This window comes from Protopterus annectens, chromosome 4.part0 (genome assembly GCF_019279795.1).
Source record: "Protopterus annectens isolate FY-2018-M chromosome 4.part0, PAN1.0, whole genome shotgun sequence".
Taxonomy (NCBI): Eukaryota; Metazoa; Chordata; order Ceratodontiformes; family Protopteridae; genus Protopterus; species Protopterus annectens.
The window spans coordinates 1,228,987,550-1,229,131,728 of record NC_056733.1 but is presented as its reverse complement, the minus strand read 5'-3'; positions in this window follow the sequence as shown (position 1 = coordinate 1,229,131,728).

Below are 144,179 nucleotides of genomic sequence, written 5' to 3'. Positions count from 1 at the left end.
TTTCCCTCTCCACCCCCCTCACTGTTGCATCGTGCTTTTTAAGTTTAAAAACTTTTAGAAAGTAATTCCTCCCTCTCCTCCTGTTTGTGTGTGTGGCCTAGTAGGTAGTCTTAGGTTATTGTTATTTGATAATGGCTGATCAGCCGAAACAAGTGTTTAGAAAATGCACAGAGTGTGGCCACAAGTTGTTGCCTGCTGACGGCCACACTCTGTGCATTGTCTGCTTGGGTGTGTCTCACCTATCTTCAGAGTGTAGTATTTGCACGGGCTTTAACCCATGTGCCTTGAGGGACCACAGGGCAAAGATTATTATAAAGGGCCTTCTCCCTGCTTCTGAGGCGGCCACTTCTACTTCGGCAGTCACAGTTGTGACTGCTCCTTCGGTCTCTGTCACTCCTCCTCTCTGTCTCTCCCTCCCAGATCCGGACTCAACCTCCCTCTTCTAGGCCTGGGAAAGGGGATTCTTTTCACCTGAAGAAACCTGAGAGAGAACGCAAAGCTGAAAGGCACAGGAAGAGGTCCCTGGATCGTTCCACCCCAGCGGGGCCTCCTCCTATGGTTCACATTGTTACTAAACCCATCTCCTCTCGGGTCTGATCACCACATTTTCTCTGGAGCTGGAGGAGCCTAGGTCTTACTCCAGGGCGTCGATACACCGGCCAGCTAGGTCAGAGTCCATAGCCTCGTTGCGATCCACTCGCAGCCTCTTGGAATCAGACATGGATAAAATGATGAGGAGGATAAAAATCCAGATGGGAGTCCTGCCAGCTCCCTCTCCCTCTGGAGGGGGAGGGGGTAGCTCGCTTCCCTTTTCACCAATTTCTCTTTCTCTGATCCGACCCTCTGCTTTGGAGTATATGGATCCGAGGATGTGTGGAGTCAGAGTGTTGGTACCGATGGTACTTGCTTCCTCGAAGCCAGCGGTTGCCTTGAGTTTGTCGGATCTGACTAGTTAGGATCCGAGCACCTCTTGGAGCCATAGCCTGGCTGTCAGATCCGAGGGGGTGGAGGTTTTTCTGTCTGCCCTGAGCCATCCCCTCAGTGCTCTGTCTCCTTCAGGATAGGCTCCGATCTGCTTGTCAGACCCGGGGAGAGCAGCCACCATGCTGGAGTCCTAGGTGGCTCACTTTCCTTCGGCGTTCAATGTAGTGGAAAGGGTCCTCTCTGTTGGATTGAGACCCCTGACCATTTCTTTGGATTCCTCCCTGACTCCCTCTGGTTCTGGTACAACTACTGTCATTTTACCACAGGGACAGCCTGTGTCCAAAGTGCCCCAGATGGTTTCCCTTGGGGAACATCAGGCGGCTTGCAAGCCTTCTCCGTAGAGCCCCACCAGAGAGGTCTCTCACAAGCATACATGCAAGAGGAGGCACTTGGACTTCTCCCCGGAGTCCCTAACTGAGGACACTGACTTGCAGGAAGGGGAAGGTTCCCCCAGATCCCCTCCCGAGGATGTCTCCTTTGGAGACATCATGAACTTTTACACCAGCGGGGAGGCTGGTCCACCCAAAAACTTCCTCAGATGAGTCAGTGTTCCTGGAGGACTTCAGCATGGGCCCGTCTACTTCCTGGGTGTCCCCTCCCATGGACCCTCTGGTGGATTTAATCACTTCATTTGTTTGGAAGGAACTGGACACCATGGAGCCTATTTCGAAGCACCCTGATAAAATTCTAAGCCTCCCTTCTGACAGACCTGCATGGAACAAAGGGTCCTCTGTAGACACTATGGTGGTAGCAGCGGCCACCAAGAAGGAACTGGCTGAAGAAAGTTCCTCGGTCCATCCACCCGACTGAGAGTCCAGGTTGATGGACTGCCTAGGGAAGCTTACATATGCATCAGCAACCTTTTCTATAAGGGCATTGAACTACTTGGCCCACGTTGTTTGATTGCAGTGCGACCTTGTTAAGGAACCCACTGAATCACCCCCTAGGTCCACATCGCAGGTAGATATGAACACTTTTTCCGTGAGGGTGGCCATCCTCAAAGCGTTATCAAATACATCCATGCTCCTTCTCTCACACACCACCGAGGGAGCGGCTAGGGTGGCTGGGTCCGGCGTTGCCATGAGGCGTCACACCTGGCTTAGATTGTGTCAGTTCTCAGAGCCCTTCAAGGCATCATTTGCGAATGCCCCTTAAGATGGCTCTTCATTTTTTGGTAAGATGGTCCATGACACTTTGATCCAGAGAGAGAAGGATGGGAAGACACTGTCTGTCATTGGGATCTGCTTCTCAAACCCTGAAAGATCCTTTTCTCTGAGTCAACGAGGGCAAAAGAAGATGTGGTTCCGGAAGTCTCAGTATTCCTTGGGACATTCAGGACTCATCTTCCCCTAGAGGCAGAGGGGGTCAGGACTGATGCTGCCCCAGCGGCAGAGGGGGGTCCAAGGAATTTTGGGTCTCGTGAACCTTTCTTGGACAGGCCTGCACAGCAACCCTGAAGGGTGGGTTGCCTGACTGCTCTGCTCTGGAGGCAGTTGGGGGTCGCCTGTTGTTGCACCTGATGGCATGGGAGTACATGTCATCAGGCCATTGGGTGCTATGAATCATATCCAGAGGTTATACAATCCCTTTTGTGGCTCCCTCCATACCACCCATACACCTCCCGGATGTACCACCCGAGCAAAGGGAGGCGATGGCACTAAAGGTAATCGAGCTGTTAAAGAAACGATCCATCGAACCTGTCCCTCGAGATCAGTCTGGATTGGACATCTATTCCAGGTTCTTTATGGTGCCAAAAAAGACAGGGGACCTCAGGCCCATCCTGGACTTGTCAACCCTGAACCTGTCCATTGCCAAAGAAAAGTTCCGGATGGTTACTTTACAGTCCATGCTGCCTTACTTGCAAAAGATGGCCTGGATGTGCTTGTTAGACCTCCAGGATGCTTACTACCACATAAAGATACACAGAAGCTTCAGGAGGTTCATTCACTTCTGGATAGGGGCCAATCATTATCAGTTTCGAGCTCTACCCTTTGGTCTCACCACAGCCACCAGGGTGTTCACCAAGGTTATGGCAGTAGTAGCGGCTCACCTGAGGCTCTAGGGGATTCAGGTCTTCCCATACCTGGATGATTGCCTCCTTGCTGCGTCCACCAAGTGTCGACTTTATCAGGCCAGGGACTGTTTCCTACACCTAGCGGATCATGTAGGTATTACAGTCAACATTGCCAAATTTTGTCTACACCCTGTCCAGGTTATAGAGTTTATTGGAGTAGACACCTTGCAGAGAAAAGTCTTCCTAACCCCAGAGAGAATTCGAAATCTGCGAGTGCTTGTCACTGCTATTGCTCACTCATATCGACCGCCAGCAGAGGCAGTGTTGCGAGCCCTCTGCTCTGTGGCAGCCATGATTACACTTCCTTTGTGTGCTCGTTTGCATATGCGAGTTGTGCAGTGGACTCTTGCTGTACAGTGGTCGTTGCTGGATCTTCCACTGTCATCCGATTCATATAAGCAAAGCCTGCAGGGTGTCCCTTCTGTGGTGGATGCATTCTGTGGACATTCTTGAAGGATGCTTATTTGTCGCAGCTCCAACCCAAGCCACAGTGACCACAGACGCCTCCCAGCTGGGGGGAGGGCATTGCTCGGGAAGGACAGTCCAAGGTATGTGGTTCCTGACTGAGACCAGTTTGCATATCAGTGTTCTAGAGATGAGAGCGGTCCTTTTAGAGTTGCAGGTCCTTCATGCCTCTCTTCCTCTGGGAACAATTGCAATTCAGTCAGACAACATGTCTGTGGTCTGGTATATCAACAAACAGGGAAGGACCAGATCCTACCCCTTTTGTCGCAAAGCCATGAGAGTTTGGGAATAAGCGATTTCCACCAGTCGCTTTCTGGTAGCAACACACTTTCCGGGATGGTTCAACATTCTGGCAGACAAGCTCAGCCGTTCTATCCTGATGCCTTACAAGTGGTCTCTGACTCCTTCAGTAGCAGAACAGATCTTTCTAAAGTGGGGTCAGACTTGCTGCGATCTCTTCGCATCTCCTTCCAACGCGAAGTGCAGCAAGTTCTTCGCTCTGAACCCCACCACCGGGAGAATCCTTCAGAGACACTGTAGTCCATGCTTGGCCTCCCGGTCTTCTCTGTGCTTATCCTCCATTACCTCTTATTCCAAAGTTTTTACAGAAAGCTCGTCGACTGGGAGCAAAGTCAGCCAGGTTTGGTTCCCCTTCATCTGGTCTCATCTTCTAGTTCCTCCTTGGATCTTGGATCCCCACCTGGATCTCATATGTCACCCATCAGGGGTCCCTCATATGAATCTGGACAGTCTGAAACTTGCAGCTTGGCTGCTTTAGTTCCCCTAATTGCCAGAACTCCCGGTTTGTCTTCTTCTGTTAAGTCTATCCTGGTGGCAGCTCTTAAATCCTCCACCAGAAAAATCTACCATAGCAAATAGAAACGTTTTTCCATCTGGGCTTCTCAGAGAAATTTGGATCCTTTCTCAGCTCCAATTCCGGCTATTCTTGAATTTCTGGCAAACATTTTTCAACAGGGGGCCAGCTCATCTACAGTAAAGGTACAACTTGTGGCCATTTCCAATTTTCACGTTGGTGAAAATGTGACTTCTTTGGGTTCTTCCTGATTGTGCAAAGCCTTTATCAAAGGTACCTTTCTCTTGCGTCCTCCAGTCAAGGATGCCACTCCTCCATGAGACTTTACCGTGATGCTACAAGCTTTAGTTGCTCCTCCTTTCAAACCAACTGCAACAGTAGATCTCAAATTCCTGTCCTGGAAGATAGCCTTCTTAGTGACTATCACCTTGGCTAGGAGGGTCTGAGAAATCCAGGCATTGCCTATCAAGGTTCCATACATGGTTTTCCAAAAGGACAGGGTCTCTCTTCGTACCAACCCCTCTTTTCTTCCCAAAGTGGCCAGCTCAGCTCCTACCACTGCCTTTGTTCTTCCCCTTCAGTCTAAACAATAATATTTAAACAATTATTATGCTACTGTTGTGTATCCTAAATATCTTTAAGTAGCACTGCTAGCCCTGCTGATATGTCTGTTCAATTTATCACAATGTAACTCATATTTTATAAATGCTTCTGGCATTTCTGGTAGGAATCTCTTACCTTTATTTAAATTCTTTTGATAATTTTTATTTATCTGTACTTTTCCACTATTTTATTCTCTCACTATGCAAGATGTCGTCCAGTATTCTGAGCATATCTAAACAATCCTGTCTTGGTTTGTGATTTGTTGTGGAGTTGACTGGTAAGAGCAGTTTTATTTGAATTTATATTGCATTTGTTATCACTATTTTAAACTGTTTGTAGGTAGGAAGATACTGCTTATTAACAAGCTTTACTTTGATTCATATTTTGTTGTTTTACCTTTAGTTTCACTGCTGGTTGTGAGAAATGGATAGGTTTTAGAGAAGTTTTATTTATGTAGGTGATATGTTATATAGGTAAGAGAAGTTTTATTTATTTCTACTGTTAAAAGGAAGTGCGACTGCGAGCTATAGTGATGTAAAGAAATTACAACTTCTGTCTGGCTGGTAGAAATTTGTATGGTCAGAACAACTTTATTGTATTTTATTATTTAGTTGGATATCGCTGGTATAATTTTTGCCATAGAAGTTGATTTAAGTTCCTTTGAATTCTTTGCTACTTACTTGTGTAATTCTTTTCCTTTGCAATATTTTATTCATTTAAAGCTGAATATGGATTCCTTAAATGAGTATGTAATTAACAATTTGCTAATGTACGAGTATCTTGTACAATGTAATAAATGCTATGCATATTTAAAGGTAACAGCTGATAACACTGGTGATCTTTGTTCCTCATGTCAAAAGTTGAATGATTTGCTTACCATTATTAGAAGCAAATCTCGACTTAATGATGATAACTGCACATGTGCAGTTGGCATGGCTTGGAGAACTGTTGTATCATATATTAATGACTGGACTGATGAACTAAATAATGTTAGGCATAGAACAAATAGAACAGATTTAGTAAATGATGCATCTCTTTCCTGCAAAGAACATTCAACTCCTATGAAACATGATGATGTCCCTGAGAACTATGGAATTGTGGATGCAAGTACTCAGCAATCTGAGGATCCAGTTTGTTTAGAAGGAAACAAAAAAGAAAGAAAGGAAGAAGTTCTCAATAAATAACAAAGAAGAAAAAGAAACTGACTAATGACTGTAAAGGAAAGAGAATTTGTAGTAAAAAGGATTCTGCTTTGTTATGTAACACACCGGTGACAGGGAATGAAGATATCTGTCTATCAGAAAACCCTCAGTCTACAGAAAAAGGCATCACCTTTCCAATGGAAAAGGTAGAAAAAAGAGGCAAGGGGCAGGTGAAAAGGAAGAAATCAAAACTGAACGTGGAAGGATTGAAGAACATTACTGTAAGAAAAAAGAAGAGAAAGACAGATGTTGACCACATGGCTCAAGCTGTGGATTTGCAATGCCAGCTGGATGAGAATTTAATACGCAATGAAAACAGTAGAATTAATAAGATTAATAGTGATGAAGATCTATCCTTCATAACAACTGATAGAGAGAAATGACTGTATTAGAAGATGAAGATTCTTCAGAGATGGTCACCAAAGACATTCTTGTAATTGGAGATTCAGTTATTAGAGGAACTGATACTTATATCTACAGAGATGATAATGAACATTGAGTAGTGTTATGCTTGCCAGGAGCAAAAATTGAAGATGTGAAACAAGCTTTGGAATGCCTTAATGTAAGGAAGTATGGATCTGTTTTTATTCATGTTGGTACAAATGATGTCACCAACAAAGATTCTCTGACTGTTAGCCGGGAACTAACAGCCCTCCTAGATAGTATAGCTTGTACTGTTGTTAGGACATATTTTTTACAATTCACCTATAGAAAGGATAGTCAAGTCACTGTGAATGAAAAGACGTTTTTGGATAAACACCTACATGGAAAAAATGTCCTGTTTTAAAAAATGGAAATGTGTAGAGCATCCAAGCCTTTTGGGCACACATGAGTTCAGACAGGATGGTGTGCATTTGTCTAGATCAGGGAAGATAATTTTTGCAGCAGATATTTTGCAATATTTGACAAACACTAGTGAGGATTTTTGCCAGGTCAAAAATGTAACAGTTCACAGAAAGCAACATTTGCTGCATCACTGATAGTTGTTAATGCTAGGAGCATTGATAATAAAGTTTTTTTATTAGAAAATTTGCTATGTTCCTACAAGATTGATGTTGTTACTATTTATGAAACATTGTTAAAGAACAATGACTGGAAACCAATTCTGACAGGGTATAACACATTAACATAATTTCCACGCCCTGTTATATGTCACCTCAATACCATCAATGCACGCACATAAAGCATAACAACCTGATAACAAAGAAATGGAAACTCCTAATTAACTATTCACACAACCCCATATCTAAACCACTAAGCCCTATCTTAAGGGATGGTGACATACACCCTAATCCAGGTCCTACCATAGCATCTACAATAAATATCCACTGCACATCTTACCTAAACCTGCCTACCTTAAGCAAACTCTCCAACTCTCTACTTATAGCACATCTCAATACCCGCAGTATCAATAACAAAATTGCCCACATTCATGCTCTCCTTGATACTCACTCCTGTGACATTTTCTGCCTTACAGAAACATGGTTAAAACCAGGAACTAAGGATAATGAAATTATCCCTCCTGGCTATAACATATTGAGACAAGACCGCTTAAAACGTAAGGGCGGGGGAGTCACACTCCTCTACAAAAATGGACTATAGATCTCCTCTATAACTGAAAACCCACCCTTGCACAATAAGGCTGAAGTCCTAATCTCCAAACTGCAAATCAACCCAAACAAATCCCTCTATGTGATCTGTATCTACCTACCCCCTGGTAATAACAACACTATAATAGAAGATGTTCTTAGCTGGGTGTCCTCAACTTACCCTCAAGAAACAATAGTACTAGGTGACTTTAACACTGACTGGAAAACCATTAATACCACTAACCCTTCCACACATATTTATCTCCATGGTTTTATTCAAACTATCAACTTAATGACCAGAATCAACAAACCAACCAAAAAAGAGAGCACCTTAGACTGGATACTTATAAATAAAGACCCGCATTCTTATAATGTAGGTACCTTACCAGATGATCTAAGTGATCATATGCTAACTTATATAATAAGACAAAAGAATGATATCTCTATCACTCCAGCCTATAGGATAACACAAACAAAGAAACACTTTAACCCTGTACTCTTCCAAAATGAACTCAAAGCTTGTGACTGGAAACCTGTAAAAATACTCCCACTAGATGAAGCTGTCAAATATTTTAACTCTAAATTTCTTGCAATCCTTGATGAGCATGCACCCAAACAATCTATTAGAATAAAATCCAAACCAGCCCCCTGGCTAACAAAAGAGACTAGACAAAAAATACTACTTAGAAATAAAGCTTGGGACAATTGGAGAACTAACAGAACCTCCCCTGAAAGGCAAACCTTTAGACAGCTGAGAAACATAACTAAAAGGCTATATGCTCTGACAAAAAGAACTACTATAGTAAGCTACAACAAACACACCACAAGAAGCCTCAGAAATTTTGGACTAACATCAATAGACTCCTCAAACCTGGTCAGTCTAGCACACCATCCCCTCATGATGCTGATCATAACACTCCACTTCAAATAGCCAACAACTTCAACACCTATTTCACAGAGACCATACAGTCCCTAGCTAGTCAGCTTTCCACTGATAACATGAGGCTCCCTTCTTCTACAGCTGGATCTCTACCAACTTTTAGATTTCATCCTATTTCAACAACTTTCATCTACAAAATCCTACTAAAGCTTAAGCCTTGTACTCCTTCAGTTGACCAGTTACCTTCTGAGTATTTGCAAATAGCAGTGAAAGTTATTGCCTTTCCCATATCCATCCTACTCAATAGAACCATTAATGAAGACATCATTCCAGACATCTGGAAAATCTCCCACATCATCCCCCTACATAAAGGTGGTAAATCCAACGACTACTCTCATTACAGACCAATAGCTCTCCTATCACCCTTAGCTAAAGTCATGGAAAAATGCATTCACCATCAGTTACTCAACCACCTAACTAAACACAATATTCTGGCTACATGCCAGCATGGCTTTAGGCCATTTCATAGCACTACCACTGCTCTACTACCTTTCACTGACACCATTAATAAGAACCGTAATAACAACATCCTCTCTTCTGCTCTCTTCATCAACCTTTCAAAGGCTTTTGATATGGTTAATCATCCCCTACTTATAAATACTCTTGAACTTCTTGCTCTAGACCTCCCAGTTATACAATGGTTCAAGTCTTACCTTAACAATAGGCAACAGGCAGTTCTCTGGGAAAATAAACTATCATCCCTCCTACCAGTCACCCTTGGAGTCCCCCAGGGCTCCATTTTAGGACCTCTTCTCTTTTCTTTATTCATCAACAACCTTCACATAGCAGTCCCTGAAGCTACCTGCATTCAGTATGCCGATGATTCCACACTTATATGTTCTGCTAACTCCACATCTGAAGTACTCTATATAACTCAAAAAGTATTTAACTTAGTAGAAGACTGGTTCCTAAAACGTTGCCTTCTTTTGAACGCCAAAAAACCAAGCTTCTACTCTTTGCACCCACCAGTAGGTCCTCTCCTATTGATTTCTCTATTATATCTAACAACGGTAGCCTTATCTCTCCCGAACACACTACCAGATTATTAGGAGTCACAATTGATAACAACCTTAACTTTGATATGCATATAAATAACACCATTCAAGCAGTGAATAGAAAAATTGGCTCCTTATACAGAATCAAACCCTTCCTAACTCCTCTAGCTAGAACCACCATTGCCCACTCTCACTTAATCTCAACTCTTCTCTATGCTTTTCCTATTTATACTAATCTAAAAAAAATAATCTTCTCAAACTATCAAACTCCTATAACAATATTGCCAGGTTTGCCACTGGCAATGTATTTCAAACACACCACTGTCTGAATCTTAAGCAGCTTGACTGGCTTGAACTCCCTAACATGCTAACTTTTTCCCAACTCACCATTGCTCACAAAATCTTTTACCAACCTAATAATACTCCAATTCTCGCTAACCTCATTACCCCTTATAACAATCTGATTTCTCTACGCTCTTCAGGTAAATTACTTGCTAGTATAAGTAATTCCAATAACTTGTCAGGCGACAGCATTTTCTCCAATACTGTTGGGAAACACTGGAACCTTCTACCTACTAATCTAACTCTACTTCCATCACTGTCACTCTTTAAGCAAAAACTCAAAATTCACCTAAAATCACACTGGTTATGTCCCTGCACTAACCCTGATTAATTAATTAATTAACCACCTTTCCTTTTTTTCTTTTTACTGCCTATGGTTCTACATCTTACTCTATATACCCCTCTGTATGCTGATATCTGGTCTCCGAAAATTTATAACCAGAAGTGTTTATGTTAACCAACAATGAACTATAGTGTATCTCGCTTATCAAACAATCTCACAACTGTTATATTATTGACCTACTTGTATTTTTACTTTGAGTATGCCTTCTTTTGATTGTATATACCTCTTATTTTTTTTTGTACTTGTTTTTGTTATACAATTGCATAATACTGTTTGTACTATGTTGGAGCTTTTCTCCCTGGCCCTCTACTGAAAATGGAAATATATCCAGTTAGACTCGCCCGGTCAACAAATGTAAAATAAAATAAAAAAATGTAAAATAAAAATAAATAAACAAAGTATAAATGTTTTACTGTAACAGACATTCTAACAAAAAATCAGGTGGAGGTGTTATGATAGGGATTAAAGATAGCTATGAGACCTGTGATTATTACATGTTCAATAATAACACCAATACTATAGACTGTGTAATTGTGACAATAAAGACAACCCTGGAACATATAACAATTGTTAGAGTGTATAGACCAACAAAGTCAAGTGCAAATGACCTAGAGGAATTTATACATTTCTAACATGAAACACAGGTAGGAAGAATGATATTAGCTGGAGACTTAAATTTACCAGAAACAGACTGGAATAATATTGATTCAACAACGTCAGTAAAGAAATTATTCACAGAGTATATTCAGGAACAACAAATGCTTCAAATTGTAAAAATACCTGCCAGGGGATGGAATATACTACATATTGTTTGTGTTCTCAAAGAAATTACTATAACTTCAAGTCAAGTTTTACCACCATTGATGCACAGTGATCATGGGGTTATTAAGGGTAATTTGTTGCTAGATAATTCTGCCAAACTGAAATTTAAGCCAATGCACAGAAGGTTAATTACAGATTATAGGGAAGCAAAACAGTTACTATATAAAACTAAATGGAGTGAGGTGTTCAGTGGAAAAACTGCAGATGGAATGTGGAAAGTTTTGAAAGAGAAATAGAGTACAAAAAGTCAAAAAATGTTTAACATCAGGATCTAGGCAAGCAACATCATGGGGGTATATTTCCATAAGAACAAGATACCTGATTAAGGTGAGAGACAAAAAATATAAGAAGTGGAAGAGAAGTCAAACTACAACTTTGAAAACTGAAATAAACAAGCTCGACAAACAGATTAAGCATAGTGTTAGACAAGATCAAGAAAAATTTGAAGAAAATTTATATAAAGATATTGAGCATAATAGGAAACCTTTTTATAGATACATAAGATGTGGAAGGAGTAAAGATACACAAATTGATAAACTGTGTGCAGATTCTAAAATGTATTCTCAGACACACCAGATTATAAATATATTTACAAAATCCTGTGCAAAACAATTTGGCTCCACAAAAGGGGTGGTAAGTTGTCCTAGTGACATCCAGGTAACCCCAGATACTGGAATAAAATTAGATTATATTGAAAAAGAACTGTGCAAACTGGATCCAAACAAAGCACAGGGAGGAGACGGAATAAGTAACAATGACCTGAGAGCACTTCAGCAAGAACTTACACTACCATTATATCTATTATTCACTAGGTCATATAAATATGGGGAGATTCCTCAAGATTGGAGTCATGCACTTATTAAACCTGTCTTTAAGGGAAAGGGGAGTAAGACAAACCCAGAATCATATAGACCCTTAAGTCTACTTTCATGTTGTGGAAAAATAATGGCGAAGGTAATACTGGATAAGTTATTGTCAGAACTGGATAGGATGGGACTTGAAACCATATATCAGCATGCATATGTTGAAAATAGATCTATTACCACCTGTAACATGATGTTCTATAACAATACGATAACAGCTATGAATGAAAAATTGTGCTGTGATATGATTTATATAGATTTAACTTCAGCATTTGACATGGTCATACACACATCACTGATCAGTAAATCAGTATGACTAGGTATTGATGTATTGTTGATAAGATGGATAGCTGCATGGCTTACAAATAGGACATGGCAAGTATCACACACCAACTGGACAGGTGAAATCCTTGGTTACAGTCAAGGTGTCCCATAGAGCTCTGTCCTAGGCCCTTACTTGTTTGGATTGTATCTTTCAGACCTTACTTTTTCATCTGAGGTGTTCTACAGTCTATATGCTGACGACCTGAAATTGGGTAAACTGATTACAAATGTTACAGATAAGGCATGTCTACAAAAAAAATTGACTAAATTGACCATTTGGGCACAGGAGAATAATATGTTGATAAATACATCAAAAACTAAGCATATGAGATTTGAGAGACATAAACTGAAAGGTGAATATTTAATACAGCACACAATGATTGAAACTGTAGACTCAGTTAAGGACCTGGGTATATCGGTAGATGTAGCTATGAGTTTTCCTAATTATATCAACCAATTGGCTAATGATAGTTATAGAACTATAGGTTGTATAAAAAGATTTATAAAGTCTAGGAAATCATACATAATGAAGTCATTGTTTGTTAGTTACATTAGACCCAAACTTGAGTATGGAATAACAATATGGAAACCCTATAGGAAAACAAGAAGGAATAAACTGGAAAGAGTACAGCAGAAATATACCAAGGGCATCCATGGATGTGAAAATCTAAGTTATTATGAAAGACTAACATATCTGAACTTGTACAGTTTCTCTTATAGATATTTAAGAGGAGATCTTATTCAGGTATACAGGGCATTTAGGGACAACTACCTCTGGGAATGTTTGGGGTTATCAAAAAGTACTAGAGAATCATCAGATAACCTATGTAGAAGACTCTGTAGGAATGAGAAGTGTACTAATTGGTTCTCTGACAGAGTAGCTGATGCTTGGAACAGACTACCAAATTACATTAAAGCAAGTATTAGTTAAGATATTTTTAAAAACAGCCTGGACACTTATTATGGGAACAAGTGTTTTAATATATTGGCAAGCTAGAAGGGCATTAATGCCCATGCTTGAAACATTTGTATGTATGTATTATTTCGGATGTTATTCTTTCTGAACTGTTTGATGCTTTTCTCCCAGGGTTTACACTCAAAAGGGGTTTTCCATGGTCCAGTCAGACTGCCACAGTAAACAAATACTAAAAATATAAATAAATGTGGCTTCTTGATCTACCAGCTTAGCAGTAACTTCTCAGGGCCGACACCCTGATCTATTTACTTAATTATTTGTTTGTCTAGTTATTTATCTTTGTTTACAGGGGTAAAACACTGATCAATGACCAATTACAGGCTCAGCCCGGGTTTCATCATAATGTAACAAAACAACATACAGTATGCAAATAACAGTGGTTTAGACTTATGAATAAACATAGAAAATCTGACGAACAGTATATACATAGAAGATCGAACAAACCATGTGTATGTACAGTTACATAAGTGGAATAGAAAAGGGAGAATAGGGCAATAAAGTATATATCAACACATAAATTGATAATCAATAATCAAAGTAAATGTTCCTATTTTCTGAAATACTGGAGTCTTCTTTCAGATCCTATCTTAAACAAATAGATAGACGAGAAAAGACAAATTAGTGTAAATGTTAACTGAAAAGGGCATAAGACATTTGTGAGTGTGTCTAATTAAACCTCATATGTAGCAATTATAAATAGTATTTAAACTGTGAAACATATTAATCAGAAGTTGACTTTATAAAGCACTTGTTGCATATATTGTATATAGAGTGTTATCTAGATTGTGTCTTTTGTTGTAACTCTAAAAATTCTATTGCAACAAGATGTACCTAAATATGACTGTAACTCCACTACAATGTAACTGAATTGTGGCTTGTAAAATGACTGGAATTGAAATATGCAAACAGAACAAGAGAAGAAGAAAAATAAAAATATTAAAAAAAAAACATAAGTGAGAATCCAGTTAATATATGAGGGGTAGAAGTGGTGGGGATATTGCAGTAGTAACTAGGTTAGGAACACTAATAGAGACCAGTATGATGAAAGAGGGGACTAGATTATGAGTAGTGGCTTTAAAGCAGTAACAGTGTGGTAAACTGAATCACAGTTTAGGACAAGTGAATTGGTCAGGTGGATGGATCAGGTATGTGGGAGGTAAAGGTACTATACAGTTGGAGATACTGGTTTGTAGACACAGAGGTGAATAAGCTATTATAAATGCTGCAGGGCTAGCAGAATACATTATCTTGTGTAGTGGGGTGGATCAGAAATGTTTATTATCTAACAGCTGCTAAGGCAAGACTGCAAATAGTAACTCAAAAGAAGGTCTATTGCAGCACACATAGATGCAGTTTTCCCCTTAAAATATTAAGATGACTTCACTGTAACAGCAAGGAAAGTTGCATGTGTTCTTTCTTGTTTGTTTTGCTGTCTTTTTACTGTTTTTCAGATGTAACAATAAAACATTTAATTCATCTGAAAAGTCTCTAGTGTGTAAGTACTCATTGTGTGCCATACTGAAAAGTGAATTGAACCTGAGGAATAACTTGTTCTGCAGGTGTACTGTTGGTTTGTGATTTGTATGCCTGGTACATAGATAAGTACTAGGCTAGCTGTCCTTGTAGACCATTTTAAGCCTAGCCAATTTCGTTTTAGTGAGAATCAAACCCTGAACCTCTTGTTTGTGAGGTAAACACCTTAACTATTATACCAGCCCACATAATTAATTACTAGGCTAGCTACCTTAATTCTAAGCCTAGTCAATTTCCCTTCCAAAGGTGAGAATCAAAATGCTGTACCTTGTGTCTGTGAGTCAAACCATACCTCTCAACCTCCTAAAGTAAGAAATCTGGACAAAGCCATAAAAAACTGGCACAAATAGAGACCATTTTGAAATATTGCTCTTACAGACATAGAAAGTTAATAGAATAACATGTTTAGCATTAGCATGGATTTTCTGAAGGGTATGAAGTCTGAAACTCAAATGTCTCATTATTTTCTAGCTTCAGTCTTTAATGATTTGCCACTAAACTGCCAGAAAACCACAATTTTATGAAAAATGGACCAAAATATGAGGCAAAACTCTGGACATGCTGTGAAAATCTGTACAGTAGAGAGGTAGGAGTTAAACACAATTAATTAATTGATATAGTAACATTTCTACTAGACAAACAAGACAGAAAAGTGTTTTCATTCTTTGATCTGGTTTTAAATCCATTTTAACAGTTTGAATCTGCTTTAAGCCTTTTTTTAGTGATTCTAGTACATAGTTTTATTGCGTTTTTGCCACTGAAGTGGTCTAACCCCTGTTATTAAGACTGGTTTCATTCCTGTGAACTGTGTGCATGTCAGGTTAGTTCAGGACTTATCTTTGTATTGGGGCAGTTCCAGGCCAGTCAGCTCAGAGTTAAGCGTCTAATTGTATTGTAGTTGTGTTCTTAAACCCAGTATATCTGTTGTTGCCTGACCCTTATGATAATTTGACAACATAATTCCCTTCTTCTCTTCATTTATTGGCTGTTGACAATAAGCACATAGGTATCATTTTGCAAAGTCTCTGCCCTTGAACTACTCACCAGGCTAAAAGACCTTTGACAAAATTGTTTAATATTGAGTGCACTGATATTGCTTGCACTGATTTTAGCATCAAATTAGTGAGATTTTTTCACTCTAATTAGTTTACTGGTACTTGCTAGTGATTGAAGAAGGTTTCCAGGCTAGTTGTTTTCTATTGAAATTTAAATACGCAGTGGCAAGTCCACCCATTTATAATTCTACAACCAAATTCCCAAGCAGTTAATAGTTACCCCTGCCCCCAGAGTCATTTCTGTCTGTATGATGGACCAGCACTTACCCACAACTTCTCTAGCCAGCCTGATTGAGATGTGTATCTTGAGACAGTGTGACAATTGTCTCTTGCTGTCTGATACTCATCTATTACTCAAACAGCATAACATAGTGTGGGAGAGATGTACTTGTATAGGATCATAGGATCATAGGAAGTTACTAGGCTAATGGCCCTGGGGCCCTTCCAAGCCTAGCCAAGAGTTTATCCCCAAAAAGAAACCTCAGTCAGCACCTGTCACCCCTGTCAGTGAGGGACACAGGTGGAACCCCTGGGACAAATTTGTGGTTTCTCATCCACTCATCAAGGTTGCGCTTGAAGAAGGTCAGCGGAGGCAAACATCTCAGATACTAAGATCGTCAGAAGTGCACCACACATATCAGACCTCTCCAAGGCCAGCACAATACACATACTCCATCATATGCTGAGGTTCTAAACATTAACTTGCCTAAACCTCAAAGACGTCCAAAACACAAAACAGGCACAAAACACACTCAGCATATTAACTCTACTTCCTCACAAAATACAAGGAAAGTCCCAAAGTACCAAATCACAGATGCTGAGCCCGTAAGCCAGGCACCAACCCAACCAAACATTCTTCTTATAGGTGACTCCATTGTAAGATATACAGATGTGCTTCTTACCACGCTGAGCAAGGAAAGAGTGTTGGTTACTTCCTTGTCTGGTGCCAGGATCTGTCAGATCATGCATGCACTTGAGTTCTTGAACAGCAAATACCAGTACAACTCTGTCATAGTTCATGCTGGTGTCAATGAATTGAGGTATTAGTTGTATGATGAGAGATGTGATGGAGCTCTGTGTGTCCAAGGCAGGTGTGAGCCTAGCATTAAGCAGCATTTTACTTCTCCAAGGATGATGCCGTGATATGAGCAAAAAATAATTGACTTCAAAAATTGGCTTAGCTTTTGGTGTTATTTAAAGTGAGTCCAATATATGCCAGCCTGGGAGCATATGATCAACAGACCATGCTGCTTCACCGAGGATGGACTGCAACTGTCCCCTTTAGGGTTTTGTTTATTGGCAAAGGCATTTTCCACCCCCATAGTGCTTTTTTAGGCAATGCCGACCTGATAAACCTACTGACATAATAAACAAGCAAAGGAAAATATGAAGGTGTTACTGATCAATGCTAGGAGTCTGAGCAAGAAAAAAGGTAGACATTTATCAATCTACATCTAGAAGAGACTCATATCAAGGCTAGTAAAGCAGCATGATGCACTAGAGCTTCTCCACGTCCAAATAACCACCAGAAAAGTCCTCTACTTAGGTAAGACCACTCTATGAATGATGCACTAGAGCTTCTCCATGTCCAAATAACCACCAGAAAGGTCCTCTACTTAGGTAAGATCACTCTATGAATGATGCACTACAGCTTCTCCATGTCCAAATAACCACCAGAAAGGTCCTCTACTTAGGTAAGATCACTCTATGAATGATGCACTACAGCTTCTCCATGTCCAAATAACCACCAGAAAGGTCCTCTACTTAGGTAAGATCACTCTATGAATGATGCACTAGAGCTTCTCCATGTCCAAATAACCACCAGAAAGGTCCTCTACTTAGGTAAGATCACTCTATGAATGATGCACTACAGCTTCTCCATGTCCAAATAACCACCAGAAAGGTCCTCTACTTATGTAAGATCACTCTATGAATGATGCACTACAGCTTCTCCATGTCCAAATAACCACCAGAAAGGTCCTCTACTTAGGTAAGATCACTCTATAAATGATGCACTAGAGCTTCTCCATGTCCAAATAACTACCAGAAAGGTCCTCTACTTAGGTAAGATCACTCTATGAATGATGCACTAGAGCTTCTCCATGTCCAAATAATGACCAGAAAGGTCCTCTACTTAGGTAAGATCACTCTATGAATGATGCACTAGAGCTTCTCCATGTCCAAATAACTACCAGAAAGGTCCTCTACTTAGGTAAGATCACTCTATGAATGATGGACTAGAGCTTCTTTATGTCCAAATAACCATCAGAAAGGTCTCATACCATATATTAGCTAGCTACACAGCTCTGTCTATGACAAAAGAATGCCACAATGCCTTTCTACAGGAACTAGAATCACTCAGTGTTAAACTTAATACCATGTTCCTAGGTGATATAAACTATCCAACTATAGATTGGGAGATGCAGATATTCCTAGACTTTGTCAATACAAATGCCCTGGAACAATTAGTCACAGTACCCACCAAGGGCAATAACATCTTGGATCCTGCCCTTACTAGTATCAGAGTATCTTGCACTATCCCCTCTGTATCTTCTTCACTTGTTACATATGACCATAAAGCAGTTTCCTTCAAAATAAAACTGAAACCAGAGATCCCTTCTACCCATGGTACCTTTAGAAATGTTTTTTAAGACAAATTACCTGCTTCTAAATGATACACTGGCAAGCTTCAGATCCCCACCAAACCCAGTTTACTCCACTGAATATGCAGAAATGTATACCACCACACTATACCAGCATGTAAACAGTTGCATAGATGCAGCTGTACCCCAGAGGGAAATGTTTAGGGTAAACCTCAGAAATAAAATCATATGGTGGAACCATAATATTAACAAGCTTTATAACAAAAGAAAAATAATTTTGACCAAACATAAGAAGGGTAATTTCCAGAATGTTAGAGCCCTTGTTACTGAAATAAACAAACAACTCAAGAGCTAAATAAAATCCACCAAAGTGAAGTTTGAGGCTGAAATAGCTATCCAAGCCAAAGACAATCACAAGGCATTTTTTAGTTATGTCTGTAATCTCAAAGACACAACTCAGCAATGCACTGAGCTGATTGTGAGCAATGTTAGTTACACAGAGGTTGAAGATATAGTGAACCTTGGCCAATAAATTTATCTCTAACTTTACCCCTTTCTCCCCTCTTTTTGTCCTTCAAGATATACCTGAAATTGGCTCATCTCCTGCTATCACACCAGATCAAGTCCTAAACGTGCTATTAAAATCTAAAAATACTGCATTGATGGGCCCTGACAATATTCCTGGATGCACATTTAATAGCATGAAGCACGATTTAGCCACACCCCTAACAACACTGTTCAGTCTCAGCCTATCCCTGGATGCATATTAAGTAACATGAAGCATGATTTAGCCACACCCCTAGCAACACTGTTCAGTCTCAGCTGATCCCTGGATGCATATTAAATAGCATGAAGCATGATTTAGCCACAACCAAAACAACACTGTTCAGTCTCAGTCTCCATACAGGTTTTGTACCAGGTAAATGGAGAACAGCTACAGTCATTCCCTCCATAAGGGATGACCTTACAAAGACATAGGTAATTATAGAGCCATAAGTCTGATAAGCCTCATATACAAAGTCATGGAAAGACTTATCATTAAATTAATCACTCAGGACACTGGTGACCTCCAAAGACTGGACCTATCTCAGTTTGGATTCATCAAGGCAGGTCATGCTTTCTAAACCTGGTGGATTTTTTGAAAAGGTCACCAAAGTAATGGATGAAGGCAAAATGGTACACACTGCATACCTCAACCTGGCCAAAGTTTTTGAAATATTTCCCCACTATGGCATAGTAAAAAAGCTAAATAAAGTGCGATAAACCTTGTGTCACCTGCTGGATTGTCAAGTGGCTCCTAGATAGATAATCAAAATAGGGGAAACACAGATAATCAAAATAGGGGAAGGTACCTCCACAAAGAGACCGGTCACCAGTGGAGCACCCCAGGGTTCTGTTCTGGATCCTCCCCTGTTTGGCATCTACTTTTCTGAAGTAAAAGCCAATACCAAAGAGCTCTGGTGGACTAAGTTTGCAGATGACTGCAAGCTAGGAACAATAATTCTTTAAATACCAAAATAACTTAGCTAGCCTTCAGAAAGGTTTGTCTCAGATAAATAACCAATGTCAAAATTGCGTACTGTAACTAAACACCAAAAATGCATTATTGTATCCTCTGGGAAGTAATCTACCTCAGGGAGCCACCACATTGACAATACGCCCCTGAATTGACTCAGTTGTTCAGGATTTGGGAACTTATTTGGACAGTGACCTAACTTTTGAACAACATGTTTCTATTGTTGTAACAAAGTCCTTCTATATTGTACACTTATTAATAAAGAGATTATGTCTAGATGTGGGGATGTCATTGTCTCCTTTACTCAGCCCTCATTAGGCCAGTCATTCAATATAATGCCCCCTTTGACATACTGTATATCTGTCAAGACACATGCAACAATAGGAATGCCCACAGAGATACCTTACTAAAAGGGTACAAGGCCTAAATAACATGTCCTACATGGACCGACTCAAAGCCCTGTCACTATACTCAGTATCTGACAGACTGCAAAGAAGTTACCTGTATCTGGCATACAAACATCCCCTAACCCATTATTGATGGATGTACTGCACATTAACAAATCAATTGTCATTAGAAATACTTAGTCAAGAGATCTAAACCTCTTCTGCAACATCAACAGAATGGCTTGGATGAACAAGTATATTTCAGAGAAGATACCACTGCTGTGGAACAGATTCCTCATCCACATAAAACAAGTATCATCCCTGCACATTTTCAATCACAACTTAGATCTATGGATGAGAAACAGAAAATTTACCCCAGGACTGCACCCTGTACTACTAATTGACAGAGGCAGCTCCTAAATGCTTTATACCATGCATTGGTCCCCACAAATTATCTATGGTATGATCCCAATAATTCTCATTAGGAGTAATATATAATTATCGACCGTGGGATGGGCAAGGCCAGTCTATAACCACATGGGGCAGTTATTTCAGGCACAAAAAAGGGAACTTTACTAGGCTTAAAATGGCCTGCAAGGACAGCTAGCCTAGTACTTACATGTGAACCTGTGAACCTATGACACAAAAAGCTTTTTTGTCATGGTACGTCATATACTCATCATTTGTGCTGCTCTGGTGGTTAAGTGGCAACAGTGCTAGTTTTACTGGCAGGATTACACAAGATTGTAATAAGATATGCTTTGAACTAATCCTACATTCTCCCTACACTAAGCACAGAATACTAGTTTAAACAATAGTTAGCATGGCAATATAAACCTGTCCCAATATTTGTCCTTTACTTTTGTACACTATCATCTATTCTTTATAGGTGATGACAGCAGCTATATATTGATATCCATGCCTGAAAATGCAAGATTTTCACACATTTGACTTGAATTAATTGTGTTTTGCACTCTCAGTTATAGCTGTAAGCTGTCATGCACAATGTCTGCTAAGGATAGTGTAGGTGAGGGTCCCAGCGATAGTAAGGAAGTGCTGTTATGTGAACTTGTTGCTGTGACGGTGTGATCTACTAGACGCAGGGGGATCCTCTAGACAATGATCTGACAGTGTTGCATGACCAACCCCTCGACTAAGAGGTCCCACTATGTGTTGTTGAAGGCAGATGAGGCCTGATTGCATTCTTTTGGGTTAATTCTCCTCAGCCGTCATGTTGGTCAAAAGTTAGGTGTAGAATAGTGTGTGTGTGTTGTACCTTTAAGAAGCATTTCAAGGACAGCATGTGCATATATATATATATATATATATATATATATATATATATATATATATATATATATATATAAGTTTCAGTGTGCTGTGTACTGTTCATGGGTTCATAAGTTCATAGGTGTGTACTCGGCTAATGGCCCTGGAGGCTTTACGAGCCTAGCCCAGTCTCTGGGTTATGAATCTGTCCTACCAGCTTGTTCTGATGATTGTCATAATGAGGTTGAGGTCTCTGGAGCATATGGTGCAGAGGGATTAGGATTTCTTTAGATGTAGAATTTCTAACAGAGCTGGGTCAGACATGGCTTTTTAAGTCAAGTGGAGATAGCATCTAAGTAGACCATATGAGACAGAGAATAGTTGGAGTTTTTTGAGTCTGTCCATATAGGGCAACTGTTTAAGGCCTAGGATCCTCTTTGTGAGGTACATTTGAGGCCTGTCCAGTTGTTGCAGGTGTCTAGTGAGGCACATACCAAATGGGGCATTGTACTCAATGACTGGCCTAATGAGGGAAGAGTAGAGGGAGACAATGACCTCTTTCTTCCTGGATGCAAAACCCTTAGTAATGAAATGTGCCACATAGAAGGACTTTCTGACCATGGTGGCAATGTAGTGGTCAAAACAGAGGTTGCTGTCAACCTGTGTTCCCAAATCTCTTATAACACCTTCTGTGTTCATTGGACTACCATCAATGTGATAATTCATGGGAACCGGGTTTTTCCCATAGGGGATGACGACACATTTTTTTGGCATTTAGCTTAAGGTCATGGTTCTGACACCAGTTGTTGGTCTCAGTGAGGCCTTTCTTTAGGATGTCAACATCACTTGGGGAGTTAATAATAGCTCCCAACTTGCAATCATCTGTGAACTTTGTCAGTCAGAGTCCCTTCATGTTGGCCTGGACTTCAGAGAAGTAGATACCAAACAGGAGAGGACCCAAGACCGAACCCTGTGGGACTCCATTCGTGACTGGTCGGCAGTCTGACTTGGAGTCAACTACTTTCACACTGTGGGTTCTATCTGTGAGCCAGTTTGCAACCCACCTAGTGATATAGGGGTTGATTCCTAGCTTAGTGAGTTTTTCTATGATTCCTGAGTGGGGAATTGTATCAAAGGCTTTGGCCAGATCAAGGCTGGTTATATGAACCACCTTGCCATCATCCACAGCTCTGGCGACTGACTCAAAGAAGTCGACCAGATTGAGCAGGCATGATCTACCCTTCACAAAACCAAACTGTGCAGGATCCAGAGGTTGGAGATTCCCGATATCCTTGTTTATTAGGTCCATGATGATGCATTCCATATCTTTGCATATCAGACTCATCAGGCTAATGGGGCAATAGTTCCCAGGGTCTGTAATTGCTCCTCCATTGTGGAGCTGGATGATTGTAACAGTGTGTCATTTGGTAGGGACAAAGCCAGAGGTGAGGCTGTAATTGAACAGGGCACACAGGTGAGGTGCCAGTTCATTCTGTTGTTCATGGAGAACACAGCCAGTGATATTGTCAGGTCCCATAAAAGCTGTATTCTTCACCTTGGACAGGGTTGTTTTAAGCTGTGCAGCAGTAATACTGGGTGCCTGGCAATCTACTGTTATTGTGATTGGTCCTTTGGTGGGGGAGAGAGGGGTAAAGTTGGCACTAAATGCAGTAGCTCAGAGCAAATCTGGGTATTGCCATGGAGATTCTTTGCATAACTATAGAAGGCCTTGTGGTTGTCTTTACTATCTGCTGCAATTCTGTTTTCATAGCTACCTTTAGAGGGTTTTATGAGGGATCTCATCCTTTTGTTGAGGCTGATAAGGGAGTTTTTACAGTCATGGGACTTCACCTTATTCCGCATCAGTTTTCTCCTTCTGTTGTAGAGTTTGTTTATGGTAGGGGACCACCAGATTGGCTTCCTTTTTTTGGAGGACAGCATCTTGGTTCTATTGGGTATAGTGAGATCCATGCATTTGTGTATGTGTTCATATAGTGCATTGGTGTATGATTCGGCGGTCATGCAACTATTCTCCATTTGCATGGGTGCTGTGAAGTTAGCCACCTCTGTTTTTAGGAGCCCAAAGTTAGCTTTGGGAGAAGTTTTTCATGGTGGTTACCTTTGCGGGGCAGGTGGGAGGGATGTGGATTTCCATGGTGATTAGTTTGTGCCTGGATCTAACCAGGGAGGAGTTGATTAATGGTGTAGAGCAATAGTCAACCAGGTCAAGGATGTTGCTACCTCTAGTGGGGGTAAGAACAAGCTGGTCCCGGGCATTAGAATTAATAAATTCCAGGAAACATTGGGCAAGTGTATTGGCACATGAATATTTTTCCCAGTTAATAGAGGGATAGTTTAAGTCTCCCAGTATGAGAGTGTTAGGTTGGACCCTAATATTGTCCAGGGTCCTTAGGAACATGGAGTGTGAGTCTTGGGACATGGTTGGGGACCTATAGCAGGCTACGACCTGAATTTCAGTCTTACCTAATGCTAGCTGCACCTGAAGTATTTCTGATGAATTATGTTGGGCTACCAGTCTGGAGGTGTGCTCATCCTTTATGAATATGGAAACACCATCGCCTTTGGAGCTTTGCAAAGGTGCAGTTACTTTGAAATGTATTTTATTCTGAGCTTCTTCTGCCCAGTTTATTTGCACAGTGCAGTTATTTTGAAATGTTTCTTACACTAAGAGGTGATTTCTTACAGTACTGTGATTTCAATAGTATTCTTGAGACTTATTTCACAAAGTTCAGTTATTCAGAGGCTTGTTGTGCTATTGGGCATAGTTACAAGTAATGGCATAATTTTCTGGCATATGTATGTGTGTGTGTGTGTGTGTGTGTGTGTGTGTGTGTGTGTGTGTGTGTGTGTGTGTGTGTGTGTGTGTTCGTGCATACTTGCAAAAGCCTTCACTGGTATGTTTTAATATGGCAGAGGCATTTCGCAGACCAGGTCCACTTGTATTTGATGAAAATATTGCAGAGAATTGGAGAATATTTGAGCAAGAGTATGATATTTTTATACAAACATCTTATTCTGACACAGATGCACGCACCAGGGCATTAATTTTGTTAAACCGAGCTGGGTCAGAGGCCACTGAAACAGAGCGCTCATTTGTGTATGCACCAGTAGTATATGAAGGAGAAGGGGAAAACTGTCCTATTGTTGTACAGGCTGAATCAAAGGAGGACCTCAAGTGCTTGAGATGCAAATTCATGGAAATGGCAACCCCCAGACAAATGTTACATTATAGAGGCATTTGTTTTACATAAGAGATCAAAAGCCAGGATAAACCTTTGCAACTTATATTGCTGATCTGAAACAAATCTAAAATGTGTAAGTTTGGTGATTTAAAAGATGAGTTAATAAAGGACAGGCTTGTGTATGGTATTAATAGTGCTGCAGTGAGAAAGATTTTGCTCATGACAGTGATTTAACACTCAGCAAAACTATTGAGATCTGTGAAATCCATGAATTTACAGAGGCACACAAGTATGCTTGCAAGTGATAAGAGCATGGTTTTAGGAGGCTCCAGAGCAAATGTAGGCAGCATGCAACACATGGCTAGCAGAAGCAGGCCTAAGCACATGGCAGCTGTAACCCCTATATGTGTGTCAGGTAAAACACATAGTTTTCCAGCAAGTTCTAAGACTAGTTCAGTGAAAAGGACATGTTCAGGGCAGTACAAGGGTGTGTCAGCAAAACCCAAATCAGGATTTATTGTTAACTGTCACAATTGTGGTGCTAGTCATGAATCTAAAAGAGTAAAATGCTTAGCATTTGGTCAGCATTGCCACAATTGAAAAAAAAAATGGAATAATTTTCAAAAGTTTTGCAAATCAAATAAACCTCACACAATTATAAAGAAGGGTTGCTTAAAAAAGCAAGTTGATCATATAGAGAGCTGCAACCCTACTTTCTGTGCAGATGGTACTGTCCAGATCAATAATAAATCCACTGAGCATGAAGTAGACACTGGTTCAAAGTGTAATCTTATGTCAGCAGACACATTTGCTAGGGTGAGAGTTGGTGAGCAACTTAATGTGGCCAGCTGTGCAAAACTTGTTGCTTATAGAGGTGAAGAAATTTAAACGGAAGGCTCAGTAGTGCTTTCATGTTGTTTGGCTAGGAAATGCTGCAACTTACTATTCTATGCAGTCCGAAGACCTGTGCACTTATTGTTGGGTCTCAGAGATAGTTTGAGAATGAATCTGCTTTCCTTTACCAAAGACGTCCATCATATAAGCATGTCTCAGTCCAATTTTACTTAAGCTATCTTTTCAGAGAATACTGATGTTTTCGATGACAAATTAGTCAAACTTCCAGTTGTGTATTCTATGAAGTTAGACCCAGAGGTCGGTCCAGTGGTCAGACCATCAAGAAACGTTCCCATAGCTATGCAGAATAAAGTCAAAGCTCAGTTGGATAAAATGGTGCAGCAAGGTGTAATTTGTCTTGTTACAGAACCAACTGAATGGGTGTTATCCATGGTAGGACCCCCCAAAAAAGGCTCCGATTAAATCAGAATATGCATTGACCCAAGAGATTTGAACAAAGCATTAAAGAGACCACATCATCCTATGTGTACAGTCGAGGACGTCGCAGCCCTAATACTGAATGCTGCTGTTTTTTCTGTCTTGGATGCAAAAAGTTCATTTTGGCAAGTAATGCTTGATCACAAATCTTCTCTACTGACTACTTTCAGTACTCCATTTGTAAGATATGGATTTCTCAGGACGCTCTTTGGAATAAATTCTGCAAGTGAAATTTTTCAGCGTGCAATGGAGTACATTTTTTTCAGGTTATCCTTGTACCATAATAGCAGATAATTAATTGTTTGGAGGCAGTGGTGAAGCAGAGCATAACAGAAACCTCTAGAAAGTTCTAGACACAGCACATGGAGTGAACTAGATGCTCAGTCCTTTGAAGGGCAAATTCTGTCTACCAGAAGTTACATATGTAGGTCATTTATTTACTAGTACTGGCTTATGACCAGACCCATCCAAGCAAGTAGCCATTCTTGAGATGCCAGCACCAGATAAATGTTCAAGTTCTACAACGTTTTCTTGGTATGGTCAATTATTTAGGCAAGTTTATACCAGACTTCAGTGAGTTGACAGCACCTTTGAGAGAGCTAACATACAAAAATATTACATGGCCTTCTTTGGAACATCACCAGAGAGCATTTGAAGACCTTAAGCAGAAAATTGCCACCTCATCTACATTAAGATACTATGATGTCAATAAACCAGTCACTCTTTCCTGTGATGCTTCAAAATTGGGTCTTGACACAGTTATTCTTCAAGAAGGGAGACCAGTAGCCTCTGCATCTAGAATTCTTACCCAAACTGAAATGCAATATGCTCAAACTGAGAAAGAACTTATGGCAACAGTATTTTCATGTAAAAAGTTTCATTATTATATTTATGGTTGAGCTATTCAGATTGAAACTGATCACCAACCTTTAGTCACTAGTTTAAAGAAGTCTATGCATTCAGCTCCAACGAGCTTACAAAGAATAGTGCTCAAAATGCAAAAGTACAACTTCAAAATGGTCTATACAAAAGGCAAACTTCTTTATCTGGCTGATACCCTATCCAGATTGCTCAGAAATACAACAGAACAGCTTAATGCAGAGAAATTTAACTTTGATGTCATGGAAGTGTGTAACTTTTCAACCACAAGACTTGATGAGCTGAAAAATTATATAAAGACTGACCCAGTTTTGCAAAAGCTGAATCGCATTAATGTTGGATGGCCGTCAAAGCAATCTAGTGTACCACCTGAAGTGCAAACTTAATTTTCTTACAGAGATGAGATGATATAAGATGACATTATTTTTAAAAGTCCTAAAATTGTTTTTCCTGCTTCCATACAACATGAATACATCCAGATTTTGCATTGTGGTAACCCAGGTTACGTATCTACCAAAAGAAGGGTGAGAGAACTAGTATTTTGGCCTTCTCTAGCAAAAGATATTGATAAAGTACTTACTTCTTATTCAGTATGCAATAGTACTAAACTGCATTTGCAAAAAGAACTACTTCAGCTAAGTTAAGTTCTTAAAATCCCAATCCTTCCGCATCACACACTTCAGAGACCTCAACCCCATTACCACAATCAACCGAACATGCCGGAGGGACAGGTTCCTCACCCAGAGACTGCCCATGCTCTGGAATAGACTTCCCATACATGTCAAGCAGAGCACCTCACTGTCCCTCTTCAAGAGGAATCTTGATGAGTGGATGAGTAATAGAAAGTTCACTCCGGGGATCACTCCAGTGGATCTGCTTGATAGAGGCACTGGGAACTAATGTCGGGCAGCATGATGCCGGGGCACTTCTATGGGCTAGACTTGTAAAGGCTCCAGGACCATTAGCCTAGTACACACCTATGAACCTATGAATTACCTTGGTCAAAAGTAGCCACTTATATATTTGACTGGAACAATCAGTATACATTGAGAAAGGCCATAGTGCCGAAACTGGTTTGTTGACTGTGGTTTCATACATTAAACTTCCTTTCTAGATGGTGCTGGCTGTTTTCTGTTGTGCACAATGTCACGACACATCTGATGCTGGGCAGTCAAGGCTTTGCATTTCCCAGGAGGTAACTGTAGCAGCCCTTGGAATTCTCTAATGTGATATCAAACATAGCATTGTACCAGAATGGGCAAGCTATACCTTGCCATAGTCAGAGTACTGAAATGAGGCTTTTGTCAAGCTGTAACTAGGGTGGGACAAAGGGGGTGGCTGCTCTGGATGCAAGCTGTCAGGGGGTGCATATTTCAGGTGCCCATGGTGTGGTAGTACAGTATACATACTGCTTTTGTTGATATCACAGCCACTGAAGTGTTCTGCTCAGTGTATGGTCATTTTTTTTTTTTTTTTTTTGCTCTTCAACTCAAAGTTTAGGGTACATGAGTTTCAGGAAATGCACAAGGTATGAAATGACCTAAGTATGGTTCTGCACTGATGGATGGTCAGATTAGTGGTATTGCATTATATGTGGCACAGACTTCATACAGTCTGTATCACATGGTACCACAAAGAACAAAGTACTATCCATTCTGAGAAATGCTAGCATGTCATGCATGGATGATTGTGTCTTATATGTCCACATAGGTCTACCTTGTATCAACAAAATTACATTTTATAGAATTTTACTTACCCGACTCCACTTTTCCAAAACTTCACTAAACCGAAAGCATGGACTGCTGATATACTTTCCCTGTAATAGGAACCACTTGGCTCCCATGGAAAAAAAACCTAAACGGACCAAAACTAAGCCTACCAAAGTGAGGGGCTTCACCACACCCACACTTAAGTATGCCAACTCTGAGATCGCACTACACTGAAGAAAGGGCAAAGTTCACCATGGTGGCCAAGTGGTTCCTTTCACAGGGAAAGAATTTTGGCAGGCTGTGCTTTTGGTTTAGTGAAGTTCAGAGAAGTGGAGTCAGGTAAGTAAAATTCAAAGAAATGTGATTCCATTGATACAAAGTAGACCCATCCACATAAGTATTTGTTTTATTTATTTTGCCTTATTATACCAGGGAAGTAGTCATTTGTAGAGTAGCATATAGTTATGTCTCACTATTTAAACTCAGACTTGATGGTGTGCACTGGGGATGGTGCAGTTGACAGAGGCTCAGTTCATGATATGTACTCCTGGATTTTTGATATATCAGCTGATGTTTGTTCTACCAACATCCAAATTCCAAGGATGTACACCCTAATTACCTTACCCATTTAGAAGACACACACCACAGTCATAATGGGAGTGGTGGTAATCATAAGAAAGATGAATCATGATTTGCAATCAATCATGATAGTACTCACATGGGGCACAATTGAGATGAAAGAGTTTGCAATCGTGGGAAGTTCTTTATGAATCCAGATTTTTATGCAACTGAGATTGCTGAGAGTTCACCTACACACAATATTAATTTAACAACAAACTTGTTTTTTAATCTAGTGATGTTAATATTTAAATGAGCTGCTGACAAGGATATGGTCAAGAGGGTCTATATTAAATCAGTGAATGCTTAAAAAAGTGAATGCTGATTTATTGACTGTCTGTAAACGAAAGCTGAAAATCCTGAACACTTGGAACAGGGAAAAAAATTACTGGGCCGTTTTCGGTACTTTGCCATTTCCTCCACTGTGGTGTGATCTTGGAGTTGGTATATTTAAGTGTGGGGGGTGTGGAAGCCCCCCACTTTATTTACTGTTTTGAATTTTTTTTTTTTTTGTGGAACAGCTGTCCATATTTATTAAATATGTGTCTGGTTAAAGTTTCAAACACTGGCTTTTTTAATACACCCACATTTGCTCTCATTGCAATTTTAATACAATAATAATATTACCCACTCACATAGATTAAAACCTACTTTTATGTAATAATATGCAACTATGATTAAAAACCTATTTTCACTTTTGTATCTATAATTAGACCCACTTTCCTACAAACAATAATATTTGATGTGATTAGAACCCACTTTTATATGAAATGTATGCATTCTAATGAGCTCTAACACAATTTTAACTCACACTCATACAATTTGATAATTTTTTGTAAATATTGTTTAACAAAGGCTTACCCATAGAAATTTTAATTTCTGCTGAAGGTGAAAAACTATAGTTGTGGTATAGTTGTGTGTTCGGCACACCAGAAATATACTAGACAGAAAATCTGTTATGAATGAGGCCAGAGGTGATTTTTGCTGCAGCAACTCATGAATGATTCAAAAATTTGATTCACAGTACAAACTGTGGGTAAAAAAAAATAACTTTATGCAACAGAGTTCAGCAGAATAGAACAATCTCCTTTATTTCAAAGAACACATAAACATGGGAGACTAAGCAATCAAGGTCTGGTGTCCCTGAATACAAGAAACTTCCTTCTTTTATATTATAATTGCTTCTCAGCAAAATATTGTGTATCTCTTAAACTATAGCCACTGATTAATTAAAACTGAACATCTTTGTATTATTCTGCTTTGAAAAATCTGTAGACCCCGTATCTGTGCCTTTTGATATTAGGCATAAGTTCCAATATTCCACTCTGGAACTTTCTATGCTGTCAAAATTCATGCTCACAAAAAATAGATCATGAAAGACAGACCTAGACTGTCAAAATTCATTTTAAAACAAAATAAATTCCAGCATAATATATTCTGTATACATTAAACATTTTTCCCATCTTTACACTTTTCTCTTCACAGTGTCAAATGGGAATTGAAATTGAATCAGAAGTAGAAAAAATCAGATAACAAGTGAATGTGCCATAAAACAAAAGACAGAATATAAGAAGAAGGATCAGATGAAACAGAAAGAAAAATAGAAAATGCATAAATATTCTGTCAAGTACAGAGATCTCATGGAAAAGCTTCATGTTGATCAGAATTTTATAGAGGAATGATTAAGGAGAGGTGAATTGAAACCAAAAGATGAAAGGTTTATAATGGCATCCCAGGATAGTGGACTATGTACACATTTGTTTACAAAGACTATTGAGGACGTGGTAGAAACAGAAAAATGCAGGTTATTTACTAAATAACTGAAAACAGTCACACATGCTGCTACTGGGTGTGACACATTCCTGGCAGAGGGTGAGTATACTGAAAGGTATGATAATGTGGCATGACTGCTCCACTGATGATTCTGCAAACTTTACAATACTGAAATAGTTGAGAAGCATCAGAAACATGAACTACAAGGCATTGCAGGGAATAGTGAAGTTTATATCACAATTCATCTCCCAATACCAACAGTTCAAACACTAGATGCAAGAAAATCCAGATATAGTAGTCTTGGGAATAAAGACAAAAATAACATTGATTAATGAAACTGACTACAGTGTCTTACATACAGAGAGATGCAAATTCATAAAATACCAGGATTTGCAAGCAGAAATTAGAGCAATGTAGATGAAACATACCCAGACAGTTCCAATAGGAGCAAAAGGCTAACAAAAAGAATTTACTGTCATATTCAGATATGCTACCAATATATGCAACTCCATATTTATGGACAGAACAATGGTGCAACGGTAGCATAGTCACCTCATGGCAAGAGGTTGTCGTGTTCGATTCTCGGCTGGGGTGCCTTCTGTGCTCAGTCAGCATGTCCTCCCTGTGTTCATATGGATTTCCTTCCACATTACAAAGACATGCCTCTGGAGCATTTTCTCCCTGGGCCTCCACTGAAAATTGGCTTTGTTCCAGGTTGGACTTTCACAGTTAACAAATATTAACAAATAATGAATAAATATGAATTAAAGAAGGAGTAATTTATGGGCACATTGCAGATACTGTGAAGAGCACTTTTGGCTAACATAAAAGACTGAAGCAATACTAATTCTGTGAACTTTAATCATACAGTCCATTCCTGTAATTGTATTAGAAACCAAAATGACTTGGAGAAGTGAAACCGGGAGAGGACATAAACATCTTGGCAGCTTATAATCCCTCAATCCAAGCTAGTATGAGTTTATTAAGTTCTGCCTGTTTAACCTAGTGTACTTTTTGGGAAAAAAAAAACATAGTGACATTCAGGAAGAGCCAATCAGTGCATATAGCATACCTTACCCTGGCCATGGCCTTCAATAAAATGCCCAAATGTGGGCATTACAGACAAACTAATCAAGCTGTAGTCAACTGTTGTATAACCTGTGGATAGCTAAGTGGACCACTAACAAAGCCAACAAATTAGTATTGAGGTCTTCAAACTGTATCATGATGAACACCAAAGAAACTATGAATACCACTTCTGAAAGCGGACCTTAGCAGGTAGCAAAAACTTGCACTGATATTAGTGTTCTATAACTGTTTTTGTAAATAACTTTAAGATTTTGCATATTTAATTATCTATTAAATGATTATTTCATTTTTATTGGTGGTTGATGCAATGACATCATGATGTAATTCCTTTACAAACGTAATTGGATTTTAGCAGTTTATTCTGAAGACATTCCTCATAGTAAGGAGAATGAAAATGGTTAAAAACTCATGTGTGATTATATTTTGTACTTTGCTGCCAACCAAGATCTGCTTTCAGAAGTGCTATTTGTAGTAAATTAGGATTGAGGGCAGATTATCCTCCAAAAAGCATGTTATTACTGGGGTCCTCCAGGATTTGGTACTGGGGACACTCCTATTTGATATTTACTTTTCAAATCTAGGTGCTTAGGATTTCCCTCTCTCTTCCCCCCTTGGCTGACCTGGTGTGACTCAGTTTGAACTCTACAGTCCCCTACAAAACGGTGTTTACAGGACTGCAATCAGTTTCTGTCAGCATTTAAGCAGATTGAACTCTACAGTTCCCTACAAAACGGTGTCTACAGGACTGCAATCAGTTTCTCTCAGCATTTAAGCAGATTGAACTCTACAGTTCCCTCCAAAATGGTGTCTGCAGGACTGCAATCAGTTTCTCTCAGCATTTAAGCAGAGTAGGTTGCACACAAAAAGCATTTGTTAAGCTTTCACTTACAGTGCTGTATAATTAAGCAGGTCACCATTTTGGTCAGCCATAGGGCTCTTTTTTCTGCTTGAGTGGTTGCCTCCTTCCCCTGTAACGTAAGTAAACTGACTCTTACATTAAGAACTATAATACTTACCTTATAGTTTTAGGACACCTTAGGAAACCTTGTAAACTGCAATAGCCCCGCTACGTTCGCCCTCGCTATGCTCGGGCTCTCTTCACTGCCGTCCCTGCCCCCAATTTCCTCTTGCCCCCAGTACCTCTAAATTTATAGTACTATAGCCACTCCCCCACTTTCTAGATTCTATCTGCTTTCATCTGGGATAATTCCTCCCACCCCCATTCTTCTCCTACATTTTAATAGCACCTATTAGCTTTCATCTGGCATTCTCCCATCCCCCTTCCAGTACCTTTACCTCACCACTCTATCTTCTGGTGTTGTATCACCAGGTAAAACAGTTCCTTAACTCACTAGCTGAATCACAGATAATAATATACTCATCTTTACTACCCCTCTTGTTCGCACCATACCTCCTTACCTTGTATGAAAACTAGTTTCTCATGGGATTTCAGGTCCCAAAAGGCCATACTATCACCCCAGCTGTAAATCCTCCCACCTTCAACCATACTTACAGTGCCAGGTCCTATCCAACATCTTGTTCAGTCTATCAACATCTCAACCCCAGGCACATTAGCTCTAGATCCAAACACCACCACAAACTAATAAACAAATTCCTGAAGTTCATCACCAAGTATAGACTTAACCTAATACTTGGTGTTGATATTCACCCCAACCCTGGCCCACCCACTTCAGATACACATACCCCCTCTACTTGCAATCTAAGCTACAAACCTACAATTAATAGGCCAACTAACTCTCTCCTAGCCTGTCATCTCAATATTAGAAGCATTAATGACAAGGTACATGAATTGCATGCACTTCTGGATGTCCACTCTCCTGAGATTCCCTGTTTATCTGAAACCTGGTTAAAACCTAACACTACAGACAATGAAGTGTTACCACCTGGGTACAACATACACAGGCAGGATTGTGCTTCAAGGAAGGGGGTTGGGGGAGCTGTACTCTATAAATCTGAGTTGAATGTCACCATAGATGTAATACAACCATCTCAGATTAATAACTCAGAGATTCTTGCCACCAAATTGCAACTTAATAAAAATAAATGCATTAATATCATCTGTATGTACATACCCCCAGGTAACAATATATCTACACTTGAAGATATCCTGCACTGGCTATCATGTCACTACCCCCAAGAAACCCTACTACTTGGAGACTTTAACATAGACTGGGGCACCTGTTCCTCAGAATCCCCAACCACCCATATTAACCTGCATGCATTTACACAAATCATATCCACCCCTACCAGGATAGGTAAATCCAACCAAAAAGAAAGCATACTTGACTGGTTACTCATAAATAGTCACCCCCAACTGTACACCTCTGGTACCCCCTGATGGCCTAAGCGATCACCTTCTCACCTATGTAATTAAGCACAAAGCCATTAAATCCCAACAACCCTTATGCAGAAAGGTTAGAAACAATAAAAATTTTGACCCTGCCAAATTGCAACAAGAACTAAACTCATGTAATTGGTCTATTCTAAAAGACCTCCCCTTAGAGGAAGCAGTAGTATACTTTAACAACAAATTCCTTGAGATCCTTGATTTGCATGCACCTGTTCGTTCAAAGAGAACAAAGCCAAAAACTGCGCCATGGCTATCTAAAGAGTCTAAACTCAAAATTACCCTTAGAAACAAAGCATGGGCTTTATGGCGTTCTTCTAAAGACCCCCAAGATCACATTAAATATAGGCAATCCAGGAACGAAACTAAAAAAATCCATTTTACAAGAAAAAAAATACTACTGTAATTTACAGACAGTAAATCAAAATAACCCTCAGAAGTTTTGGGCAGGTTTAAATAATCTACTACATCCTGGACAAACTTCAACCCCAATCCCTGCTGCTACTATTGATAAAATCCCTGAAGATGTTTGACAGTTTTAACCGATTCTTTACTGAGACAATTCATGCCCTAGCTAGCCAACTACCTCCTAGCTCCCCTGGTCCTGAAAGTAGCACCCCTAGAAACCTACTCGCATTCAGCTTCCAACCAGTCGCCACTTCAGTTATCCGTACCTTGATCAAAAAGTTAAAACTCACTACACTTTTTGCTGATCAACTCCCTGCTGAGTACCTACAAAAATCAGCTGATGCTATTGCTTACCCCATCTCAATACTAATCAATCGAACCATAGTAGAAGTGAAAATTCCCACCATCTGGAAAATATCCTATGTAATCCCACTTCACAGAGGAGGCAGCTCTACTGAATTCTCCAATTATAGGCCAATAGTTATACTCCTCCACTTGGAAAGATTATGGAAAAATGTCTTCATAGACAACTCATGCACCACCTAATCCAAAATCACCTTATGGCAGACACTCAGCATGGTTTCCATCCTCATCACAGCACTACTTCAGCCCTTCTAGCCTTTACCAACACCATAAACCATAATCGCAACAATAATTATATATCCTCAGCCCTCTTCTTGGATCTTTCCAAGGCATTCGATATGGTTGATCACAAACTTTTAATCCACACCCTGCAAACATTCTGTCTACATACTAGAGCCCTTCAATGGTTTCAATCCTACCTGAATGGTCAACAGCAGGCTGTCCTCTGGCAGAACAAACTCTCTAACCTTCTACCTAACACCCTTAGAGTACCACAAGGCTCTATACTAGGGCCCTTGCTGTTCTCCATATTCATTAACGACCTTTATACTGTCATCCCAAAAGTCAGCTGTATCCAATATGCTTATCACTCTACTCTGATTTGCTCGACCACATCTCCAATAGAGTTATGGTCAGCTACCCAGACCACCTTTAATACAATAGAAAACTGGCTTTCTGAACATCGTCTGATCCTAAATCCCAAAAAAACTAAAATGCTGTTATTTTCAACAACACGTAGGTCTACCGCTTTCACCTTTACCATAAATTCAAATGATGGCACAATAATCTCCCCTGACCCCTCAACAAAACTATTAGGTGTCATCATAGATAATAATCTAAAATTCGACCTACATGTTAACCAAACTATCAAAACCATCAATAAAAAACTAGGGTCACTTTACAGAATAAAAGCCTTCCTAACCCCTCCAGCTAAAATTGCCATAGCTCGCTCTCACCTTCTTGCAACCCTTCTGTATACATCCCCTCTACTCTCGAATTTAAACAAGACTGTCCTTAGCAAACTCTCAATTTGCTACAACCACATTACCAGGTTTGCCACTGGGCTGCCATTTAGGATGCATCATTGCATCAATCTAAATCAGCTTGGGTGGCTTGAACTACCCAGCCTAATCCAGTATAACCAACTGATTATAGCCTATAAAATCATCTATAATCTGAACAACACTCCTGCACTTAAAAATATTATCACCCCCTATAATAGTCTTAGACTGCTTCGATCCTCTAACAAACTACTAATTCAGACTAGCAAAATTAATAACACAGCCGGTGACTCTCTCTTTGCAAACTCTGTAAGTAGATCCTGGAACTCTCTTCCAGCTGATATTACCTTACTTTCCACCTTAGGTCAATTTAAAACTAGACTCAAACAACATTTGTCACTTAACTGGCTATGTCACTGTATCAAGCCTGGCTAACTCTCTCTAGAATGTGTAAAAATCTGTTAACCATCTTACTGTGTAATTTAATTTAATCCTGATTTATGCTCGGGATTAACTCTAACCTGTGGAACTTGTTTAACTTGCTTACTTATGTAATCTCTGTCTGTTTGTATTATGTAATGCTGGTATTATGTAATGCTGTATCTGCTTACCCTTGGAGCTTTTCTCCCCGGGCCTCCTTTGAAAATGGACATGCATCTAGTCAGACTATCCCAGTCAACAAACGTAGAATAAAAAAAATAAATAAAATAAAAATATTTCTCTGATATCAAGGACTTTTGAGTAACCAAGTTAGCAGATGATTGCAAACATGGGGTTATCTATAACTGTCATGAGGTCTCCTAGATCCTGCAGGAGGAAGTAACACATGCCTAAATGCCTAAATGCTAAAACAGGCAGCACTGTGCCCTTTGAAGCATATGAAAATCCATTCAGTTACCAGATATATGACACAGAATGGGGATACTCTCGCATTATGGCACCAGAGTAGCAGTGAGGCCTGTGTTCCTATTTGTTTCACAATTCATGAATTTCCCTTGCCATTTAAATAGGGTAGGCATCTCTCACACTGCTGCAGTTTATTGTGTGATTATTTGATTAAATGTGTGCCAACTTTAGATACAGCATTACTTTCCCTAGTGTGACTGATATCTGTTGACATTTCCATGTGGTGTGTTTTGCTTTCGGCACTGGTTATCTGATCTTCTGCACAAGCCATAGTTTGAGGAGTCTGTTACGTTTACAATATTTAGATATTGGTCTGGTGACTACTACATTCCAATTCAGACACCAAAAAGTTGTTAATGAATTTGTCATCAATGGCAAAAAGATTGTTTCACAATTCCAAACTAGCTTAGAGGCTGTGTGCCAAGTAAGACTGGCAATGACACTATAGAGCTGGCGTTTCAGACAGAAAGGCCGATGAGTTTACTAGAATCACTCAATATTTTGTGACTTACAGTCTTTCTCTCTCCCTGGGGATGCACAAGCCAGTGCATTTCTTTGTGCCGGTCCCAAGCCCGGATAAATGGGGAGGGTTGCGCCAGGAAGGGCATCCAGCATAAAAATTCTGCCACATAACTTAGGGCGCAAAAATTTCATATTTCCATACCGGATCGGTCAAGGCCCGGGTTAACGACCGCCAACAGGGTGCTGGCGGAAATTGGACTACTGTTAGCCGAAAGAGAAGAGGAGGGTGAAAGCATGCCCGAAGGCAGGAAGAGAGGAGGAAGGTTAAGAGTGTAGCAGTGAGGGTAGGAACTTTGAATGTTGGCAGTATGACTGGTATAGGAAGAGAGCTAGCTGATATGATGGAGAGAAGGAAGGTTGATATATTGTGCATGCAAGAGACCAGATGGAAGGGAAGTAAGGCCAGGTGTTTAGGAAATGGGTTAAAATTGTTCTATCATGGTGTGGATGGCAGGAGAAATGGGGTAGGGGTTATACTAAAGGAACAATATGCCAAGAGTGTTTTAGATGTGAAGAGAGTGTCTGACAGAGTGATGTTTATGAAGCTCGAAATTGATGGTGTAATGATGAATGTTGTTAGTGCATATGCTCCACAAGTTGGGTGTGCGATGGATGAGAAAGAGAAATTTTGGAGTGAGTTGGATGAAGTTGTGGTGAGTGTACCCAAGGGTGAGAGACTAGTGATTGGAGCAGACTTTAATGGGCATGTTGGTGAAGTGAACAGAGGGGATGAGGAAGTGATGGGTAGGTATGGTGTTAAGGAGAGGAATGCAGAAGGTTAGATGATTGTGGATTTTGCGAAAAGGATGGAAATGGCTGTGGTGAATACATATTTTAAGAAGGGGGAGGAGCATAGGGTGACGTACAAGAGTGGAGGAAGATGCACACAGGTGGATTATATCCTATGTAGCAGGGCCAGTCTGAAGGAGATTGGAGACTGTAAAGTAGTGGCAGGGGAAAGTGTAGTTAAGCAGCATAGAATGGTGGTCTGTAGGATGACGTTGGTGATCAAGAAGAGGAGGAGGAGTGTGAAAGCAGTGCCAAGGATTAAATGGTGGAAGTTAAAAAAGGGTGATTGTGAAGTGGAGTTTAGGGAAGAGTTAAGACAGGCACTGGGAGGCAGTGGAGAGTTACCGAATAGCTGGGTAACTACAGCAGAACTAGTAAAGGAGACTGCTAGAAAGGTGCTTGGTGTGACATCTGGACAGAGGAAGGAGGACAAGGAGACCTGGTGGTGGAATGAGGAAGTACAGGAGAGTATACAGAGGAAGAGGCTGGCGAAGAAGAAGTGGGATTGTCAAAGCGATGAAGAAAGTAGACATGAGTATAAGGAGATGAGGCGCATGGCAAAGAGAGAAGTGGCGAAAGCTAAGGATAAGGCGTATGGAGAGTTGTATGAGAGATTGGACACTAAAGATGGAGAAAAGGACCTGTACCGATTGGCTAGACAGAGGGACAGAGCTGGGAAAGATGTGCAGCAAGTAAGGGTGATAAAGGATAGTGAGGGAAAGGTACTCACAAGAGAGGAGAGTATGTTGAGTAGATGGAAAGAGTATTTTGAGAGGCTGATGAATGAAGAAAATGAGAGAGAGAGAAGGTTGGATGATGTGGGGATAGTGAATCAGGAAGTGAAACAGATTAGCAAGGTGGAAGTAAGGACAGCTATGAAGAGGATGAAGAATGGAAAGGCTGTTGGCCCAGATGACATCCCAATGAAAGCATGGAGGTGCTTAGGAGAAATGGCAGTGAAATTTTTAACTAGATTGTTTAATGAAATTTTGGAAAGTCAGAGGATGCCTGAGGAGTAGAGAAAAAGTGTTTTGGTACCTATCTTTAAGAATAAGGGTGATGTGCAGAGCTGCAGTAACTACAGAGGGATAAAATTGATCAGTCACAGCTTGAAGTTATGGGAGAGTAGTAGAAGCTAGGTTAAGAAGGGAGGTGATGATTAGTGATCAGCAGTATGGTTTCATGCCAGGAAAGAGCACTACAGATGCGATGTTTGCTCTGAGAGTGTTATTGGAGAAATACAGAGAAGGTCAGAAGGAGTTGCATTGGGTCTTTGTAGACTTGGAGAAAGCATATGACAGGGTGCCTAGAGAAGAGTTGTGGTATTGTATGAGGAAGTTGGGAGTGGCAGAGAAGTATGTAAGAGTGGTACAGGATATGTACGAGGGTAGTGTGACAGTGGTTAGGACTGCAGTGGGAGTGACAGATCCATTTAAGGTGGAGGTGGGATTACATCAAGGATCAGCTCGGAGCCCTTTCTTATTGGCAGTAGTGATGGACAGGCTGACAGATGAGATCAGACAGGAAGCCCCATGGACTATGATGTTTGCAGATGACATTGTGATCTGTAGTGAGAGTAGGAAACAGGTTGAGGAGAGACTGGAGAGATGGAGATATGCTCTAGAGAGCAGAGGAATGAAGGTCAGCAGAGCTAAGACAGAATATATGTGTGTAAATGAGAGGGAGGGTAGAGGAATGGTGAGGATGCAGGGAGTAGAGTTGGTAAAGGTGAATGAGTTTAAGTACTTGGGATCAACAGTTCAGAGTAATGGTGAATGTGGAAGAGAGGTGAAGAAGAGAGTACAGGCAGGGTGGAATGGGTGGAGAAGAGTGTCAGGAGTGATTTGTGACAGACGGGTACCAGTAAGAGTGAAAGGGAAGGTCTACAAGACAGTAGTGAGACCAGCTATGTTATATGGGTTGGAGACAGTGGCATTGACAAAAAGGCAGGAGTCAGAGCTGGATGTGGCAGAGTTAAAGATGTTAAGATTTGCACTCAGTGTGACTAGGATGGATAGGATTAGAAATCAGTATATCAGAGGGTCAGCTCATGTTGGACAGTTTGGAGACAAAGCAAGAGAGACGAGATTGCGTTGGTTTGGACATGTGCTGAGGAGGGATGATGGGTATATTGGGAAAAATATGCTAAGGATGGAGCTGCCAGGTAAGAGGAAAAGAGGAAGGCCTAAGATAAGGTTTATGGACGTGGTGAGAGAGGACATGCAGACGGTTGTTGTGACAGAGCAAGATGCAGAGGACAGGAAGAAATGAAAAGAGATGATCCGCTGTGGCGACCCCTAACGGGAAAAGCCGAAAGATGATGATGATATATATGTATATATATATATATATATATATATATATATATATATATATATATATATTGTAAATAAAAATAAAAGGCTAGTCCTAAGTGCATCTGTAACTATCACAGAGTCAGAAAAAAGGTGGTTACTCCAGGATCAAATGCCCTAAATGGTCTTAATATGGATAAATGTACCCAATTACCTGGCTGACTTAGGAAAATCCATCATACATATCATTTCTGACTCTTTAATATACAAAATGTTTGACATCCATGGTGAGATAAATCAACAGCTAACTCAAATGACTCTCCTAAACTGTCAAGTCAATTATGGTTGCAGTCAGTGCTTCAGAGGTACAGCTATTGATTTCTTCCTAGAAGAGATTTCAGAAACCCAAATATTCAAGTACTTTACTCAACATTCAGAAAATCACTTCCACTTTGCTAGCATAGGTAATAAGAACCGTCTTTATGACTGATGACTCTCCACCTTTTTGAAAGCAAACATTTATGGTGTCTATACTCAAATAACAATCAGCTCATTCCAAACTCATAGCATGCTATTGCATTTAAAATGCAGATTTGAAGTTGCGTATAATGATTTTACAAACTTAATGACTGAAAATTACTAATGGATAGATGCCTCCATACCAGTTTATTTTTGTTGTAGGCAGATTCATAACCATGATAGTACAAAAAACACTTTGTACATTAGCGTGTATTACTGCTGACTAGAGTTATTTTCTTAGTCTGGATATTGTGTCAGCCTCTGAGCTTGTACACTGGGACTTCTTACACAGAGCTATAAGTCATTTTGATTTCTCACATGGTTTTGTGTATGTTCACAAAATCTATGGGGGTAATTCAATGATACATTGAAGACTGATAGGGACTTACTCAGGACCTGTTTTTTTTATGAATGAGCACCACACAAAGGTAGATTATGTCCCTGCAAATATTTGATCTATAGTTTGTGGCGGCCTCATGTTTAGATGTGAACTGCTTTTCAGAGAAGCCTGACTTTAAATGCAATATCTTAGGATTCATATTCCCAGATATGCTTTTGTTTCAGTGTGCATGCTTATGCAAGTGCAACACACTGATTCAGCAGGACAGTATGTAAATTAATAAAACAGCTACATAATCTGCTAACAGATGAAGCCAGCAGAAACAAAAGTGCTTTGAAGCTTACAGTAGAACAGCTCTACAATGAGTAGCACTGGTATTTTGATAGAGCTACATGAATTAGCCTGGCAGATTAATTATCTTTCCATTGCCATTGTCAGCATTAACGTTGTCATGCTGACAGACGTATCCCTGCATCATGCTGTAGTTTCAGTGCTTTGATGCTTCTCTGTTTCCTGAATTGTTTCTAAATACAAGTCCATCAATGAGCTCACAAAACTGCAAATATGCTGCGTCATGAAATAAAATGCATCAACAATGAAAGACTCCACTGAAAATGGCATTGTCTGATATAACATTATTTTTTGTGATTTATTTATTTATTTATTTATTTATTTATTTATTTGCTTATATTTTCTTTAATTTTCAAAGCTCAATGCCTAGTAATACAAAAGAAATTATAACGGGTAGAATGTTTGTGTTTCTTTTTCTGTGTTAGAAATAAATAACTGCTGAGATACTACTTTGCTTACAATACGTCACAAAATACAATGTCTCACCCCCTGTAATTATGATTTAAAGACAAAATTATATTCCAATTAAAAATGGCTTTATAATTCTTTTGCCTGAGAATTTAATTTGACATTTGTTCTTTTCATCTGCAAGGCAGGAAGTTATGAAGCCTTTTGCATTAAATAAAATCCATATGTCATAAAAGAATAGAGCCCTGTCTATGACTGAAGTTTGATTAGTGTCTTGGCACCTGGAAAACCTGAACATTGGGTAGGACTTAATGGCTTATAGTAGGTCACTCATCTCAGGGAAGGGACTAATATTCAGTCAAGAGATGGAGCATGTTGTGATAAAAGCAAGAGCATGTTTCCATGGCTACAGACAAGCTTGCATTCAGTGGTAGGAGAGGGGCATTAGTAATTTGGCATCATGGGTAGAGACATCTATGATATAATCATCATTTCACCAAGTTAAGGCTTTTCTTTCCCCTTCATCCCAAAATCTGTGCCTCTAGTCACTCATATGGTGCCACTTTCCCAGCCTTTGCCCATGTGACACTGGTGTAGCTTGAATAGGGTGAAAATGGCAGCCACTCTGGGTGCAAAGTATTAGAGGCTGCAATTGATGGATTCCAATCAGTCTTCAGTGCATACTTGTATTTAGAAATAAAAGCAGGTATTGCATTGCAGTCAAAACAGAAGCACTGTAGTGCATTGTGTGTCATGCAACCTGTAACAGCTAAATGCTATAAATATCTCAAGCAGGGTGCCACCATATAAAATGAGATCTTTTTTTTTTTTTTTGGTATTCTGAAGAAGTCTCCTGTAGGGAGATGAAAGCCCTCAATCTGATTGTGTGTTAATAAAGTAGAACTTCATTTACTTATATTCATGCTGTGGCTTTGTGGATTGCCAACTTAGGAGGGACAGTCTTTATAGTAGCCTTGCTCGCTGAGTTTGGAGGTTTTTTTTTTTAGCTTTACAACTTGAAGTTGAGGTTGGAAGGGTATGAGAGCAAAAGACAATACTGGGTGCAAACACAGCTGGCTACACCTCTGGGTGGTGATCTCATCTACCATTAAATATTATTATCTCCCCAGAGAGGGAAGGTCCACCTGTGTCAAGGGTTATGGTTGATTTTCACCAAACTACCTTTGCCCTCATGGGGAGATGGGCAAAAGATAATGAATGAGGTAAAGGGGCAAAGGGCAGATGTCAGCGACTGAAAGGACATAGCAGACAAAGATTAAGGCCGTCTTAGTGATCTATGGGCTTTTCATGAATGAAGTACATTTCCACTCAATGTTTCATCATCTGTTGATTTAAAAATTGTACATACTGATAGAACTTGTGTGTGTGAATGTGTGTGTGTGTGTTATGACTGCAAGTGTGTTTATATGAGTATGCATGCAAAAGCCTGGATCCATCGTAAACAAGTAGCTAGAAACACTGGTGAGATGAAAGGATTTTTAAGAAGATCAGAATACGATTTCATAAAGTTTAGCAAAAAGCTCAGACAGTACTGCCTTTGTGCTTTTAAAGTAATCTTAATGTGTTTTGTGACATTCAATTTTACTTTAGTCTAGTGTTCAAATATATAACATAATATCCGCTGTTCTAATGTCAGAGGATCGCATAGTTCTTAGCAGTCCACTTCCCTTGTCCCTTTTCTACAGTGAAACAGCACATTTGGCTGCATTTCTAAAAGCAGTAAAATGCTGTTTTTTAACTTCTGAAAGCTCTTCTCTTTGCTTGTTGTTTACATACTCAAGCAATGAATAATTATTTTGTTAATAGTATAGAGAGTGAGAGCATGTAAAGTTCCACACTTTGAACATTAAAGTTGTTATCACAAGCCTTGAATATTTTGTTAGTAAGAAAAAAGTTTTGCACTTGGTAGGAGAAGGGTAATTCTGGTTTAATTTGTGATGTGATAGAGATGAAAAAAACTTCAAATACCATGTCCAAAGGGATGATATGGCCACTATGAACAGTTAATTCTAGAACTGACTACTCTGCAATCAGAATTAGATCAGCTAGTACTATAGTATTGCTGTCAGCTGCAGAGCTGACTCATAATAAACCAACAAAACAAACTTTACAGAGATTACAGCCAGCCTTGTCTAGCAAAAATGGTGCTGAACCTCAGACCACTTTTTCATTCTGCAGGTATAAAGCCATTGGGAAGCAGAAGCAGTTAAACAACAGCAGACAGATTTACCAGAAGGAAGATGAGGTAAAACACAATTGTTGCAACTGTTAAACTAATTCGAAAAAAAACATTAAGTTATCATGAAATGGCTCGGAACTTTATGCTAATGTCTTGAAAGCCTTTAACAAATATTCTGATTTTTTAAACATGTAAATTCTGATTACAAACCTGAGTTCTGACAGGAAAACAAATCTTGTAGAAGTTCTGATATGCCGGATTAATACAAATTACATTTTTCATTTAAAAATTCAACTCTTCGCAGTCTGTAGGATTTCTAATTATATACTTAAGAAATATCTTACATGAAATAATCTCCACATCACAAATGCCACAGACACGTTTACGGCTATAGAAGGTCCAGTTTCAATAGAAAAAGGAAATAACAATGTCACCATCCCTTACCAAAAGGAACATATCCTACCTGCATATGTTTCTTTTCTAGAAGTAGCACAAAAGGCATTGTCTTATTTTGTAGTTCTCCTCACCTTGATACTACTATTTCAAAAAATGACTACTATGAAGAAAAATCTGTAAAATATGTTAATGGGTATAAAAATATAAAAATTGGCCCCATAGTATATATTATAATCAGATGACTTAAAGGGTTTGAACTAAGGGTGGCTCACAACAGTATTTGCAAGGCTGCAGCTCCCCCCCTGCAAAAAAATCATATTTTAATTTTATTTTGTTCAATTGTTTTTTGTTTCTGATTTATTTTTGTTTTTTTTTTTCATTTAAAATATTTTCATAGAGTTTCATTTCCAGTTAAAAGAAAAAATATTTACTTACTCAGCTGCTCTGTTTTCATAAACAGCCCAGCAGTAGACTTATGCCAAATATGAATAAGGCAATAATGGTACTTATGTATTATTACAACCACTTTTTCAGCCAGTGATAATTCCTTATGTTTTCAGGAAAATATTTCTGTTAATCTTAAAAGGGTTGTCTGAACTATCCATTATTAGTGTATCACATTGTGTATGAGCTAGGAAGAGTAGAAACAGTCACATTTTCTATTTGTGTTGTGACAGTGGATTGAACACATTAGTCCCTTGGATGTGAGGTATGCAAAACCCTGCACAAACCTCTCCAGACCTGCCTCCACTGCAGTCTGCCCAAGTATGCCTGTTTCACTACCGACCATTACTAACCTGCAGTATGCAAAAATAAAAACATTGTAATATGTCAACAAATGAGCAGCACATCAACTTTTGTTTAAATTGGGACATTGTAAGAATGCATACTACTTTACAGTCTTAAACTGTACACATTGATAATGGCATTCAGATGCAGTAATAAAACGAGCAACAGGTATAGAAACACAGACTTCTGTGCCTCTCAACCACTTATCACAAGAAATCTTCAAAGCCAAAGGGCAAAAACTATTTCAATTTCTGTCCCAGTACACAGTCTGTTTCAATAACGTTAAGCAGTAGTGCTTTATAAGAATGACATACGTGGCTGACATGCCTCTCAACTGAAGAAGAACTTGATGTCTGAAAGCTTTGTTATTTCGAATAAATGGTTCCGTGTTGTGAGGAGTGCTTTGTTGTTTTTTATTCATTTATTTTTGCTACACTTCATTTAACCAGTCTGTTCATCTTTGATATTTGAAATGTCTGTCAACTTCCCATCTTTTCGCAGAATGTCCATATGTTTGCATTATAACTTGCTTGGTCTGTTATCTTCATAAAATTTGTGGTTTCCTTGCAAGACGTAAGATGGTACAGTAGTAGGTATTATTGCAATCAGTTTTCGGACAAGAGAAACAGCTGAATGGCTTGGAAAAGAGACGTTTCTCATGTTGGAAAAGTGGTTGCGATAATACGTAAGTACCCTTTTAATTCCTTATTAAACATCTACCTGCATTTTGAATGTGGAGGAAACTCTACTTGAGAGGATGCTAGCAAGGCTGCTTTATGAACTTGTGGGAAATAACTTCCTATTGGTTAAGGCTTTCTCAAGGTAACTGAAGCAGCAATAATGTGGAAGATGTGGATGGGGATAAGGTAGTATGAACACAGGGATAAATTTCTTTTAGTTTATTATTTATTTATGCATTTATTAGTATGCCACTGCCAGTCAGTCAATAGGATGGTAACTGTTTCAGAGAGAGGGAAAAATAGTTTGCATGTGTATGTGTATGTGTGCGTGTTTGTTTGTGTATGCGTGTGTGTGGTGTGTGTGTATGTGTGTGTGTGTATGCAGGGTGGGTGCAATAAGTTTTAATGTATAGTTCTCTAAGAGAAGCAAGTTGAAATCCATTTCTGGACCATTAGTTAAGCATTTATTTATTTATTCCATTGCAAGAGGAAATTTGAAGAATAAACCGTCATACAAGTGGCTTTAATTGTAGTCATGTCTGTGTGAGTGTAAGTTTGTGTGCATGTGTGTGTGTGTATAGACAAAGACTGTATTTGGTTATGATGACAGTAAGTTTAAATATATTCTCTAGCCATAATTTATACATTTATTCATTCACTTGCTCACAAGCAGACATCTGAGGTATATACAGATAGACAAGCCCCTGGACTGCATTCACTTGTATGGGGAGCTGGAATGGGGGCAGGAAGCCAAAATAAATTCCTAAGACATTAGTTATGTATATTGTCATTCATTTGTTTATAGGTAGCTATACCTGGTGAACACATTCATACAAGTAGCTGTACCCATGGTTACATTTGTGTGGGAGTTGCAATGATTTGGTTTTATGGTTCAGTTCTGACAGTAGCAAGCTGAGATGTATTCCTGGGCTAGCATTTATGTACTGATTTACTGCCATGATTGCAAGTAGATATCTGAGGTGTGCATACTCAAATAAGTAGTTGTAATTGTTGGTTAAATATATGTGAGGAGTTTCATTGGGTTGCATTGTATGCTTCTCACAACACCAGACAGAAATAAATTATTGAGGATATTATATTATGCATTTGTTTATGTATTTACTTGTTCAAAATTACACATCTGAGATGTACACAATCAGGCAAGTTGGTCTAGTTAGTAGGGATGTGTATGTGTGTGTGTAGTGGGGATTGAAAAAAATATTCAGGCCAATTTTTATAGGTTCATAGGTTAGTGCTAGGTGAACTGCCCTTGTGAGCCATTTTAAGACTAGCCAATTAGCCCATGTGAGAATCAAACCTTGCATCATGTATCTGTAAGGTAAACATATTCACTATTATGCCAGCCTCCCAATCTCATACCATCTGATAGTTGTGATGTACACAATAAACACATTTGCCATTAATGATGGGTTTCAGGTTCTTCTTTGGATGAAAGTGTCTGACCATGCTGTCATTTTTTTTTAAGTGAAGTAGTGATTGTTCTGGCTAACGGGGTTAAAGTGCATTTGCATGAAATAATTTGGAATACTTAGGTTCATAGGTAGGTACTAGGCTATCGGCCCTGGGGCCTATACCAGCCCAGCCAAAAAGGTACCCTGGCTTTTGTCACCCAAGAAAATTATTTTCCTGTGCCACTGATGAGCAGAGCCACAGAGGTGATCCTCGGGGTGAATTTCCTATTTCCCATCCAATCATCAAGATTTTTCTTGAAATGTGCTAATGAGGAGTTTTGTTTGATATAGATAGGTAGTTTATTCCAGAGTATGGGAAGTCTCTGGGACAGGAATCTATCCCTCCGGCATGTTCTGTTTATTGTGGTGACAAGGTTTAGGTCCCTAGAGCGTGTAGCTCAGAGGGATTGGGATTTCTTTAAGTGGAGCATGTCCAACAGCTCTGGGTTTGACATAGCTTTGTATGTTAGGCAGAGATCACCTCTGAGTAGGCGATATGCAACGGAGTAAAGCTGGAGTTTTTTGAGACGGTCTGCGTAGGACATCTGTTTGAGGCCGGTAATCCTCTTTGTGAGGTATTTCTGCAACCTTTCCAATTGTTGTAGATGTCTTGTGAGGTACATACCAAAAAGGGCATTGTACTCTATAATGGGTCTAATGAGTGATGAGTAGAGGGGAACAATGACCTCTTTTTTTCTGGATGAGAAACCTTTTGTGATGAGGTGTGCCACATAGAAAGATTTCCTGACTACTGTGGCGATGTGATTATCAAAGGAGAGACTACTGTCCACCTGTGTCCCAAGGTCTCTTGTCACACTTTCGGTGTTAAGTATACTACCGCCTATGTTGTAGTTAATGGGTACAGAGTTTTTACGAAAGGGGATGACAATGCACTTTTTGGCATTGAGCTTGAGGCCATGGCTTTGACACCAGGCATCTGTCTCAGTGAGGCCCTTTTGTAGGATGTCCACGTTGTTAGGAGTTTCGATTATGGCTCCTAGTTTGCAGTCATCTGTGAACTTCGTTAGGCAAAGACCTTCTGTGTTAGCCTATACTTCAGAGAAGTAGATACCAAGCAGAAGAGGACCCAGGACTGAACTCTGTGGTACTCCACTTGTCACTTGTCTGAAGTTGGATTTGGAGTTTGCTACTTTCACAGTGTGGGTTCTCTCAGTGAGCCAGTTGGTAATCCATTTTGTGACATAGGGATTTTTACCTAGTTTAGTGAGTTTATCTATAATTCCAGAGTGGGGGATGGTGTCGAATGCCTTGGCAAGATCTAGATAGGCTGTGTTATCCACCTTACCCTTGTCTACGGCTTTGCTGACTGCTTCAAAGAAGTCTATCAGGTTTAGGAGACATGATCTGCCTTTTACTCTACTGTGATGACTTGTGAGAAGCAAAATTGATATGTATCACTCTGACCATATTTATCCCTATAAGACAGCTGAGCTGTGAATAGTTAACAAATATTTTTTTAGGTGCTGAGCACAGAAACTCTATGTGAAAAAAAGTGATTGACACTGTGATATCCCTTGTCTGGACCAACGATCAAGGAGTCTCAATCCTCACAACAGACAATGGTGAGGGATGTTCACTTGGAACAAAAATAGATACACACAGTGTTTCTAGATGCAGCTGTCTGCACCACACACAATTTCCCTTAAGAGCACACAGGAAATGCACTCAGTCCAGGGGATGGATTTCCCTCCCTCTCTCTTGCAATTTCATCCAGGCCCACAAATAAGACTGCCTACTGACACAACTATAGAGTTCAGTCCTCAGCCGAGTGTTAAAAGCCAAGTCCTCCACCTCCCTCTCTGTGAAAGCAATGCTCTGTGTCCCTGCTCCAAGTAGCCAACACACACACACACACACACACACACACACACACACACACACACACACACACACACACACACACACACACACACACCTGGGAAAGGCTGGTACAGATTTACCAGCTATGCCCCCCCCCCTGCCTAGACTATAAGATATATACTGCCACCAGAACACTCCAAACCCAGCTACACTTAGACTCTTACAAGGGTACCCAATTATACTGAGTAAAATTAATAGTAGTACAAACAGTAGTGTTTGACCAATGGAGCAAGACTTTCAGGAGGGGCCACAGTGTCACCAAATAAATATAAGTACTCTAAAAGGTTAAAATATTCTCTAAAAGACTAGCCACAATGAAAATGTTAAATATATTTAATAATAAATAATAAAATAACATGACAATACTAAATAGCAATTCACAATAAACACCGGACTTTCAATCAGAGGAAATATTAAAAATAACACAGATAGATTCACACAGATACAGAAAAACAGTCCTTAACTAATCTCACTATATTTTCCTGACTGATCTAAAGAATTACTATTCACTGGTTACTTACTAAAGCTAGGCAAGATGAAGTGGGTGAGTGGTCTTCCATCTTTGTCAGGTTTCAAAAATAGACTTCAGCAAGGCAAACTATATCCACCTGATGAAGGTATAAATTCATTCCAAGCCCCACCCCAAGCTGAAAGTGGTAACTATGCCGAAGCTTACACTAAAGCCCTGTACAATCACTTGCAGAAGTGTATAAACTCGACTATACCAGACAGAATCAAAGCTAGAATCCAGAGTACAATCAAGGTGCCATGGTGGACTTCCAGCATCAACAAACTCTACATAGACACAAAAAGCTGCTGTCCAAGAAAACAAAGACAAGGACCCAACAATTTAAAAGCACCCTCCTCAGCCTTGACAAGCAAATAAGACAACTTGTCAAATCTTCCAAGAGCTCCTTTGAGAGAAACCTAGCAAGTACTCCCAAGGATAACCATAAGGCCGTTTATAGCTATGTACATAACCTAAAGAGTATGACCCAAGCATTGTGCAGAACTGCTGGCCAACATTATCACACACACTGACCCCAGAGAGATAGCAAACCTGCTATTGGATGGGTTTGGCAAACATTTCACTCCCTTATCCCCTTGTAACTTATAACAAACCCTCCCCAAATCTCCCCCACCTTACATATCTGAAGAGCATGTCCTCAAAGCCCTGTCCAAGGTGAAGAACACGGCCTCTGTGGGACCAGATAATATCCCAGACTGTCTTCTAAATAGGCTAAAATGTGAACTAGCATCACCACTAAGTACACTTTTTAATCATACCATAACCATAGGGTTTGCTCCTGCAGAATGGAGAACAATTACAGTTATTCCATTCCACAAAGGTGGCCTAGCAACAGACCCAAGGAACTACAGGCCCATAAGCCTGACCAGCCTCATCTGTAAGGCCATGGAATGTATCATTATGTATCTCATAAATAAAGACATGGGTGACCTCCAAACCCTGGATCCTATGCAATTCAGCTTCATGAAAGTGTGATCAAGGCCATTCATGAGGGCAAATCTAACCACACAGCATACCTCAACTTGCCAAAGGCTTTTGACAAAGTTCCACATTCAGGCATTGCCAATAAACTTAGCAAACTGAATCCCTTCATTGTAAAATGGGTTGCCAACTGACTCACAAACTGGACACACACTATCAAATTGAGTGACTCCACATCAACCAGCAGACCTGTTACCAGTGAGGTGCCACAGGGGTCAGTGCTGGCCCCCCTACTGTTTGGTATATACTTGTCAGAAGTTCAAGTCAAAGCTAAAAGATTGTGGTTGACCAAGTTTGCAGATGACTACAAACTAGGTGCAATCATCGAATCCCAAAATGATGTTAGTATACTCCAGAATGGTCTCACACAGACCAACAACTAGTGTATTAGTCACAGTCTCAAATTGAATGCAAAGAAATGCATCATTATTCCCTTCAGCACAAACAATGTCCCTTCACACTATCAAATCAATAACAATATCCTAAGTACCCATGAAGTGGTAAGGGAGCTGAGATCCCAGGTGGGTCGTGACCTTAACTTCAACCACCACGTGTCTACCTTTGTAAGGAAAACCTTCCATGTAGCTCACTTGATTAGTAAAAGCATTACCTCAAGAGCAAAAGAAGTTATAACATCCTATACTCGGCACTTGTCCGGCCCATAATTGAGTATAATGCCCCATTCTGTATGTACCATACTAAGCATCTACAGCAATTACAGAGAACTCAGAGGTTTCTAACAAAGAAGATTAAGGGCCTCCAATATGTGCCTTGCAAAAACTGACTAAAATCCCAGTCACTATACTCCATATTTTATAGCCTTCATAGTAGAGAATTATTCCTGGCCTACAGAGCAGCCAAAGACTCAAACCTAAGGAACTTACTGCATATCCATAAATCAAACTGGTCTAGGAATACCTATTCCAGGGACTTAAATATGGCCTGCAAATTAAATAGGACATGCTGGAGGGACAGACTTATCTTCCACGTCTTTGAAACAGGCTACCAATTCATGTGAAACAGAGCATCTGTACGACACTGTTCAAGAGAAACCTGAATGAGTGGACGAAGCACCATAAATTCTTACCAGGGATGGCATCCACAACCCTTCTGGATATGGACAGTCATCACTAAATGCAATCTTGGGTATTGACTAGTACCTCTATGATATTACATTGGGTTGAAATGGCTAGGCTTAAAATGACCTCTGGGTCGAGAGCCTAGTAATCTCCTATGATCCTATGACTGCCCTGAGACTTTTGTCTCATCTAGTATTGAAACATCATTTCAGTGCTGGATTACAGAATGACATCACACACATCTGGTCATCTGACTTCTGGTTCCCACACTATACATTTTACTAGAAACTGAACCAAGATCTAGCACATATGCATCACCATACACACAGATAGGGCTTTTTAAGATGTGTTATAGCATCTGGAAAATATAAAACCATTTAAAAAAATTCTACCCTTCCAGGGCAGCAATTAGTTCACCCTCAAGGACAATAAAGTAGGATTCCTAGTCCTGGTTTTCACATATAATTTGTCTCTGGTTGCAATCAGAACTGTAAGATATAATCTTAATGGCCTAAACCAGGTAATTTAATTTCAGACTTTTTTCAAAGTTAGCTGGACTGAGATTAACTTCTTCTCTTCCAGTATCTTCTGATACAATATATTCATTTCAACAGTTACAATACAGGGCCCACTGTTGGTACATTTTTAACACAAGCAACTTTACAAATATATTTTCAACACAAGCACCTGTACAAATCAGTTTGATATACAAATGACATATAATTATTTACAAAACTCCAGCTAGCTATGCTGACATATGCTACCTATCCAGTGCCCTACTTCTCCTGGCATAGCTGGCAATACCTCACATCATCACAGACCCTACTGATATTTTCCCACTTAAGTAGTCATTATTTTGGCTTAGGAATACTAATCTGTATTTGTGTGAAGCACACTGGAATGATTTATTGTGGATACTCTGCATGAAATAAAACTGAAATACATTTTTGTGGTCATTATTTTTTAAACACTATCAGATATCTGGGCAATGGTGCACAGTCAAAAAATGTAGCATTAATTGTTGTGTGCAAGGGCAATCACTGAATACAATTGACTAAACCTACCGTAATTTGCTTAAGTTGACAGTCATTATTCTGGCTTTGTAGAACTAGTATGTGTTTAAGTGAAGCCCTTGGAATACTCTACTGTAGCTATTTTCTAACACAATCAACATGAGGGTGTACACAGTCAATAAAGTGGTTGTAACTGATGGTTATGATGACTGCCTGCAAGTGAAAAGGGCTGTATATGTGAGGAAGTTGCAATTAATCTAAATTAACAAATTGGCTATTTCTTTCACTTTGCCTTATAGTCAGTCATCAGCACTGTACACAATAAGTGGCTGTCTGGCAAACTGGACAAGATGTGAATGATAGCAACTGATCACTGGCACATTGGAACAGCAAGTAGCACTGCCATTTTGCTTGGTTTTCTGGTTTAGTTTTTGTTTGTAACTTCTTCTGTGTTGCACCTTTTTGTACTCCTTATCTTTGTGTGTGTTTTATCTAGGTGCTCTGATTTTCTTGCCAGACACTCAGCTATATAATGTATGCCTGTGGCCATTTGTACTTTTACTTTCACCCCAATGTAACACCAAAGGGGTTCACAAAAGGTAATTATCTTTGGGGAGGTATGGAGCCAGGCACTATTATAGATCCTTTCAAACATTTGTCTTCTCAGTCAGGCTTTGAGCATAAAACTTTGGACACAATTTATATGTCCTTGAAAGGAAAGAAAATAACATTATTTCTTTCTTTTCTCAAAAGTTTTGTTCAGATGATTGTATCAAAAGATGGGAAAAGATCTAAGATGCACCATAGAACATGTATAACCCTATAAATTATTGGGAATAGAAGCTCTGATCTCCTTAATTCAATTACTTCCTCCATAATTATTACAGTGCACTTTTGGCCAACTGGAGGGTCTCAGAAGAGTGGAGGAAAAAGTTTAAAAAGTAAGACAATGTATGAAAAGAAAACAAGAAAGCAGTACTTTGTATAGATGGTGTAGATTCAGGATGGTGCAAACAAGGGAGACTGGAATGGTGCAGTGTGCATTAGGGGCCCTATGGAATACTTTATTTAGGGATCCATTCCAGTCTAGCCTTGTTGATCACATTCAGACATCTGAGGTGTTTATAATTAATAAATTACCATATGGGAATGAAAGTGATCAATCCCATCTGTTGCTTGATCACAGGATCAATGTCCAGCCATTATACAGCTTCACCCCATTCCAATAAACTCCACCTATTCTATTATTACTTGCAAATCTCCTTGCTTGAATCCACTAGCTGCCACTGTATGGAATACTAAGAAACTTTATCCTACATTATTTCCTTGGCCTGACTACCTCATTGTTCTTACAAACATTTTGGATACATTCCAGATCACAGTAAAAGTGCAATAACATGATTTCCTTACATACAGAAAAAGGCATTCAGAAGTCTTCAGTGGTGTATGCTGGGGTTAGTGAGCAGCTTACCACAAAGCATTCCAAATGTCTTCAGTGGTGTATGCTGGTGTTAGTGAGCAGCTTGCCACAAAGCATTCCAAAAGTCTTCAGTGGTTTATGCTGGGGTTAGTGAGTAGCTTGCCACAAAGCATTCCAAAAGTCTTCAGTGGTGTATGCTGGGGTTAGTGAGTAGCTTACCACAAAGCATTCCAAAAGTCTTCAGTGGTGTTTGCTGGGGTTAGTGAGTAGCTTACCACAAAGCATTCCAAAAGTCTTCAGTGGTGTATGCTGGGGATAGTGAGCAGCTTGCCACAAAGCATTCATACTGACTTTTATAAGCAACTCAAATGCCCTCTGTCAGAGAGCCAGAATTCCACCGAACACTTTATACACTATTTATTTATTATTCAAGTGATGGTATATGCATTAGTGAAACTATTTGTTCTGACACCATATCCCAGCTCATCTAATGTGTTGGGTTGACATTGCCCCATCAGAACATGCAGTGCTGAACAGAAGTACTTAAAATGCTTACAGTGTAGTTATGAATAAGGACTAATGTCTCATATCTATTCATGTGTTATTTCTAGAACCCTAATAAATGTAATATTGAGCTCATCAACTTATTATGAAAACTACCACATATTTTCCCATCACCTCCAAATGTTGCCTCCCAGCATGCAGATATACTTCTCATTCGACAAATGTCCTCCATATCCCCTGAATTTTTGGTACGAGAGTTGAACACCTTAAATAGGGACTGAGCTATTCAAGTAAAGACTATATATATATATATATATATATATATATATATATATATATATATATATATATATAAAAGTGGCAAAAATTGTGTCGCCCATAGTTCAGAATTTAACTTCTTTGATTGTTATCCAGAATGCAGCACTAATGAAGTAATAAAATGGTAAAAGAATAGAAGCAAAGCTCCATGAAATGTACAGCACACAGTTTAGTGTTTCATACTTTTCTGAATTATTGACCACGCTTGTTTAATTACTATTGCTGCAATCTATATCTACCGCTAACAAATACTTTATTTTGTCAAGTGCATTTAATTTGCTTTCATGGCAAGTATAGAAAAGTAATTTACCCTTGAACCACGGATATGCAGCTACATTCTCAATACAAAACACTCAGTAGGATTGGAGATACATCAATATGACAGTGTTGCAGAGGTTGTCCAAGAAAAATCCCATGGCCTCACTACTAATATTTGAAATATATAGAGAATACAGTGAATTTTGTGTCTTTCGGTTTTTCCCGGTTAGGGGTCGCCATAGCAGAACTCCAGTCCGCTAATGATTGGCAGTAGATTTTTACATGCTGGCTTGCCGGGCCTAACGCACAACCTTCAATGGAGGAATGCCCATTCACGCATGTCGCCACACAGAAGACGCTCTAATTGAGAAACGAATGGGCAACGTCTAACTGTGAGGCGACAACGCTACCGCAGCACCACCACCGCAGTAGAGAATACAGTGAATACAGAAGGAAAAAAATGATAAAATTCTGTAGGAGTAGAGCTGAGGGAAGACGGAGACTTTGGTGTGGATGCAGGAATGTAAGCTGTGAGAGAGGAGAAGGAGGGATAGAGAGGTGAAATGTGATGGATGGAGAGTGTAGGACATGGAAATAGGTGTTAGTTGGGGAGGTAAAGTGTGGAAGAAGGGCAGTGATCAAGGAGTGTGAGTAAAGAGGACTGGAGAGCCAGGGATTATGTTACCCCCCCCCCCTATTGCGGAAGCATGTGCTCTGTGCATCTATTTACTAGAACATTTGTATACAGCCTGCAGAAACTTATATACTATTTAATTTAATTAATACTTATAGTGTTCATGAAATGCAGTCTGAAACAGCAGATTTTGCCAAGAATTATATATCCTTGTCAAAACCTAACTTCCTTAATTGTGCAACGCTTAAAATGTGTGTTATTATACGTTATACAAATTTATGTTATATTTAAAAATATATATATAGAATTGCAACTACCTTCTGTAATTTCTTACTACAAACACTTCACAAACCTCTACTAGTCTGAACTCCATTGATAAGTTCCTAAAAAACATCTGCGCAACAAATTACATATTTAGGTTTATCTCCTTTAGTGTTACCAGTTAGCATAGTATTACTGGCAGCCTCCCCAGATTGCACTAAAATTCTTTGCAAGTTCAAGCTAGCTGATGCTTAACTGTTACATAATACTAGTGGATGAGGCAGCAACATGGCAGTGAAGCAAGGTAACTGTAGCAACTGCTGAACAATGTTTACCTCTTGTAATAGAGCATTGCAAATGCTGGATTGTGATGAGTTACGTTTCTAATTACTAAACAGAGACATTTCCAAGGATGATGCATTTAGAAGTCCAAGAGATGATCCTCTGAAGATATGATGTAGTTGAGATAGGGTCAGTGGAGAATGTATTGAATAGGCTATAGAATGGAACCAGGACAGATGGCAAAATAGATAATCTTCACGTTAGGATTTTAAGGAAAGAAAGAGAAAACAAAAGAATAGAGGAAGATAACGGGGTGGTACAAGAGTCAGAGATGCTTTTACAGAGTGAAATGTAGAAAACATTAGTAAAGAATGCTTCAAAGGATCAGTGCAAAGTCCCAGAAATCATTTTTTGTATGTACTTCAGCCGAAGATTGGCTGATTGAGATGATTTAAAATCAAGCAAGAATTTCATGAGTAGATTACAGAATTCTGCCTTACTAGAGACCGTATGTAAATGAACAGAATAATATAGCAATAACCCACGCCTGGGTGTGGGTAATGCTGGATTTACCCACGGTTGGCGTGGTTTGGTCCCGGCGAAGCCGAGGGACCAAACAAAGCCAACCGTGGGTAAATCCAGCATTACCCACACCCAGAAGTGAGTTATTGTTATTATAATGACATTATTTAAGAAAAGAAATAATTACTTTTCTTAAATAATGGCATTGTATATCGCCTCTTTGCTGCCCTTCCGCAGCTGTCTGGTGTTCAGCGGCAGTTCTGATGTACTGCGCATGCCTACGCAGTACATCAGAGTTGGCAAAAGCAACGGAGAACGCAAGATCTCCGTTGCTTTACTATCGCTATGTTAAATGGGTTTAACATAGCGAGACAGCTTTAAAATAAGCAACGGAGATCTCCATAGCTTATTTTAAAGCTGTCTCGCTATGTTAAACTCATTTAACATAGCGAAGACAGGTTTAAAGCAACGGAGATCGCAAGATCTCTCGCTATTAAAGGAGTTTAGAGACTTTAAAAAGCAAACGGAGAATCTCGCGCTTTTTTTTTGGCCCTGTAGCTATGTTAAACTCTCTTTAACATAGCGAGATTAGTTTTTTTATACTAACGGAAAAGTCCGCTGACGGACCTTTCCGAGTATATTGAGGATTTAACGGGCACGCTGGTTGGGCTGGCCAATCAGCGTGCACGTTTTAGAGTAGGCATTGTATAATAAAAAATAATCCTATGCTTCCAATATCATTGCAGTGTTTTAACCGAATTATAATAGTTTTGTGTCTCAGGTTAAGGAAACCAACAGAGAACATCAAACAGTGTTTTTTTTTAAACTTATTTTTCTTCCAGTTATGCGTGTGTCAAATGCTGATCAGCCATATTCAGGTGAGCATTTGCTCTTACAAAATTCAGCGAATGCACAAACAGCTAGGACAAGTTTATTGCCAAGTGTTGCTTTTGGCATCAGGGCATCCTGAGACCATTGTTAAGTGACATTGCTCTGGGTAACATTACTTTTCTTAACAGTTATACCAGTTACATTATAGAATCCACACAGCAGGGCATGCATAGCACAGCTTCTTATATATGTGGAGACAAGAACATGTTTAAAAAATAAGTGACTGTAGCAAAAAATGATTTCCTAGCCTATTGAATCAGTTACCACTACAGGTCAAACAAAGTACTACTTTAGCTACCATTTAAGGTTAGTCTTGATGGCTGGATGGGTGGACACAAATTTACATGACAGCTATCATGTGCAGCCCTGCTCAATTTGGGAAGTGAACATTATTTAAGTGTTTCAAAGGGGACTGCTTAAAGCTGCACATGGCTTGGCATCTTATGGTCCCAATTATCACTTGCATGGTATGTTCCTACTCTCTCCCTCATCCATTCTCTTCTTATCCCACTCTTTCAAATGCCTCTGTGACTTTTGCAGTCTCTCCTGTTGTTTTGTAGCCCTTTTTTGTGAAGTATTTTTCATATCTAATGAGTAGGTGGTCCCTAAAATCTGCAGACTAAGTGTTCTCCCTCCATCTCTTTTTCCTGTTCATAGCTTCCTAATAATGTTCCAAATGTCACTGATTCACAAAATATTAATCCCAACCCTTTGGAATCATTCAACTGGAATCAACAGTCAAGATTAGAAAATCTGGAATAAATTCCAACAGTCCAATAAATATTTCCTTGGAAGGTCTCCAGAGCCCTACACATTAATCTAGGTATGTCTGACCAATGTCATATGATTGCAGAAACATTACTTCTTTCTTTCTAGGCCTTGTTCCATGGAAACACACCCCAGTATTCTATTTGCTCTCACTGTATTCCTAGTGATCAATGGAAAGAGAGTTCCAAGATCAAAGTAATCAAACCAAGAATGTCTTCAATCTTACCTGAACTTCAGTGTAAGGGTAGGGTATGGGACACCCTCACATGTATATAAGAGTACCATAATGGGGCAGACAAGAATATTGGAAGGATGAATCACATTTCAGCTTTCAGTGGATGTTAAAGGCAGAGTATATAAAAACTGCAGTGTTCCCATATCTCTCTGTACATTATGGTTAGGTCAGTTGGTGGCAAATGGGGCAGATATGACACCGTACTACTTGTAACAGATTTTACAACCACTCTCATTAGCCAATACTGATCTCTGCTGAACTGACCACAGTCCAGTCACTGTACGTACTAATCTGCTAATTCAAATAATCTGCTCACCAAATTCTGTATAAAAGTGATGTGGGAATGCAGGTAAAAGGACAGGAAATGAAAGAAAGAAATTGACTGTAGCTACAGTCACTCAAAGTTCATAGGTGAGTACTGGGCAAGCTACTCTTGCAAGTTATTTTAAGCCTAGCCAGTTTCCTCCTTTGTACTTGAAATAACCTATCCCAAAGTGTGCATCTTGGAACTGAGACTTTGTCAAGCCACCCCACAAGTCTGCAAGTTTCTTTTTTGTTCAAGTTGCTGAGTATAGAATTTTACATTAACAGCTTCCTAGGAATATTGCAGGTTATCTTCAGGGGGATCAAAAGTGGAGACAGTTGAACCCATCTATGTGTTGAAACAGTATATTACATCCCGATTCTTGTACACTACTATACGGGGTGTCAGGCTTAGGAGTATTGCTTTCCTGAGGGGTTCGAGGCCTAGTAGTAGTTAATATGATAATCCAAGCAGTGGTTGTATGAATCCAATTGCAAGTGATGACACTGGCAAGGTTACACTCTAAAGGTAGGAATATGTTACTTTTAGACTGTTTTCACAGCAACCAGTCAGTGTCTTTAACACCCTCATGGGAAGTGCTTTTCTGAACAAGTCAGAACAGCCTGATGTGAGATGGATTCTTTAGTTCTAGCCATAGAGAGTCGGTTTAGATTTGTTTAGACCTCAGTACCTATTATGATGTAAATGATACTGGCAAAAGCATACTGGATTTCTTATTCATATGTGGAAATACCTTCCTCTTATGATTTCATGGGGAGGGTTAAAAGGCATGCTTCTAGACTGTAACACTGTAATGCTAACCACCACATTCTCTTTGCATTTCTTAATCATGTATGCAAAATATAGCTGAGGATAGACAGAGTCAACCCCCTCCCCCAGTCCTTATCCTGGTTAAGAAACATTTGACCTGGATATCTCCTGTGGAACCAAAAGAACAATATCTGTGACTGTTGAATTCTCAAGTGAATTCAATGTATCAGAGAGACTTTGGTATATTCATAACTTAAGATGGACTGCACTAAACAAGAAACCACAATTCTCAAATACATAAAATGCACTGCTAAAAAATAGAATAAAAGCAAAAAAGGAAAATGCATTTTTGCTAGAGGATAAGCTCCCCCTGCACCACCCTATATTGGAAGGATGGCTCCAACGTCACACCTTTTTTGTTTGTATATACTAGCTACATGGTCACACAGCTATAGATCAAGAGCAATGAAATTTAAGAGAAAATCAATTTCCTCCCCTTCATCTGCAACTCTTTGTTGTAAGGCTTCTGTCTTTCTGTGCATTCCCTGTATTCCACAAACAGACATAGTAAAAACAAAATTCTCCTACAAAAACAATTACTACACTCAGTTAAAAAAAAAAGCTACATGGCAAACAGTACAAATCAATAAGAATAAAACTTAATCTATGGAAATATATCTTAAGATGGCAACTTCAATTATACTGGTTCCAGCAAATCCAGACGCAAGAAACCTACAGGCTCTCTTCTTAGCTGCCTGTTCTTTATTAGAGGTCTTTTGGGACATGGTTATGGACTGGCTAAACATCTTGGTTGAGAATGTAAATGGTATCTAACTTTTTATTGCTTTAAGCCTTTACTTAGATACATGCCAAACAAAGAAGCAAGCTGTGCTGATTATATAGGATGTATAGCCCAACTAAAACACTTACTTGCAGATATGTTCCTTGAAGATTCCATCGCTGCAGGGATAGTTGTAAACAGTTAAAAAAATATATATTAAAAATATACATTTGCAAGGCTCCTGAGACACAGCATAAGTAAGAGGTTTTTTTTTTTTGCATTTCTTAATCAGGTAAGTATACTGGTCTGTGGATTCATTTCAGGCACAACTTGGCCTCAAAAGGCTTAAATTGTACATAACAGCTAAAATACACAATGGTATATACATATCACTGACACAGACTAAATTGTACAATATAGAGTAACCTATGGCACATAAAACAAGTAACTATCCATTAAATACTGTGTGAGTTTGTCAGAGACTATGAGGGGTATTTATAGTCATTATGCCAATGCATTAAGGCAAATAAGAGCAGCTCTGGCATGATTAATAGATGCAATTTACACTTATGTGTGATGGCTCTGAATATGGTAATACGAAATGATGTAATAAGCCCTATTTCTACCTGTTTGCAATTCATAGTCATATTTTGATATGTTTCCTCAAAGCTGCAGTGAGTTAGGTCTTCTGCCCTTGCTCTACTGTTTTCCAAATACATGCTGAGAGACTACAAATGATAAGTGCTTATTTTTAACTTTCTCCACTTTCTGATTAACTAAAACAATATTTGTTGCATATCTGTTTGTTTAAATGGTGCAACTGTATTTTACTGCATTTTTTAAATTCTGTTAATTGAATTCCTCTTGCAACTGTAATTACCGTTCATCTGCTTGTTTTCATAGTTTCATAGGTATGTACTAGGCCAACGGCCCTGGAGCCTTTACAAGCCTAGCCCATAGAAGTGCCCTGGCAGCATGTTGCCATTAGTTCCCGATGCCTGTATCAAGTAGAGCCACTGTAGTGATCCCCGAGGTGAACTTTCTATTTCCCATAAACTCATCAAAATTTCTCTTGAAAAGGGCCAGTGAGGTGCTCTGCTTGACATGTATGGGAAGTCTATTCCAGAGCATGGGCAGTCTATGGGTTATGAACCTGTCCCTCCAGCATGTTCTGTTGATTGTGGTAATAAAGTTGAGGTCCCTGGAGCATGTGGTGTGGAGGGCTTGGGATTTCTTTAGGTGTAGCATTTCCAACAGGGCTGGGTCAGACATGGCTTTGTAAGTCAAGCAGAGATTGCCTCTTAATAGATGATATGAGACAGAGAAAAGCTGGGGGGTTTTGAGTTTGTCCATGTAGGGCATGTGTTTAAGGCCTAGGGTCCTCTTCATGAGGTGCATTTGTGGCCTTTCCAGCTGTTGCAGGTGTTTAGTGAGGTACATGCCAAATCGAGCATTATACTCAATGATTGACCTAATGAGGGAAGAGTAGAAAGAGATAATGACCTCCTTCTTCCTGGATGCAAAACCCTTGGTAATGAAATGTGCCACATAAAAGAACTTTCTGACCACAGTGGCAATGTGGTGGTCAAAGGAGAGGTTGCTGTCAACCTGTGTCCCCAGATCTTTTATAACACCTTCAGTGTTCAGTGGGCTACCATCAATGTAGTAATTAGTGGGAACTGAGTTTTTCCCAAAGGGAATGACGATGCATATTTTGGCATTAAGCTTAAGGCCATGGTTTTGACACCAATCATTGGTCTCAGTGAGGCCTTTCTGTAGGATGTCTACATCACTTGGGGAGTTAATAATGGCTCCCAGCTTGCAATCATAGGTGAACTTGGTCAGCCAGAGTCCCTCCGTGTAGGCCTGGACTTCTGAGAAGTAGATGCCAAACAGGAGAGGACCCAGGACCAATCCCTGTGGGACTCCACTAGTGACTGGTCGGCAGTCTGACTTGGAGTCTGCTACTTTTACACTGTGGTTTCTATCTGTGAGCCAGTTTGTAACCCACCTATTGGTATAGAGGTTGATGCCTAGTTAGGTGAGTCTATCAATAATTCCTGAGTGGGGAACGGTATCAAAGGCCTTGGCCAGATCGAGGTAGGCTGTATGAACTGCCTTGCCCTCATCCACAGCTCTGGTCACTGACTCAAAGAAGTCAACCAGGTTGAGCAGGCATGATCTACCCTTCACAAAACCAAATTGCATGTGATCCAGAGTTTGGAGATTCCCTATATCCTTATTAATTAGGTCCATGATGATACACTCCATAGCCTTACATATCAGACTTGTCATGCTAGTGGGACAATATTTCCCAGGGTCTGTAGTCGCTCCCCCTTTATGGCAAGGGATGACTGCAGCAGTGCTCCATTCTGTAGGGAAAAAGCCCGAGGTGAGGCTGTGACTGAACAGGGCACATAGGTGTGGTGCCAGTTCACTTTGTAGTTCATGTAGAACACAGCCAGGGATATTGTCGGGTCCCATGGAAGCTGTATTCTTGGCCTTGGACAATGCAGCTTTAGCCTGTGCTGCAGTAATGCTGGATGCTTGGCATTCTTCCGGTATTGTGATTGGTCCTTTGGGGGGGGAGAGGGGTAAAGTTGGCACTGAATCTGTCAGCCAGTATGTTGGCAATATGTGTTGGCTCAGTATAGGAGGTACCAATGTGCAGTAACTCAGAGCAAATCTGGGTATTGCCGTGGAGATTCTTGATATAACTGTAGAAGGCTTTGTGGTTGTTTTTGGTGTCTGCCGCAGTTCTGCCTTCATACCTAGCTTTATATGAGGGATCTCAACTTTTTGTTGAGGCTAATAAGGGAGTTTTTCCAGTCTTGCGACTTCACCTTTTTCTGCAACCGTTTCTTCCTTCTGTTGTAGAGTTTGTTAATGGCAGAGGACCACCAGATTGGCTTCCTTTTTTTGGAGGACAGCATCTTGGTTCTGTTGGGAATGGCTAGTTCCATGGATTTATGTACGTGTTCGTACAGTGCATTGGTGTATGATTTAGTGGTCATGCACCTATTTTCCATTTGCATGGGTGCCGTGAAGTTAGCCACCTCTTTTTCTAGGAGCCTAAAGTTAGCTTTGGAGAAGTTTTTTGTGGTGGTTACATTTGCTGGTGGTGTGGGTGAGGTGTGAATTTCCATGGTAATTAGTTTGTGGTCAGATCTAACCAGGGAGGAATTGACTGTTAGTGTTGAGCAACGGTTGCCCATGTTAGCAATAACCAGGTCAAGGATGTTGCTTCCTCTAGTGGGGTTAAGAATGAGATGGTCCAGTTATTGGAATTAATGAATTCCAGGAAGTGCTGGGCAAGTGTATTGGTGCATGAGTAGTTTTCCCAGTTGATGGAGAGGTAGTTAAAGTCACCCAGTATGAGAGTATTGGGATGGACCTTAATAATTTCCAAGTTGCTTAGGAAGATGGAATGAGAGTCTTGGGACATGGTTGGGGACCTAAATCAGGCTACGAACTGAATTGACATCTTACCCACTGTTAGTTGTACCTGAAGTATCTCTGATGCGTTATGCTAGGCTACTAATCTGGAGGTGGGCATATCCTTTATAAATATGGAAATGCCACCACCTTTGGAGCTTTGGTACATTTTCTGGGGCTGAAAGGTGTGGAATGAGTTATAGCCTGGTAGCACAGGTGTGCTTTCTGCTGCTTTAAACCAGGTCTCTGTTACAGCACAAATGTCAATGTTCTCCATTTTGAAGTGTGCTTCGACTGAGTGCATCTTGAGATTTAGACGTCTAGCATTGAGCAGCATGACCCTCAGATTGCATTTATTTATAGCTGTTATGGTGGTAATTTGGTCTTTGGAACACCATCTAAAAAAGGCACTATAGGGGTGGCAAGAGCCTTAGCCACTATCTAGAAACCTAGGGGTGACAGATGCAGGCCATCTTTGGCAAAGCATCGAGATCTGTCAATCATGTCATCCTAAGCAGGCAGATACTGGATACACTTAGAATGACACCAGAAACTTAGCCAGTTGTTGAAGTCAATCATTTTCTGCTTGTAATGCGGTTTCATTCTGGGTGACGGTAGGATTCTGCTCAGGGCTAGGGTCATACCTGCCTGGGCTACATAATCTGAGAGCTCCATGTCTCTTTTCATGTAGTCCAGGGAAGTACGTCTCAGGTCATTCACACCCACATGGACAATGACAGAGTCATACCTGTACTTGTTGTGGAGTGACCTGAGTGCGTGTGTTATGTGTCAGATCCTGGCACCCGACAGACAGCTGACTGTTACCTTCTCCTTATTCAACCTAGTGTGTGGGACATCAGTGTGCCTCACTATCGAGTCACCTATGATTAGTGTATTGGGCAAGCTGTTTTGCCTTAGGGGCTTAGGTTGAGGGGCAGACTGTGTAGGTGAGCTATGTGTCTTGTGATTTGTGCTGTGTTGTGGTGGTCAAGTGCATTTCTGATTTGGAGGCCTCTGCTGTTTGGGTAAATTTCTATTGAGAGCCTCTGCGAAGTTGGGTGTGTGGTTTGTGTTTTTATGTGAGAGCTGTGATGGTGGGTGTTCTGCAGAGCTATGTGTTTCATGTGGTGTGGTGCAGGTGTTGACCTTCTCCCCTTGACCAGCTATTCCGGTCTTGTCTGGAGAGTGCATGTCTTCCAGTTTGGATATACAAGTGCATCTCTCACAAATCTGAGTGTTTGGAGGTAAGAGAAGAGGGTTGTCTGTGTACATGAGGCAGTTGCTGCACTGCCTCAGCATGCCCAAGTTCACCAGGTTAATAGGAGAGAGCATAGGGAACTGACCTTTAGACATGTCATGAGGGATGGTCATTATTAATAAGTACTGGAGCTGTTTCCTTATAGGATGTTTAGTGCTGTTAGCACTTATGTGTGCTACAATAATTGCTACAAGAAACCAGATGAAGTGCTTGGCGAATAAGCTAGTTAAATGCAAGAGAGAAGAGAACTAGCAAAATATAAGGGAAAAATTGAAGAGCAGACATTCTGGCATTGGTAATAGTTTACCCTAGCTTAGTGGTGCTGCACGACATGCAATTCTGTGCAAACATGGGCTTTTAAAGCAGAAAGTTTAAAGGGAGCTAGAAACCACTCCTCTTGTGGTACATAGGTTACCTAGTGATTATCACTCACACTGATAAGCTGAGAGGCTTCGTTCTAACATAGAAAGGTTCTGAATACAGCAAATCTGTATCTGGACTACTCTAGTAATGAGAAAGGCAGGAAAACAAGCTAGAACTTTTTTTAATAAAATAACAGTAGCAAACAACCAAACTGATTTAAACAAATTAACCAATTAACCAATAAAAAAGCTCAAAACTGAGCCCTGCTCCAGCAGTCTTCAATCAGACAAGTTCAAGTTGCACACTCCTGCCACTAGTGTGCAGGGGAACCTTCTCCAAAAAAAAAAAAGATGGCCTGGATTAGTGCTCAAAAGCCAGATTCAGCAGGTCTGAATCTAGTCTATGCTACAGCAAACAAGGTGCACCAATTTCAGAAAGAAACAGTTCAAATAAGCAGGCACAATAAGCCTTTAACCAGAAATTCCCAGCTCAGAAGGGTAGAATCTACCCCCTCCTCCCATAAGAGTGCAGATCACAAACCTTTTTAATGTAAAGTAACAGGCCTGAAGTCCAAGTGCTTAAACCAGAGCTAATACACTTTTAGAATAACAGACATTAAGCCTATAGTCAGCAACTCCCAAATGAGAAGGATGTAAGCTACCTGTCCTGCCACAAGAGTGCAGACCACAAACCTTCTTATTGTAAAACAACTGGCCTGAAGCCCAAGTGTTTAAACCAAAAGGCTTAGAATAACAGTTACAGTTTAATCAGGCTACTAACAAGCAGTAATAAATGCAGCAGAATAAATGTAATTGAGTACTTTTAAGAATAGGCAGCCAAAGCAAAATAAAGTAATAAAGTAGAAAGAAATACAAATACAGTAAAAGTATTAGAATGAAGTGCATTTTTTAATATAACAGTAGCAAATGAGCAAACTGATTTAAACAAATTAACAATTAACCAATAAAAAGCTAAAACTGAGCCCCGTTCCAGCAGTCTTCAATCAGACAAGTTCCATCTGCACAGTCCTGATACTAGGGTTCAGGAGAACCTTCTCCAAAAAAGATGGCCTGGATTAGTGCTCAGGTTATACAAACAAAGCTAGATTCAGCAGGTCTGAATCTAGTCTATGCTACAGAAAACAAGGTGCACCAATTTCAGAAAGAAACAGTTCAAATAAGCAGACACAATAAACTTTTAACCAGAAATTCCCAGTTCAGAAGGGCAGAATCTACCATCTCCTCCCACAAAAGTGCAGACCACAAACCTTCTTAATGTAAAATAACTTACCTGAAGCCCAAGTGCTTAAACCAGAACTAATACACTTTTAGAATAACAGACATTAAGCCTTCAATCAGCAACTCCCAACTTAGAAGGACATAAGCTACCTGTCCTGTCACAAGAGTGCAGACCACAAACTTTCTTAATGTAAAACAACTGATGTGAAGCCCAAGTGCTTAAACCGAAAAGCTTAGAATAACAGTTACAATTTAATCAGGCTACTAACAAGCAATAATAAATGCAGCAGAAAAAAATGCAATTGAGTACTTTTAAGAATAGGCAGCAAAAGCAAAATAAAGTAGGAAGAAACACAAATGCAGTAAAAGCAGATGAATAAAGTGCATTTTTTTTGGTTAAGTGGGAAGGGATGAAACACAATAATTTAAGGCTGATAAACTAAGGGGGTGTGCCTTCCCAAATGATCTCTCTCTACTCAGTAGACTAGGCTGATGAAAAGTGGACTGGGAGAAGTGTCCAAGATGAGATTTATAGTAGGGGTGTGCAACTCAAAAGCCACCAAATTTAAGAACACAACAAGGACTGGGTGGGTGGAGAACTCTGAAAACTCCAGCAGAACAGAAAACGTAAAACAAAACAAATGTAATACTAGCATAAGATACAAAATACAAGTAATTGAACCTTAAATAAAGAGCTTCAAATTAAAATTAAATGCAGAGATGAGTGATACTCAGAGGAATGCAGACCACACAAACACTTCAGCTAACTACAAATATTTCTAAATAAAATAGCAATGCTGTCTCTCAGCTCCTCCCACTAATTAACTGACATTATTCACAGTTTGCAAAGGAATTCTATTCAAAGGAATTCTTGGGAACGTTTTTTAACTGACCCTAGCCAAGAACTATTAAAACTCTAACAGAACAGAAAACTTAAAACAAAACAAATGTAATACTAGAATAAGATACAAAATAGAAGTGATACAAAATAGAAGTGATCAAACCTTTTAATAAAGAGCTTCAAATCAAAATTAAATGCAGAGATGAGTGATACTCAGAGCAATGCAGACCACACAAACACATTTTACTTGTTTGCTGCACTTGAAGAACACTAGCATTAACTAGGTTCAGGTTTTAGCTGATTCTTGTACTGATTGTGACATTTGGAGCTTGTAAAACAGTTATTATACAACGACCCCCCATTAATATTCAAAAAATGTGCATGCTGATTGGTCAGCGTGCATGTTGTAAATCAGAGTTATAGTAATGGAAAAATGTCCAGTTGCCCGGACTTTTTCCATTACTATAACTCTTTTTTTTTTTTTTTTACAGCAACGGAGAATGCAAGATCTCCATTGCTTCACACTGTCTTGCTATGTTAAACTCATTTAACATAGCGAGACAGCATTAAAAAAAGCTACGGAGATTCTCTGTTGCTTTTAATGCTGTCTCGCTATGTTAAACTCGTTAACATAGTGAGACAGTTTGTAAAAGCAACGGAGATCTTGCTTTCTCCATTGCTTTTTACAAACTGTCTCGCTATGTTAAATGGGTTTGACATAGCGAGACAGCTTTAAAAAAAGCAATGGCTCCATTGCTTTTATAAAGCTGTCTCACTATGTTAAATCCATTTAACATAGTGAAACAGTTTCTTTTGACAAACTGTTTCACTATGTTAAATGGGTTTAACATAGCGAGACAGCTTTAAAAAAAGCAACGGCTACACTGCTTTTTTTAAAGCTGTCTCATTATGTTAAACCCATTTAACATAGCAAAACAGTTTGTAAAAAGCAACAGAGATCTTGTTTTCTTCGTTGCATTTGCCCACAGCTCTGATGTACTGCATAGGCATACGCATGTGCAGTACATCAGAACAGCTGCGGAAGGGCAGCAAGGAGGCATTATACAATGCCATTATTTAAGAAAATTATTGTTTTTTTCTTAAATAATGTCATTATATAATAGCAATAACCCACTTCTGGGTGTGGGTAATGCTGGATTTACCCACGGTTGGCTTTGTTTGGTCACTCGCATTTTTCTGCTGTTTGTTGCAAAAAAGAAAAAAAAAATTATCCTTGTTTCCCATCTTTCCTGACCTAGAGTAGTCCAAATACAGGCTTTGCTGTATTCTGGACTTTTGGAAAGTTCCTGTGTTGCCCATTTCCTTTCTTGGATAAAGGGAGGCTTCTTTGTTCACCAGTGGCAGTGGGGAGCTTGGAGCAGCCTATCTATCCCTGGAGGAGTGTTCCCAGCACAAGAATCTGGTAGTCTATTGGTCGTTTTGGGCCAATTTTTAGCTCTTTCAAGTCCCCCTGTATAAAACCCACTTTGGCGCGTTTTTGCACTTGTTACTACTCAGCCAAGCTCCTTGTGGTCCTGCAGAGTGGTGCTAGCAGCAGAGAGCAAAAAGAGCGACTGCTAACCTGATAAAAGTGTTTGTTTTCCTGCTACTACCTGGGTGACTGTCCGATCTAGCTAAACTGCAAGTATTTCTGCTTCTTGAACTGTTTTAAACTGTTTAAAGTTGTTTTTGCACCTGCACTTTTAAAGTTTGTCCTGTTTGTTGCTTTTACCTGTTGAGGCTACACACTCAAGTGCGCTAGCCTGTGTTACATATTTATTGCATTTTCCTGCTGTTTGTTGCAAAAAAAAAAAAAAAAAAAAAAGTATCCTTGTTTCCCGTCTTTCCTGACCTAGAGTAGTCCAAATACATGCTTTGCTGTATTCTGGACTTTTGGAAAGTTCCTGTGTTGCCCATTTCATTTCTTGGATAAAGGGAGGCTTCTTTGTTCACCAGTGGCAGTGGGGAGCTTGGAGCAGCCTCTCTATCCCTGGAGGAGTGTTCCCAGCACAAAAATCTGGTAGTCTATTGGCCATTTTGGGCCAATTTCTAGCTCTTTCAAGTCCCCCTGTATAAAACCCGCTATAGAGTGGCTTTGCGCGATTTTCGCATAGCGCAGCATCGGCAGCGACAGCTTAATTGGGTTTAAACCATTCTCGGCTCCACAAAGTCTGCTCTTCACTTTTTCCCATAGAACTGATCTAGTTCTCATAATAAACACCCTATTCCACTCTAAAGCCTAGCACTTGCTCACTAAAACAATTATATAAGTCAGCACTAAAAAATTAAAAGCACTACACCCTCACAAACTCCCCTTGAGTACTTTGTTCCCCATTCGCCCTTTTTTTTCAATTATAAAGGAATTCCCAATACTATTCTAGCATGTCCAAAGGTCAGTTGTCAATCTCCTCTCTGGTCCAGCTGGTGAATCTGGGAATCTTGAGGCAATGTTACAACTGCCTCATGTACACAGACAACCCTCTCCTCCTCCCAACAAATTCCAACACATGTGAGAGATGTAACCATATAGCCAAACTGGAGGCTAAGCTCTCTCAACTCAGTACTGGCAACCAGTCAGGAGGAGAAGGAAACCACACTCACTACAATTCCAGTCTCACATAGACCTACCACGACAGCAAACCAAACACATAAACACACAAAAACATACTCAGAGGCTCTAAATAAAAATCTGCCTAAGCAGCAGAGACCTCCAAAGCAGACACCCAAGCAGCCACTACCCCAAAACAAAACACATGCAACACATAGCTCACAAAGCCAGTGTGCCGAACAGTCACAGCCCTTAAGGCTAAACAACACACCTGATACACTTGTAATAGGTGACTCTATTGTCAGCCACACTGACGTCCCGCTCACCAGGCTGAACAAGGAGAAGGTCACAGTAAGCTGCCTGTCGGGCGCTAGGATCCACCACATAACACAAGCACTCAGGTCACTCCAAGGCAAGTACAAATATGACTCAGTCATTGTCCATGCTGGTGTGAATGACCTGATACATACCTCCATGGACTACATGAAAAGAGACATAGAGGAGCTCTCTGAGCATGTAGCCCAGGCTGGTATGACCCTGACCTTGAGTAGCATCTTACCCTCACCACGAATGATGCCACAATATGAAGACAAGATGATCAATTTCAACAATTTGCTTAAGTACTGGTGTCATTCAAAGGGGATCCAATGCCTGTCTGCCTGGGATGACATGCTCGACAAGCCACGATGCTTCGCTAGGGACCACTTGCACCTGTCACCCCTGGGCTTTTGGATACTGGCAAAGGCTCTTGCCACCCCCATAGTGCCTTTTTTAGGCAAGGCTCAAAAGACAAACCCACCTCCATAGGTATCACAAGGAATAAGAAACTAAGAGTAATGCTACTCAACGCCATAAGTCTAAACCTCAAGATGGACACACTCAAAACTCTCCTTAGCATGGAGAACATCGATATCTGTGCAGTAACAGAAACCTGGTTCAAGGCTCCTGAGAGCACCCCAGCACTACCAGGCTATACCTCATACCATGTTTTCCGGCCCCAAAACTTGGACCGAACCACAAAAGGAGGGGGAGTATCAATATTTGTCAAAGATACCCACACCTCCAGGTTGGTGGCACAGCATGAAGCATCAGAGACTATCCATGTGCAATTAACAGTGGGTAAAACTGTCTTCCAATTTATAGCCTGCTACAGACCACCCTCCCAAACCCAGGAACCCCACTCGGCCTTCCTGAGAACACCGGAAAATATGAAGGTCTCTCCAAACACCATTATATTGGGCGACTTCAACTACCCTAACATAGACCTGGAGCATTACTCTAGCTCCAAAACCCTAGCCCAGAGGTTCCTAGAATTTATAAACTCAAATGCTATGGAACAACTTGTTGCCACTCCCACAAGAGGGGAAAACATACTGGACCTGATCATCACCAACATGGGGACTCTATGCTCCAGACCAGAAGTGTATCCCTCACTGGTAAGATCAGACCATAAACTAATCTCACTGGATATTCACATCCCGACCCCACCCCCTGCCCAGAACACCACAGTGAACAACTTCTCTAAAGCAAATTTCACACTCCTCTAAACTGAGGTGGAATCCTTCAAAGCCCCTGGGCCTGTGGAAAATACGGCCCAGACCGCAGAATCCTTTATAAACGCATTCTATGAACACCTTCAGGAATGCATGGATCATGCAATCCCAAATAAAACCAAGACCCAATCCTACAAAGGTGGACCCCAGCCATAAACAAACTATACAATAGAAGGAGAAAGCTACTACATGATAGAGCAAAATCCCAAAAAGGGAAGGCATCTCTGATCAGTATTAGCAAATAACTACGGGCACTCATAAAATCATCTAAGGCCAGCTTCAAGAGAAAAATTGCACAGGACACTAAGGATAATCACAAGGCTTTCTTTAGTTATGTTAGGAACCTGTGTGGGAATTCCCAGATATGCTCAGAATTAGTCCAAAATGAAAAAAATACACCGAACCCACAGACATTGCCAACATCCTAGCTGACAGGTTCAAGCGCCAAACTTCTCCCCTTCCCCACCAAAACGGCAAATATCTATCCCAGCAGAGTGCTGCCCCTGACATCTCAGATGCTCAGGTAAGAGCCGCCCTCTCCAAAGCAAAAAACACAGCATCAATGGGACCAGACGGTGTCCCAGGCTGCGTCCTACATGAACTCCAAGAAGAACTAAACCCAAACATAAAACTACTGTTCAATCTCAGCCTTACTACAGGATATGTACCCAAAGAGTGGCGTCCAGCAACAGTGGTCCCTCTCCACAAAGGTGGTGCCTCAATGGATCCTGAAACTATCACCCCCATAAGCTTGACTAGCTTGGTCTGCAAAGCTATGGAAAGGATCATCATGGACCTCATAAATAAAGATATTGGGGACCTACAGACACTGGATCCTACCCAGTTCGGCTTTGTTAAGGGCAGATCCTGCCTCTTAAACCTGGTCGATTTCTTTGAAACAGTCACCAAGGCCATTGGCGAGGGGAAGGTGGTCCACACAGCCTACCTGGACCTTGCAAAAGCCTTCGATACAATACCCCACTCTGGCATTATAGATAAGCTCACCAGCTTAAATATAAACCCCTATGTCACTAGATGGGTTGCAAACTGGCTCAAGGACAGAACCCACATGGTTAGAATTGCTGGAGCCATGTCAGACTCCAAACCAGTTACAAGTGGCGTCCCACAAGGCTCAGTCCTGGGACCTCTATTGTTCGGTATATATTTCTGGAGGTAAAGGCCAACATGGAAGGACTGTGGCTGACCAAGTTCGCAGATGACTGCAAACTGGGTGCCATAATAGACTCTCCAGCCGACACAAGCATCCTGCAAAAGGGCCTCGTAGAAACAGACAACTGGTGCAATTGACATCTTACCCACTGTAGGGTATGCTAGGCTACTAGTCTGGAGGTGGGCATATCCTTTATAAATATGGAAATGCCACCACCTTTGGAGCTTTGGTACATTTTCTGGGGCTGAAAGGTGTGGAATGAGTTATAGCCTGGTAGCACAGGGGTGCTTTCTGCTGCTTTAAACCAGGTCTCCGTTACAGCACAAATGTCAATGTTCTCCATTTTGAAGTGTGCTTTGACTGAGTGCATCTTGAGATTTAAACTTCTAGCATTGAGCAGCATGACCCTCAGATTGCATTTATTTATAGCTGTTATGGTGGTAATTTGGTCTTTGGAACACCATCTAAAAAAGGCACTATAGGGGTGGCAAGAGCCTTAGCCAGTATCTAGAAACCTAGGGGTGACAGATGCAGGCCATCTTTGGCAAAGCATCGAGATCTGTCAATCATGTCATCCTAAGCAGGCAGATACTGGATACACTTAGAATGACACCAGAAACTTAGCCAGTTGTTGAAGTCAATCATTTTCTGCTTGTAATGCGGTTTCATTCTGGGTGACGGTAGGATTCTGCTCAGGGCTAGGGTCATACCTGCCTGGGCTACATAATCTGAGAGCTCCATGTCTCTTTTCATGTAGTCCAGGGAAGTACGTCTCAGGTCATTCACACCCACATGGACAATGACAGAGTCATACCTGTACTTGTTGTGGAGTGACCTGAGTGCGTGTGTTATGTGTCAGATCCTGGCACCCGACAGACAGCTGACTGTTACCTTCTCCTTATTCAACCTAGTGTGTGGGACATCAGTGTGCCTCACTATCGAGTCACCTATGATTAGTGTATTGGGCAAGCTGTTTTGCCTTAGGGGCTTAGGTTGAGGGGCAGACTGTGTAGGTGAGCTATGTGTCTTGTGATTTGTGCTGTGTTGTGGTGGTCAAGTGCATTTCTGATTTGGAGGCCTCTGCTGTTTGGGTAGATTTCTATTGAGAGCCTCTGCGAAGGTGGGTGTGTGGTTTGTGTTTTTATGTGAGAGCTGTGATGGTGGGTGTTCTGCAGAGCTATGTGTTTCATGTGGTGTGGTGCAGGTGTTGACCTTCTCCCCTTGACCAGCTATTCCGGTCTTGTCTGGAGAGTGCATGTCTTCCAGTTTGGATATATAAGTGCATCTCTCACAAATCTGAGTGTTTGGAGGTAAGAGAAGAGGGTTGTCTGTGTACATGAGGCAGTTGCTGCACTGCCTCAGCATGCCCAAGTTCACCAGGTTAATAGGAGAGAGCATAGGGAACTGACCTTTAGACATGCCATGAGGGATGGTCATTATTAATAAGTACTGGAGCTGTTTCCTTATAGGATGATTAGTGCTGTTAGCACTTATGTGTGCTACAATAATTGCTACAAGAAACCAGATGAAGTGCTTGGCGAATAAGCTAGTTAAATGCAAGAGAGAAGAGAACTAGCAAAATCTAAGGGAAAAATTGAAGAGCAGACATTCTGGCATTGGTAATAGTTTACCCTAGCTTAGTGGTGCTACACGACATGCAATTCTGTGCAAACATGGGCTTTTAAAGCAGAAAGTTTAAAGGGAGCTAGAAACCACTCCTCTTGTGGTACATAGGCTACCTAGTGATTATCACTCACACTGATAAGCTGAGAGGCTTCATTCTAACATAGAAAGGTTCTGAATACAGCAAATCTGTATCTGGACTACTCAAGTAACGAGAAAGGCAGGAAAACAAGCTAGAACTTTTTTTAATAAAATAACAGTAGCAAACAACCAAACTGATTTAAACAAATTAACCAATTAACCAATAAAAAAAGCTCAAAACTGAGCCCTGCTCCAGCAGTCTTCAATCAGACAAGTTCAAGTTGCACACTCCTGCCACTAGTGTGCAGGGGAACCTTCTCCAAAAAAAAAAAGATGGCCTGGATTAGTGCTCAAAAGCCAGATTCAGCAGGTCTGAATCTAGTCTATGCTACAGCAAACAAGGTGCACCAATTTCAGAAAGAAACAGTTCAAATAAGCAGGCACAATAAGCCTTTAACCAGAAATTCCCAGCTCAGAAGGGTAGAATCTACCCCCTCCTCCCATAAGAGTGCAGATCACAAACCTTTTTAATGTAAAGTAACAGGCCTGAAGTCCAAGTGCTTAAACCAGAGCTAATACACTTTTAGAATAACAGACATTAAGCCTATAGTCAGCAACTCCCAAATGAGAAGGATGTAAGCTACCTGTCCTGCCACAAGAGTGCAGACCACAAACCTTCTTATTGTAAAACAACTGGCCTGAAGCCCAAGTGTTTAAACCAAAAGGCTTAGAATAACAGTTACAGTTTAATCAGGCTACTAACAAGCAGTAATAAATGCAGCAGAATAAATGTAATTGAGTACTTTTAAGAATAGGCAGCCAAAGCAAAATAAAGTAATAAAGTAGAAAGAAATACAAATACAGTAAAAGTATTAGAATGAAGTGCATTTTTTTAATATAACAGTAGCAAATGAGCAAACTGATTTAAACAAATTAACAATTAACCAATAAAAAAGCTAAAAACTGAGCCCCGTTCCAGCAGTCTTCAATCAGACAAGTTCCATCTGCACAGTCCTGATACTAGGGTTCAGGAGAACCTTCTCCAAAAAAGATGGCCTGGATTAGTGCTCAGGTTATACAAACAAAGCTAGATTCAGCAGGTCTGAATCTAGTCTATGCTACAGAAAACAAGGTGCACCAATTTCAGAAAGAAACAGTTCAAATAAGCAAACACAATAAACTTTTAACCAGAAATTCCCAGTTCAGAAGGGCAGAATCTACCATCTCCTCCCACAAAAGTGCAGACCACAAACCTTCTTAATGTAAAATAACTTACCTGAAGCCCAAGTGCTTAAACCAGAACTAATACACTTTTAGAATAACAAACATTAAGCCTTCAATCAGCAACTCCCAACTTAGAAGGACATAAGCTACCTGTCCTGTCACAAGAGTGCAGACCACAAACTTTCTTAATGTAAAACAACTGATGTGAAGCCCAAGTGCTTAAACCGAAAAGCTTAGAATAACAGTTACAATTTAATCAGGCTACTAACAAGCATTAATAAATGCAGCAGAAAAAAATGCAATTGAGTACTTTTAAGAATAGGCAGCAAAAGCAAAATAAAGTAGGAAGAAACACAAATGCAGTAAAAGCAGATGAATAAAGTGCATTTTTTTTGGTTAAGTGGGAAGGGATGAAACACAATCATTTAAGGCTGATAAACTAAGGGGGTGTGCCTTCCCAAATGATCTCTCTCTACTCAGTAGACTAGGCTGATGAAAAGTGGACTGGGAGAAGTGTCCAAGATGAGATTTATAGTAGGGGTGTGCAACTCAAAAGCCACCAAATTTAAGAACACAACAAGGACTGGGTGGGTGGAGAACTCTGAAAACTCCAGCAGAACAGAAAACGTAAAACAAAACAAATGTAATACTAGCATAAGATACAAAATACAAGTAATTGAACCTTAAATAAAGAGCTTCAAATCAAAATTAAATGCAGAGATGAGTGATACTCAGAGGAATGCAGACCACACAAACACTTCAGCTAACTACAAATATTTCTAAATAAAATAGCAATGCTGTATCTCAGCTCCTCCCACTAATTAACTGACATTATTCACAGTTTGCAAAGGAATTCTATTCAAAGGAATTCTTGGGAACGTTTTTTAACTGACCCTAGCCAAGAACTCTTAAAACTCCAAAAAACTTAAAACAAAACAAATGTAATACTAGAATAAGATACAAAATAGAAGTGATCAAACCTTACAAAATAGAAGTGATCAAACCTTAAATAAAGAGCTTCAAATCAAAATTAAATGCAGAGATGAGTGATACTCCAAGCAATGCAGACCACACAAACACATTTTACTTGTTTGCTGCACTTGAAGAACACTAGCATTAACTAGGTTCAGGTTTTAGCTGATTCTTGTACTGATTGTGACATTTGGAGCTTGTAAAACAGTTATTATACAACGACCCCACATTAATATTCAAAAAATGTGCACGCTGATTGGTCAGCGTGCATGTTGTAAATCAGAGTTATAGTAATGGAAAAATGTCCAGTCGCCCGGACTTTTTCCATTACTATAACTCTTTTTTTTTTTTTTTTACAGCAACGGAGAATGCAAGATCTCCATTGCTTCACACTGTCTTGCTATGTTAAACTCATTTAACATAGCGAGACAGCATTAAAAAAAGCAACGGAGATTCTCTGTTGCTTTTTTTAATGCTGTCTCGCTATGTTAAACTCGTTTAACATAGTGAGACAGTTTGTAAAAAGCAACGGAGATCTTGCTTTCTCCATTGCTTTTTACAAACTGTCTCGCTATGTTAAATGGGTTTGACATAGCGAGACAGCTTTAAAAAAAGCAATGGCTCCATTGCTTTTAGAAAGCTGTCTCGCTATGTTAAATCCATTTAACATAGTGAAACAGTTTCTTTTGACAAACTGTTTCGCTATGTTAAATGGGTTTAACATAGCGAGACAGCTTTAAAAAAAGCAACGGCTACACTGCTTTTTTTAAAGCTGTCTCATTATGTTAAACCCATTTAACATAGCAAAACAGTTTGTAAAAAGCAACGGAGATCTTGTTTTCTTCGTTGCATTTGCCCACAGCTCTGATGTACTGCATAGGCATACGCATGTGCAGTACATCAGAACAGCTGCGGAAGGGCAGCAAGGAGGCATTATACAATGCCATTATTTAAGAAAATTATTATTTTTTTCTTAAATAATGTCATTATATAATAGCAATAACCCACTTCTGGGTGTGGGTAATGCTGGATTTACCCACGGTTGGCTTTGTTTGGTCACTCGCATTTTTCTGCTGTTTGTTGCAAAAAAGAAAAAAAATTATCCTTGTTTCCCATCTTTCCTGACCTAGAGTAGTCCAAATACAGGCTTTGCTGTATTCTGGACTTTTGGAAAGTTCCTGTGTTGCCCATTTCCTTTCTTGGATAAAGGGAGGCTTCTTTGTTCACCAGTGGCAGTGGGGAGCTTGGAGCAGCCTATCTATCCCTGGAGGAGTGTTCCCAGCACAAGAATCTGGTAGTCTATTGGTCGTTTTGGGCCGATTTTTAGCTCTTTCAAGTCCCCCTTTATAAAACCCACTTTGGCGCGTTTTTGCACTTGTTACTACTCAGCCAAGCTCCTTGTGGTCCTGCAGAGTGGTGCTAGCAGCAGAGAGCTAAAAGAGCGACTGCTAACCTGATAAAAGTGTTTGTTTTCCTGCTACTACCTGGGTGACTGTCCGATCTAGCTAAACTGCAAGTATTTCTGCTTCTTGAACTGTTTTAAACTGTTTAAAGTTGTTTTTGCACCTGCACTTTTAAAGTTTGTCCTGTTTGTTGCTTTTACCTGTTGAGGCTACACACTCAAGTGCTCTAGCCTGTGTTACATATTTATTGCATTTTCCTGCTGTTTGTTGCAAAAAAAAGAAAAAGTATCCTTGTTTCCCGTCTTTCCTGACCTAGAGTAGTCCAAATACAGGCTTTGCTGTATTCTGGACTTTTGGAAAGTTCCTGTGTTGCCCATTTCATTTCTTGGATAAAGGGAGGCTTCTTTGTTCACCAGTGGCAGTGGGGAGCTTGGAGCAGCCTCTCTATCCCTGGAGGAGTGTTCCCAGCACAAAAATCTGGTAGTCTATTGGCCATTTTGGGCCAATTTCTAGCTCTTTCAAGTCCCCCTGTATAAAACCCGCTTTAGAGTGGCTTTGCGCGATTTTGCGCATAGCGCAGCATCGGGCAGCGACGCTTAATTGGGTTTTAACCATTCTCGGCTCCACAGAGTCTGCTCTTCACTTTTTCCCTTAGAACTGATCTAGTTCTCATAATAAACACCCTATTCCCACTCTAAAGCCTGGCACTTGCTCACTAAAACAATTATATAAGTCAGCACTAAAAAATTAAAAGCACTACACCCTCACAAACTCCCCTTGAGTACTTTATTCCCCATTGGCCCTTTTTTTCAATTATAAAGGAATTCCCAATACTATTCTAGCATGTCCAAAGGTCAGTTGTCAATCTCCTCTCTGGTCCAGCTGGTGAATCTGGGAATCTTGAGGCAATGTTACAACTGCCTCATGTACACAGACAACCCTCTCCTCCTCCCAACAAATTCCAACACATGTGAGAGATGTAACCATATAGCCAAACTGGAGGCTAAGCTCTCTCAACTCAGTACTGGCGCAACCAGTCAGGAGGAGAAGGAAACCACACTCACTACAATTCCAGTCTCACATAGACCTACCACGACAGCAAACCAAACACATAAACACACAAAAACATACTCAGAGGCTCTAAATAAAAATCTGCCTAAGCAGCAGAGACCTCCAAAGCAGACACCCAAGCAGCCACTACCCCAAAACAAAACACATGCAACACATAGCTCACAAAGCCAGTGTGCCGAACAGTCACAGCCCTTAAGGCTAAACAACACACCTGATACACTTGTAATAGGTGACTCTATTGTCAGGCACACTGACGTCCCGCTCACCAGGCTGAACAAGGAGAAGGTCACGGTAAGCTGCCTGTCGGGCGCTAGGATCCACCACATAACACAAGCACTCAAGTCACTCCAAGGCAAGTACAAATATGACTCAGTCATTGTCCATGCTGGTGTGAATGACCTGATACGTACCTCCATGGACTACATGAAAAGAGACATAGAGGAGCTCTCTGAGCATGTAGCCCAGGCCGGTATGACCCTGACCTTGAGTAGCATCTTACCCTCATCACGAATGATGCCACAATATGAAGACAAGATGATCAATTTCAACAATTTGCTTATGTACTGGTGTCATTCAAAGGGGATCCAATGCCTGTCTGCCTGGGATGACATGCTCGACAAGCCACGATGCTTCGCTAGGGACCGCTTGTACCTGTCACCCCTGGGCTTTTGGATACTGGCAAAGGCTCTTGCCACCCCCATAGTGCCTTTTTTAGGCAAGGCTCAAAAGACAAACCCACCTCCATAGGTATCACAAGGGATAAGAAACTAAGAGTAATGCTACTCAACGCCATAAGTCTAAACCTCAAGATGGATGCACTCAAAACTCTCCTTAGCATGGAGAACATCGATATCTGTGCAGTAACAGAAACATGGTTCAAGGCTCCTGAGAGCACCCCAGCACTACCAGGTTATACCTCATACCATGTTTTCCGGCCCCAAAACTTGGACCGAACCACAAAAGGAGGGGGAGTATCAATATTTGTCAAAGATACCCACACCTCCAGGTTGGTGGCACAGCACGAAGCATCAGAGACTATCCATGTGCAATTAACAGTGGGTAAAACTGTCTTCCAATTTATAGCCTGCTACAGACCACCCTCCCAAACCCAGGAACCCCACTCGGCCTTCCTGAGAACACTGGAAAATATGAAGGTCTCTCCAAACACCATTATATTGGGCGACTTCAACTACCCTAACATAGACCTGGAGCATTACTCTAGCTCCAAAACCCTAGCCCAAAGGTTCCTAGAATTTATAAACTCAAATGCTATGGAACAACTTGTTGCCACTCCCACAAGAGGGGAAAACATACTGGACCTGATCATCACCAACATGGGGACTCTATGCTCCAGACCAGAAGTGTATCCCTCACTGGTAAGATCAGACCATAAACTAATCTCACTAGATATTCACATCCCGACCCCAGCCCCTGCCCAGAAAACCACAGTGAAAAACTTCTCTAAAGCAAATTTCACACTCCTCTAAACTGAGGTGGAATCCTTCAAAGCCCCTGGGCCTGTGGAAAATACGGCCCAGACCGCAGAATCCTTTATAAACGCATTCTATGAACACCTTCAGGAATGCATGGATCATGCAATCCCAAATAAAACCAAGACCCAATCCTCCAAAGTTAGGCGTCCTGTCTGGTGGACCCCAGCCATAAACAAACTATACAATAGAAGGAGAAAGCTACTACATGATAGAGCAAAATCCCAAAAAGGGAAGGCATCTCTGATCAGTATTAGCAAATAACTACGGGCACTCATAAAATCATCTAAGGCCAGCTTCAAGAGAAAAATTGCACAGGACACTAAGGATAATCACAAGGCTTTCTTTAGTTATGTTAGGAACCTGTGTGGGAATTCCCAGATATGCTCAGAATTAGTCCAAAATGAAAAAAATACACCGAACCCACAGACATTGCCAACATCCTAGCTGACAGGTTCAGCGCAAACTTCTCCCCCCCTTCCCCACCAAAAGGGCAAATATCTATCCCAGCAGAGTGCTGCCCCCCTGACATCTCAGATGCTCAGGTAAGAGCCGCCCTCTCCAAAGCAAAAAACACAGCATCAATGGGACCAGACGGTGTCCCAGGCTGCGTCCTACATGAACTCCAAGAAGAACTAAACCCAAACATAAAACTACTGTTCAATCTCAGCCTTACTACAGGATATGTACCCAAAGAGTGGCGTCCAGCAACAGTGGTCCCTCTCCACAAAGGTGGTGCCTCAATGGATCCTGGAAACTATCACCCCATAAGCTTGACTAGCTTGATCTGCAAAGCTATGGAAAGGATCATCATGGACCTCATAAATAAAGATATTGGGGACCTACAGACACTGGATCCTACCCAGTTCGGCTTTGTTAAGGGCAGATCCTGCCTCTTAAACCTGGTCGATTTCTTTGAAACAGTCACCAAGGCCATTGACGAGGGGAAGGTGGTCCACACAGCCTACCTGGACCTTGCAAAAGCCTTCGATACAATACCCCACTCTGGCATTATAGATAAGCTCACCAGCTTAAATATAAACCCCTATGTCACTAGATGGGTTGCAAACTGGCTCAAGGAAAGAACCCACATGGTTAGAATTGCTGGAGCCATGTCAGACTCCAAACCAGTTACAAGTGGCGTCCCACAAGGCTCAGTCCTGGGACCTCTCTTGTTCGGTATATATTTCTCGGAGGTACAGGCTAACACGGAAGGACTGTGGCTGACCAAGTTCCCAGATGACTGCAAACTGGGTGCCATAATAGACTCTCCAGCCGACACAAGCATCCTACAAAAGGGCCTCATAGAAACAGACAACTGGTGCCAGAGCCATGGCCTCAAGCTAAACGCCAAAAAGTGTATAGTCATCCCCTTTGGCAAAAACAAAGTGCCCACAAATTACCACATAGGTAGTAATCCATTAAGTACGGAAGAAGTAATTAGGGACCTGGGGACCCAAGTTGATAGCAATCTCTCATTTGACAACCACGTGGCCAAAGTGGTTAGAAAAACATTTTATATAGCCCACCTAATCATGAAGGGATTCACATCTAGATCAGGGGAGGTCATCGTGCCTCTTTACTCATCCCTCATCAGGCCCATAATTGAGTACAATGCCCCTTTTGGGATGTACCTTACCAGACACCTGCAGCAACTGGAAAGACCCCAAAAGTACCTCACCAAGAGGATCAAAGGGCTGAAACAGATGCCATATGCTGCCCGGTTAAAGAAACTCCAGCTCTACTCAGTGACATACCGTCAGAGGCAATCTGTGCCTGACATAAAGCCATGTCCAACCCGGAAGTAATAGACATGCTGTACCTCAGAAAATCCAAATCCCATCGAGCTACGTGCTCGAGAGACATGAACCTCAGCACTGAAATAAATAGGACATGCTGGAGGGACAGATTCATAACCCAGAGGCTCCCTTCACTCTGGAATAAAATCCCAGTCGGTTAGGCAGAGTCCTTCATTGACTCTCTTCAAGAGGAATCTTGATGAGTGGATGGGAGATAGTAGGTTTACCCCAGGTATCACTTCTGTGTCACTGTTAGACAGAGGCACAGTATACTAACCTCGAAAAAGGGCATAGCAAAATTCATTTAAAATGGGTGGCGAAAGCCAAACACACTCTGGCTAGGCTTATAAATGCCTTAGGGCAGATAGCCTAGTATGAACCTATGAACCTATGAACCTCGTGACCAAACCACACCAACCGTGGGTAAATCCAGCATTACCCACACCCAGGCATGGGTTATTGCTATAATATTTTGTCTGGAGAGGCCCCCCATGCCCTTGTGGCAGGAAGCTACAGTTTGAACTGATCTACCTAAAGTTACTTTTGCAGGGCTCTGTTTAGGGCATTTTCATTGGATAATTTGAACTTTGGCTGTTTCCTGTTTTTCTGCTTTAAAAAGCCTGTGTTTGAACCATTTTGTGCTTGTTTGCCCCTGTTTGCCCATCATGCAGCATTGTGTACTACTGCACAGAGATATTGACGGCTACAGATGCCTGCTTTCTAGCCTCACAAATATTACTTAAACCAGAATTCTTCACTCCTAGACCTGTTAATACCTTCCCCTGCTGTATTCCTTCTTCATCTGTTATAGCCAGACCAAGATTATTCCTAGGACCACGAATTGTCAGTTTCCCTTTTTTTCTCCTACCAACCTAGTTGACAGGTCTACTTCACCCTGTCAAAGGCTGACAATACCGAAGCTGATATTGTCGGCACCAAAATGTCGAAAGCGAAAGTCATTGTGCGTGTAAACAGAAATCTCCGCAAGGGGAGATTTACATTTATTGCAATGTAGTGTGATCTCAGAGTTGGTATATTTAAGTAGCGGGGGGTGTGGGGGGTGCAGGGCGGCTTGCCCCCCTGCATAGAGCAATTTGTGTTTAGGTGGGTTTTGTTTTTGTGTGTGTATTCGATGTTTGGGGGTTTTGACATTTTCGTGTCGATTATTACGCTGTCGACATTTTGAGTTTTCAACAGCGTAATATAAATGCTAGTTGACATAGGACTACTGAGGCAGTGTTGCAACTATCTCATGTACACTGACAACCCCCTACTTCTGAATCATTAATGTACCATTTGTGAGTGATGCACCTACATTATGAATCCTGAATCACAGCTCTCTTGTGCATTAGATAGCAATATAGAGTGGGTTGTCAGCCCACCTACCACAACTCCTACCAATGACACACAGCATACACACAGACCAACATATGAGGAGGTTTCTTACAAAAAGTCTGCCTAAACACAACAGACCTCCGAAACACATACATACTAAACCAACAATAACACCAAAACCACAAAATTCACATAATAACACAAGCACAGATGTCACACCATCAAAGCCCATAAGGCAATGTACATCCACTCTAAATGTCTTAGTCATAGAAGACTCTATAGTGAGATATGCAGACATCCCCCTCACCAGGCTGAACAAGGAAAAAGTCACTGTGAGCTGTTTTTCTTGAGCCGGGATTCATCAGATCATGCAGGCACTCAAGTCTCTCAACAGCAAGTACCATTATGATTTGGTCATAGTGCATTTTGGTGTGAACTACTCAAAACGTACCTCCATGGACTACATGAAGAGAGACATGATTGAGCACTCTGATTATGTGTCACAGGCAGGTATGCTCTAGCCTTGAGCAGCATATTACTCTTACCTAGCCACAATATAACACAATATATCACAATATAAACAGAAAATCATTTACGTCAATAATTGTCTTTGTATCTGGTGTCATTCTAAGGGGATCCAGTTTCTGTCAACCTGGGATGACATGATCAATAGACCTTGAAGCTTTGCCAGAGATGGTCTTCATCTGTCACCCATGGGATTTTGGGTACTGGCAAAGGCTCTTGACACCCCCATAGTGCCTTTTTTAGGCAATGTAACATGGACAAAATTCCTAACATAAAAATGTAATCAAAAATCAACCTCATGGTTATGCTGCTAAATGCTCGGTATCTTAACATGAAACTGTTTTCACAGGAAACAGTCCTCACCTTGGAAGCGTTTATATCACATTATCGAAAGATGAAAATAGCAAATGCTATTTCATTGCCCCCAAAACATCTAAACATGAAAATATCGAACATTCAGAACAGCAAATTTTTTCCCATGGAAAACATTCACTGCTCCGAAACACATACACACAACACAAGCACATCAAACAAACAGCAACCACACACATACACTTAAATTCCTACATCTAAAGCTACACTAAACTAAACATACACTACTATCTACCCACTTACCTTAACCCAAACCCTAACCCTAAGGTCCGTCACTATCGCACACTCACCTAACCCGCGCCATAACCCTAACTCACTTAAACCGCCCCTAACCCTAAAGTACAAACAATCGCACACTTGCCTGAACCCAACCCATAACTTTCCACCACAGCACTAAGAATAGCAAAGCCACAGAAATGGCAAACCGATTTCTTTCCTGAGGAAAGAATTTGCTGTTCTGCAGCTTCGCTATTCTTAGCGTTCACTGAATAGTGTTCGATTTCAGAACATTCAAAGTTTTAAAACTTCGATGTTCTGATATAGACCCCCTTGGAAGACACTGACATCTGTGAAGTCATGGGAACCTGGTTCAAGGCTGTTGACAGCACTCTGCCATACTGTGTTACACCTCATACTACATGTTCAGACCATAAATGGAAGGTGTGAAAACTAAAGGAGGTGGTGTATCAATACTCATTAAAGATAAATACACCTCCAGATTGGTTAAACAGTATGGATTCTATGGATTCTCTGGGGATACTTCAGGTGCAACTAACTGTTGGTAGGACACCTATTCAAGTCATTGCCAGCTACAAGACCCCCTCCTTGAATCAAGTCACTCACTCTGCCTACCTGGATTTACTGGAATCCATCAAGATATATCTGAAAACCATGGTCCTGGGTGATTTTAATTACCCATGCATTGACTGGGTACATTACTCATGCTCAAACTCACTTGCCCAAAGGATCTTAGAGTTCATTAACTCCAATTGTGGACACTCCAACTAGTGGCACCAACATCTTGGATCTGGTGTTTACCAATATGGGAGACCACTGTGGCACCCCACAGATCAATCTCATTCAAAGCAATTATCAAGCTGGACCCTCCCAGCAGCAACTAAACTATAAAATTTCTCCAAAGCAGATTATATCCTTCTAAGGGATGGTATAAATAGTTTCACTGCAACTTCCCCTCAGATGGAACTGGCAACTATGCCAAGATCAACACCAATGCTTAATACAAACAACAGTTTAACTGCATTGAAGCAGCCGTACCTGATAGGACTAAAACAAGCTCTTCAAGGAAAAGCAAACCTGCCTGGTGGACAACTGCCATTAACAGGCTTTACAATAAGAGGAAGAAATTGTTGTCCAAAAGTAAGAGGTAGCATGTCCCAAACTGGAAAACACTCCCTCCTCAACCTAAACAAGCAAATATGACTTCTTGTGAAGTCCTCCAAAGCAAACTACAAATCCAAATTAGCATCCTCAACTAAGGACAACCATAAGATGTTCTTTAGTTACAGCCGTAGCCTAAAGGTAAGACACAGATTTGTGCCAAACTGATAGTTAATGATACCACATACAATGAGTCTGTGGACATAGCAAACCTGTTAGCTGACAGGTTCTGTGAAAACTTCACTCCCCAGTCCCCACCACATGTACCTCATGACATTGCTTCCACCTGTTCCCCACCTTGTATCTCTAGAGAGCAGGTCTTACATGCCATCTCTAAGAACAAAAACAAAGCATGTATGAGACCTGATAGCATCCCAGGCTGAAACCTACATGGGCTCCAACAAGAATTATCAACACCATTGGGTACTATTTTCAATCGTAGTCTATGTACCGACATTTGTCTCAGCTGAATGGAAAATGGCCAGTGTTATCCCCTTGCACAAAGGTGGTGCTTCCACTGACACAGGGAACTATAGATCCATTAACCTAACTAGCCTTATCTGCAAGACCATGGAGTGAATCATCATGGACCTTATCAACAATAATATAGGTAATATCTAAACACTTAACCCTACTCAGTTTGGATTTGTCAAAGGGAGATCATGCATGTTAAACCTGATGAACTTTTTCAAAACAGTCACCAGAGCCCTGGATGTGGGAACACTGTGCATACAGCCTACCTGGACTTGGCCAAGGCTTTTGACACTATTCCCCATTCAGGCATTATTGACAAACTCATCCAGCTATTATCATCCCTTATATCATTAGGTGGGTCACTAACTGGCTCACCTCTCGAACCCATACATTCAAAATAGGGGAATCCATCTCCAACAGAAAACCCAGAACCAGTGGTGTTCCACAGGGATCAGTCCTGGGACCTCTACCATATGGAATCTATTTCTCTGAAGTATAAGCAAAAACTAAAAGTCTGTGGCTTGCAAAGTTTGCTGACGGCTGCAAACTGGGAATGGTCACAAAATCCCCAAACAATATCGACATCTTACAAGAGGGTCATATGCAAACAAATGATTGGTGCCAAAGTCACAGCCTTAAACTAAATGCAAAAAATGTGTTATCATCCCTTTTGGTAAGAATGATGTTCCAGCTAACTACCAGATCAGTAGAAACACCCTAAGTATGCACTCACTGGTGAAAGACCTGGGAACACAGGTTGACAGTAGCCTTACCTTTAATCACTATGTCTTCACAGTGGTAAGAAGGGCATTCTATATTGCTCATTGCATAATTAAGGGCACTTCCTCCAGGAAAAAAAGAAGTTATAACCTCAGTGTACTCTTCCCTCATCAGGGTCTATATCAGAGAATGGCTTTCACATCGAAAATGCTGTTCATCGAACTCGCTTTTTGGGGGGGGGGCTATGCCCCACCCACACCCCTGCTAATTATATATACTAACTCCGAGATTGCACTTCTTCTTCTTCTTTTGGCTTTTCCTGGTTAGGGGTCACCACAGCGGATCACCTGTTTCCATTTCTTCCTGTCCTCTGCATCTTGCTCTGTCACACCAACCACCTGCATGTCCTCTCTAACCACACCCATAAACCTTATCTTAGGCCTTCCTCTTTTCCTCTTACCTGGCAGCTTCATCTTTAGCATCCTTTTCCCAATATACCCAGCATCCCTCCTCAGCACATGTCCAAACCAACACAATCTCGCCTCTCTGGCTTTGTCTCCAAACTGTCCAACCTGGGCTGACCCTCTAATATACTTATTCCTAATCCTGTCTACCCTCGTCACACCCAGTGCAAATCTTAACATCTTTAACTCTGCCACATCCAGCTTTGACTCCTGCCTTTTTGTCAATGCCACTGTCTCCAAACCATATAACATAGCTGGTCTCACTACCCTTTTGTAGACCTTCCCTTTCACTCTTACTGGTACTCGTCTGTCACAAATCACTCCTGACACTCTTCTTCACACACTCCCCCTGCCTGTACTCTCTTCTTCACCTCTCTTCTATACCCGCCATTACTCTGAACTGTTGATCCTAAGTATTTAAACTCATCCACCTTCACCAACTCTACTCCCTGCATCCTCACCATTCCTCTATCCTCCCTTTCATTCACACACATATATTCCATCTTAGTCCGGCTGACCTTCATTCCTCTCCTCTCTAGAGCATACCTCCACCTCTCCAGGGTCTTCTCAACCTGTTTCCTACTCTGACTACATATCACAATGTCATCTGCAAACATCATAGTCCATGGGGACTCCTGTCTGATCGCACTACAGTGAGGAAAAGGTACATTTTCCGATTTTCACTGTACAGCGATCTCACTCTAACAGTTCGTTGAATGGCATTTTTGATGTAAAATGCCATTCACTGAACTGAGTTTTTGTGGTTCTAATAATGACCACCTCATCAGGCCAATAATTGAGTACAATGCCCCTTTTTGTATGTACCTTTCCAGATACCTACAGCAGTTGGAGAGACCACAAAGGTTCCTCACAAGGAGAATTCAAGGTCTTCAGCATCCATCCTATGCAGATCAGCTGAAATCACTGTGCTTTAATCTGTTTCATACAGACTACTCAGAGGCAATCTTTGATTTGCTTATAAGGCAACCTCTGACTCTGCTTTATTGGAAATGTTGCATATCCGTAAATCCAATGGTTCACGGATTACTCACTCTAAAGACCTTAACCTGGTATGTGACATAAATAGAACCTGCTGGAAGGACAGATTTGTCTCTCAGAGGTTACCGCACCTATGTGCATGTCTAGCAGAATACCTCTTTGGCCCTCTTCAAGTGCAATCTGGATGATTGCATGGGTGACTGTAAATTCACCCCGGGGGCTCCACCTGTCTCTCTTTGACAGGGGCAATAGGTACTGATTGTGGAAACAAGGGCAGAACATGGTTAGGTTTGTAAGACCTCTAGGGCCATTAGCCTAGCAACTTCCTATGATCTTATGATACTATGATCCATGCCTTCAGTGGATACATTACAAAAGGTGGAATTGTACCTTTTCTATTTACTTTGCAACTGGTGAAGATGCTCTCTCTTGCTACTAGTATAGCTATTCCTTAATGTGAGCGGCTTGTGTTTGCTAAGCTGAAACCACTTCCAATGGCCTAGAAAGCAGAGAGATATAAACAAATAATTACTCATAATTTTGATAATCAGGAAATCCTTGATGCATTTAGAATACACATGGATATTGTAAGCATCTAAGTGAGTATGCATTTTCTACAGACAAGCACTGGAGGGAAGTGTGGCCTTCCTTTCCTTGTGAATACTAAGGTAAGTATAGCCCTTATTAAACTTATCATGAAAACCTTCCAGAGACAGACTGAGAACACAAAGGATACTTCTCAGGCTTTTACCTTGAGTATACTTCAGCAGTTCTGGGATATAAGCTTCCCATTTGTCGGTCAGAACATATACTTCCCGTTGTCCAATAAGGACCAAGTACAGACTATGAGTGCCTTTTATAGGGTGACACAGTTCTCTGAGGTGTTTAGTGCGATAAATCTCCACCATTTTGTCATTAGTGACCTATCAGGTCCACAGGAGAGTGATACCAATACAGAAATGGGATGGGAAGATGGCGTAATGGTTAGTACCACCTATGAACCTTATTAGCCAGGGAATTGTTGGGCTACCATTCCATCAACTGTCAAGTAGTGTGCATGTTGCATGGAGATGTAGCATCATGTTGGCTTGGCATCTTGGCAGTGCCCACAATTCCCATATCTGTCATACTAGCTCAATCTACCACTTCTTTTTTCCTGGGAGGATGACCCAGGGTCACATTTCTGGTAAATTAAAATTTAAATCTTAATTATCTAATTAGTTATTGTTGTTAAATATATTGCTTATTAGTAAACCATTCTTTCTTTGTTCTTCACCTTATCTTTTTTCTTCTGTTTTCAGCTGGTACAAGATATCCACTGGAACCATGGCTTATGACTCTTGTGAGAAATCCAATTGGAGTTCTGAAAGATAATGTTAATACAGCCCTGCCCTAGACTCATGAATTAATTCAGAGAGATGGGTCTTTAATGGGGTTAAACATTATCATTTGCATGTTATGCCCTCTAGCTTTATTTCCAAATTATTTTATTTCATTACAAGCCTTACCATTAATGAAATGAAATACATGCAAATGCCAAGCCTCTTAGTACTGTGTCCAAGTGGTGTGATGATAATATAAGCAAGCAAAAGAGAGTAATATTGCTGGAAATGAATTCATCCTCAAGTATTGGTTAGTACCTTCATGAGGTAGACCCTGTTTTTGCAAAATCTCATCATGATAACATTGATATATAGACTGTATTTTATACAACATATATAATGGACAGAAGCAGGTTTAAAAAAAAAAAAGACAGCTGGGTGCACAAGTCTCAGAATTAAAAAAAATAATAAAAAAATGCCCAACCCTGGTATGCACAACTGGTGCCCAGACTGGAAAAAAATGACAGTGTAGAATCCTTAAGACATGGAAGCATTCCTACAATGAGGTAGGCCAGGCTCAGGGGAAGGACATCCCCTGTTACAGACGGAAGTAGTAGTCTACAAAAACACAAAAACTGATAGGCCAAAAAAGTGCCATAAAGATGACATAGTGGACTGCTGAGGATAAGAAAGACATTATATATTTTACTGTCACGCAAGAAGCCCAGACTTTTCAGACAGAAGATATTCAAAAAGACTAAGAGAGAAATTATTTGGAAGAAAAATACTTGCGCAAGAAAAGGTGTAAAAAACTTCAAATGCAAATACGTGTCTATTTATACAACAGATCCATGAAAAATATTATATAGAGCAAGAAACTTTAGACTGTTTGGGAAAAAAGTGACTGAGGAGGTACGAAAATATAAAGACTAAAACCTAGAAATTTTTGAACGGTATAAAAAAGAAACATGGACATGGGAAAAAAGAAAGATCTGATATGGTGCAGTATTTATGCAGAGGAGAAAGCCTAACTAATCAATACAAAAAACACCTGAAAAGTTAAGTCAAGAGAAATACAGGAAAAGGTACCCAGATATACAAAACTTTACAATTCTCAAAATAAGAAATCAAAGGTGGGCAGAAGAAAAGAGGATTGGTAATGGAGGTGTTAAAGAGATAGAAACTGAGGTTTTGGATTACCTGTCAAGTGAAGGATTTAGTGTAGAAAACTTAACTCTGGTAATGTCACAGAATGATGGAACAATGAGTCTCCAAATTAAGGGGAAATGGTGGAACAGGAAGTATATGATCACTAGTCTCATGAAGATACTCTGGAGGCTTCAGTTGGAAACCAGTACAAAAGTTCAATTGGAGTTGCACAGCAAGGGAAGGAGCAGGAAACAGTGGCAGCTCTGATGCAGTCAATGTTGTGGAGTGATTGGAGTGATAGGCTAGTGAGTTTCCATATGAAAGAGCAACTGATGATGCAGGATATGCTAAAGAGAATATGTCCCAGGAAGTTGTTCTGCAACTTTCTGTAGAATGCCCGCAGGAAACAAAGAACAAAGACTGTCCCTCAGTTTAAAAGAAAATGATGTAAGCGGAGTGTTGCTTGATTTAACATAGATTGATAGACATATTAAGATCAACAACATAAATAAATTACAGGAAGTCAATAAAACCCAAAGTGTTAGAAATCTGATAAAACAAATGAACAAGTAATTAAGACTATTAATAGAAATGAATGTGATATGACAGAAGTAAATAGGATATATTATTGTGCAGTTAAATTAATAACAGATGAAGTCTTACCCCAAAAATATAGGCCAATATGGGAAAGGAAGGGAAGAAATCAAATAGACTCATGGAAGTAACAAATAGAGAAAACTAGAAAGCAATTAAGACAAGAGTTGTCACTGCTGGAAGAGTACAGAATAGGGAACAAATCAACAAAAACATTTAGACAGATAGACGGATACAAGAAACATGCAGCATCAGAACAGAACAGACTCTATCTTACACTATTGCAAATAATAAACTAAAGGTAATAGCACAGGCAGAAAAACTGAGAATATATGCAGATAAATATAAGGGAAAAGTACAGAATAAGCAACTCATTGATCTCCCAAAAAGGTTTATAGAGAATTGGGAAAGAAAGCAGAAGGAATAGAAACACCACCAAAAGAAGAAATAGGCACATTTGTGAGAAATATCTGTGAAGACCCTATGAAACATAACAAAAATGATGAATGGACAGAAGAAATAAAAGAAACTGCAAGAAGTTCAAATGTACAGGACATGAAATGGGTTGAAGTGACGGCCAGAGAAATTGAAACAAAATTAAGAAAAGCTCCTAGATGGAAAACCCCAAGCCCAGATTCAGTACCTAACTTAAACATATTAACATCTTTACTTGAAGATTTAGCCCTGAATAAGAACTAATTATATGCATCCCAAACAGACACCAGCCTGGTTAACAGGAAAAAATGATACTCCACCTTAAGAGTGAACCTGTAAGATATCTTAAAAACTATAGACCAATAACGTACCTGCCAACGATGTATAAACTATATATTGAAATTGATGCCGGCAAAGTTTATAGTCATTTAGAAGAGCACTCAATCATGGCAACAGAAAAAAAGGGTAACAAAAGAAAGTCATATGGAATGAAAGATCATTTGTTGTTAAATAAAGTCATAATGGAGAACTATAAAAAGAGGAAGACTATAAGTATGGCATGGCTAGATTACAAAAAAAAAGCATTTGGAAGTATCCCACATTCATGGATAAAGGCGTGCTTGCAGATATATAAGATACATCATACAATGATCAATTACATTACAGTAACCATGAAATGGTGTCAAACCACTTTGTAGCTAAGCCATGATAAAGGACAAATTATTATCCCAGGGATACAAATTCAAAGGGAGATATCCAGGGTGACTCTCTGTCACCACTGCTTTTTTCTTGACCTTAACCCTTTAAGCTGTCTACTTAACAGATTAGGCCATGGTTACAATTTGGCTTCCAGAAAACTAGTGTAAAGACATTGCATCATCTTTTTGTGGATGATTTAAAACTGTATACTTCATCAGACGAGGAGCTGAAAGCACAACTGCAGGTAGCTGAAACTTTTTCAGATGATATAAGAATGTCATTTGGTCTTGATAAATGTGCAAAAGTAACCTTTAAAGCAGGAAAGCTGCAGCACCAAGAAAATATCAGTCTGGGACAAGAATGTGATATAAAAGAACGTGAGCAGGAGGGAGTGTATAAATATCTGGGAATCGATGAAGAATCAATAAGAAAACATGAACGAATGCAAACAAAACTCAGTAAGGAATATTTTAGAAAAATAAAATTGAACAGCCCTGACATCTAGAAACAAAGTCCAGGCTATAAACCAATTTACTCTTCCTGTTCTAATTTACAGTTTTGAGGTTACTGCCTGGATCCAAAAGGTACTGAATCAGTTGGACAGGAAAACAAGAAAAATGCTTCACACTTATCAAATGATGTATAAAAACCAGTGTGTACCAAGATTATATATTCCTCATTCTGAAGGAGGTATATGCCTCCAAAAAATTGATTACATGCATAGATCTGCAATCATCAGACTGCGTACATATCTGCTGACCTCACCAGATTCAAACATAGTGAAAGTTTTAAAACATGAAGAGAGCAAGTCTAAGGTGACTTCCCTGCCAGACCTCCCAACCATTCCGAATTATTCGGTTTTTACTGAGTTTTGGGGTCCAAATGAAGGGGTGTCATGATTCCCGAGTGGCACCCCTTCATTTCCGATTTTTCTTTGCATTTTTGAAATTTTCGCGCTGTCGGAGCTGACATCATCACGTGTGTAATGACGTCAGCTCCACCAGGCTACCAGCCAGTCGGAATTGAGCTCAAGGAGCTCACATCATCATTTCCGGCTGGCTGAAACGGTGGGAATTCGAGCAGTTAGAGAGCTGGGATTAATGGCGGCAAGGAACATTTCCGGCTGGCTGAGCAGTTAGAGCCGGGATTAACGGGCCGACAACGAACAGAAGAAGAGCAGTTCACCAGGAGTAATGGCAGCAAAGTTCGCCGGCTGGGACAGCAAGGAAGCTGAGGGGATTAATGGAGAAGTAATGGCAGCAAAGTTCACCGGCCAGGAACGGGATTAATGGTGGCAAGGAAGCTGAGGGGATTAATGGCAGCAAGCTAAGCTGGCGGGCTGAAGAGCTTGGATTCAGGCAGGTAAGGAACAGGGTGTGTGTTTGAATTCAGGCAGGTAAGGAACAGGGTGTGTGTTTGGATTCAGGCAGGTAAGGAACAGGGTGTGTGTTTGGATTCAGGCAGGTAAGGAACAGGGTGTGTGTTTGGATTCAGGCAGGTAAGGAACAGGGTGTGTGTGTGTGTGTGTGTGTGTGTGTGTGTGTGTGTGTGTGTGTGTGTGTGTGTGTACACATAGTTTCACTAGAAAGTTTTGAAACCTCATCAAGGTGTTCTGTCACTATGTTTTGGGTTGAGGTACTTATATTAATACATATCTATTTATAGAGCCTTAGGCGGAATAAGCCTAAACTCATAGCATCAGTCACTCATGAAGTTCACCATCCTGTCTTGGTTTTGAAATCATCAGCTATTTTCAGATGTAGGCACCTTTCATTTGTTTATTTTTTGTCTCCTGAAATTTACTGATGGTACTAGCCATTCTACTTCTTTTTCCTTTAATATTAAATGGGGTTACTGTTGTCAAACCTTTACACACTCTTTGGTTTTCAGCCTTTCTGGGCTTATATATTACTAACAGGTCTACCCTGAGCATTTTTCATGAGAGTGAACAGAGATTGGCTCATGTAATCTGACAGAATATTCTGACATCCTTTTTAAATTTTCTGCATTGTCATTTGTTATAGTTGTTATGCTATACACCAGATCCAGATTATATACATTATAAAACTGAAGTACTGTTTCTTTACTTTTAACATTTCCTCAGGTTCATCTTGCTTTAGATTTCATATTTGTGCAATGTGTATTAGAATTATATAATTAGTATTTAATTTATACTCAAACGTTTTTACCAGTCCATAGGCTAAAGCTGTTCTTACAAAATAAACATACTATATATTGTGTCTGTCTATATATAAAACTTTACTTTTATTGGTGTTATATTATAACATAGAATCCAGTGCCATTGATTCTTTTAATTAATGTAGTGTTACCTGCGATTTCTTCCCATTCATCCTATCTACAGTATTTGTTCTTTTTGTGTTATCCACACAACTTACAGTTAATGTGCAGAGCTGTGTACTGCATAATGTGATACCCAGAAAAGACCCATCTGTGACTCTAGAAAAATGGCAGCCAGTATGAGTATGCAATTTTACATTATAACTTAGTTTTTAATCAATTTCCATAACTGATTATACTGTATACCTTACACAGAAGTACAGTGTGAGGTAGGAGTGTGTGTGTGTGGTATTCAGGCTCAAACCCTGTACCTTTAGTACAGGGTAAAAAGAGCCTACTATCCCTAGCCACCACCATTTCGGAGTGAGTTGAGAGCTTTTTTCTCTAACAGTTGAAAGTTATGTTCTGAGCTTTGTCCAGATTTTTTTTTGTACTAAGAGTTCAGAGAGCTAAGATGAGAAGTCAGAACATTTTTTTTTTTTGTGCTAAGAGTTTAGAGCTATGAGAAGAAGTGAGCACACAATTTGTATTCCCCATTATTGTTTTTGTGCTAACAGTTCAGAGATATGGTGAGAACTGAATTTGTATTCCCCCATTATTGGCTTTGTTGTTTGTCCATGTTTTTTGTGTTGAGGTTAAGAGCTATGTTGAGAAGTGAGAAATTAATTCACTAAATGATGGCTATTAAGTTTCAGTCTTCCTATTTTTCAGGCAGCTGCTGATTTGGGATAGTAGTATGTTCTATGTTGTTCTAAATGTAGTTCATAGAGTCCTGGGTTCAAAACCTGCCAGTGAAATGCATGATGGTAGCACAGCATTTTATTCTAGCAACTTTACACAATTATACAAGCAATGTTTAAAATGTGTCCCTGGTTTTTGACCTTTTGTCCCCCCCCCAAAAAAAAAAAAAGAAATTGAAAATAAGTGCGAGACGCTGTGCAAGATGCCTATGGCTTACACTACTGTCATTCTATTTATATTGTGGGTGTGGAAGCAGACTTTTATGATGGAAAAGTTCTGAATTGGGCAGTTTTGTCATTATTGGTTCATGTGTTTTGTTTCATTGCCTACAGTACAGATTACTGGTAAAATGTTCAAACAATAAATTTAAAATGCACTCTAACATGTTTGTTGTATTATACAAGGAATATAATTTAATAAAGTCAGGAAGGTGTATAAAGAAAAGAACACATGTATGGTTCTTGTTTTGTGTGCAAGGGGTCAATGATTTGAAAACAGCCCAAAGGTAATCTTTATCCACCACTGGCCAGATGCATTTTCTTTGGATGTGGTGTGTGGGTTTCAATGCTGTTTCAATGAATGTGAGTTTCAAGGGCAAAGTTTAATGTCAAGCCTATTTTCATTGTGAGACAGTATTGCTTTGTTTACCAGATGATGTCTTTTAGTGTTTCTGCATTGTTGTGCTGTAAAATGTAAAAATAAAATTCAAATCATTGTAGAAGTAAAGCAGTGTGCATACATTAGTAGTGTTTATGGTAAATGGGGCAAAATAGCCAGCTAACAGGACACTGAAATGGCTGCAGGGGGACTCTGGTGCCATGTTTTGGTTGTCTGTTCTTCAATTTGCATTCGAAAGTTGGTATCCCACAATTCCATTGGAGTGGGTGGGGTTACATAATTATGTATGCAAATTAGATGGTAATCAGCATACAGATTTGTACCTATTTTTCATGGGCCTTGTCCAGATTTTTGATGTTTCCAGGTTGAGAGGTATGTTCCCTGCTTAGTTTAGCAGAAGCATATCAGTGTCAAGCAAAAATGGAAATCAAACCATAAGTACACAAAAATCAGGCAGCAACTGAATGTGTCAAAAAACAAAAGAAAGCATATAAGAAAAAGAATCAGATAAGAAGGCAAGACATGGGTAAAAGGCATAAATATAGTTGCAAGTACAGAACTCCTTTAAAATCCTGATGTTGATCAGGATCTGATGCAGGAATGGTTAAGGAGAGGTGAATCTAAACCCAAAGATGAAAGGTTAATATTGGCGGCCCAGGATAGTGGACTACATACAAGTTAGTTTACAAAGTCCATTGAACATGTGGGAGGAAAAAGACAAATGCAAGTTCTGTAAAACAGAGCTGGAAACAGTTACACATCTGGGTGTGATGCACTAATGACAGAAGGCCTGTATACTGAAAGGCATAATAATGTGTTAAGACTGTTGCATTGGGGATTGTGAGAACATTACAATAATGAAGTAGCTGAGAAGCATTGGGAAAATGAGCCCCTAAGCATTATAGAGAATGATGGACTTGATATCACATGGGATTACCCATTACTGATAGTTCAAAAAATAGATGCGAGAAAACCAGATAGAGTAGTCATGAAAAGAAGGCAAAGGTAGCATTGATCAGTGAAATTGCTACACCCAGTGATTACAGTGTGTTACGTACAGAGAGACACAAAGTCATAAAATTCCAGGATTTGCAGGCAGAAATGAAAGCATTGTGAAAGAAAGATACCCAGACAGTTCCAATAGTAGCACGAGCAATGGGTCTCATAAAAAAAGAATTGACAGTGGTCTTCAGATATGCTACCAATACATGTTACTCCATATAAACTGCAAATTGCAGCTGCTGCGAAAACCACTTTTGTCTAACATCAAAGACTGAAACAATACTAATTTCATGAACTTTAATCACACTTTGACTTAGGAATAGGGTCTATTCCCATCATTAAAAAAACAAAAAGATCTGGAAAAATTAAAGCAATTGGGTTACTTTGAACACAGACATATTCTGCAGTTATATACATTTTTTTTTAAATTGCGTTCCAAGTTAAACATTGACATCAGTGTAATGAAAAGCATACATAGCGAAAAGCAGCTTTTCATATTTTAAGTACCTGAGTTGTCTAGTCTGTGTCACAGTAGGTCAAGGACAAATGTGTCATACACAACGTCTCCTAAAGATAGGGTAGGTGAAGGTGCATGTGATCTCGAAGAGGTGCAATCGTGAGCTGAATGGTGACTTGCTGCAATGACATACCCTACTTGATGCAAATGATCCTACAGACACTTATCTGATGTTGTGGGTCTAGGACCTTGAATGAGCGGTTCTGCTATGTGTAGATGAACGCTGATGTGGCCTGCACAAATTAGGATGTATTTGGTTCCTACTACTTTACTGTGAACATTTCTAGCAGACTCTCTGTGGCGTTGCACTGAACCTTAACAATATCTTGGCACATTTGCAACTGGACAGCCAATGCTTTACATGTTTCCTGAGATAACTATGTCACCTGGCATCCCTATGTAAAAGTGTCACAACAAACACTGTTATCTCTGAGTTTCTGCTGTTATCCAGAACATGTTCAAACATTTATTATTCCACTGCCATCTTGTGCTATTGATAACAGAAATGAAATCCTTCTCATACTACCATACTACTTTTCTGTATTTGTGCTGCCATTATGTTTCATTCATGAGTGTCAAATCATGTTCCACAGTACAGCAACATGTAATTGGACAACACAATGCATTGATGTAAATGCAGTCCATCAGACTTCACTCAGTTAAAATTGCATGCTAATATCTTGTACAGCATAACCTACAAAGTCCAAAAATATTACAAACATCTATCTTTTACATTGTCATGAGTCATCCTTCCATATACGTTCCCAGCAATATATTGCATGAATTCACATTTATAAATGACACTCATCTCATCAGCATTAACACGAATCAACTGTATCGAACAGTTACATCAATGAAAAATATATTCTCCTGCTAATATGGTAATATGTACTATTTCCCAATAATTTATAACTATATTGCTATTTTTATCATCTTTGACAAATATTGCACTTTCCCAAAACACTTACTGCCTAACTAGCCTAATCACAACAGAATATGGCTGTTTTAAAGTTATTCATGTAAAATCAGGCTAACTTATACATGTTATTTCCAAATTAAGCTGAGGTCCACTTATCTTTACGGACTGCAATAATACAAAGCTGGCCTCATGAGTACATCCATAACAGAGTACAATGCTCCCTTTGGTATGTTCCTTTCCAAACACCTGCAGCAATTGGAGAGACCACAAAGGTTCCTAACAAAGAAAATTCAGGGTCTTCAAGATCTGTCTTATGCAGACAGACTGAAATCATTGTCACTTTACTCTATGTCATACAGACTGGTCTGAGACAACCTGTGCCTAGCATATAGAGCAATCTCTGACCCAGCTTTGATGGAAATGCTGCGCATTCGCAAGTCAAATGACACATGGTCACTAGCTCAAAGGACCTTAACCTGGGATGTGACATCAACAAAACTTGCTGGAGAGACAGATTTGTCTCACAGAGGTTTCCCCACCTTTAGAACAAGTTTCTTATTCATGTTAAACAAAGCCCCTCGTTGGCCATATTTATGAGCAATTTGGACGATTGGATGGGTAACTGGAAATTCAGCACAGGAGTTCCACCTGTGTCCCTCTTAGACAGGGGCAATAGGTGTTGATTTCAGTGTCAGCTTGAACCAGACACACTTGGGAACATGGGTTGAACTTGGCTAGGCTTGTAAGGGCCCCAAGGGTCATTGGCCTAGTAATCTCCTATGAGCCTAAGATCATATGAAGCAAGATTCTGAAATAAAAAGTATCATTCACCAAAGAAATTTGTGGAATAAGAACTAAATATTTTGCAATGTATTTTGTAAGTACACAAATATAATAGATGATGTATCATTACAATATTGATATGATATGCTTCAGGTACACAACTCAACATAGTCCATATCAGCAAGATATTTCAAATGTGTTACCCTTTCATAAATTACACCAGCTTATCTCCTTATTTTCCGTAGTCTGAAAATGTAAAAATCATCAGCATTCTGTATCCTTCTATTGGTGGTTCACAGGTTTCCATTATCATCTCCCAGAATGCTTTTTTCTGAATAAAAATTTAGTAAGAATAGGAAAGCTCCATTAATAAAGTAAGGACTGATGTATTAAGCCAGTTTATTGTGTCCATTTCTCATTTGTCTCTCTCTCTCCACCCCCCACTTTCTCTCTCTTTTTTTTTTTGTTATGTATTACATCATCTTTCTTTTTTTTTCATTATCTCCCATTTATGTTCATTTTTCCACAGGTCCAGAAGTGCTAGGAGCAGGCCAACAATGTTCATCCCCAGTTTGGGAATGTTCACTCTCTGTCCATTCAGGGACATCCTTACAGGTTCAGGGATGTGGCACTGCTCCTGTAGCCAGCCTGGCATGGTGCAGCCTGAAGATACAGTCCAGGCTGTTCTTCAGTGTTTGAAAGAATCTCTGTCCCAGTCAGCTTTGACTACAGGACTACCACACTTGTCTACCTCCTCAACAACAGGGTCCTCCACTGCACCACCATCAGGAAGTGGAAATATTTGAGGTCCTGCGGACCTGGGTGTTTCTAGGAGGAGCTCCATTTCAACTTCCTCCTTCTCTAATCCTCTCTCCTATGTCCTCTAACCAACTTCCTACTGAGACTACCTTCTTAAATAAAACATTTTGAAAAATAAAGGGTCTACCCCTGCCTAAAATTATAGAACCCCTTCTCTCTTACCTCCAGCAAAACCCTCCTGATGTGCTCCTTCTGTGAAACCCTCTTTGTTATAGCTCCCCTTTTTCATCTTTCCTATATTTTTCAATTTTCCCATCTTCCCTTTTAGAATATTATAAACTCCTCTATAATTTTTAAAAGTTAATATAAACAGCTGCACTGCATGCCACTTTCCTTAAATATGCATCAGTCCTTCTAACAAGATTGTGCATAGCCACATGTATCTCTAATAACCAAATACTTTCAAAATTATTCCGGCATTTACATTTCCACTTAGTACTATGAACACACTTAAATATTAACCTCTCCAACTTTAAGCATTAAAGTGGGCATTTCTTTGCAGAAGCTTTTACACTGTGGTCATCACAAATAACCTGAGATTAATGCATAACAGCACTCTTCACAAATAACATGTATGAAATTGTGAACTTCAGGACAATGAATACCACCATATAAGTTAGTTAAATCTCATATTTAGACTGAGAAATGGCTACACTGACTTCTTGCTAAAAAAACTGAATTGGGGTAGTCTGGGGTAAGGGCTTTCAGGATCTGTGAATACCTACAGACTATTAGAGACACTTGCTCTGTATTGTATTTGAGAGGATAATGTCTGTAGACATTATTTTATTCTGTTTTGTTGATGTGAGACATCATTCAATGGGTTTTCAATGCAGTTAAGCCCTCTCCTTGAATGATAAGTGATGGCAATGTGTATTATTAACCTGTAGACTGTAACATTTGTAGGCATTCTTTATTCTTTTTCTGATAACCCATTTAATCCAACTCAGGGCTGTGGGGGTGCCAGAGATTGTCCTTGAGCTTAGTGGATGTAAGGGAGGAAATTATTTCAAGCTTGGACACTACAATAAAAGCATGCGGGCACACACACACACACGCACACACACACACACACACACACACACACACACACACACACACACACACACACACACACACACACACACACAGTAACACTTCCTTTAGATTTGAGGAAACCAGAATACCTTGCAAAAAACTCATGCAGACACAGGAAGAATGAGAGAAGACTTTCGCAACTCAGCCAAAAAACAAACTGGAGAAACAAATACTATGAAGCACCATGATAACAGGTGTTCCACTACCACAATTCATAGATAACTTTCCAACAATCACGGACAACACCTAAGTAAATGAAACTAGAAATAGGCTCATAGGTGTTTACTAAGCTAACGACCACAAGGGCCTTTCCACTACCACAATTCATAGATAACTTTCCAACAATCACAGACAACACCCAAGTAAATGAAACTAGAAATAGGTTCATAGGTGTTTACTAAGCTAACGACCACAAGGGCCTTTCCACTACCACAATTCATAAATAACTTTCCAACAATCACAGACAACACCCAAGTAAATGAAACTAGAAATAGGTGTTTACTAAGCTAACAAACACAAGGGCCTTTCCACTACCACAATTCATAAATAACTTTCCAACAATCACGGACAATACCCAAGTAATTGAAACTAGAAATAGGTTCACAGGTGTTTACTAAGCTAACAAACACAAGGGCCTTTCCACTACCACAATTCATAAATAACTTTCCAATGATCACTGACAGCACCCAAGTAAATGAAACTAGAAATAGGTTCATAGGTGTTTACTAAGCTAACAAACACAAGGGCCTTTCCACTACCACAATTCATAGATAACTTTCCAACAATCACGGACAACACCCAAGTAAATGAAACTAGAAATAGGCTCATAGGTGTTTACTAAGCTAACGACCACAAGGGCCTTTCCACTACCGCAATTCATAGATAACTTTCCAACAGTCACAGACAACACCCAAGTAAATGAAACTAGAAATAGGTTCATAGGTGTTTAATAAGCTAACGACCACAAGGGCCTTTCCACTACCACAATTCATAGATAACTTTCTAACAATAACAGACAACACCCAAGTAAATGAAACTAGAAATAGGTTCATAGGTGTTTACTAAGCTAACTTCATAGGTGTTTACTAAGCTAACGACCACAAGGGCCTTTCCACTACCACAATTCATAGATAACTTTCCAACAATCACGGACAACACCCAAGTAAATGAAACTAGAAATAGGTTCATAGGTGTTTACTAAGCTAACAACCACAAGGGCCTTTCCACTACCACAATTCATAAATAACTTTCCAATGATCACTGACAACACCCAAGTAAATGAAACTAGAAATAGGTTCATAGGTGTTTACTAAGCTAACAAACACAAGGGCCTTTCCACTACCACAATTCATAGATAACTTTCCAACAATCACTGACAACACCCAAGTAAATGAAACTAGAAATAGGTTCATAGGTGTTTACTAAGCTAACAACCACAAGGGCCTTTCCACTACCACAATTCATAAATAACTTTCCAACAATCACTGACAACACCCAAGTAAATGAAACTAGAAATAGGTTCATAGGTGTTTACTAAGCTTATGACCACAAGGGCCTTTCCACTACCACAATTCATGAATAACTTTCCAACAATCACTGACAACACCCAAGTAAATGAAACTAGAAATAGGTTCATAGGTGTTTACTAAGCTAACGACCACAAGGGCCTTTCCACTACCACAATTCATAAATAACTTTCCAATGATCACTGACAACACCCAAGTAAATGAAACTAGAAATAGGTTCATAGGTGTTTACCAAGCTAATGACCACAAGGGCCTTTCTACTACCACAATTCATAAATAACTTTCCAATGATCACTGACAACACCCAAGTAAATGAAACTAGAAATAGGTTCATAGGTGTTCACTAAGCTAATGACCACAAGGGCCTTTTTAAGCCTAGCCATCCATCCCAAATCACTGACAAGTTCTGATACCCTTAATTAGTGTAAGCAGGGGCCTGGGAGATGAACCATTAACAGGTTGCTTGTGTCCATTGGAGACATAGGTGCCAAACCAGGAATGACTTTCCGGTTTCCCGTCCAATTGTCCAAGTTGCACTTGAATTGAGTTAGGGTGGAATTCTGCTTCACATGGATGGGGAGCCTGTTCCATAGATGAGGAAGTCTCTGGGATACATACCTATCTCTCCAGCAGTTCCTATTTATATCACAGGCAAGTTTTAATGCTTTAGAATGGGTAATTCTGGTACTGTTTGTTTTGTGGATATGCAGGAGTTCCATCAGAGTGGGGTCTGACAATGCCCTGTATACCAGGCATAGGTCTCCCCTTAAAATTCTGTAGGATAGAGAATACAAGGATAGGGCCTTGAGGTGGTATGCATAGTACATTTTACTTATGCCCTGTATTCTTTTAGTGAGGAACCTCTGTGGACATTCCAGTTGTTGGATATGCCTGGTTAGGTACATATCAAAGGGGGCATTATACTCAATGATAGATGTGATGAATGCCAAATACATTGGAACAATGACTTCCTTGGACTTAGATGCCACACCTTTGTTTATAAGTTGCACAACACAAAATTATTTCTTCACCACTGTAGACACATGATGGTCAAAGGCTAGATTACTATCTATATGTATCCCTAAGTCCCTGACTACTGGGTCAACTTAAGGGATGTGTTGCCAATATGATAGTTAACAGGAATGGATGACTTCACAATGGATACCATTATGCATTTCTTGGCATTTGGTTTTAGTCCATGGCTATGACCCCAGTTGTTTGCCTGTGTCATTCCCTCCTGGAGAACATTTGTGTCAGTGTGAGATTCAATGACAGCTCCTAATTTGCAATCATCAGAATATTTATTCAGCCAGAGACCACTGACATTGACCTTGACTTCATAGAAGTAAATGTCAAAAAGAAGCAGCCCAAGGACTAATTCCTGAGGGACTCCACTTGTGACTGGCCTCATTGTAGAGGTGGACTCCCCAATTCTAACTTCCTGGGTCTTGTCTATGAGCCAGTTGGCTATCCACTGGGTGACATACGGGTTTGTACCTAACCTCTTGTGTTTGTTAAAAATGCCCAAGTGGGGTATTGTGTCAAATGCCTTGGCCAGGTCAAGGTAGACAGTGTGAATGATTTTGCCCTCATCCATTGCTTTGGTGACATTTTCAAAGAAGTCTACCAGTTTGAGTAGGCATGAACTGCCCATGATAAAACCAAACTGGTTTGGATCCAATGTCTGAATGTTTAATATATCTCTGTTGATCATCTCCACGATAATTCTTTCCATGGGTTTACATATAAGACTAGTGAGACTTATGGGTCTGTAGTTCCCAGGGTCTGTAGATGTCCCACCTTTGTACAGAGGGATAATTGTTGCCTTTCTCCATTCATGAGGCATGAAACCTGTTTGGAGTCTACAGTTGCATACTAATTCTAGAGGCCCTGATAGGTCATGTTTCATGCTGCTTAAAAGATATTCCTATAGTTGTTCTGCATCCAGTGATGTTGCAGTTGTTAGACAGTTAAGGACCAGCGGAGAGTGATATGTCTGAGAGATAGAGTTATGATGATTGATGGGGATGAGATGTGAGGATGGATTGTACAGGAGGTGGGTGTGGTTTGCTCTATCTTCTGGCTCAGTATAGGTGGCATTTTCAGTATAGGTGGCAACTGCACAATGAGGTATGCAATTGTATATTGATATTGCTAAAAAGTTAAAGGTTTTTTTTGGTTGTGGGAAGCTTGGCCTGTAAAAGAAACCTCAAATTTTAGACTTCTTTTTTGGCTTTTTTGTTTGTTTTGAGTTGTTTTAGTTTGATATCCTGCCTTGCTGCTGCCTCTTATTTTTTAATTTTTGCCTTCATTTTCTTCCTTCTGTTACACAATGATTTATGGATTCCATTCCAAAAAAAAAAAAAAAAGCCAAGGTACCATAAAAGTGCAGGCTAAGTGAACTAGTATTCCTTATACACTGGTGGTATATGTTTATGTGAGGTTATAGCAGTACAAAAGGTGCCAGGTGAAGTGTCTAAATGTGTGAAAAATGTTGAACAAAAAAAAAAACAAGGTTAAAATCAAAATTAGCATTTCTGTTTTAAGCATTTGGCATGTTACGGCACTGTACAATACAGCTTCAGAGAAGTATGCTTAAAATAGGTAAATGTCTTTAACAGTATTCCTTCAAAATGTGTTGTCTTTGTTAAATTAACTGCATTTACTGACCTGTTCTTCACTTCCATTATTCACCACTAAAGTTTCCATCTTCAAAGGTGAATGAAATGTTTACCATGTTGTTAATGTTTAAACAGCTAAGCCTGCTATCAGTTAACTAGACACGCAGTCACTGTGATGCAAGGACAGAGGTTTGCGTTCTACAATTTCTATGTTGCAGACATATGCAACAGTCTACATAATGAGTGAAAAGAAACTGAAACAGAGCATCATTTGCCTGTGATTGTTACTGTCAACTGAAGTATAATATATTTCTTCCACTCCTTCCACTCCATGTTACCATTTATCCTAATCTGTGCTCACAATAAAAATGTCCGATGAATTACTTCAGTTTACTCTAAAACCATGTTCATTTGCTTAAGCAGACACATCCTCCTCTAAGTGGTTTGGATGCAGCAGATGGAATGCCATACTCTGCAGTCTGGGCAACAGCTGGAAGAACATTGGCTGTATTACCTATAAAGATAATGCAATGTTGAAACAAATGTACTTTTCATAAGTAGTTTGGATTTATAATGATGAGTTCCCACTCAAATGTTTATCTTTTTATTGGAGGTTGCTTAAAAATTATCCATCATTCCTCATGACTCAGTTGTGTCCACTATTACTCATATGAATACAGATGGATGTCATCTGTTTCCAAATATTCAATTATTTATTTTCACTTAAAACCACAGACATAATGAAAGGGCATTTTTAAATGAAGAGAGGGGTATATTTAGGTGCTTATGTGACTACTGGCATATTGTATTAGTGAACTTATCACAAGGCACCTCTACTTTTGTCAACAGTAGAATTCAACTCTTTTTATATCTATTAATAAAGGTAGAACAATTCTGTTCCACCAATTACAACAAACCTAGGTTTCATCCACTTCTGCTGTTAAGTCCAGGAAAGGGCTGCTTTAATCAATATAAGGAGTAGATTGCCTGACTAAATATAGGTTTATACGAAGAGTTAGTCTCCAACCTATCTGACATCAATGCCCAATGACAGAGTGACTTATATGTCTAATTTTATTTATATAGCAAAAACTTTAAAATCCAGCAGCTACCAGTTCCTACTTTTAGAAAGAATTACTTTAGTCTGAATGACAGTTTTTGCTTTTGTATCACAGTTCTTTTTCTGACAGAAGGGACATGATAATTGCAAGAGAAACCAGATTTGTGTTCTTCTCCATTGCAATAGACCCCAGGTTTATACATTTTTCCATTTCAGTAACAGAGATAACGCTGGCTATATTAGGCACATCTGTTACATTGAGTACCTGGCCTTTAACAGAACTAGACCTGTTAGTGAGGACACTGTAGCACAACAGAAGCATAAAATACTACTTCCACAATAACAATAAACTAACTGCAACCTCTTTGCATATGTATACAAAGTAAATGTGTTAGTCTGACAATTATGTGCTTTACTACCACTCATCTAAGATAACCAGAAAACTCATATCACAGGAAGCAAGTCATTTGAAACTCTGTCTGAGGTGTAGGGTTGGATTACAGGGTAACAATCAATGTACAAAACAAAGATCCATAAAGCTACTTTAGCTGTTAGTAGCATATACTACATAATCTATAGATATCTTGCAGAACATAGGGAGACCAGTGGAAAAGGAATATTGCTGTGGCATTCAAGTACAACTGCCAGATTATTTACATACCCATCCTCTTTCATCAGCATGCTTCACTGTGTACAAAAATAATTCCTCCTGAGGAAGTTCCAAATTCTTGAACATTACATCTCTAGTCTTGACTGGGTCTATGTTAAATCAGCGAATGCTTAAAAAAGCGAACGCTGATTTATTGACCCTCTTTAAACAAAAGCTTAAAACAGTGTTGGTATAGTGGTCTGAGTTCACTAAAAATGATAATGCACTGTACTTCCCCAAATGTGAAACTTTTAATAAAGCTATCTAAAAAACTTTAAAAAGTACCTGCCTCTTTTTGGTCAGCTTTTAATAATTGGCAAAAAATCTAAAAATAAAAAATTAATGTAGTTAAAAGCTTAAAATATAATTCAGCTAAATTTAAAAACACAGCTACAGGCAGCTAATAAAACAGTAAATACATTACAAAAATGGGCAAAAAATAATAAATCTCATGGCACATGGGCTCTTTATTCTTTAAAACAACTTAAAAAAGTATAAAATAACTCAACCTGATTTGTCTGATGATGGCTGACCCTTAATTGACCCTCCCCATTATGACCATTCTGCTTCCTATAAAGTAGACAGCCCTCCTTCTCTGAAAGAGCTGGTAAAAAAATGATTTAAAAATAACCCCTGTACTATTTCCCCCGGATACTTCACAAGTTGCTTTTAGTACGTCTGTCCATCTCCAAGGATCAGTTACAACACTAGATTTTGGCAAAAACAAAAGTGGCAGCAGCACGGTGTGTCACATTTTAATCAAATGTTAATAAGAATAGCAAATAAAGGCAAATGATTATATCAAAAATACAAGCAAGCATGTCTGACAAAACATGCAGGCAAATTAAAATTATTTAGTAATAAAAGCACCCCTTTTAAAACAAGTACTCTAAAAAGTTTACAAGTTTAGTTATGCAGTTTCCAATAATCACTGACAGAAATATAGATAAAACCCACCTCCTAAACAAAGGTTTGAAGATAGAGCAGATTCTGACTCATCCCATGATGATGACACCCCAACCCCTAGCATGCCATCTGATAATTAAATTCATCCTTTGAGGGAGAAATGTAATCCTGCAGCAGCCCAGAACAGTGATGCCAAAACATCTATAAGACTGATATGCCTGCGGACTATATTAGATTTTCAAACTATTATAGAGCCTCGCTCTCCTATTCAAACACACTAGCTAAATATGCTAAAATTTAAAAGGCCATTCATAGTTACAAAATCTGATTATTAAAGACTTGCAAGCAGTTTTAAAATCCTCTACCACTCCCAATATTTTCAGAAATATTTAAAAATTCGGCTATAAAAATAATATTCCAAAAACGCACAGATGACAGGTTTCTAACTGCAAAAAATAATTTACTAAAAGCAATCACTACAGCATGCCCTCCAACACCTAAATTGGTAAAAATGAAATCAATCATACAAAATATGTAAAAGAAAAAAATGTTCCAAACACTAAAACCAAAGAGAAACCAAAATCCAAAAAAATCCAAGTAAGAATCCAAATAAAGTTCCACAGAAACCTTTATTGCATAGGTAAGCGCTTTTGCAACCTCTCCTGGTTGCTTCCTCAGACCAAAACAAACATGCTTAAAAACAATCCCCTTTTTATAATTCACATCACACAAGACCCACCAATCCCCGTGGAGAATACAAGACTCCAATGCTTTCCAGATTCAAAGAGATACCCACTCTTTTAAATCAGATAAAAACATGTATGTAGAAAATGCATATAAAAATACATGTAGAAATACATATAAAAACACATAAAAAGTGTGTATAAAAATATATATAAATGTGTGTAAAAAGCCTAAAAGCACTGTAAAGCATGCTTGCATGTCCTATTTGAAACATAACCCTAGTTCCAGAGCACAGCAGACTGGATGGGCCACACATTAGCCACTGCTTTAACTGTGGTCAGAGTAGATATAGGCATAATAAATGCTCTTTATGTTGGAAAACAGATCAATCCTTTCAGCCTACCTTTCTGCCAAGTGTTTAAGCACCATAGAAAACAAAAGACACCCTCTCACTAGGAGTACCACTTGGCATTCTCCAGCATGGAAGCAAATCATTAGCCATAAACAAGAGACACAGATATTTCCTTCGGTACCAGTTGATGAAAAAGATCTTTTTCTTAATGTTACATTATGTAATTCCACTCTTTCCTTTCTTAATGTTACATTATGTAATTCCACTCTTTCCTTTCTTAATGTTACATTATGTAATTCCACTCTTTCCTTTCTTAATGTTACATTATGTAATTCCACTCTTTCCTTCCTTGTTGGCAGAAAAGTGACTCAATCTATAATTGCCTAATCAAATGGAGAACATCTCCCACTCTTCCGAAAATTTGTTCAGAGTGTGGGGTTCTCTGGGGTTCTTTTATATTGTAAAAAGAAAAATGTATTCCTATTCTGATAAGTCCATTAAAAGATCAGCATGCTTTTATTGCAAAAATATACTGCCCCTTTAAATCTTTTTTAGGTACAAATTTACTGGATAAATTGCAATGTACTGTAGTATTTTGTACTCCAGAAGGAGTATTTCTAAATATTCCAAGTAAAACTTTCCCTTTGGTTCTATATTCAGCTAATACATAAAACTAAACAGACCTCTACTGTATTAGAGGAAGACTAAAAAAAGATTCCTCTGCAGCTGCGGACAACCAATAAAAAGCTCAAACCCATAAAAATTTCCAGAACTGTATGAGTTCTTTATAAAACCTTATGAGCACCCATGGTAGTTCAGTATTCCTTATCAACAGATGCAAAAAAATTAAACCTGTAAATTTTGCATTGCTTTAGCAGAAAATACTTGTCCCAATGAAAAGCTCATATAATACATCTATTTGCCAGTTTAAAAAAACAGGCAAAAACACCTATAGTTTTGTACAAGACTTAAAAGCAGTTAATGCTGTAGTAGTGCTGACTTTTCCTGTAATGCCTGTAATGCTTTACCCTGCTGCAGTATTGTTTTATTCCCCCAACAGCCTCCACCTTTCCAGTAACAGATATTTCTTCTGCTTTCTTCCGTATTCCTATATACCCAGAGAGCCAGTATTTGTTTGCATTTACATGCAAAAGATAACAATATACATGAAGAAAATTACCTCAGCGATATGTAAGATCACCTAATTTTTTTTCTAAAAGAATATAAAAACAAAACAAATAAAATTCACATTCCATGTGGGTCTGCATTAATACAGTATGTAGGCAATGTGCTTCTAACTTGTGGTTCTTACCCTAGCTGTAGACAAGTCACTATTTTTCTTTTAACAAACGTAACAAAACTGAAATTTAAGACAGATAAAGCAGAGTTGCAGTTGTAAAACCACAAGTCCAGCATTTGGGACATGTAATTTCAAAATACTCTTGGCAAATCTTACCTTCATGCACTGCTGGTATTGAAACTGCACCATGCCCTAGTACATTAAAACAGTTATGGGCTTTTTTAAAACTGACAGGTTACTGCTGACAATGGATCTTTAAGTATGCAAAAGCAGTAAAACTGTTATTAAATAATTACAAAAAACATACCTCTAAACCTTTACCCTGATGGAAATATCATAAATGAGCCTTTGTCCAACTAAAAAACTTTACTTTCATACCCTCCTATTCCTGCGTTACCCGATTACTCCAAAAAATAAAAAAAGGAGGGAAACCAACATATCCAGAAGTGATGCATAGTGATTCAGCAATGTCATCCTGGCCAGACATAAAGTTTAGTGATTCTTCATCAACATTAAAAATGCTGTCATCAAAATCATAATCAGAAGGGATGGAGAATGCGTGGAAATCAGACCAAGATCTGGGCAATGATTCAAGTGACTCCAGTTTGGAGTTCAGGATGGTGTTAGTCTGTCTGGAATCAATAACATATGTACTACAAAAAAGTTTATCATCGGTGCTTGCAAATCTTCTACAACATTCTTCAGCCCCTGGCTGGTTGATATTTGTACAGACTTATTATTGGGCTGACTATCATGGTGTTCATCATCATTTTACTAAATTATCCTCTTTCATCTGGAGCCATTGGAACTGTAAGTACTGAACATTTTATTCCAGAGATAGACATTAGATGAAGTTTGAGCAGACAGCACCGGACTTCCATCCTATGTTTAACATTTTCTCTGCTGCATTGCATACCTAAGTAAAGCCTAAGAATGTCAGTAATTGTTGGGTGTGTGCACATATACCAGCTGCACATGATGGAGGTATTCCATTGGTTCTAATACCATAATTGAGGCAGAAATTGGAGCAAAATTTCATACCAACTTTTTAACCAGAAATCAGAAAGCTAAATATAATTCTTTATTTAAATCCTACCCCCTTTAGACTGGTTCCACTTCAGTTATCAATGACAATAAAGGGACATGCCTGCTATTTTAAACTTAGAACACATTATGTCACATGAATTAGCTGCAATTTTACTCAAAAATATATGATGTGGCTGGAGAGTTTGGTATGGTAGCATTACATGGGTTTTATTATATATGTAGAGATCAAGCTTATCCCTGTTTACCAATAGATTGGTCAGGATGTCATTATATAGACTGTGTAATTCCAGCTGTTCGACATACTGAAACTATACCTAGTGAGAAGATTCACAATGCTCACTGAAAAAGGCGGTAAAAGACATTAAAAATCAAGTCAGAAAAATAGATGTTTCTTGGGCTTAATATTTATACGACAGAAAAGATGCATTTACTGGACTAGCACACATGGATTTAGGTGGTGGTGTTATTTCAGGAGCAGGAATCCTGACCTCTTATGAGACAATGAAGTCAATGTGGGAAGTTAGAAAACTATCTACACTACTAAAATATTAATCAATGCTACTTTTAAAACAATAAATCAGATTGCAGTTAAAATGACTGCCATTCATAGTGTGATGGTGCAGAACAGAATGCAGCACTTGACTCCACCCTTGCATCTAAGGGTGGTATGTGAATACTCATCAAAACAGAGTATTGCTCATTTACACCTGATAATGTGAATTCCATTGTTAGTCACTTAAAACTATACAAAATGTTGCAGAGCTGTCTCATACAAAAGAGGGTGACATATGTCAATGCACGTGGTTAACTAACTTATTTTCTGGTTGGAGAGGAAGCATTTTAAAATCTTTATGTTGATTGCTACAATCATTTTCCCTTTAGGCTTCCTTATATTTTTGTACAAAATTTTAATTGTAAATTGTCTTGAATCTAAAAAAGTTACCAATAACAAATGTGCATATTAAAAACAGAGTGCAAACATTAACACTGACCAAAAACTTAGACAACCATAATGAAAAAGAGGGTAGTGAGAAAAAAGTGAAAAAAGGAAAGCCAGCAAGAGAGAATATAGTGCAAACATATACAGAAAAAGCACATATTCAAACACCTTTTTGCATTATTCAAGTGCTCACCCCTTTCACCAAAAAAGATCAGTGGTTATAGGGCAACTGTTACAAGCAGCAAGAATGGCAACCACTGATTTAGAATTTGAACATGAGTGTATTAATTTAAAGCACATTTCAGAATAGAGCCTAACCTACAACCTTATTGAATGAGCTAATAGAGGAAGTCACAAACAAAAGATCCACTAGTTTTTATAAACCTATATTGGGAGGCGAACAAACACAAGATAATTCAGAAATCAGGGAAGCAACCCAAAATGTTGATGCAGAAAACATGGTTAGCATTAATTTTAAAACTGGACTTGTCATAACGTTTAGTCCTGAAGCCAATAGTGTCAGAAACATGCTAAACAAAAATTGGAATTTATTATTGGATAACAGGGAAATAATGGGCAAATCAAGCACAAGCCCTAAAATTATATTCAGGAAAGGGAAGAACTTGAAAAACCTATTGGAGGTTAGGAGATCCACCATAATTAAAAATCCCGGAATGTTTAAATGTCTCAGCTGTTCATACTGCAAATACATACAGGAAGGACGAAGTGTAGAAATTAATGGCAAAGTTTTGAAAAGCAGTAATAGATATAATTGCCAATCCAAAATGGTAGTTCATCATGCTTTATGCCAACTATGTCCTTCCTTCTATGTAGGAAAGACAGAACGTAAACTAAAAGATAAGATTTATGAACATACGTACACCATTTCAAAAAATAAAACAGAAAATGCACAACTAGACATGTAAGCGCAAACCCTAACCACACTTTCAAATTCTGGGTAATAGAACAAGTTTACACTGACCCAAGGGGTGGATCCCTAACAGTAATTCTTGAACAGTCAGAATTACTGTGGCAAATCCGCTTGAACGCATATATTACCCCGAGATTGAATGACATGTGCTAAATTCATTGCATGATACAATTGAAAAAAACTTAGAGATGAATGTTTTAAAATATGTTTTAACATATGTGTTTTATAAAATGTTTTTCTAAATAATATTTTACATAGGTTAAATAATTGAGACTTTTTACAATGTTTTTATACCTATGTAATAATGAAGAATGACCTTGGATGGTATTGTAGTGATGTTCCTTTAAGAGCTTGTCACTGAACAATCACATGGGAGAACTGGGAGGGATATTTAAAACTCTAATTTGTACTTGTTGTTTATCTGAAGAAGTTCAAGTTAATATACTGGATGAAAAGCATTTGATTTTATCCATTAAATACACTTATTTCATCTGGAGTCCACCATTTTATTTGCCTGAACCAGTTGCCAGTGTTTCATTTGTGGTTTGTCTTTTGTTTTTGACCATATATAAAGTCCCTTATAACATCACAGTAAGCTATAGATCACCATCTGTGCCCCAAGAATCCTATAACTCATACCTACACCTAATGGAGGGAGTCACCATCCAACCAAATACTCTATTTATGGGAGACTTCAACTACCCCTCTATAGACTGTGAAACATACGCTGCCTCCAACATGAGCGACAATGTTTCCTGGACTTTATTAACACAAATAACCTTGACTACATAGTACACACTACAAAAAAAGGTTTAAATATACTGGACCTAGTACTCATCAATATGGGAGTGCATTTCACACCCCCTCTGTGTCATGTCCTCACTAGTGAAGTCAGATCACAAAGCTGTCTCTGTTGAAATAAAAATCAGCTTGGAAAACCCAGCAAAATCTGTAACAGTTAAGCACTAGTCTAAAGCAAACTACATCCTATTGAGTGACAGTTTGTAAAAATTCAGTGCCCCTCTGAACTCGAAGGTCACAGCAAGCTGTGCATAATTGTTAGCAGAAACGCTGTACAACCATATAAATGGCTGAATAGAGACTGATGTACCTACCAGCAGTAAGCCCAAAGCAACCCCTCAAAACAAACCACACTGGTGGAATCCTAACCTTAACAGGGTATAGAACAAAAGGAAAAAAGTCATGGCCCAAACCAGAAAGAGCAACTCTCATAATGAGAAGAACTCACTAATTAAACTAAACAGGAAACTAAGAAGATTAATTAAATCCAACAATGCCAGTTATGAGAGTAGGACAGACTCTCATTTTTAAGATAACAAAGTCTTCTACAGCTATGTCTGAATCCTTTACATAGCGAATATGTTGTTTGACAAATTCAGCTCTGACTTCACACTCCACTTCCCTCTTAACACCCCTGTGTAATCCTTAGTAGCATAACCACCCACCCCAGTTACTAGCAGGGAGGAGGTCATAGGAGTGCTCACTAAGACCAAAAGCACAGGTTCAGTGGGTTCAGACAATATCCCAGATTGCCTCTTAAATAGCTTGAAACATGACCTATCAGGTCTATGTGAGTCACTTTTCAACTACAGACTTAAAACAGGGTTTGTACCACATGAATGGAGCAATGCAGCAGTTATCCATCTTCTCAAGGGTGGACCACCAACCTTCCCCATAAACTACAGAACCATTAGTCTGACTTGTCTAATATGCAAAGCAATGGAACAAATTATCATGGGACTGATCAATAAAAACATTGGCAACCTACAGACACTGGACCAATCCCAGTTTGGTCTTCTAAAAACAAGGTTGTTCCTATTTAACCTGGCAGACTTTTTTAAGAGGGTCACCAAGGCGGTGGGTTAGAGGAAAATGGTGCATACCATCTACCTAGACCTGGCTAAGGTATTTAATACAATGCCCACTCATGTATTGTTGAAAAACTCACTGAACTAGGCATAAATCCTCACTTAACATTGGATTGCCAGCTGATTTAAAGATAGGACCTAACAAGTTAGGACTGGTGAGACCACCTCCACCAAGAGGCTGGTCACCAACAGAGTACCTCAGAGCTCACTACTGCGATGGATCCTGTTCATCTACTACTCGGAGGTCAAGGCTAATGTCAGGGATCTCTCGTTCACTGATTTTGCAATTTATTGCAAATTGGGAGCTATCATAGATTACCCCCGTGACACTAGCATCCTGCAAGAAAGACTAACACAGACAAAATGTCTAGTGCTAAAACCATGTATTAAAATTCAATGCCAAGTAGTGCATTGCATTACCTTTTGGGAAAACATCCATTCAGGTTAATTACTACATCGAGAAGACACATCTAAGAGTTGAGCCAATAGTTAAGGATCTGAGAACATATGTAGACAGTAATCTGGCCTTTGACCAATAAGTAACCAAGGTAGTAAAAGTCATTCTATGTCATGCAGCATATAAGTAAGGGCACAGCATCCAGGAACAAGGAAGCCATAGTACAACTTTACATAGTCCTTATCAGACCCATGATTGAGTAAAATCCCACCTTTGGCACATACCTGATCAGACATATACAACAGTCGGAGGGCCAACAGAGGTTTCTCAGCAAGGGAATATGGGGTATTAAAATATTTTCCTATACAGATCACCTCAAAGCCTTAATTCTGTACTCAGTATCCTATAGGTTACTGAGCGATGATCTATGCCTGGCATATAAGGCAACCCCATATCCATCCATAAAATGAATAGCAACAGAAACACTAGATCCAAGGATTTAAACTTTGCTTGTGACATAAAAAAACATTCTGGCAAGGCAGATATGTGTCTCAAAGGATCCCCATGCTCTGAAATAGGCTCCCCATCCATGTGAAACAGAGTCCATCCATAACCATATTCACACGTAACTTTGTCCATTGGATGAAAATTGAAAGATCACCCCACTCTGGCCCCATGTCTTTGATAGACAGAGGCGGACAGTAAATATTCTCTAACATATCCCCAATAAACCTTTAGCAACCTCCTAACATAACCCACAAAATAGATGCCAAGGTTACATGGGCACACAATTGATTTGAGTTGCATGGCTAGGCATATAAAGCCACTGGTTGTTGTTAGAGTAGTATATACCTATGAATCTATGAAGAATTTTAGCTGGATGTATGAGAACCTATTTGAGAGACTGTGTAAAGCAGAAAAATATTCAAACTGCCTTTTTATTCCTTCTAAACATAGACTTGTTTTTATTGTTCACAAAACCATATTTACTAAGTATCTCTATAAGCACTGTGCATGTCAAGGTCTGATTGCATGTGAAAAAGTGTCTGCTCACCTGAAGATTTGTTGCTATTGTCCAGTCATTAAAAAATATATGACCTGAGTGGTGCTTCACAACATCAAATGGGGAGTCTAAAGATGGGAAAAATATTCAGTATAGACACATTTTCTGTGAGTATTCAATAGAAAATTACACAATAAGGGTGGAGTGCGAAAAGACACTAGCAAAAATAACCAGTGTTACTTTGTGCTATTGTCTGTACAATTGGTATGGCAGCTATACAATAACTGGGGGATAGGCTTCTTTGTTTGGGATAGATAATGTGGGAATGTGGGTTAAGTATAAGAAATAATGTTATGTGTACTGTTACAGTTTGCATTATGAAACTTATAATGCGCGATGTGATGTAATTTTTCTGGAAGCTTCACCATGAGTCTGTCTAATAAAGATATTTAAAAAAAAGACAGGGCTTCATACTGGCAAGGAAACATCCTTGTACATAACCAAGCCGCATACATGTAGAGCTATAAGTAGCGTTCTTTACTTTAGAGAGAACCTTGCTTAGGAAAGTTATTTGTGGGGCCGAGATATGATGTCCTTAAGGGGAAACTGAGGGAGCAGGGTGGACAAGCTTAGGAATTTAGACTATGGGTGTTTCATTTCATGACTAGTTGGAGTATTTGATTTGGTTTGTAAATTCTGTTTTGCTTTTTGAGTTAATTTTTGGATCATGGAGTTTTCAGTTTATTCCTCTGATTGAGGAGTTTCTTATTGTTATACAGTGTATTTATGTTTCAGTCACACCATGGGGCTTTGTTCCAAAGCTTGGCACTGTATTTGTGTAGGACTGGGACAATCCCTGGGATTCAGTAAAGCAATTTTACTGTGCCAGAATAGTTTAGCAGTTTCTACATAGAATATGGCTGCCGAGCACTTCAGTAAACAAGGCTGGGGACGTGCACAAGCCTGCCAGCACTATTCTTGCACAGACACCACTGAATAATGCTAATTACCTCATTTTCTAGTGAAAAATGAGGTGAATTAATGATTCAGTAAGCAGACAGGCATCCGTGGCAGAGCAGTGTCCATTGCAGAAATGGATTTGGTTACTGACCATGTACATTTCTGCAAAAATCAAAATGGGAGCATGACCACTCAAAGTAAGGCATTATTATGACTATTAGGCATGCCAATGGCCAAATGGCCATTGGCATGAAAAACAGTTGCAAAAGTATGAAATTAAAAGTTTTGTTTTTTTTGGCCAAATTCATCTGTTTCAGCATAGCGCAGTGGCACACAAATGAGATTGTGCAGAAAATTAAAAAAAAATGTGAAAAGACAATTTTAAGTGAAATCTGCATTTCACCATTATAGTGGGTAGCATGTAGAATCAAAACAATAACAGGTTAACACATTTTTCTAAGGAGAAAGGCTCTGATGTAGTAGTTTAACAAGGGGCTAAGGCACTGGAGTATGCAAATGAGCAAAATTTACTAAATAGCAAAATGGGAGACCATTTTCTGGCTGTACCTAACTATGTAGCAGCTATAAGGCAGTGGTGTAAGCAGGAGAAGCAGCTGACATGAAAAGGCGGTGTGTCATGCTTGGTGTAAGCACATTAGAGCTCCACGGCTTCCATTTGAGCTTAGCTAAGCACAGCTAAGCAAGGGTGTGTGTCTGAGGCTGTATTTACTTATTTCATGACATGAGGAGTATGTTTGCATCCAGGGGAGGGGCATTTCTGCTTAAAAGTGTTTACTTTAGCTAAATGGGTTTGCGCTGTGTACACTGGCTCTTAAACAAAAAAGAAAAAAAAATGGAAATAGAAGAGCTGTTTACATTTGGGCAGCGGGTCTGCGTGGTGTGCTGTGGGGCTTAAAAGGGGCAGAAATGGGAATGGAAAAAAATGGAAAATAGAATAAAACAATCAAGTACAAATAATATATCTGGCAAGTGGAATGTATCATAGTCAGCCAATTATACAGGGAGGATCTATAGCACAACAGTATAAACTATGCAAACACCTTTCAGTCTGGTTTATCCCACAAACTCTGCACCACTGGTGTACACACTTGGGGGAATTTTAACCGACAAAATGTTAGGGGCTGCTGTCACTTTGATACATCAGTATGTGCTACAGGCTGAGGGCTGTGAGGAGGATAATGCTGACAACCGCCCCAGACTGAGGAGGAGGAGAAGAGTGCTCAGACCCGGGGTAACCTACCAGGGGCTACATGATCTGGAGATACTAAAGTGCTACAGGGTGGCCAGGGATATACTTCAGCAACTCACTGAGCTGTGCTGACCTCACCTTAGACCCAGAGCCAATGGAGAGGAACTCAACCCAGTGGATACCAAGGTATGTGTAGCCTTAAGAATACTAGCTACGGGTACTTTCCAAAGACCTACTGGGGACATCATGGTTGTCTCACAGGCATCTGCATCCAGGGTACTCCACCAGTTCCTGGATGCCATGCTACCACATGCCAGTGAGCACATTTACTTCCCCACCACCCATGAGGAGAGGACCAGCAATATGCGCCTCTTCCACCATGTAGCAGACTCCCCAGAGGTACTGGGTGCCATAGACTGCATGCACATCCACATCAAAGCACCACCCAGTGAACAGTGTAGGGTTTCTGTAAACCACAAAGGCTTACACTCCATCAACTGCCAGGTTGTGTGCAATGCCCAGGGCATTATCATTAATGTGTGCACTGGCAGCCCTGGATGCTATCACGACTCCTACATCTGGCATTCCTCACAGCTATACCAAGGATTTGCCAGGGGGGGACATCCCGTATGGCCATCTGGTGGGGGATGTTGGCTATGCACTGGAGGTGTGGATGATGACACCCATCATACAAGCACACACACTTACTTAAGAATGCCATAATGAGGCACATGCACAAGCCAGGATTATTATAGAGTGTGTTTGAGGTGCTCATGTCATGGTTCTGCTTCCTTGACATATCTGGTGGAGCCCTGCATTACTCTCTCCAGCCACAAGTGCACACATGTTCATACTATGTGCCATGCTACACAATATGATCCTGTGGAAACAGCTGTGGCAGGAACAGCACAAGGAAAGGCTACACAACAGCCCACCATTGCCAAGGTCCCCATAGGCACAGAGGGACTCGGAGGAGGAATCCCCTGAGCCAGCTCTTGTAGGCAGATGGAGACGATGTGCCCAGTATGCCCTGGCCTTGGCAAAGAGGCAACATGCAGAACACACACTGACACTGTAGGGACCCAGGCACTGACACCTCTCTCCTACTCACACACACAGTAAAATGGATGCCACACACATCACACTACCTGTACCTTACCATGTAAGGAAGCCCTCAAGCACCGTCTTCACAACTGCCACAGGCACAAGGTAAGTCAGTCTTCTTAACAATAAATAAATGGAGTAGTATGTTCTGATAGCATATCTATGGTATTGCTGCATGCAGGCAAGGGAATGTGGTGGCCTACCGGGATAGCAGTAGACAAGACTCCATGAAATGTTTGCCCAGTACTGGCTTCCCCACACTATTCAGTAGTACCCAAGGTGATAAATCCCACTGCAGTATATGCGGGGGGGGGTCAACTAACTGGGTGGGGCATAGGTCACAGGCATAGATCTCAGTGTGGGGGTTCCATACTCACCCCTCAGCCTCACCCAGCAAGTCAGCCATATAAAACCATAAAGAAATGCCTGGTAAAGGCCCATAAATGCTGACAATGATGAAATACCCCCAACAGACTTACACAGTGACAGCACAGCAAGTCTTGCAGTTGCAGTAAGGCTCTAAAGGTCAGGAAGTCTGAAATTCAAATGTATGCCATTACAGTCTGATCTGTGGTCTTTAGTGATATGCCACTAGTTTCCAAGACAGGGCACAATATTATGCTAAATGGAACCAACATGTAAAGCAAATATCATCACAGTCTGTGCAAATGTGTACAGTTGACAGGTGTGCCCTCCCCACACCCATATTCACATAGAAATGCAGTAACATGTATGTTTGTAGGGAAATAGCAGCAGAGCACACATTGCCAGGGCTGTCCCAATCAACATGATAACTTTTTGTATGTCCACAATATGCAGGGGTTAATTAGCTATGTATGTGTGGTTAATACTGTCAGGATGTGGCCAGCATGTACTCCTGGCTGCTGTGTCATAGTGGCCTAGGTACAGTACTGTGGTTGTCAGGGCCATGTTCCATTAAGTGCAGTGCCAAATATTCTGCATGTCAGCTACACCTACTGTAGGAGTTGTACACACTGTTGAGATGCCAATATTTGTTAATGCAGTAAAGCTTGACAGGTCATGGACAAGGGGCCATACATATGGGCAGTGCACAGCTTGGAGTAACCTACACAGTGCCTACCATAACTTTAAACTGTAAAGACCTATTGCAGAATGTTCAGAGGTTTGCATCATATTTTTGGTATGTATATCATGAAATAGTGGTTGTCTGGCAATTCACTGGCAAATCACGTAAGACTAAGGTCAGAGAATAATGACAGATTATAGTGTCAGACTTAATACCCTACAGAAACATACATACTAATGCAAAACCTGTTATTCATAGGTTCATAGGTTCATAGGTACATACTAGGCTATCTGCCCTAGGGCATTTATAAGCCTAGCCAGAGTGTGTTTGGCTTTTGCCACCCATTTTAAATGAATTTTGCTATGCCCTTTTTTGAGGTTAGTATACTGTGCCTCTGTCTAACAGTGACACAGAAGGGATACCCGGGGTAAACCTACGACCTCCCATCCACTCATCAAGATTCCTCTTGAAGAGTCAATGAGGGACTCTGCCTAACCTGGACTGGGATTTTATTCCAGAGTGAAGGGAGCCTCTGGGTTATGAATCTGTCCCTCCAGCACATCCTATTTATTTCAGTGCTGAGGTTCATGTCTCTCGAGCATGTAGCTCGATGGGATTTGGATTTTCTGAGGTGCAGCATGTCCATTAATTCCGGGTTGGACATGGCTTTATATGTCAGGCACAGATCACCTCTGAGCAGGCGGTATGCCACTGAGTAGAGCTGGAGTTTCTTTAACTGGGCAGCATATGGCATCTGTTTGAGCCCTTTGATCCTCTTGGTGAGGTACTTTTGGGGTCTTTCCAGTTGCTGCAGGTGTCTGGTAAGGTACATTCCAAAAGGGGCATTGTACTCATTTATGGGCCTGATGAGGGATGAGTAAAGAGGCACGATGACCTCCCCTGATCTAGATGTGAATCCTTTCATGATTAGGTGGGCTATATAAAATGTTTTTCTAACCACTTTGACCACGTAGTTTTCAAATGAGAGATTGCTATCAACTTGGGTCCCCAGGTTCCTAATTACTTCTTCCGTACTTAATGGATTACCACCTATGTGGTAATTTGTGGGCACTTTGTTTTTGCCAAAGGGGATGACTATACACTTTTTGGCGTTTGGCTTGAGGCCATGGCTCTGGCACCAGTTGTCTGTTTCTATGAGGCCCTTTTGGAGGATACTTGTGTCGGCTGGAGAGTCGATTATGGCGTCTAGTTTGCAGTCATCTGCAAACTTGGTCAGCCACAGTCCTTCCATGTTGGCTTGTACCTCCGAGAAATATATACCGAACAAGAGAGGTCCCAGGACTGAGCCTTGTGAGATGCCACTTGTAACTGGTTTGGAGTCTGACATGGCTCCAGCAATTCTAACCATGTGGGTTCTGTCCTTGAGCCAGTTTGCAACCCATCTAGTGACATAGGGGTTTATATTTAAGCTGGTGAGCTTATCTATAATGCCCGAGTGGGGTATTGTATCGAAGGCTTTTGTGAGGTCCAGGTAGGCTGTGTGGACCAGTTTCCCCTTGTCAATGGCCTTGATGACTGTTTCAAAGAAATCAACCAGGTTTAAGAGGCAGGATCTGCCCTTAACAAAGCCAAACTGGGTAGGATCCAGTGTCTGTAGGTCCCCAATATCTTTATTTATGAGGTCCATGATGATCCTTTCCATAGCTTTGCAGACCAAGCTAGTCAGGCTTATGGGGCGATAGTTTCCAGGATCCGTTGAGGCACCACCTTTGTGGAGAGGGACCACTGTTGCTGTACACCACTCTTTGGGTACATACCCTGTAGTAAGGCTGAGATTGAACAGTAGTTTTATGTTTGGGTTTAGCTCTTCTTGGAGTTCATGTAGGATGCAGCCCGGGACACCGTCTGGTCCCATTGATGCTGTGTTTTTTGCTTTGGAGAGGGTGGCTCTTACCTGAACATCTGAGATGTCAGGGGGGCAGGACTCTGCTGGGATAGATATTTGCCCTTTTGGTGGGGAGGGGGGGAGAAGTTTGCACTGAACCTGTCAGCTAGGATGTTGGCAATGTCTGTGGGTTCGGTGTATTTTTTGTCATTTTGGACTAATTCTGAGCATATCTGGGAAATCCCACCCAGGTTCCTAACATAACTAAAGAAAGCCTTGTGATTATCCTTAGTGTTCTGTGCAATATTTCTCTTGAAGCTGGCCTTAGACGATTTTATGAGTGCCTGTAGTTTTTTGCTAATACTGATCAGAGATGCCTTCCCTTTTTGGGATTTTGCTCTATCATGTAGTAGCTTCCTCCTTTTATTGTATAGTTTGTTTATGGCTGGGGTCCACCAGACAGGATGCCTGTCTTTGGAGGATTGGGTCTTGGTTTTATTTGGGATTGCATGATCCATGCATTCCTGAAGGTGTTCATAGAATGCGTTTATAAAGGATTCTGCGGTCTGGGCCGTATTTTCCACAGGCCCGGGGGCTTTGAAGGATTCCACCTCAGTTTTGAGGAGTGTGAAATTTGCTTTAGAGAAGTTTTTCACTGTGGTTTTCTGGGCAGGGGGTGGGGTCGGGATGTGAATATCCAGTGAGATTAGTTTATGGTCTGATCTTACCAGTGAGGGATACACTTCTGGTCTGGATCATAGAGCCCCCATGTTGGTGATGATCATGTCCAGTATGTTTTCCCCTTTTGTGGGAGTGGTAACAAGTTGTTCCATAGCATTTGAGTTTATAAATTCTAGGAACCTTTGGGCTAGGGTGTTGGAGCCAGAGTAATGCTCCCAGTCTATGTTTGGGTAGTTGAAGTCTCCCAATATAATGGTGTTTGGAGAGACCTTCATATTTTCCAGTGTTCTCAGGAAGGCTGAGTGGGGTTCCTGGGTTTGGGAGGGTGGTCTGTAGCAGGCTATAAACTGGAACGCAGTTCTACCCACTGTTAGTTGCACATGGATAGTCTCTGATGCTTCGTGCTGTGCCACCAACCTGGAGGTGTGGGTATCTTTGACGAATATTGATACTCCCCCTCCTTTTGTGGTTTGGTCCAAGTTTTGGGGCCAAAAAGCATGGTATGAGGTATAACCTGGTAGTGCTGGGGTGCTCTCGGGAGCCTTGAACCAGGGTTCTGTTACTGCACAGATATCGATGTTCTCCATGCTAAGGAGAGTTTTGAGTGCATGCATCTTGAGGTTTAGACTTCTGGCGCATTTGTAGGTTTGTAAGACCAATAGTTAAAAATGGTCCCTGTATTTAGGCTTCTGTCCCCCAATTACTTATGGCTTTGTCCAGATGTCTGGTTCTCAGAGGTTGAGAGGTATAGTGCCTAGTAGGACAGTGGGTACATGAAGGTCAGTGTACTGCCAGTTTATAAAATGCTGCCACTTTTCTGTTTCAGCACTGACAACATGTCACTGGCCAACAGCCATACCCCTGGAATGAGACAGGTTGTCACAGAAGGAGCACAAGTATGCCTTGTATATCTGTTCTGCTTGTCCTAACATTGCATCTGCCTGCCAGCTATTTTCAGAGCAAGAAAGGCTCATGTCAAAACAGCAATGGCAGACAGTGGGGAAGCAGATGTCATACCCATAAGAGCTAACAAGCAATTACCAAGCCGGTCTCCCAACTGTCTGTGTTTGGCAGAACATTATTAACACCCTGTCCCCATGAGTGGGCCTTTGTCTAACTGTCATATTTGGGCCTGTCCAGATGTCATTCTGTGACAGTATGACAGCTAAGCCCACATGTAGCCTCATAATAACATGTAGCAACACAAACTGTCTAAGGACCACAGCAAATGGAGTGGTGAAATGATGGACAACCTGCTAAATAGGTACATTCAGAGGTGTGAAGTCCACAACCTTGTGTGTGATGTAACAGCATGTACCTCGCTCATATCAGAATTACAAATACATAACAGTAGCCACTGTGGCCAAAGCCTGTGACTGTTCTACAGAAGAACAAAGGGATACCCATAAGGGGAAGGGGAACCACTGGCCAGACAAATGGAGAATGTGCAAATTGTGCAGTAACATAGGTGTCATGCAGTGTATGGAGTCAGTAAACATGACTTGCAAATACACAACTCACACCCATGTAAGTGGAGGTCTGCAACAAAACAAAAACCCAAACAATGGACACCTCAGTGTCAAAATCACATGAGAACTCTACAAAGCTACACACCACAGACCACGTAGACTCCACACACCAGGATCTTGCAAACACTAAGGCCTTACCCCAAACCCTAAACACCTGCCTTACACAGATAGGCTAACAGCACTGTCACTCTACCCCATTCCATACTTACTCTGCTGAGGTGACCTCTGTCTGGCATACAAAGCAATCCAGACCCTGCCTTGATTGGACTTTTGCACATCTGAAACTCAAGGCCCACTCCATCAACCTGTAGGTGCAGCATCAACCTGGGCTGTGATATCAGTACGGCTTGTTGGTGTGACAGATATATTTACCACACACTCCCCCATCTGTGGAATATACTCACTGTCAACAGCAAGCAAAGTGCCTCAATACTGCTAGTGATGTGCTCCCCATATAAGTGCACGGGAAACACAAAATACAGTTTTGTGATTCCACCTGTGTCCCTGTTGGACAAGGGCTCTGTGTGCTGACATGTTGTAACATGGGCTACACTCTCGTCTGCGTGGGTTATAAGGGCTTCAAGGCCAAACCCTACTAATGTCATAGCAACCTATCAACCTATACACAACTGTCTTTCAGTGTTTCACCACATTACTCTGTACTACTCTGCCACTGACATACCTGGATTTCACAGTTCTATCTGGAATATACTACACATATAATGGACATTTCTGCACAATAGGATGCACTCTGTACCCACACCCATACCTCTCAAGCTCTGACAGCAAGACATCTGGACAAGGTCATAAATAAAAGTGGGACAAAGGTCCAATGATAGGCATTTGTTATAAATATTATAAATATTACCTTTACATACTGAGAAAGCTGGTGGAATAATGGATTTGTATTAGCAGGAATTGTCTGAAGGTTATGCAGTCTGAAACCCTAATGTCTGTCATTATTTTGTAATGTCAGTCTTCAATTATATGCAACTAACTTGCCATAACAACACAAGTTTATGTAGATTGGATGAAACTTCTAGACAAACACCTGGACAATCTGCCAAAACATGTACAGCTGAGAGGTATGGCCACACCAGGAAATGACCTTCCAGGTAGGAAGAATACTACACAAGCAGGAGATCCCCAGCCAGTATATCACCAAGTTGCTGGACTGTTTACACAGCTTCAACAGTCAACCGTCTGTAGCCACACCTCTCAACTGGCCTTTTTGGGCAAGAATGTCTATAGTTTGTTTATAGTTATATTGGTCTTTGCATCATACATCTTGGATCCCTCTGGTAAAGCACTGTCATGATCCCAGAATGCCTGTCATTAGGTAATGACACAATACATTGCAGTGTCAGACTTCAGATGTGTCCGAAAATGTTTGCTAAAACAAGCCTATTACCTCTAGGAAAGTCCTGTCTACTTTTGAGAGGTATGGTTGTAGCACATCAATCCATAGACTGGCGTGCAACTATCTCTGAAATGGAGTCCCACTCTCACTACAGAAGGCCATACTGGGCATGCTGCTACACTTAGAGAATCACAGGCCATGTTGGAACCCACATTTGACTATGTAACTGTATTGTGCACACATGTCTTTACATGCAGACAACTATGTACACCTGAAATGTCTGTACACGCACCCATCAGACAGCATTACCCTCAGCTGGCTGCAGGTGGCCCATATGTGATATATCTGCATCTGTTGCATGTGATACACAGACATATATATGGGCAACATATGTCAAGCATACACACATATAGACGTGGAGAAGAGAGGGACAGACAATGATAGAGAGAGAGAGAGAGAGAGAGAGAGAGAGAGACAGGAGGACACACAGAGAGTGAGTCATACACACGGATACCCTGAATGGCATAGAGTGATATCCTGCTGAGGACAGTGGTATAACGGTCATAACCAGTCACATGTGCTAGCATGAAGGTGAGCTGCATTGTGTAATAGTACTGAGGTGGGGTTATAGTATCACATCACCTGCCTTTGTGTGTGTGTGTGTGTGTGTGTGTGTGTGTGTGTGTGTGTGTGTGTGTGTGTGTGTGTGTGTGTCTGTAGGTTTAATTATTAGGAGGCCGTTCCCACTCAGTACACTTCCCATTGCCCTACTTCACAAAATCTGCTGCTGTCATTCACATTAGAAGTACCATTGGACATGTGTGTGTTTGTGTGTGTGTGTGTGTGTGTGTGTGTGTGTGTGTGTGTGTGTGTGTGTGTGTGTGTGTGTGGGCACGCGTGTGTGTGTAAGTAACAGTTTTAGGCCATTCCAACCCAGTACACTTCCCAGTGCCCTACCTTTGCACAGCCCCAGCCCTAAAAGCTCCGTGGTGCATGCAATAACTATGTAACAGTATAGTACAAATGATTAGTTAGGCAGGGTTTCTATTCCCACTTCTGTCAAATGTGTGTAAGTGTGTATGTTTGAAGGCTGAAGTATTTTGAGGACTTTCCCACCCACAACACTTCCCAGTGCCCTACTTTAGCAGTCCTGCTGATGTCATTCACCTTAAACGTACCTTTGGACAGCACTCAGCCATATAAGCTCCAGGGTGCATGTAATAAATAACAGTATAGCTCAGATAACTAGATAGGCAGGGGTTCTATACTCAGTTGTGGCAAATGTTTGTGTGTGTGTGTGTGTGTGTGTGTGTGTGTGTGTGTGTGTGTGTGTGTGTGTGTGTGTGTGTGTGTGAAAATACTTGTAAGTGTATATGTTTGTAGGGTAATGTATTTTGATGCCCTTCCCACCCAGTACATTTCCCATTGCTATACTTTACAAGGGCTCTTGATGTAATTCACCTTGGACATACCTTGTGACACTGTTAAATCCTATAAGCTCCGTGGTGCATGTGATAACTGCATAACACTGTAAAACACATATCTAGATATATAGGGGTTCTAAACTCAATACTGACAACTGTGATATTGTGTGTGTTTGGGTGAGAATAATATCCTCCAGGGGTGTGGGTTATACCATTTTGAGGCATGTACCACCCAGTACACATCCCATTGGCCTACTTTACAAGGCCTGCTGATGTCATTCACCTTAGATGTACCTGTATACACTTGCTAGCCCTCTAAGCTCTGTGGCATGTGCAATAACTGCGTAATACTCTAGTGAAAATAACTAGATAGATAGGGGTTCTAATCTCAATACTGACAACTATAGTAGTGTGTGTGAAGCATATCCCCTGTGTGTGTAGGTTATATCATTTTAAGGACTGTTTACCCCCTACCCATGACATTACTTTAAAGAGTCTGTTAATGGCATCTGTCTCACATACACCATGTAATGCTATACAGCCCATACCAGTAATCTGTACAGATGTACATGGAATATCCACGTTTGCAACCTATATGTGGTCTGTGTCCCCTAACAATGAGCATTGCTGTGATATCATTGCCAAATATGTCACAGTTACCATAGTGACACACATGTCAGCATCAGACATTTTATCTGACTGACACATCATGCTGATACAAAGTCTGTCACTCTATCATTTGTGCAGGTTTGTAGGAGCAGTAGACAAGACCAATCACTATGTCTGGTGGGTTATCCCACCATCCATGAAGGCATTCGCAAGATTACCTGTTGTAAGAGGTTGTATGTTATGTCCCAGGCACATAATCTATGTGGAGCATGTCATCTGCATGCAGCACTATAGTACATACAAGTGGATACTTAAGGTTACTAATATGTCTATTGACAACTGTGTATGTGTTTCTGTATGCACAGCCCCTGTGGCTGTCTTTAGTGTGTGCATGTGATGGCTATACCATTTTGTGTGCCTCTTCCACCTTGTGAACTGCCGCATTGCCAACCTAGTGTTAGCCCATACAGATGTCATCCACCATACAAGCACTGTTACACAGTGTATAACATCAACCCACTGTGCTGCATGCAATGGTCATATCACTGTGTATTGTACATTAATAGATGGGTAGGTTATCTACTCTGAGAAGTGTCACCTCCATGTGCATGTGTGTTTCAATGCATGTCCCCATGCAGCGGTGTGTGTGTGTGTGTGTGTGTGTGTGTGTGTGTGTGTGTGTGTGTGTGTGTGTGTGTGTGTGTGTGTCAAATGTCTCTAACATGTTAAGGGCCTCTGAACCCACCATTGACAATCCTAACAGCCCCTGCAATTGTCACCCACTTCAATAGTAGTGACAGACACAGCCACACTGCAGTACCACTGTGCGATTTGTGTTATGTATCTATTGCTATCATTCATAAGACTGTGCAGGTAGGGGCTGTGCTCAGCCCTTCATCAGCTGCCCCATGTACAGGACTATGACTCTGTGAGCACTACCAGCATGAGAGGCCAGACATGCATATGCGGTAGCAGACACAAATGCTATGGATTGTCAGGTTAGATTAACACAGGCTGACCTTTGTCAGGAATACATACCCCAAACCTGTCATACACAGTACCAGGCGTGCCCTCATCAACTGCATGATGGTTGTGTGGATGGTATAGAAATGGCAGGTGCAACAGGTGCTGATAGCTGAATCTGTTGCAGTTAAAGTAATGGCTAAACTTGTTAGGAGCCTACTGCCAGTACTCAAGTAACCTCCTCTGTATTTGTGAACCTGCAGTCCTACAGAACACCCAGGTGACATCTATGAAGGCTAGGTGGCTGAGTCAAGGGAATGTATGCAAGGTCACACTGTCTGCCAAAATTGTCCCTCACACACTGTTGCATGTAAACACACCAGGTAAACATGTACATATACAGCTGTACCTTGGCTATGAAATGGTAACTGTGTTTCCACTCTGCCTTACTCATCAATGCTACTGTCAGCAGGCCCACAGCCTGCAGACACACAGACACCTGGAACACAACCAGAATATAGTACATGACACTAAAGTCAATCAGCAGTACTAACAGCAATAGTGCATCATGGCTAACAAGGTACATACACCTCAATGTGCATCCATAACTATTGCCAGCAGACAGCACCTTACACAGTATGACATTGCTACACTGTACCACTTACCCCACCAGGGTATCACTTCTGTGTCACTGTTAGACAGAGGCACAGTATACTAACCTCGAAAAAGGGCATAGCAAAATTAATTTAAAATGGGTGGCGAAAGCCAAACATACTCTGGCTAGGCTTATAAATGCCCTAGGGCAGATAGCCTAGTATGAACCTATGAACCTATGAACCTATGAACCATAGTCATCCTGTGCATCAGACCCATATGAGCATGTCTGTGCATTGATAGTATAGATAACAGGGTTGTGGCACAAGTATAAGCACATGCATAGGGTGTGATTGTGGATTGCCAGAGGCCTAGGCTGGGCCATATGGCTGACACTGTGTGTGTGTTTGTGCATGTATCTGGAGGGGTGGTGTTCAACTGGACTGTGCAGAGGACTTGTGCATATATGGTGGTGACTGGAATGTGATAGGGATGTGTGAGTGTTTGTCTGCACACCATCAAGCCATGTGGATGCCCGACACAGGGCTAAGTTGGACAGCCATGGACCATACATGGCAGGACCCAGGAATTGATTCTTCCAGGAGTATCACTTGCACCACCAGGCCCAAGGACAGATGTAGTTATACTCCCAGATGGTAACTGCTGTCTGCTGGATTCGTGTCCCTGACCTGACTGGCCAGGACAATGTTCCTATAGCCTGCTCCGGTGTGGACAGCACCATCCTTTCGGTAGTGCTGTTGGTACTGCCACTATGGGACTGTAAATGTGCATGGCCATGTGGGCTTTCAGCTGATCATGTTGCTGACCTATGTCCACCTGGATGATGCCCTACTCCCACCATATGCTCAAGCACAGACATTGCATGCTTGAGCAGTGACAATGTCTCACCCTACTGTCTATCCATGACAACAGCAAGATTACGTGTGGCATCACACATGCCGTGGAGGTCATCAGACATGGTGGAAAGTGCTGCATTCATGACTCTGAGCATCTTTCTGGTGTTGCAGTCAATACGTGCCTTTGCCTCCATGACAGACCATAACATGAATATGGTGACACCTGCTGTGGCACTTTTGACAGGGGCTTGATGGACAGCTGTCCTCCATTGAGCACCCCTGTCCATCTGCCTGTGTGTGACCTCACCTAATCTCTGGCTATGGCTGGTGTCTACACTCACACTCATCATAGTCAACACACTAGCCTGTTCCATGCCACCACCCTACACCTGTCCATTATCTGTGGCTGCTGGGGACTTGGTATGTGTGGGCATAATGACTGTGTGCAGTGACATGGTGGGTGAAAGTAGGATACCAAACAATGGCACAAGGTCAGGCCCCAGCAACCACACCTGTGCCGCACTATGACCACCATCATCATGGGAGTCCATTAAGACACTGACATCAGGTTGTGAGGGGAATAGACACCAACCCCCGACATTTGTAAATTAATACCCTGCAGTATTATTGTTAGAGAAAAATACTTCAAAAGACCAAAAGCATAAGGTTCAGTTCAGGTAACTTTATTCTTGCCCAAGGAGACAAAAAATGCAGTTACAGAGTTTGTCTGACTAAATCAGGAAGTGTCAAGTTATTATACCTTTCTTTCAAGACATTGCCCACTACGACTGACGTAGCAGATCACCAGTTCACAATTCTGTTACTTTACAGATATTTCTCATGTTTCTAGCTGACTCTTCAAAGTTTAAAAAATATTTTTTCAGTAAACAGGATGGCCTTGATGACCACTGGTCAATTATAACTTTCTTGCTATGTGATGTTACAAGTCTAGGTACTATGGCTAATTCAAGCACAATGCAAGTACAGATTTCTGAAGCAGTTTATTGTTCGTAATATCTAACTATCTTGCAGTTTGTGCACTTTTTCATCAACACGAACAGAGCTTATTGTTCATAATGAATGGATCGACAGAAATTATTATTATTCTCTATTTAATTTCCTGACCTAGCAGAAAATCACCTGCTTTCCAGTACATTTCCAAGGCATAAACATGTATTTTGCTGTGCTAGCAAACTAGGTCAGAGTGCATCTTGCAGTATCAGAAAGCACAATTTCAGAAAAGCATATTTTCAGTTTCAAATAAAACTTAATGCTGCATATAGAATAAAAACGTGTTAACCTTCCCTTATTAAAATAAGCATTGCACATATATGTTAATACATATTTTTCTAACATTTCCCCCCTGTTAATACTTTTTATTCTATTTCAAAAGCATAAGCAGTTTATTTCTTCTCCTAACCTCTTCCTTTGAGGATTTGCAGCTAAGAGAGTCATTCAGTTTAAACTTATGAAAGTGTTTCTTTTTTCAACAGTTCTTCAATTTCAGTACTTTGATACAAAGTCTCAGAAACTGACATGTCTATAAAATCTTTGATTAATTTTTTCATGCAGGGAATTCCACAGCAAATGCATGCTCCTAACAATAGTAATCCCACACAAATGGTAATCAGGATGTTCATTAGGATGGAACCCCACCCCCCAAACAAATTCTGGAAAAAGTCCGTCAGTGGGTTTGGGCCTGGCCTGGTCATGTCTGACACTTGCTGGATCACTTCCAAATGATCATTAATTTTGTGCTTATTGTCGGGAATGAACAAACAGCACTCGTCTTTGATTAAAGCGCACGTACCACCTCTCGCCGCTAGGGTGAAGTCAAGAGCCCTGCGGTTTTGAAGCACCACAGTTCTCATTGCATTCAGTTCATCAGTCATTAATTCAAGAACAGAAAAAGTTGCATTGCTCATGACCTCGAGAAGTTTGGATAGCTTTCTCAGTTCCCAAATTGATTTAACTGCACCATATGCAGGGGCTATGCCAGCCCAGGATATGATAGTGTCACATAAGTCCATGTGTGCTAGTTTACTTTTGTCTTTCACAGAATTATGGTTTCTCCAGCCTGCTGCGATCTGTCCCACTGGATTCTCAGGTTTCTTGATTGGATTTTCAGGTTTCTTTGTGATATCTCTGACGTTTCGAATTCTCCCATGAGGCAAAGCTGTAGTGTGTCGTATGGCCGGGACCAGGTAACCCAAAAAACAACTGCCGGACCAATTCTCAGGCAACCATTTGTATGCCTTTTTCCCACATATGAAATAACAGTTTTCTACCTTAGTATTGATATACACCTTCCCTGCATGAAACATTTTCTTATCTATAATAGACAGTTGCTTTAAAAGAACAGGATTATGTTGTATATCACTGACAGTTTTATGCAAGGACTCAAAGTATGAGTCATAGTCTGCATCACAAATTGTTTCTGTATTTTTAGCATTTTTAGGTTTAATATAATATTTATAAGAAACAGTCACATTACATCTACTCCAACCTACTTGAATCATGTCATTCTTAAAAAAGCATACAATTCCTGTTTGTGTAACAGGTAGAAATAATGCAATTTTGTCTCTAGATTTCACAGGTGTAGTCTCAAAAATCAAGTTTTCCCAGGTCTCATTGACCTCTAGGGGGACAGCAGCCATCAATAATCCCCCGTATGCTGTTGGTATAGCTGTGCAAATCCAACAATTTGAAATATTAAAAGTCTCAGCATACACATATTTGATTGCTTGGTAAGTGTTAAAGTTTGGATGCCAGTCTATGAGTGTTGAATCACGTTTGTTCAGTCTAGCTGGTGTGGCTGAAGAAAAGAAAGGCCACAGAAAAAGCCACAGCAAAAAGAACGTCACTAATGCAGTTATTAAGATGATTATGCAATACTGCTGAATATACTGCTGAAGTCGTTCAGTATTTCTATTGTCTCTAGGTCTTGTCATTTTACTGCTGCTGTGTGTTAGCAAGAGTTTTATCAAGTTCAAAGATTTTGACTAGTTTACAGTGTATCAAATGAATCCAAGATGAACGTTCTGCAATCTTGACTGCTGTGGGCGTGCTCAGTAGTACTTGATACGGACCTTCCCACTTTGGTGTCGTCCAATTCTTCTTTTTGATTGTCTTCACCCAGATCCAAGTGCCTGGGGCTACTGCTACTTCGGAGGGGTTAGTTTGGTCTTTATCTGAAACAGAATTAAACTGTAACAGATGTTTGTTATTTAGCATATTCCTCATGTAATCTGCAAGTGTCCAATCTGCTTCCTGGTCTGCAGGCATGAGAGGTTTCCACTGAGGTATATAATAAGCTCTTCCGAAAATCTTTTCGAAAAGTGTCAGTCCTTTTGCATTCGGAACAGTTCTCATGCTCAACAGTGCCAGGGGCAAACAGTACACCCAATTCTTTTGTGTTTCTGCTATAAGCTTCTTAAGCTTATTCTTTAAAACTCCATTGTGCCTCTCTACTAACCCTGCAGATTGAGGGTGATATGCACAGTGATGTTTTAAAGAAATCCCAAAATACTGACTTAGCTGTTGTATAGTTTAGTTAACGAAATGTGTACCATTGTCACTGTAGATCCTTTCCGGTATGCCAAATCTAGGAATAATCTCTTTAACTAGGGTCTTTGCAACAGTGGCTGCATCTGGTTTACCAGTCGGAAAGGCCTCCACCCATTTGGAGAACATATCCACATTGACAAGGCAGTACTTTTTGTTTTCACATTTGCTCAATTCTGTGAAATCCATACAGATAGTATGAAACGGATACGGTGGTGTAGGGAAACTCCCTTGCTTGGGCTTTAATGCCCCTTGTGCATGATGTTTATTACAAGTGTGACATGATAGGCAAAATTTTTTAGTGTAGTTTGAAAACCCGTACGTAGCTTAACACCGATTCACTAACTGTACCATCCCCCCTGTTGAGACATGGCTCTGCCCATGGCTCAACAAAGCTGCATATCTAAATAAATTAGATGGTAATATCGGTTTTCCCTCTTTGGAGATGTACAGCCCTTCCTTGAGAATTGCTCCTCGTCTTTTCCATTTTTGTTTTTCAGCCTGTGTATGAAGTGTGTAGTAAGTGTTTGCATTGTTTTCAACATTTCTAAGTCTAAAATCTCAGAAGGTTGTAATTCCTCATTCAAAAGAAATGCTTCTGAGGCTGCTTGCTTTGCAGCTGTGTCAGCTCTCGCATTGCCTTTTGAAATTCTATCTTGTTGTTTTGTATGAGCTATGCATTTACAAATAGCTACTTTTTGAGGCAACTGAATAGAATCTAACAAATCTAAAATAAACTGTGCATGGTTAATCGGTTTGCCAGTAGATGTCACCATTCCTCGATTCTTCCACTGTTGTGCAAAAACATGTGCAGTAGAAAAAGCATACTGGCTGTCTGTAAAAATGTTTACGCTTTTTCCCTTTGCTAAGGTACATGCCCGTGTCAAGGCAATCAACTCTGCTGCTTGTGCAGATAAGTTATGTGGTAGAGGTTTCGCTTCTACAATCTCAGTATCAGAAACTACTGCATAACCTGTTAGGTTCTGTCCTGTAGGACTCCTTTTGCATGAGCCATCCATGTAATATGTCACCTCGGCATCATCCAAGGGAACATCCGTGAGGTCTTTTTTAGGCAGTGTCTTTTGCTCAATTACCTGTAGGCAGTTATGGGGTGTGCCATCCACAGGAGTTGGGAGCAAGGTAGACGGATTCAAAGTAGTACATCGTTCAATTGTCATGTGAGGTTGGCTCAGCAATATAGTCATACAAGAAAGATGCCTAGCAGGGGAAAGATATGCTACTTTTTCTTGCAGTAAAATGATTGCAACTGCGTGAGGCACTCTCAATGTGAGAGGGTGGAATAACACTACTGAGGCTGAAGCCTGCACTGCCATTGCAGCTGCAACTACTGCTTGTACACAGTGGGGTAGAGACCACGCCACTGGGTCCAGTTGTGATGAATAATAAGCAATGGGGCGTTGTTTGTCCCCATGCTATTGAGTCAATACTGATGTCATATAACCTTGCTTGCAATCTACAGTTTGGAAAAAACATTTGTGATAATTTGGTAATCCTAAAACTAATGATGATGCTATCAATTGTTTCAGCTTGCAGAAAGTTAATTCTGCTTCTGGTGTCCATTGTATTAAATCTTGTGCTGCCATAGGCTTCTTAAAAATCAGGTCGGTTAAAGGTGCAGATTCCAAAGCATAGTTTGGGATCCAGCTCCGAGAAAAATTAGTCGTACCCAGGAAGGACATCATTTCCTTCTTGGGTGTGGGTTTTGGTGCTTGTAAGATCGCTACTTTTCTGTCCTCATCTAATGTTCTGCCATCTTTGGATATTACATATCCAAGGTATTTCACTTGTTTTCTCCAAAGCTGCAATTTATTTTTGCTTACTTTGTGTCCTTCAACTGCTAGGAATTTTAATAATGCTATAGTATCTTCCTTACAATCTTGCTGGGTAGGGGCAGCCAGCAGGATGTCATCAACATAAAGTAAAATTTGACTACCTCTCGGTGGGATAAATCCCACTAAATTACTTGCCATCTCTTGTGAGAATATCATTGGACTTTCACTATAACCCTGTGGTAGTCGCGTATATGTATACCACTTCCCCTGAAATGTAAATGCAAACCAATACTGTCTGTCAGGGTGTTTTGGTATCGAAAAGAACGCATTGCTGATATCTACCACAGAAAAGTACTTCTGTTGAGGTTTTAAATCATTCAACAAGGTATGTGGATCTGGCACCGTAGGTGCTCTTGGTATTACTGCGTCATTTACAGCTTGTAAATCTTGGACCATGCTCCATTCTCCGTTTGCTTTTCTAACTGGGAATAAGGGTGTGTTACATGGCGAATCGGGAGATTCCACCAGTATTCCCTTCTTAAGCAAAGCTGCTATGATAGGTTTAATACCTGCCTCTGCATCTTTTCTCAAGGAGTACTGTCTTTTTTGTGGTCTAAATGCTGACTTTGGTGTGATAGTAACTGGTCCTGTTGTGCGAATAAGTCCTACGTCTGACTTTCCTGTTGACCAGAGAGTTTCTGGTATGTCTAACAAAGCTTTTTCTTCCTCTTCTAATAAGAGGGCTTCTCAGCTGTCTTTGCTGGACTGCAAGTGTACAGCTGGATGTGTTTGTGTTATCCAGTTCAGTTTCTGTCTTTGTATTCCCTGTTCTGACAGTTCTGATTCTGTCTGTTTTACTATTTTGTGACTTTTTCTCCTAGGTCTATCCATTTTAAATCTTTCTCCTTAGTTAAACTAACATGCGGTATTAGATTTGATTTGTAAAGTGAAAAGAACTCCTGGGGTAATGAACAGCTAACTACACTGTTCCCTTTCATGTCCCAGTACAAATTACACAGTACTAATCTGTTTGCATGATTTTTAAACAATTCTTGTTCATATTCTTTGTCAGGTCCTGGTGTATTACAATAATACAGAGTACAGTGCAACAGGTGTTGTATGTCAGTGCAAAGGAAGGGGAACTTACTGATAGCTACATTCATTAACTCTTCAGTTACTGCTCCAGGGCCAGTCGTAACTAAGTCCTGGCTGTACCAGTAAAATGTCTCACCTTCCGTTTGCACTGCAAAAGTATTGGTCTGTTGCTGTGCTTCCATACCCTGCATGGTTGGAACTACTGCTATGCCTAATAGTTGCATAAGATCTCTGCCCAAAAGGTTCACTGGGCATTTTGCAGAAACAACAATTTTGCTTTTCTGGGTTAATCCTGAAACAGGATCTGTTATTGTAATGTTATGGGAGAGAGGCTCCCAATACAGCTGTCCATTAGCTGCTTTTACTAGTATAAAGTCATGTGATTCTGAATTTTCTGGTAGTTTGGAGGGGTGTACCAGAGTTTGCGATGCCCCTGAATCGCAGAAAAATTTGACTTCCCTCCCTTTTACCAGGAGTGTCACTTCTGGTTTTGTGTCAGCCAAATAGAGCTCTAAACTCAATAAGGCTAGGTCTAATATTTCGTTTTCTTCAGTATCGGTAGCTTCCTGCACTTCCTCTATTATCACATTCTCTGCTCCTTCTATCAAATTGTCATTTGTCCTTTCTCTATTATTCCTATCTAGTGATTCCTGACTTTCATATAGTCAGTCCTCACCCTCATCGTTTTTGTCTTCCACCGCTGCCTTCTTATTTTTCCTGCAATCCCTTGCCATGTGTCCTTTTTTCCCGCATTTGAAGCACTCACCTCTTTTCTTTCTCCCTTCAAAGTCCTCTGATCGCTGATCAGATTGTTTGTTTCCTTGGGCATTCTTTTTGCCCTTTTGTCCGGACTGTACTAAATAAACTTCTCCATCTTCCACAGCAAATACTTGGGCTTTCTTTTTCTTTTTATTGTTAAAATGCCTTTCGGCATGTCTAGCATATTCAAGCAGTGATTGTAATCTGCTTGTACGATGGTCTACCATGTGTTTAGTAATGAAACTACTTATGGGTGCAATACTGCCTTTCAAAAATGCATTCTTTAACTGCTGCTCATATGGGGAATCTTGTGTCTGATCTTCAGGCACCTGCATTCCACAGTGATTGTTAAAACATTCCAATAATCTGGAAAAATATCTATCAACAGTTTCACTTTCTTGTTGGATGCATTGATTAATGCAAGTCCAGTCTGCCCTAGGCTTCCATTTCTCAGAAATTCGGTCTGTCAGACCTTTCACTCTGTTGTCTAGTTCTGCGCTGCTATGTGGGAGGGGCCTAAGTGCAGCGTCACGGGGATTCCAGTTGTCACTGATCATGTGCCAATCTGGACCTACTATTTGTCTGACCACTTTTTCTACTTCCTCTCCATTTAAGTGATAACTTAATCTCATGCCCTGTAAGTCTTCTAGGAACTTTCTAAAATTAACTTTTGGATGGGGGATTCCCTCTGTGGCTTTCCGGATGTCTTCCGGTGTCCACGGTCTGTATACTAACAGAGTTGGGTTCTGCCCTTCTTGTCCTGCCTAAGGATTTGGTACTTCTATGAGTGGGCATATCTCTTCTTCACTCATAGCCCGTGAATTTCCATTCATTTGATATAATTCAATATCCCCTTTTAAATTACGTGTTCGAGAGCTAGTCTTGATAGGATCTCTAACAAACGGTAATGGTTTTATAGGAACAACTGGATATCGTGGAGGTGGGTCAGTTTGTTCTTTTGCTTCATATTCCAGTAAGGGAGCTGGTAAGGAACCAAACCGAGGGGAGGGGCCGATGCTATAACTAAGTTATTATCCTCTTTGTCTAGAAACATTGCTTTTGAATTTTTATTCTTTTGCTCTCTTCGGTTTGCTTCCTCAAGCCACCTGTGTGCCTGAGGAACTCCTAATTTACGCTGTTTTTTAACCCGACCTTTAGAATCATTTTTTAGCTGTCTAATAAGTTTGATAAGCAAGGATCTTTCAAGTTTCCCATCAAATTCATATTTATTAACCCATTTAGTATAATATTTAACATTGTTGGCGCACTGTGATTGCATATATTTTGCGTCTTCGGTTAACGGTGGGCTTTGGGGTCTTTTCGTTTTTGTGCACGTATTACCCATTTTGTTCTAACCTTTTAAATGTTACGTAACCCTTTTGTTTTTAATGTGGTACCACCAAGTGTTTACAGTCTCTTCAGACCACCTGCCTACTTATTCTGTTTCCCTGATCTATGACAAGATAGCAATATTTCTGTCCCTGAATTTAAAAAATCCTCACAGAACAAATACAATCAAGTCCCTGATCTAAAACAGAAAAAAGTAGATTCACCTTACCTGACCCTCAGCGATTGGTCACTCACTGTTCAAATGGAACCCGCCTTCAGTCGTAGATCAGAAAAGTGGCTGGCTTCTTTTGCACGACAATTCAGTCGGAGGTCTTTCAATGAAGAAGATCCGATGTGGTATCTTCCCTGCGCAGTTTCATGCCACCTGGCCCATCTGATCCCAGGCTAAACAAGGGTTTCCAGCTCCAAAGGACCAAAACAATGTTAGAGAAAAATACTTCAAAAGACCAAAAGCATAAGGTTCAGTTCAGGTAACTTTATTCTTGCCCAAGGAGACAAAAAATGCAGTTACAGAGTTTGTCTGACTAAATCAGGAAGTGTCACAGTTATTATACCTTTCTTTCAAGACATTGCCCACTACGACTGACGTAGCAGATCACCAGTTCACAATTCTGTTACTTTACAGATATTTCTCATGTTTCTAGCTGACTCTTCAAAGTTTAAAAAATATTTTTTCAGTAAACAGGATGGCCTTGATGACCACTGGTCAATTATAACTTTCTTGCTATGTGATGTTACAAGTCTAGGTACTATGGCTAATTCAAGCACAATGCAAGTACAGATTTCTGAAGCAGTTTGTGCACTTTTTCATCAACACGAACAGAGCTTATTGTTCATAATGAATGGATCTACAGAAATTATTATTATTCTCTATTTAATTTCCTGACTTAGCAGAAAATCACCTGCTTTCCAGTACATTTCCAAGGCATAAACATGTAGTTTGCTGTGCTAGCAAACTAGGTCAGAGTGCATCTTGCAGTATCAGAAAGCACAATTTCAGAAAAGTATATTTTCAGTTTCAAATAAAACTTAATGCTGCATATAGAATAAAAACGTGTTAATCTTCCCTTATTAAAATAAGCATTGCACATATATGTTAATACATATTTTTCTAACAATTATGTTTGCTAATATATGTATACACACACACACACACACACACACACACACACACACACACACACACACACACACACACACACACACAGTCTCCTGGTACAGTCTGGCACAGCTTTGACACCTATGGGCCCTTCAGGCCAGACCTTACGGTAGTTCTTCCTGCCACAATCTATCTCTTTCACAGCTACTGTAAGGCCCACAACAAAGGGTGACAAATCCTACTGTGTTACGGGCCTGTTAGCAGAATGGTAATTGTGATGAAGACCAAGGCTATTGGAGTCAGCTGTCCAAGGTCACCAAGTGCATATGCACATACTGTAAGAGCTGACTTATTGCTATACAGACCACACACAATGACAAGGGAACAATATGTGATGATAACTGATGAAGGAACAAGAATATACACTATTACTGCAGTACCTATACAGTTCAGGCTCACAGGGATTCATTTCCAACAACATTGCAGGACAGTCTGCAATACATACAGGAAAAATGTAAAGTACTGGGTGCATAGCCTCATAAGATGATACCAGGCTACTGGCCCTGATGCCCTCATAAGCCAGCCCAGACTTTTGCCCATGTCCCTTCAAAGCCAGCACCTGTTTCCCTTGTCCAGCTGGGACACACATGGGATCCCAGGGGTGTCTTATCCATTTCCAATCCAGTTGTCCAGCTTCTTCTTCAAGAGGGCTATACAAGTACTCTGCTAGACTTGTGGAGGGTGTGTATTTTACAGACAGTGTATTGTGTGGGACACTAGACTATCCCACCAAGTACTATATATGTCATATACCAGTCGAGGGCCTTGCGTGTGTGTTGCATGAGTGGGGTTTGTTTTACAATATGCAGAAACACCTTCAAGGCTGGTTTGGGAAATGGCCTTATATGCCAGACAAAGGTCACCTATGATCAGTCTGTATGAGACTGAGTACAAAGACAGGGCTTTCAGCCTGTCTGTATAGGATAGGTCTTGCAGAACCTGGATTTGCCTGGTCAGCAACCTCTGTGATCTCTGCAACTGCTGCATTTGCTTGCCAAGGTACATGTCAAACGAGCCATTGTACTTTGTAATGTGTCTGATAAGGGTGGAGTACAGGGATGTTATGGCCACCTGGTTCCATGATGACATACCCGTATTTGTGAGCGGGCCATGTAGACAGTCTTCCATACAATGTTGCCCTCACAGTGGGAAACTGTTAGGTTGCTACTAACCTTGGTGCACAAGTTGCTTCACACCTGATTGCATGCTCAGTACCTTATTACTGTCGTAATTAGTGTGGATGATATCTGCCTCAGCAGGGAAAATGATGCATCTCCTGGTATTCAGTTTGCAGCAATGCTTCTTGCACTAGTCATTAATATGGGTGAGAGCCTCTTGGAGGATACTCACATCAGTAGGGGAATGTAAGACAGTGGCCAGTTTACAAGCATCTGTAAACCTGGTCAGCCACAGACCACTGCTTTTGTCTTGTACCTCAGATATGTATATCTCAAACAGTAGAGTCCCCCAGACCAATCCTTAGGGTACACCGCTCTAGAAGACTCTACTACTAGAGGTGGGTTCCACTACTTTGACAGAGTGAGTACTATCATTGAGCCAGTTAGCTAACCATCTGATGACATACAGGTTGATGTTTAGCTGTGTAGGTGTCTGTATCCTAGCCGCCTGGGGATTATTGTGAGAGAATTGGGCTAGGTGAAGGTAGGCATTGTTCACCATCTTCCCCTTATCCTTGTGGTTGCTGACCACTTCAGAGAAGTTGAGCAGGTTTAACAGGCCTAATCTCCCTTAGACAATACCACACTGAGTGGAGTCCAGCATTTTGAGGTTGCTGATATCTCTCTTCATAATGTCCTTGATATTGCCTTCCATGCCCTTGCAGACCAGGCTAGTTATTCTGATGTGCATATGATTGGCTGGGTCAGTGGATTGCTACGCCTTTGTGTATAGGGATGACAGTGGCTGTCCTCTGTGCAGATGGGATGATAACGGTGTTCAGTCTTTGGTTGACCACAGTGTGTAATGGAGCTGAGAGCTCATGGCTGAGTTCATGTAGGATGCAGCCAGGGATGGTGTCAGGCCTATGGAGATGCCTGTGTGTTGCCTTTGAGATGGCATTACAGACCTGCTTCCTGATGA